We start from the raw sequence: 141,474 nt of genomic DNA on the forward strand, positions 1-141,474 counted from the left end.
AAGGCTTATTTATCAAAGGGTGAACATGTTTATCAGAAAATGTTGATTCAAAACCAGTATAACCTCTCGTTTAGGATAAAAAGAGCATATTATAAACATACATATGTCTATTGCTTTTATTAAGAAATTAGCTTTTTTTATTTTCCTTCCGACGTCTCCAAATGAGCGAATCTCTCCCCAACATACCCGTTGAGGTGAGCGATATTCAGCTGATCTGATCATGGGCCCTAGGGCCCAACGATCTGATCACAATGAGAAGGATATGGGCTGTCGGATAGAGGACCGCATTAACTAACCAATGCAGTCCTCAATACGTCAGGATTTTTAAACCCTGATAGACATGTCTGGATATCAATCGGGGAAACCCGTTTTATATCTGCTTGTGTATGTGGGCCTTAATTGTGGGAAGAGAAGCAGTGTAAAGCTTTCCCATTAAATCCCCTAGCCTAGAGAATGAACTCCTCCTTCTCTGTAAGGGCTCTTACACACGGCCATTCCGACCTGCGCTCCCCTGCATTCCTTTTTTTGGCGTTCAGCCGCAGGCGAGCGCAGGAATAGACGCAAGTCATTATTTGAAATGGGGCTGTACTCACTCAGGCGCGTGTAGGCGCCGAACGCAGGTTCAGACGCAACATGCTGCATTTTTCCTGCGTTCGGCGCCTACACGCGCCTGAGTGAGTACAGCCCCATTTCAAATAATGACTTGCGTCTATTCCTGCGCTCCCCTGCGGCTGAACGCCAAAAAACGGAACGCAGGGGAGCGCAGGTCGGAACGGCCGTGTGTAAGAGCCCTAAGCCTGAGACACAGACTGCAGTTGCAGGAAGGCAGCAATTTGTTTGTGAAGGCTCTTATAAATCCAGGTCATGTTATATCTACAGCAATGTCAAATCAACTGGACTTGCTGTATTTTTTCTCTTGAAGCCATTTCACTAGTCATCCGACTGACTTTCTCAACAAATCAACTGGACTTTCTGCATTTTCTCTCTTGAAGATGTTTCGCCGGTCATCCAACTGCTTTCTCGATTCTGAATTGAGAGATCCAATCGGAAGACCAGCGAAACAGCTTCAACAGGAAAAAATACAGCAAGTCCCGTTGATACGGCAGCATTTTGTTTATACAGAGCTCATTTTCAGCGTTTAAATGCTCTCCTGATACAGGGGGAGAAACAGGAAGATAATAAGGGTAAAAACAAAACAATGGTGCTTTAGATACTTATTATACAAAAAATATAGAACATTTGGATTTTTTAATGAAAGAATATGCAGAATACAATTTAAAGATGTATTATTTGTTTTGCTCGAGCTGAAGCAAAGTGTATTTACTGACCCTTTACTATAGTGGGAGCAGATCAGAGTAAAAATAAGCAAGTAAATGAAATACAGGGTGTTACAGAGATGGTATGTTCCAGACACATCCAGCAACTCCTTACGTGCTGAGAGTAACTGCAGCTCCCACCTCACCTCATCCTTCTAAAATGCTTCCAACTAACACTGGCAGTGACCCTCTGAACAGCGACCCCATTAGTAACAGCCGCATACTGACACAGAGAACAAGTCGCTGCAACAGAGATTCCCAGCACTCTCTGCCTTTGCTTTATTTATTTTTTCTTGTCAAAGTAGAAATGGGCACGTCTCACTTATGCCTGTCAGTGGGCTCCAGTCCTCCCGCAGCATAAAAGATAGGGAATAGAGCGTCTCACAGGCAGCCATAGAGAGCAGAATCGAATGTGGAAGTGAGTAGTGCTTCTATTTACGGAAACCATTCCTCCTGTATGCGCACTCCTAAGGAAGCAGAATGCAGCCACAGCTCCGTCCTGGCCATATATCATGTTCCAATCTCCCCCTTGTGTCTCATTTCTCGATCCTCAGCCCTCCCTCCTCGGTCTTAGCTCTTAGCCTGGCTTACGAGCTGACGTCTGAGGGCTGAGGAGGGAGGGCTAAGAGCTGAGGAGAGAGAGAGAGCTTGAGCACTTAAACATGACTAAAAAGAAAAAAATATAATGTATGAATACAGAATATGAACCAAAATAGTATGTAGAGTGGGTATCAGCTCCTAGTATGAGCACCGTGTAGGCCATTGATGTAAGGGTAGCCATGGCACACACTGGTATATAAACCAATTGAATTACTACAGCTCATGTCCTGGGAATGGGAATGGCTGTGTTCTTCAATACTGTTCCTGGGCCAATATATTTTGGTCCAGGAACAGAGCACACAAATTGTGAATAACAATACTATTTATATTTTCAATATGTTGATGTATATATTCAACAATTTTTCAACAAAGGACACTGAATGGCATATGAATTTTCATATTTGGACACAATATATGGAATAAGGACTATGGACAGAGTTTAAGAAGGACAGTCCAATATATAAATTGAGAAGATTACGGATTTCACATCATAATATTGACACTACTTATTTAATATTCATTTCACAGGGTTATTGGGATGAGTCACTGATTGGGAGCTTGGTTTGAGTTGTGTTCCCCTCCCCTTATAGACCTTTTTACATATGTACATATGACCTGTATGGACCTGCCATATTTAGGGGTAAATTTATCAAAGAGTGAAGTTCCGCCACTAGAGTGAAATTCCGCAGCTCTCAATTCATTTCTATGGGATTTTGAAAGGCGTATTTATCAATGGGTGAAGTGAAAGTTCACCCTTTGATAAATACACCTAAAAAAATCCCATAGAAATGAATATGGAGAATATGGAGAGTGGAATTTCACTCTAGTGGCGGAACTTCACTATTAACTTCACTCTTTGATAAATATACCCCTAAATTGATGTAAACACAATGTTAACAAAGTTTCGCTAGGAAGACCGTAATGCTAGAGAAAATTCGCTAAGAAACTTTCGCACTGCAGAATTTTCACTGGCAAGCGTTCACTTGTCGAGTTATGTTTCACATTTTGATAAATACACATATTCGACCACAAAATAATGTCCAACATGGTTGTACAAAATATGGCAAGGTTTCCTGAAGAGAAAATTTGCTAAGTAAATTTGCCCCTATCTCTATTTGTGATGGGTGTTGCAACATTTTCTTACCCCCTCTACTTTCCATTATGTAGTACATGACATATTGCATTGTTATCTTACCTGAACGTAACTAATTAACCATAAACAATTGAACAGAGCCAACTGAACCCTTTGCCTATCCTTTCTGCCCCAGACCCCAACAATTGACAAAATTTATCCCCAAAAAGCAAACATGTTTCAGGGGCACCATTTAGCGGCAGGCCACTCAGGCTGATATAGTTTAGTGGGTGCTTAAACCCAGTCCCATAAGGAACTAAAGGTTGAGCTAACTGCTCCTGGTCTGGTAACACATGGGAAGTGACAAAACATGGAGAGAAATAAGGGAAAAGAAAAAACTGGGTAGTTAACGTTAGGTACCTCTATATATACACCATTTGAGGATTAAGCGTCTTGTATCTGGAGTAAGCAATTGTTATAGCCACACTCATTTGGGTTAAGGTTTTTATCAGCAGGGCTATAGTCCAGAAGTTTGACCCAGCGGCCACTCGTGACCTAGGAGTGAATGTTAGTGGGGCAGTTACTGGGAGCTTACCCTTAGTGACTTTGTTTAGTCCTGATCCTCAAGGTGTCATTGGGAAGCTCTCTCTGGAAAGCCGATGAACCACAGATTGTTACAGAGGAGCCTATATTCTAGGTCATCAGCTTTTGAGGTGCAGGCACTTATTGCCTGATCGAGGTGCTGTACTTGGTTTGGAAGCGGTGGCAGACATCCTCCATCGAGCTGACCCTCCATTCAAGCTCAGTTATCCTCTCCCGCACCTTCTGTAGGTCTTGCTTAATTATTGACAGATCGATTTTAATTTCCTCGGTTTTGTAACAGGTTAGACTGGAACAGGAGTCTTTCGATGCACGAATCTCTATAAGAAGGTCAGTTAGTGTTGGCTCTTAGGTTTCTTCTCAGGGAGAGGCTGCCATGCCCGTGGATGGGCCTGCTATTTGCAGGTTGGCGCCATTTTGTTCACCATGTAGCTCTCTGGAAAAATATTCTAGCCTCAATGCTGTCTCTGAGGCTCTTTTTTATGCTCTGTTTTGCTCCATGAGTGATCTTGGGGGTAGAGGTTCCCAAGGGGGATCTCTTAGCTCTGTAGTTAAAGCCAGTTTTTCAGGATAATACAGGATTTTGTAGACCAGGGTGCAAAGCTCCCTTTACGTGTGACCTCTCACATTCAGCTCCAGGCCACGCCCCGAGAAGCTTACAAAATGAACTGGAGAGATTTTGTATGGATGAATGGTCAAAAATACCTCCATCCAGAATCCAGGCACTCATCAAAGGCTATAGGAGGCATCTAGAGGCTGTTACATTTGCAAACGGTATTGATTTAATATCTCTGTTGGGGTGCCGAAATTTATGCACCTGCCTAATTTTGTTGATGCATATTGCATTTTTTCTGTTAATCCAATAAAGTTTATGTCACTGCTTAAATACTACTCTTTCCATAAGGCATGTTATATATTAAAAGGAAGTTGCTACTTTGAAAGCTCAGCCAATCATAAACAAAACTCCAAAGAATTTAGATGGGTTCCCAAACTTTTTCATATGAATGTAAATTCTGATGCTAGTTGCACTGGTTTCTGTGCTGCCATTGTAGTAATTATCTGTATTGATTTCTAATCAGCCCTATATTGTGACATTTCTTTTCTATGTGTACTGCATATTTTGAGTGGGTCCCTTAGCTCAGTAAGTGACAGCAGCACAGAGCATGTGCAGTAAACCAACAGAAAAGATGGGTTACTGGGGCATCTTTGGAGGAACAGATCTTTACTGCTAAATGGCTGTGGTTGCCTTGGGCAAAAGCTGCTATGGAGCAATGGCGGAATATGAAAAAAGGCTATATGGCACAGGTTAAATAGTGTATAACAGATAAAGCTGCTATCTGCTGTGTAACCTCACCCCTTTCTCCTTTGAATGGCTGCCCCATTGCTACACATCAGCTTATTTATATAAACAGTAGTTTTACCAGTGCAGGGCAACACTGCATTATATGAGTTTTAATTTAAACCACTTTAATTGATGTTACTGTTCCTTTAAGCTACCTATGGAGGTGCAGTAGCTCCACGGTTCCCCTAAGTGCAACTCTACAGAACTGCAAGGAGTGCCTTTTGATGCAAAGTATATCTTTATAATACACAAAAGCCACAAATACTCGAATCAGGGATCAATGATGTCATTTGTATCACTCCCTGTAGTATAAAAAATGTATGTGGCCTGTATTCAGCCTAATGCCTTTACATGGTCATGGCACTTTTTGGTGACTTATAATATCTTTTTATTTTATGGTACATTATTCACTATATTAAATATCTGGAGATCTGTGACAAGTAATGCTGAGTACCTGAGTTATCCAGCACCCCTGGATAAGGCAAAGGTAAATGTCCTCTATAAAGCTTACTCCTTCAAGTTAACCTAGCTCAGTCTCACCATCCCAGGCTTTCATCTTGCCTGGGACTGGGGTGGAGGTATAAATTTGCGACTGGCGCAGTGAGACACCTTTGATGCGAGAGGAACAAATATTTAAATATTTAAATACAAATCAGCTAGCTTAACCTCGTCACTGTTGTTAGTTAGGTTCAGTCCATTTTAATGGGTACTGGAATTCATCACAGAGAACTATTGCTCCAGAAGACCCTGAGCTAAACTCCTCTTCAGTGGTTTTTCCTCCTAGATTCTAGTTGTGGAAATGTCCACCTTCTTCAGATAAAGGATCCATTTTTAAAGTCTACTAATGATAACATGCAATTAATATATTTGTTAAATCATTGATTACCCATGATTGCCATAAAGTGACCCTGATTTCAAGGTGAACCACCCATTAATACCTAGAGGGCACCATAAAGTGGTTTAAATATTAAGTTCCAATTACTTAATAGATCCCATTTAAACTTGACATCTCAGCCCTAGTGTAGCCGTAGTGTTATGTGTGTGAAAAACACCATAGGTATGTGCCCATGGGTGCCTATATATATTAAATGGTTCTGGACTTAAACGGGTCCCTGTACATTCACCAGGGGTGGCTAAAGTTTTGCCTGCATCAATGTTCTTACTGTGCCTCATGGCAAAAACCCATTGGGAGCAGAATATTATTATTATTTACTCTGTTTATACACATTGGCATGTAACACTGGCTTCCAGTTGCTAGAATCTTTCTACCCTCTGTTCTGTACCAGGCTTCAATATGGGCCTATGGTGTTATACTGTAAATGGCACAGAACTGTGGTACTTGTTGACTGCAGGCAGGTGCACATGCCACTTTGGCAGTTGGTTACTGAGGTCAGCTGATCACATCACTGTGGCAGTTATTCAGTTGGGATTTGTTCTCAGACCAGAGCAGAGCGACTTTTACCTCGGGTATTTTTTAGAGTGAAAATCGCGAATATTTCATCCGTGGAGTACAAAATTCTTTTAGATTGCGTTCCTCCAGCCAGGAGTATGAAGAAGACCCCATTCCAGCCCCTTAGCTGTGACATTATGTCTGAAGAAAGGGTGAAGAAAGTGGCAAATGGGAAGATCAACAGCAACATCAAGATGAAGAGAAAGAGAGACGTTGAGGAGCAAGGACATCAACGCAAAAAAGTCCACTTTCAGAACATCATGACAAGAGAAGAAGAAGAGAAGAAGAAAGAAGAGAAGAAGAAAAAGAAAAAAGAAGAGAGGAAGAAAAAGAAGAAAGAGAAGAAGAAAAAGATGAGAGAAGAGAAGAAGAAAAAGAAGAAAGAAGAGAAGAAAGAGAAGGAGAAAAAGAAGAAAGCAGAAAAGAAGAAAAAGAAGAAGGCAAGGAAGAGACCCCTAAGCATGGAGGGCTACACTAAATCAGAAGGTAAGATAACGTTTAGTACAGAAAAATACTTCAATAATTCATTGAATTATTTGCATTTATTGTGCAGTATATGAATATCTTCTGAATACAGCTATTTTGGCATAATAGTGGAGGGGGGTTGTAGAGACGTGATAGCTGTAAATGTTTACAGGCAGTGGGGAAACCATAAACTGTCTTGGAGAAAAAAAAAGTGGATTCCATAGGTAAATGTAAATAGACCTGTAACAAACATTGTTATTGTCCCATTTGTTTGAGTAATCATATTGCTGCTCTGAAATACCTCCCCAATGGTACAGTCTGCAGACATTTGATTGCTTACCACTAGATATTTTCCACAGAATTCCTTTGCTCATTTCCAACCCTTATAAAACCTGGGAGTAATGATAAGGTAAAGAGAGTCATGTAGCCAATTTGTGCAATATGTCTGCAGGTGCCAGTGTCTAACAGAAATAACGGACAAGTGTCTCAGTAGCAGTTTATTTAGATAGGAGAGGAGGGATGATGTCATTGGCAGCCATGTTTGTACTCCAATCAGGAGCTCCCAGGCACTTATTCTGAAGGGAAAAATAACAGTGAAGATTAGATTTTTTTTTGTGGTCACAGAATGTATATACTCTGCATGTAGTGTGCACATAACATGGGGTAATGATAAGGAAAAGAGACACAGCTAATATTTGTCATGTAGGCAATTTGTACAAAATGGCTGCAGGTGCCAGTGTGTAACGGAAATAACGGACAAGTGTATCTGTGTCTCAGTAGCAGCTTCTATAGAGAGGAGGGGAGGGATGTTGATGTCATTGGCAGCCATATTTGTACTTCAGTCAGGAGCTCTCAGTCACTTATTCTGAAGAATAAAATGACAGCAGAGATTTGATTTTTCTGTGGTCACAGAATGTATATACTCTGCACATACTCTGCACATAACATGGGGTCATTTGTAATGTAATTCAGTGAGAGCTGAAAACACCCATCTACATGGCACATGGAACAGACAAAACACCCCTGCAGGACAGTCCTGAATGTCATTAGAGAAGTCCAGGCTTTGCAGTTTAAATGTACCTCTCGGCTCCCACTTGCTGCCTGCCACTGCTTTGTAACTCGCTAATCACTGCGGGACAAGGTTTTCTTCATTTGAAGGAGAGAGGGAAAATCAGATGGCCATACATTCCACTGTGCCATCATTGATTTATTTTTTCAGGGAAATGGAGGCAGAGAGATAAGCTGTGTGGGATCACTTCTTTTTAAATGGTTTCTGGTTTTGTTTTTTATGGTCAATGTATTTGGGGCATGGCAATAATTTGCCATAATATGTGCAGCAGTTAACTGTTTCCCTCTCTGTGATATTTAAATGTTAGGCAGTCCTCTAACTGGATATTACTGGGCTCACAGAAAATTATTTTTCAGCGCCCCAAAATGTCTAGAGGTTGTTTTACTAATATTTATTGAAACTGTATATGAATTAGGGCCTCATGGGCCCACTATACCTCCTGGGCCCCCTGCAGCCACAGGGTCTGCTTCCTCTATAGTTACACCCCTGATGTTAAGAGATATGATATTGTTTGTCATTGTAGAGCAATTCTCCACAGATTTGTAGGCCATACAAACAAGGGCAAACACACACTGCATAGACATAGAAAATGCAGAGAGGAAATTATCTGAGTACTCAGTGGTCTCTTCCTTCATACATGTATTGGAGGGGGATGTTTAGAAATGGTGTATTGTTGTATATAATGAGTCCTATACACTATAGGAGTTATTTACTTTATAGAATGGACATGCTTCAAGTATATAACATACTTTATATTCTTTAGTCAAAATGTATTCATTAGACAACTCTTGCATCCTCAACATGTTTCACTCAAATGGTTCATCAGCAGGAAAAAGATGTTCATTTCTAACTACTCATTTAGAGGGTAGTTAACTCTTTATATGAGTTGTTCACCTTTATTTTAAAATATAGAATGTTATAGAATGGCTTTTCTAAGCAACTTTTCAACTGGTCTTCATTTATTTGTTTTATAGTTTTTTTTAAATCATATTCATTCTTTTTCTGACTCTTTCCAACTTTCATATTGGGGTCACTGACCCCATCTTAAAACAAATGCTCTGTAAAGCTACACATTTATTGTTACTACTACATTTATTACTCATCTTTCTATTCAAGCCCTCTCCTATTCATATTCTAGTCTCATATTCAAATCAATGTAATTTGTTAATTTGGACCCTAGCAACCAGATTGCTGAAATTACAAACTGCACAGCCACTGAATAACAAGCTAAACAACTCAAAAACCACAAATAAATCCAAAACTGTTCCCTGTGTAAAATCTGTGAAGCACTATCTCTTTCTTACTCTATGTTCCCCACTATCTCTTAAATGCTTTAACACATATAGGATCACATGAATGAATATGCAGAAAATGGCATTGTAAAGTACCAGGATGTTATGTATTCCATTTACATGCTCTAAATTCCTACAAATAACCACAAAAATAACATTTCTTGTATTGCATAAAATTAAACTTTTAACTTTAACCGATTCATTACTCTGTGTGCCCACTACCACATCTCCTCCATAGACATGTCCCTTGTATTACAAAACTACAACCAAACTCAGGGACCACCCCCAATCCATGAGCATGTCAACAGGTACTTTTGCTTTATAAAAAAACATGAGGCCCCTGCATGCATTGACCCTGTACATCTTGGGCCAATGTATTATTTCATGTTGCCACATATCACTGTTTTGGCAATAAATACAACAAAACTTTTTAGCAAAAGTTCTGACATCTGGGTGAGGGTTAGCAATCACCATTTCTATACAAAGCTTCAGTCCAGCCCACAAGAGCCCTACATTCTATCAAGCAAATCAGATTATTGAGGTACATAGGGGGTTATGTAAAAAAATGCACTAAGTTTGTCCAGGAGCAGAAACTCATAGCAACCAATCAGCAAGTAGCATTTACCGGTCACCTGTTTAAAAGCAAACATCTTATTGGTTGCTATTGGGGCAAACTTAGCGCCCTTAATTATATTTGGGGGTTAGTGACATACAGCAAAACATGTACATTGGGGGTTCCAATGTTATTGAGTTTAATACTGCCATCCAATTACCTTCAAAACCACACACCTGCCCAAATGTCCAATCAGATTGTGCCATATTTAGTATCATAGAGCTGCACTTACTTAGACTGAAAGCTCTACGGGACAGGGACCTCCTTCCTACTGTGTCTCTTAACACATAGCACTTAAGCTCAATGTCCTTATATAAGCTCTGTGTACTGTGCATATGTATTGTATCTACTTAACACCACTTTACAAATAAAGTACACACAGGGGCGCTCCACCAATGAGGCGAGCTGAGCCGCTCGCCTCAGGTGGCAGTGCCAGAGAGGATTCCAGGGGCGGCAAAAAGCTGCTCCTGCACGCTTAAGAGCAAATTTCCATTTTTTAAACCGGATTGCACAATTGCGCTCTCCACAATAGTGTTCCTGCCTCCCCTCCCGACAGGTAAGTCGGCGAGGGGGGCGGCATTGCAGGAGCCATCTCAGGCGGCTCCTTCATCAGAAACGGCGCTGAGTACATAGCAGTTCACCGTGACAAAGGACAAAACATCTACCTGGAGGGGGGGGCTCAAAAGTGCTAAACTTTAGTCTGGCATCTTTATCCAATATCACACATCTGCCCAACTGAACAATCAGTACTGTAGCACACATGGTGGCAATGGGAAAAAATAATTTACAGTTTTTTTAATGGTTCTAAGTTTCAATCTGTTATCTGTTTACACCAAAACCACATGCCTGATTATATGACCAATGAGATTGCACCATTCTAAAATACTGGAGACTTACCACAGGGTATTGTATCAAACCTGTATCAACAAATGTTTAGCAGTGCAGAGTGTTTTTTTTAATAAAAAAAAAAAAAAATTTTCTAAATGTACCATCAAATTTCCTAGGCAATGTTGGGTGTATCCTCTGTCGTTCCCTATATGAAGGTACCTACAATAGCACAAGCTGACAACTGATGTCTATTTCCAATTTCTTATTTTCCAGAAGGAGGAAACATCCAAAAAAGACCTTGCCTTGAAGAGAAAAGGCCCCTTCAACTGATGGTCACGAGCTACAGTACCCATGCCGTGCTGGGTCAGGGCAGTTTTGGCAAGGTAAGTGATTGCATTCCCAACAAAGTTATCTGTTTTTATCTGGATTTGAACTTAGCATGATCCTATATTGATTTGTACAGGCTAAATGTAAAGGATATAGACTCACATATAAACCTGTACTTGTGTGTCCTTTAACACTATTAGTAATAATACCTGTGCCTATACACACTCTTTAACATTGGCACATCAGTGCACTGGTTCAAGCCGCTACTCTCAGGCCTACACATTGCACGTTGTACTTGCACTTGAGTCTTTATAACAGGACACTGTCAAAAATGTTCTCTTACTTTTGCCTCACTAATTCTCAATTTATTAATGACCTTTCAAGCCCTTCAGTTCTGACAGAATTATTTGGCTGCTAGAAAAGACACCTTAATCCAATTATTTCCAAATTGTGTTGGCTAAAGTCAGGAAGGGGATAATGTAGAGAGTGATATTCTGATATTTTGCAATAGGTTTGATTTCTAGTACTTGTGGTTTTTGAGTTATTTAGATTTGTATTCAGCATTTCTCAAGTTTGCAATTTTAACAATCCGGTTGCTAGGTTCCAAATGACCCTAGCAACCATGCACTGAATTTAATAAATGATTGGAATATGAATAGGAGAGTGCCTGAATAGAAAGATGAGTAATTAAAAGTAGCTATACCAGTTTGTAGCCTTACAGAGCATTAATTTTTTAGATGGGGTCAACTGGAAAGAGTCAGAAGAAAAAGCCAAAAAATGTAAAAAAAAAACTATAAAAAAAATAAATAATGCAGTTGCTTAGAATTGGCCATTCTATAACATACTTAAAAGGCGAACCACCTCTTTAAGGTTGAATGCACTTATCCATGCCATGTACCAGGGCACTAGCAAATGTTAAAAGAAAAAGTCTGTAAATCTTCACTCTAAATATTTAATCCAATATTCTCTCATCCAGCAGTTTCTTTAAATCGGCCCTAATAATATGGCCAATCCTAACAGACTTTATTTGCCATAATAGTAGTCAGGGGCAGGCCAAGTCAACCAGATGCCCTAGGCAACCTTGGCCGGCTACCCTGGGGGTGTGGTGACAAGAGGAGAGAGTGCCATTGGAAACAGGAGAGTCTGGACTAGTGGTAGGCAGAAGAGTCTTTTGAAGCTACCTGCCCAGCGCCCCCCCCCCACATTGTTGCACCCTTCTTTTGCCTGCCACTAGTTCCAGGCCTGATAGTAGTAGTTATATTTGCCATTAAGTTACAAGGTGTTGGTTTTGCAGCCCACAATATAACAGATTGGAATTTATATTGCCATAGAAGCAAACATATTAATCCTCCCAGAAGCATTTAGTTGTTGTGTCCCTAGAAGGGACCCTCTAATCATTTATCTTTTCTTCTTCCTTTGCCAGGTAATGTTGGTAACTTGTTCCAACAAGAGCCAACCTGTAGCCATGAAGGTGATAAGCAAAGCCGAGGATCAAAGATCGATTGCCAAGGAGGTGCGAATACTGAGGATGGCTTCTGGATGCCCATTCCTCTGTCACGCGCATGCAGCTTTCCAAACAAAGGTAAAGAATAGCGCCAAGAAAATTGTGCAAAAAATAATTAACCCCATGGTTGTCCAACTGATCTGTGTTTCACTTTCTCCCTCTTTGTCTCCGTTACCAGCTGGCTGCATGCATTGTGATGGAGTACGCCAGTGGAAACAGCTTGAAGAAATTCATTAAGCGCACAGGGAAACTGAAGATGGACGCTATAACGTAAGTGACTCACTGTATGTACAGGAATGTGGGGACAATGGTACCTGAGAGAGATTCCATAATTATCTTTAGTTTCATTTAGAAAGATTAAAATGGGTCAAGATTATTTTTGCTTAAATATATGTGCCAACATAGCAAAATACTGTACCTTTCTCCTGTGGTTCCTTCTTATAAGTTGATCTAAGACCATGTTTCCAGATTATAGTCATGTATTGCACTTTGCACTGCATAGCGAATTGAAAATGACCCCTAATAAATTGCATTAGGACCCTAACTAGCAAAACACATTTTTGGGGTTTTATGCTTGGAAGGAGCATGTGAGGCCTTGGTGGGTAAACCACAAGCTAGCACACCTGAACCCAGCTGTGGCAGCAATTTCTTCCGGGACATGCGCGATCTTCTGCGCATGCACGCACGCACACGCTCGGCTTCTGTGTGTATCTGCGGAACATGCACAATCTTCTGTGCAGGCATGCACGCTCGGCTTCTGGGCGTGTCCGTGTGCTTGCACACATGCGCATCATGTGGGGGGCCATGTAGTTGACCGGGTTGCCTTGGGCGCCTGGCCGACTTGGCCCGGCTCTGCCTGAACCTTTCCCTCAAGTCACAGTTTTATGATTATATTTTATTATGAGTCTGACCAATAGAAGTTCACATGGGGCTATTCTTGGTCAGTGCTGCTTCTGAGACCCACTGGTCAGTAACTAGTGTACTGGATGTTATAGTACAGTGTAAGCACACTTATGGTGGTGACGAAAGAATGTTAAAAAAAGTATATAAGGAAATGTATTTATTCAGTATGAGAATGCCAACTGGCTGACTTTTTGTTTGATTTTTTTTTATTTGCAAAGATTCTACACAGCAGAGATCATATGCGGCCTGCAGTTCCTCCACGCCAATGGGATTGTCCATCGGTAAGTAAAATGTATCCAATACTCTTATTATTATTATTTTTTTGTAACATTTATTTCTTCTTCTATAGGTTCAACTTTGAGGACTTTATAGACTGTCAGTAAAGACACAATTAGGGAAAAAATAGTCAGTGTTGGATTAATTTTAGAATGAAAGGGCCAAAATATTTAAATCTAGATATAATTAATCATGTGTGATACTATTATTATTATTATTATTATTATTATAAATATATTTACAGCATAGTCACAACATTGTAGAATAGAAATACAAATATTGACCAATAAAAGAGGTAATGAGGATTCTGCTGTTAGAGTTTACAATCTGTATCTGGGCATATATTAACCTAATTGTGCAGAGATACACTGCCACACAAGGCAATTAAAGTGCAGGGTTACCCCTTGCGGTTTATTCTGTGCGAACGTTCTCTGTCTCTGTCTCGTTCGCACAGAATAAACCGCAAGGGGTAACCCTGCACTTTAATTGCCTTGTGTGCCAGTGTATCTCTGCACAATTGTCGTATTTGGGGGTTGTCGTACCCTCTTACACTGTGCACCAGGCTATCTGAACAAAAGAAGGAGTGTGCTCAGCTTTACTCTGTTCCATATATTAACCTATCCACTGGGCATCAGCAATATTTCTTGTTAAAATATTATATCCACTATGTCACTATATATATCCATATCCATCTCTTCTATCCACTCCTCTCTACCATTTAAGGGGAATTTGTATCCTGCTTCCTCTGCTCTATAATTTCTGGATTTTTAGCATTCATGGAAGAGTTGTTATAATGAGGGTCACTCATTTTTTATAGTCAGGAGTTAATAGGCTTCAAGGATCGGGATCAACTTCTACCACCTGTGTTTGTTCCCTCAAACCCCATTAGCATTTCCTAAAACTTAATCTCTTCCTTGCAGGGACATCAAACTGGGTAACATCCTGTTGACCGGTGAGGGACACATAAAGATCGCCGACTTTGGTTTGGCTGTAGAGGGAATGTTTGGCCAGAAGAAAGTTGGAGGCAAGGCTGGAACAGTGAAATACATGGCCCCAGAGGTGAGTTGCTTTGAATAAAATTATATAGCTCAGAGGAATTAGAGAATCTGATCTCTTTGCTATTGTACATTGATTCTATCATCGCTGCAGCTGCTTAGTATTTAGAGTTTGTAGCATGTTCTTTAGTTTTACAGTACAAATGGTCATGTGATAAGTGACAGAATCATTGTATAAAGGTTTAGTTAAATATCCATTAAGGTTTTAGCAGTAATAATAGTCTGCTCTGTCTTCCCAAGGTTTTACGACTGAGAGGCTATGATGCCGGAGCAGACTGGTGGTCGCTAGGAATTGTCATCTGTAAAATGGCCACCGGCATGACACCTTTCTTTGAAGACGGCAACAGTGAAAAGTTCATTTCATCCGTTATCTGTGATGAGCCCGTTTTCCCGAAATGTCTTAGTGCTGAAATAAAAGATCTTCTGCACAAGGTGGGTACAAGAACAAGAGTATGTTCCTAGTGCTGCTATAATAAATCTCCAGGAACATAATGGCGCTCCTATTGTTCTAGTAGCAGCTCTAATCCTCACATTCATGGCTGTGGTATACCCTGCAGTCTGACTGGCTCATTACGATGAGGGGATACTACTGGCAGGGCCGTATTTATATGTAAGCATCCGTGGGCCAGTGCCTAAAGCAGAAGCTTTGAGGGGGGACCCATATGGTAAAAAAACTAAATGTTTTAACAGTTTCCCCGCTGCCACGAGGCTTGCTTACTAAGTCTGGTAGCAAAGGAGGGGGGAACCTAGAGGGCTGCAGAGCCCATGCATGGTGGAAAGTGACATAACGTGCATGCATATGACATCACTTCCTTCCACGTACACTATGTCACACTTCCTGCGCATGTGCATTGGGGCCAGTGGGTGGGATGAGGTCCTGTGCACTGGACAAAAATATCTCACTGAGTAATAGCAAGTACAGAGCTTCACTTCAGTAGAAATGAGTGAATATATAAATATTTTTTTTCTTCAGCTCCTAGAGAAGGACCCAGAGAAGCGTCTTGGCTTTATTGGAAACATCCGAGCACATCCAGTTTTTAATTACATCAACTGGGAGCAGCTGGAACGCCAGGAAGTACCACCACCTCTCTGTCCTGCAGAAGTAAGTACCTGACTGCAATATGCAAAGACAATGCATGTACTGTGTAAAAGTAATCTTGGGTAAAGTATCAGTATATTTTGCTGTGAATCCTTTTTCAGAAAATAATGAGACATTTTTGGAGTTAAAAATAAGAATATAATTCCCCTAAGTAATTTGCCCCAAATATTTGTCAAACTATGCTCAATAAGTTGAAGATTGGTAGCAAGAGATAAACACGAACAACTCCCCAATTTGTATTAAATATAAATATATATATGTGTGTGTGTGTGTGTGTGGCAAGGCAGCAATCTCTTTGCCCAGGTACAGACTCCCGGCATATAAAGTGAAGAATAAACTGGACTACAAGGAGACGTGCCAAAATATTACTGGTTCCCCAAAACTTTTGAAAACCAAAAATATATAGTAATGGATTTATAATTAATAAAATCCATTTGGCAATAATATCTATATATGATATTTGAGTGTTTAATACTCAGCAATATGAAATCATGTGAATTGAATCTAATGTGATAAAATCTTTAAACTAATCTTTAATATAAAAATGTGCATTCAATAATAACTGATAAATGTATGTTTTCTTTACTACAGTTAACAACACAAGACAATAAATATTTCCAGCCGCCGAGGATGCTCATGGAAGAGGCGGGCAGCGATTCTTCATCTGAGAAAAGCATGGAGTTATCATATCTGAATGACAGTTGGAAGAGCTGAGCCACTTCAAGAAAGTCAGGTTTCTTTAGCTATATTTACCAACCATTAACATCATTTAACCCTGTCATTTTATTCTATCCAGTCTCCATTGAAGAACAGTGAAGATGAAAACATCTCTGAGCGTCTGAAAAATCCGGCACCGAGGACCACCTGTCACAGTTCCGTATGGGTACATTTCTACAGACAGCCATTTTTACCTCTTAGAGCCAGCCCCCATCATTGCCTCTACCTCTGGCCCTTGCCACTCGCCCATCATCTTTTGGTCTCCATTTCATGTTCATAACATCGGTCCCTATGATTGCCCCATCTCTGGTTTTCTCCATCGGCACCCATCTTTTGACCTGTCTATTAGACCTAGATGTGGTCCTTTTCACCACGCCTCCATCTTTGGCCCTTGTCCATCTCTGACTCTTACCAACAGTCTCCATTTCTGGCCCTATTTTTGAGCCCCGAGTTCAATTTAGATCGGTTGTTTCTTAAGTTCTTAAACCCCCCCCCTTCCCCTGCTCTTTGTGCACCGCCTCTGTTTACTCCTCCCTGCTGCCACTCTCCACTTGCTGGCAATCCTGAGTGCTCTCAGCAGACAATCAGCTCCTCCACTAGCCTCCATCTTTAGCACTCATGACTTGCCTTATCTTATATACTATATATATATTTTTGGCCTAAAACATTGGCCCTTATCTGTTGCCCTATTGGTTCCCATCTCTGGTTTCTCCATCAGCCACCATCTTTGTTCTTCACCAGTGACCCTCTAGATCAGCCCCCATCTTTAGCCCCAGAGTTGGACCAAGTATTGCCACTGAAGGCACACAGACAGACGGCAGTTGCTAAAATCTATAACCCTCCCCCTCTCAGTGTGCACCACTGCTGCTCACTTCCGCCTGCTCCAACTCTTACCACAGTTCTCTCTGCAAGTAATCTGCTCCCTTTTCAGTCTCACATCCAACTGTTGCACCTGAGGCACTTGCTTCTGCCTACCCCTAGATCCAGTGTGGCCCTCACCTTCAGCCACACATCTCATACATCCCACTGTCACAATTAAAGAAGAACCAAACCATGCTAATAAAAACCCTACCCTCTACCCTACATAGACCCCTCTCCCTGCTCCCCCAGCCTAGATGTTACCTTTGGTAAATGCCCCTCACTCTTTACTCACCCCTAGGTGCAGATTTAGGGCATCAGATTTCACAGGTGCCATCTTCTTCTCTTCAGTAATATTATTCTGGCGCTACGGCAAATTCCGTGACTTTCGACTCATGCGCAGTTTTTGCGAAATCGCTCCAACTGCACATGCGCCGTTATGACGCTCTATTCCCGAAGATTAGCAAAGAGAAGAAGATGATGCCTGTGAACTCTGATGCCCTGAATCTGCACCAAGGGATACGTAAAGATTAGGGGAGCAGGGAGGGGGTCTATGTGGGGTAGGGGTTTTTATTAGCATGGATTTGGTTCTCCTTTAATATCAATATTTTAGGACACAACATTGACCAATCCCTGCTTTCTTTTAGTCCATAACAGGTTCTACATCTCTCCTCTCCTTGGATCCAACTAAATTTCCTTCAGGTACATCTAATATGTTTGGCCAAGGGATATAACTAAAGGGCTCTCACTTAATAACATGAATACAATCAGATTATATTTGTAAAGGATAGTTGCAGGTAATATCAATATACACCAACACATAAAACAGATGACAAGGGGATATGGTGCCAGACTGAAAATAGGTTTTCTACATTTTTCATCTATGGCAATACCAGTTGCCATATTGGAGCCAGGAAGGATTTTCCACATCTGAGCCATATTGGAGGTAGATGGCTTTTGCCTTCCTCTGTTTATAATACTTGTACGAGGGAAGGGTTGAACTTTTTCAACCTTATCATCTGTGGTAATAAATCAAAATGGGAGGAAAGATTTATAAACAGAATAAGATGGCAGTATGTAGGAGTCATAAAAGCACAAGTCACATCAATATAATAACAGAGGTACTAAAGTGATAAAATGTAAGGGCAGTATAGGAGAAACAGCATAAAACAAGTATAGACAGACAGACGGAAGGATGGACAAAGAGACAGACTGACAGACTGATGGACAGACACATAGACAGATAAATAGGATAGATAGAGAATATTAAACCTGGGACTATCCTGTGAGGATTAGTCCCTGAGTGAGGAAGGATTTTTTTTCCCAATCTGATCCATGTTGGACACAGATGGGTTTTTTTTTTTGCCTTCCTCTAATATTTAATTGTTTGGGGATTTGTTTGAGTAGGTCAGTGTAGAACTGACAGAGTTAAATAGAATATTATCTAATAATTAGGATAGAGTAGGTTAGGGTCCTGCTCAGAGAGTCTACCTTGACGTGGTGGCAGGCTTGATATCTTTTGGCCAAACATACTGTGTATATATTGTCACTACATTAACAGAATAAATATGCAAAGCCATTCAGATTGTAAAAGATTTCTGATTTTTTTGTGATTAATACAATAGGCATAAAGTATGTTCAGCACAAGCCTAATTCACTGAAGAAGAAGGTATTCTGTTCCTTTAAATAAAGGTTTATTGCTCCTGCTTTGTTAAATGGGATACTGACTATTAGTCTGAGTGTGAAATCCATGCAATAAAGCAAGTTCAATTATGGGTCAGAAGAGATATGAAAATATATGAGAACCTTGAAATAGATTTCTTTGTGTGTAATGATTTAGTACAGATGCTGTCCAGTCGGCCTCATTTCTGGTGTTTGGCATAATAATCACGCATGCAACTAGTTATTTAGAATGTTCAATTCTAAGCAACTTTTCCTATTCATATTCCAGTCTCTTATTCAAAGCAATGCATGGTTGCTAGGGTACTTTGGAGCGTAGCAACTGGAAGTCTGCTAAATAACCCAAGAACCACAAATAATAAAAAATGAAATCCAGTTACAAATTGTCTCAGAATATCACTCAACCCCTTTAATAAACTGTGTATATACTGTATATATATATATATATATATATATATATATATATATATATATATATATATATATATATATATATATATATATATATATATAAATATATATATAGGCTGCTGAAGAGAATTGTGAAATATGTGGAAAGTAAACGTGACAAATGGCGTTTCAATGTTAAAGGGGTTGTTCACCTTTATATAACATTCAAAAATGTAACAGTTCATGTAAAAATAACAAGCTTTGCCATATAAATGTTTAACAAAAAATGTGCAGTTGATGAGATATTCACCTCAGATGGATCCCTTTGCAGATGGGGCCCTTTCATCAGTGTGGTTCATTTGCATACACACTGCTCTGTAGGGCGGGCTGGACCAGTGTGTGAGGAGGGGAGAAGTCTTCTGGTGGGACTTGGTGTGGCAGCATGTATGCACAGAGAAGTGTCTTATTGAAGGAGGTGAATGTTTAGCTCTGTGTGTGTTGGGAGGACAGCGTGTCATATTCACAGGGGGGAAGAGGAGGGTGCGGGGTGAAGACAGCACTAGGAGGGTGCAGGGGGTACAGGCTTGTGTGGGGTTGAAGGAGGGAGGAGGGAGCTGCTGTGTGAAGGGACAAGTGATCTGTGACTGATCCACATGGAGGGAGGAGGGGTAAATGGAGTGTCTGTGTGTGAGGGAAGGTAAAGTCTGGAGGGAGATAGAATCCAAGTTAAAGACTGAGATGGAACAACATTAGATGCATGGGATAGAGCATCTTGTATTTAAAGTCACCCTCTTCTTGTGCACTCTCTCCAGATATGGGACAGACTAGGAACCACAGACAAACTTATGACACTTACGCTCTTGTTGCCCTTATCAATAACTAAACTTATTTTGTGCATAAAGCCCATCTACTTCCAAAACTGATTAACTGAAAGAGAACCTCCATTTAATAAGTAGACTTCCTACATTATGTAACTAGTGTCTTACAAAATTTGCCTGGGCCCCCACACCAATCTCAGCTTTATTAAAGGGATACTGTCCTGTTCCTATAACTATAATGAATGTGTATGTATTACTGACCATGCAGCACAGCACTGTTGTCAGTACCCTAAGCTTCTCCTAGTTGAGCAGTACTTGCCCTTCTAACACTCTGACCAAGATTAAGTGCAGAGAGCTGGTTGTCAGTCACAGTTAGGGTTGTCACCTTTTCTGGAAAAAAATACCGGCCTTCCTATATATTTATCTTTTTTCCCTATTAATAACATTGGGATCGGCCATCATTTTTACCGGCCAGGCCGGTAAAATACTGGCCAGGTGGCAACCCTAGTCACAGTGGGTCGGTGCTGGTGCAGTCGGAAGTTCACAAAGGCACGGGTCTAGGGCAGCAAATTGCTGGGGGGGGCTGGGGATGTGCTGGACACATCTGAACTGGGGCACAGTCCCAGTGACCGTGGAAACTGCAGCAGAAGAACTTCAGAAGAAGGTAAGAGGTACAAGCATGGGGGGGGGCATGAGGATCGAGTGTGTGTGTTCTGGGGTGTGCGAGGGGGGTTAGTGAGTGAGCAAGGGGGGCTATTTTAAATCCCAGTCCTGGTAGTACTGTTTACCTTTGTACTCCATCATATTGAAAGGTCACACCTACTACAGACCAGCATGATCTAGAAATGCTGCTCCCATTTCACATCTTACACTAAATACTGGAAGTGGGTAAGTACCACTGGACTGGGTGCAGCTAAGGGGCAAGTGTGGTACAAAAAAGTGAAATGTTGCAAGATTAGTAAAACTGACAAGGTCCAATTAAGGAAACAAGTTACATATTTGTAATTGCATCACTCGCCTTCAGAGACCACCCAGGTCTAATGGAATCTGGGTGCATCTTACTGAGCTAGCTCTGCCCCCAACCATACTCCTGGTCAACCAAACCACACCCCAATCACATTCCCTGCTCCAGATGATTCTGATGATTTCAGGTGCAAATTCTACACTTTTATTGGTAAATGAGAAAGGATTTGGGTGCAAATTAGTGATCTCAGGTGACTTGGCTGTTACTGTTGGTGACCAGGTTAGATGGGATTAAGTCGGGGATAATTGATTCTAAAGATGCACATAGAACCATGTCACTAGTAAACATATTTTTGGGACTGTCTGCTTATGAAACCATTTTGGAGGTAGTTATGGAAGGTATTGAATGAGTTTCTTTGATGCCAACTTCCATTTATTCTGCCTGTATTCTTAGCTACAACATTTAAATCTTCTCAAATTAATAATGACACATTAATAGAGATCCTATTACTTACATACTGTAAAAGGACAAGGAAAGTTAAAGTCACTTGGTGGGAGGGCTTGTTATGCCACCTCAACCCCCTTAATAAAATCACTGACTTTTTACCTGGGTTTGGCACTCTTCTAAAATATACAATGTCTGGTATTTTCTTTCTATGAGAACACCTTGTGCCATTTTCTGTTATTCTCCCAATGATCCCTTGCTCTGTTTATCTGCAATCTAGTGAACTTGGAAACTATTATACTATACAGAACATACACCTGCCCAGTGTTACTTAAAATATTCTACCCAGCTCATTAGATTTTGGGCTATATCCATAGTAAATGTCTTTAACAATAAAACATGCATTTGAATGGTATACTGCAAGCAAATAAATCAGTCTCACGTCATAATCTCTACCATGATCATCATCATCATTACAGTCAAGATTAGTTAAAGGGATAATACTCCAAACAGAATGTAGAATATAACTGAATATGTTCACATAGTAAAGTCTGCCGAAGTCATGTTAATGTCTTTGTCGCACCAGCAAAAAGGAAATGTCCCACAACATGGCTGAAGCCATGGTCTCCAAAGATTATTCATAAAAGTCAACTGTTGTGGTACTGGGGTTATTGTTCTCTGATGTTCTGCTATTGCTTGTTTAATGCGATTAATTGCTTGCACATATTGTGGCTTTAACTCAAGTTGGAGTGGACTGGACTCAGAAGGGTCTTTTGAGATCTCAAATAACAATGGAGGCTCATGGTATGTTACACGATCCCCACCACATGGACAAATCCTTATGTCATAGCAGCCTCCAGTACCTTCTGGATAAAATACTGGGGTAATAAAGTGAGCCTTCCAAACAGCACCACCTAGGAAAAAATACATATTACAGATTTTTAAAAAAGTTGTTTTTTTCTACATTAAGAAACACAGAAGAGCTCTGCAAAGTAACAAGTCAGTTGGTACAAATTGATAATTTGGATGACAGTCAAAACTCATGGTTTCCTATTTCCTTACTTTTTTACTTAAATCTGTTGTGTTTGTAATAATTGTATAGATCTCCATATGATTTCATGGCCAGCATGAATGGTTAAACTGGCTCCAGATCGTACTTGATTGCACTAGTAGATGTCCACATAGTGACCCAAAATTAGATTCTTTCTCTTTGGTGTGCCATAATGTCATTTTTGTACATTAGAGTTATAACAGAGAAACCCATCTGGATCTCCACCAATTCTCAACTGAGAAATGGGTGTGAACATGTACAGTATATAATGTAATGTTTCCTTTATTCAGTAATTGTACAGGACAACCACAATGCTGAACACACTTTAAATGGCTTCTATAATTTTGCACAAAAGAATCAGTATATATTTCATTATGGGGTTCTGGGGATGATGATCATTTTTTATGAGAGGAGCATCCCTCCAATTACATGGGGAATTTATTACAGGTTTAAGTGACGTAAGATGGAATATTAGGTTAGAGCAGCCAGTGGGCAATAAATAGTTTACAGCTCAAGGGGGATTCTGATGCTAAGGCATGTAACAAGTCAACATTGGGTGGAGATTTTAAAGAACGAGGAAAGGGTAATGCATGGGGTTTCAATATGTTAGGCAGCAATAGAATGTTTTTCCCCAGACTGGTTCTCCTGTTCTAAAAAAATTGCGTTAGTTCATGGAGCTTTTTGGTACTTACCAAGTCTCCCTTTTGCATTGTGTAAATTCAAAAAATGTTACTACAATTGCATGTACGCACAAGACTACTAGTCTGAAAAAAGCTCTAAGGGAGCTTTGTGAAATACTAGTAGGATGGCAGTTAGTTAGGAAGGTCCCCAGATGCAATTTCTTCCTTCTTAAATGGTAAGGAGGAGTTCAATACACAGGGGACCAAACTAGGTGGCATAGATATTGGCTGCTGAATTATCCTTCCTTAACCAAATTGTTAACTGATTGGGCAGTGTATGGACCATGCATGTTTATGGCTTATATTGAACATAGGAACTGTATAACTACGATATGCATTAGCGAAATCCAAACTCTTGCTGGGGGCTCAAATTGGAGTTGTTTGTTGGGTTCAGATTCAGTTCAGCCAGGTTCTTGGCATTGCGCAGATTCTGCCAGATCCCAAACTGAATCTTGGATTCCATGAATAACTAATATGCATATGATGTGATTTGTAGAACTTATATGAGTGAATGCACATTGTGCACCTGGCTTTATCATGAATTTGTGTATTACAGAATACTGTATTACATTTGCATTGCAGAATATATTAACATTGTATGTGCACATGATACATCCCAAAAAGCTGAATATAAAAGTAAAAACAGAACCAGGGTCGGAACTACGGGTAAGCAGAAGAGGCATATGCCTTGGTTACAATGATGGGGAGGCAACAGGCACATACCTCATATGTAGTCTGCCCTAGTGCAAACTATTCTTCCCTTACCAGCACATCAGCAAAACAATGTGAGCACAATTGCTCATGCGTGTGTTCGCTTGCTTGTTCATTTGCGCCTGCATGTGGGGGGGGGGAGGTCAATTTGGGGGGGCGGGATGCCTAGGGTGCCTGGCCGGCTTGGCCTGCAGTGGCACAGAAAAACAACTGTATCAGCCTACAAAAGATCTGATCGCAGCTGTAGGTTTTAAGCTTGGATATTTTGTGAGTACTGTATCCAGGAACTTTCGGAAGTTCCACAGGTTTTATGTAGAAGGAATTCTCAGGAACACTTACTTTCTTTTTCATGCCACCGAGCTGCATGCAAGTGTGGCCCACAGTAGTGAAATAAGAACTCGTGCTCAGAATGCAATGTTTGGTTTTTCAGTAAAGGCATTAGGTTCCGACCATCGATTGTCCTTTGAGACATAAATATAGGAAAAAAGACTGTAATAGGTAGCACACATATTAATACAGAATACTCTCACTCAGAAGCTGTAAAGAGGCACGGCACTATTTACAAGTCCAATAATTAGTAGCAGTAGTATCTAATAAATTGTCAGCAATGCACCTACCACCAAAACCTTTGAGGAGCGGTGTGCAAAACAATCTTATATTAATCTTAAATATTGCCATCATGGAGATTTCTTTTTTTCCCCAGAATACTTTATACCTTGAGTGACATTTTTAATCTAAGCTACATTTATGAATTTGATTTTATTTTATCTATCATTAAAGGTTGTCTTACATTCTCTCTGATTCATTGCATCTGCAGAGCGCGAGGGTGCATTATACAGTCTTTCTAACTGGGAGTGTATTCCCTTTATGGCAAAAAATATCTATTTTAGTTTTATGAAATGCAGTGAAAAACCGAATTTCCTAAAAACAAAAATGAGAAGCATAAACAGTGGCGTTTCTGCCATGAGCCAAGGTGAGCACCTTGCCTCAGACGTCAGCTCCCCAGAAGTTACCAGGGGCAACAAAAAGCCGCTCCTGGTAACTTTAAGAGCCGAATTTCCGTTTCTTAAACCGGAAATTCGGCTTTTCTAGAGCAGAGAGCACAATTTCGCTCTGCACTAGCGATGCGCCCCCCCCCCGGACCACCGTTGGTAAGTTTAAGGTAAGCGCGATGGGCGGAGCAGCATTTCGAACACCTCAGGTGGCATTACAGGCTGAAACACGCCTGAGCATAAACCTTACTTTATTTTTGGCAAGAGAAGGGAGAAGCGGACAAAAAATTATATTTTTTGCCAACTATGCATCCAGAACCCCTACTTTAATAGCACGTATACAGCATTATAATTCAGAGCCATACATACATGGGTACGGCAAACATGAATTGTGGTGTGAATGGAAACGATGAGTGGGTTTTTGAGATATTAGCAGGATCTTGAAAGTCAGTAACCCCAAGTGTCTATGCACCGTATGTACACCTCAGTTAACCCTACGGTTGCTGCCACTTGCCTGGTATTAACAGTCTAAAAATACAAACACTGATTTTAACATTGATTAACCTGTCTGTTGGCAATTCTCCTCCTCCTAGATGAAGTACAGTGGGGAAAATATCCATAAGACTTGTTGGTTCATCACATACTGTGTCAGGAGATATGACTCCAGGCCATCTGAATATGCCTGGTACTCTTATGCCACCTTCCCAACCAGCCATAAACTTTCCACCTGCAGAAGAAAAAATAAATCACATATGAACTTGATTAGTTCACAGAAAAACACCAGAAAGTGCTCTCTCTCTCTTTCCATAATATCCATGTTTTCTGATTAGATACCCCAAATCCTCATTCTGCATCTCTAGGAAACAAATGCAACTGTAGGAACAGTAGAGCACTCGTTAGCACACTTAATATTTTATAAATATATAAAAATATTTCCTAAACGTGTCTGAACTTTACAAGGAATAAGTTGTTAGGAATGCGTTTTGTGATGGTTTGAGACGTATTTATCAAAGTCCGAATTTATCATGAAAAAAAAAAAAACTGACCAAATCCACATGGGTTTTGTCACCTTATTTATTTATACACTTTTCCAAACATTTTGTTTGTGGGAAAAAAACACCATGAAAAATACAAATCGTACAAATTTTACTGATTTTTCACCTGAAATCTTCAGGTTATTGCACGAAACCCAGCACAGATCAAAAAATATTTGGGACTTCTCCCACTGATTTATATGCAACTTCGACAGGTCTGAGATGCTGGATTTTCGGATTCTGACTTTTTCCATACTCAGGGTATAATAAATCCACTAAAAATTCAGATTTTATACTAAAAAACACATACATTTTGGGGTTTTTGGCATTGGACCTATTTACTGACAATCAAATTTGTTTTTTTCCATGAATCTCTAAAAATTTGTGGTTTTCCTTATTTATTTTTTTGTTTGTTTTTTTAAAAAGCTCTAAAAATTCGAGATTTATTAAGGGGGTTATTTACTAAATTTCTATTATCTCACTGATTTATATGCAACTTCGACAGGTCTGAGATGCTGGATTTTCGGATTCTGACTTTTTCCATACTCAGGGTATAATAAATCCACTAAAAATTCAGATTTTATACTAAAAAACACATACATTTTGGGGTTTTTGGCATTGGACCCATTTACTGACAATCAAATTTGTTTTTTTCCATGAATCTCTAAAAATTTGTGGTTTTCCTTATTTATTTTTTTGTTTGTTTTTTTAAAAAGCTCTAAAAATTCGAGATTTATTAAGGGGGTTATTTACTAAATTTCTATTATCTCATTATTTTATTAAAAAAACCATACGTTCTTTGGTTTCTGTTTTACCACTTCTGTCTATTCTTTCCTGTCTAACTAAGGTTGGTGTCCTATTTTCCTCATTGTTGACTGCAATAATTGTAATCTGTATCTTTGCATTATAGAAGCTGTTTTTTACATGCAATGCATTACTTTCTGTAAGACTTTTCATGGAAAATAGGTGTAATGGCTGTAATTTGATTTTCTTCTGTTTCTTTTTCTTTGTAAAACAAAATAAAAATATTGAGAAAAAAAAAAAAAAAAACCATGACCAAATTCCCTAGCTGATTCTATTAGACCTTTTTAAATTAGCACTGCACTTTAATCTAATAATTATCACTAGGCACCTACTACCTACTAGCTAAATGTATTTACTGTATATAAGCATGTCTTTTCTCACCTTTGTAAATTCCATTCCATCCACCCAATTGGAGTTTTCCATCAGTCATCTCTAAATGCCCTCCATGGTCTGAGGTGAAATATATTAATGTGTTGTTTTTCAGGCCTGCTGTATCAATAGCATCAACCACCGAACCTGTAATTAAAGATACGTTTATCAGTTTAATTGTCACATGTTAAACAGCCCCAGTGTCAGACTGGGATGCCAGGGGCCCGCCAGAAACCCTTAGGCTGAGGGCCCACCTTCCAAACTATTATTCCTCCTCTCCTCAACCTCTTTATTCTCCTAGTCTTTTATCTCTATATACTATACTCAATTCTTCCATTATTAAACCTCTTTGTTTAAATGGGAATGACCATGAAATATGACAAATGGTTAGAAGCAAGAGGGACCACTGACACCTGAGCCCACCGGGAGTTTTCCTGGTATCTACGTGGGCAGGGGCGATCCTGGCCCCTCCTCCGCCTGAGGCAGCAGCATTTGCTGCCGCCCCCCCTACCCCGTGCGCTTACCTTTTTTTTCGCCTGAGGAGGTCCACGAGGGTGGCAGAGAGGGTCAGTACGGTAGCGCAGAGAGCCTAACTGCGTTCTCTGTGATAGAAGAGCTAAATTTCTGGTTTGAAAACTGGAAATTCGGCTCTTAAAGTACCAGGAGCGAATTTTTAGCACCCCTGGTACCTAGTGGGTGCGCTACCGCCTGAGACGACAGCCTCAACTCGCTTCATTGGCGAAGAGCCCCTGTAGGTGGGCCAGTCCGACACTGAACAGCCCTATTACTGTAGTTTCAATCTGGAGGGCAAACCAATCAAAAAAGAACAGCAACAAATAACTACTTTTTGCTCGTAAAGGTTGTTGGGTCAAGTATTTCATGTGTTTATTATTATTTGTTGAAAGTAGTGCTGTTTTTTATACAGCACAGATTTTAAAGGAGTCGTTATATTTGTATGAATGCCACTTACCTACCAAAAAGTCCAATTCTTCTACATTGTCCCCATAAATTCCATGTTTGCTTCTCCCAGTAAATCTCTTTGTGGTAATGAGTGGTATGTGAACATGTAAAAATGAAACAAATAACAGAAAAGGAACATTCTTGTTTCTGGAAAAGATTAATGACAGGATAATTGTCATTTTTCAAGAATAAAAATAATGTGTATCAATATGCACATTGCTACGGTGTGCACAGACATGTATAGGTGCATGCTTACACAAATGCTCACAAGCCAGCCTAGCAGCATAAATGGCTATATGCATGTTGAATGAAGTATATATATATATATATATATATATATATATATATATATATATATATATATATATATATATATATATACACACAGACACACCTTAGTTTGGTTCAAGTACAAGGTACTGTTTTATTATTCCAGAGAGAAGGGAAATCATTTTTTAAAAAATGTTTTGGATTATTTGGATAAAATGTCTATTTGGAGTCTGTGAAATGGCCATTCTGTAATTCTGAGCTTTCCGGATTACTGGTTTCCGAATAACGAATTCTATACCAGTGGCATAACTAGAGTTTGTGGGGCCCACCTTCAGAGGACTTTCTGTTCTGTTTATAACAGTGTCCACCACCGTTTTCACCTAGAAAAATTGCTATGCAGTCACAGGACCAGTTTTGCGCAACACCTACTCCTAGGGGCAGATTTATCAAGGGTCGAATTTCGAAGTAGATACAGCTTTGAAATTCGAATTGGAATACAAATATCGAAGTCGAATGTGGCCATTTGCGGTCGAAGTAAAATCGTTGGATCGAACTGTGAAATCCTTTGAATCGAACAATGAAATCCTTCGAATCGAACGATTCGAAAGATTTCATCTATCGATCAAACGATTTTTCTTCGACTTCAAAAAACTTGCTCTAGAAGGTCCCCATAGGCTAACATAGCACTTCGCAGGTTTAATTTGGCAAAGTATTGAAATCAAAGGTTTTTTTAGAGAGACAGTACTTCGATTATTAAATGGTCGAATATTCGAACTATTTTACTTCGAGTCTAAGTCGTAGTATCCTATTCGATGGTCGAAGTATCCAAAAAATTACTTTGAATTTTACATTTTTTTACTTCGAAAATTCCCTCGAATTCGACCCTTGATAAATCTGCCCCCTAGAGTCAGCTCAAAAGCAGCCTGCAAACCCTCTCACTGCTGCTGCCTCTAAACTAACTGCCCAGACCAGAGGAGTACAAATCACTCTGTCTTCCCTATCCGTACCTCCCCTCCATTTCTTTTTTCCTCCTGCTTCCTTCCCTTGCAATAACCTCACTTTTCTTATCCTTCTCTTCCAATCCCCTTTGTGTGGCTCCACCCTGTGTTAACAGCCTGATGCCCCCCTGCATTCAGGGATGAATTTACATAGCGGGCACCCCTAGGCCCGCTGATGTTCGTCGCCCCCGTCCTCTCCCTTTTATTCGTGCAAATTTTCATCTGGACTGGAGCAATATGGATTGCCGCACGGGAAATTTAAAAAACTATTTTATCTCTTGCGCATCCCAGTGTTTCTGAACCAACGTGGGTGTGGTTGGGCAGCATCCTGCCCCCTAAAATCCTTCCACCCTAGGCCTGGCCTTGGTGGCCTTTGCACAAATCTGGCCCTGTCTGCATTGCAGGGTCTGTGGGGGCATAATTTACGCCACTGTCCTTTACCTGTATATGTATATCAAACAACAGGGAGGCTGCATTGAGTACAAAATATGCTAAACATATGAAACAAGATATACAATATATACAAACAAATGTTTTACCAGGTTTAAAGGAGAACTAAACCCTAAAAATAAATATGGATAAAAATTCCACATTTTATACACTGAACTTATTGCACCAGCCTAAAGTTTCAGCTTGTCAATAGCAGCAATGATCCAGGACTTCAAACTTGTCACAGGGAGTCACCATCTTGGAAAGTGTCTGTGACACTCACATGCTCAGTGGGCTCTGATCAGCTGTTGAGAAGCTAAACTATGGGGTTGTTACAAATTATCAAGCAGAAAATGAGGTTGGTCTGTAATATAAGCTGATGCTAGAGGGCTGATTATTAAATTCTGATGCTAGTTGCACTGGTTTCTGTGCTGCCATGTAGTAATTATCTGTATTAATTACTAATCAGCCTTATATTGTGACATTTATATTCTATGTGTACTGTATATTGTGAGTGGGTCCCTAAGCTCAGTAAGTGACAGCAGCACAGAGTATGTGTAGTCATCAGCAGGTCGAGTTTTCCTTGATGTGCTTCTCTGGCAACTCAATTTATAGACCCGCCCTATGGTGATGTTACAAAAGGAGCGGGGCAAGCTCTATAAATTGACAGGCCGGAGGCCAGCAGCTTAAGGTCATGACAGTTGTGGCCAACCAGCCTGCAACAATGCCTTGAGCCAGTGCAGTCCAAACAATGTTGTATACGATGGGATGTTTTATTTAATATACTACATGTTCTCTGCACTAGCAATGCGCCTCCACTCCTATACAAGAAAACTAGGTGGGGAGGTTGGCATCGGCCGGGCTGCCTTAGGGTGGCTCTCAGTGCCAAATCCACCACATTAAACTCCTAGGAAGTTGTTGCATTATTATTAAGTTCAGTTTTCCTTACATTATGACAAATCTTGATTAACGCCTGAGTTTTTATAAATACATACCTTTCAATAAATGAATGCGCTTCTTTCAGTATTTGATACGTAGTCCTTTCAGTATTCATTGGTTGTTCGGTAACTTGATGGTTTCTCATGAGTATGCAATTCCAGTAATGACTATATTGAAACCACACGTACCAATAGATGATAAGCAATAGGTTAAAGACTACACAAGAAGCTAGGAATATTCCATTAACGGGAAGGAGTTTGCTATATTTCAGAGCAATTAATGTAAGCACGCCAAGACTGATAACTTGAGTGAAAAAAGTAATCCGTGGTTTTGGTGATTTCGAAGTTTCAACAGTAAAGTTTGGCTTGCATCCACTGTAAAGAGTAAAGGGCATGCCATAAAAGTAATTAAAACCATGGTTGTTTGGATGGTGACAGAAGTCATTACGTGACGCACAGTTCACACCCAGGTGCCACTTTCCTGTAGAAAACAAAGATATTTTATATATCAGACAGAGCAAACAGTTATTTGATTAAATTGTCCATATTAAAGTAGCCCTTACCTATAAGGCCAGTGGAGTAGCCTTGCTGTTGTAGTATTGTAGCAAATGTTGTCTCATTAGGAGGGAGCCCAGCAGATGATCCTGTTGATATAATGACTCGAAATCCATTGGTGATATCCATACCTAATAAATAATGTGTTATATTAAGTCATTTTTCACTCAAATGTTAAATGAATTGTGACCAGAACAATGGGTGTCACTTTAGTCTTTATATAATCTGTAATTCTTTTAAGATTTGGGATCATGGGGTACAGCAAAGTCTTAGCATGATAGCGGAGGGCATAGTCTCAAACAATAGTTCTATGTTGGCAGAGAAGGTAGAGCCAGCCATACTGTCAACCTCTTTGGCGACAATTAGGGTACAATTTACAGATTCCCCACCTGATCTTATCGGGTATCGTCCAGTCATGAATGCAGCTCGGCTTGGTGTACAGAGTGGTGCAGCTGATATGTGCTGGGTTAGTTTCAGGCCTTCCTTTGCAAGTCTGTCAATATTAGGTGTCCTTAGAGACAAAGGGGCATATTTTTTTAATACAGGTATGTTATCCATTATCCGGAAACCCTTTATCCAGATAGCTCCACATTACAGAAAGGCTGTCTCCCATAGACTTGATTTTATCCAAATAATCCAATTTTTAAAAAATTGTTTCCTATTTCTCTGTAATAATAAAACAGTAGCTTGTATTTGATCCCAACTAAGATATAATTAATCCTTATTGGACACAAATAATAAATTACTTGAAACACATTTAAGAGAAGAAACATCTAAATCACTCACTTATCTGATACCCTGAGCCGGTGCTACTGTTAGCGGAAAACTGCATCAGCTTAGGTACTATTATCAAGGTATTGGGTAAGTAATTATAATCACTCGGTGGTGCCTTATATTTGTCACCCCAAGGATTTCAACTTTTCTACTCCTTTAAAAGAAAATTCAAGCTAAATTTAGGAACCCACATTATACTGATATATTAAAGGGATTTGTTTAGAGGGGGAAAAAGGAAATGTATTATGTCTGGAATTTATACATACACATATTTATAAAGCACCAACATATTCCACAGCACTGTATAAAGGCAATAAATCCTCTGCACTCATCCGTATAAATATATTTAAGACATTAAGATTTTTTTGTTTATACAGCTGCCAAATAATGCCTCCCCCTTAGCGATACAGGGATTGTTTGTCCATATATGGCAATAGATTTACGTTAGTACATCAGTCATCCCTGGACTGACCAGTAACTTTATCACGTATGGAACCAAAAGTGTAAAAGATGTTGTTTGGGTGGTACCAGCAGCCACATTATAGATGGCTCTACAGCTGGGTAATAAAAGTCCAACACAGAAAAATAGGAACAGCACTTACTTGACAGTCAGGCAAAGTCAGAGTATCGTAACTAGAAGTCCTGGTCCTCAATGCAAAATTATTTTAGGGTTTAGTGCCACACAGGGGCTGAAATAAGACTGCTGAATACGCAGGTTGATTTCAGCCCTACATGGACAAAAGCCTCCACGTGGCTGATTTTGGCAAAGAATGGTTCTGGATACGAAAAGAAGAGGAGGCTATGTATTTAAGCAGGCTGATTTCAGCCCCCATGTGGCATTAGCTTTATAGAATAATGCATTTTTATATATTGAGCCTGCTTATCAGGCAGTTCCCCTAAAAGGCCCTCTATACTTTCTGGGCCCCCCAGCAGCAGCATTGTCTGCTTTCTCTAGATGCCGAAACCAAACAGTCTCCTGAGCCATGTCCTGTATACATTTCTTTAATGGTACTAAATCATATTATATAAAAATTTGTCAGACTTGCTAGCAACTTTTCTAAGACAGTGGGGGTTCTTTCAGTTTCAGGCTGGGCAACTAGGGTTGCCGCCTGCCCTGTATTTTACCGGCCTTTCTGGTAAAAAATTATACAGTAGGAAGGCTAGTTTTTTTTTTCAAGAAAGGTGTCAACCCTAAGCACAACATACAGAGACATATTAAATTGCAATACAAACCTACAGAGTACATTTACTTCAGCTGATTATCTCAGATTTGTGGAAAGGCCACAGAGGCTTGGGCCTGGGGCTCATGCCTTTCAGCCACTTCACAATCGCTTCGGAAGCACTGGGGCCATGTGGTACATATAGGAGATTTATTAGCTCTTTACGCTCCAATACCTGCCAAGATAAAACTACATGCATGCATACATGCTCGCACCTAAGGGTACCTTATGTATAAATTCAGCCCTGCAGCTGATTATCCTGTTTCAATTCGGAGTTGGATATTTTACAAAATCAGCATGTTCTCCAGCGCTTGGCTACTCACATAACACAGAATAGAGGTTAAGGGAGAGGGGGAAAATGTGGGTGCATGCGGTCAGTGAGAAGGAGTATGCCACAAATTTAGCAGATATAACGTAACCACTAAAGTGGTTTGAGGCTGGGGGGATACCCAGGGCTGTATTTATATATAGGCCCCAGAGGGCCTGTGCCTAGGGCAGCACGGTTTTGGGGCGTATTTTTTTATTTATTTATTTTTAAAAAACCCTCCCCACCCTACGCCACGAATTTCCATAGGAAATCCAGTGACAGAGCTGAGGGGGTAATGGGTAGGGGGTCCAAGGAACACTGCGGAAGTGACTCCACATGCTAAACGCGTCACGTGAAGTCAGCACGCACGTCGTAGGGGCATGTTTAGGTCCGATGCCGCCCTAGGGATACCCAGGTTTGCATTGTAAGAACTGCTAAAAAAACACAGGTTGGTCATGTCGCGAGAAAAGCAAAAATCAGTTCTTACTTTAGTTACCTTATAGTGTCATTGCCATAACAGCCAATATCACCAATGCCAAGGTCATCAGCCATGAATAGCACAATGTTGGGCTTAGTATTGACAGTCTGTGTGACTGGAAGTACCATTAGGGAAAATATAATTATAAGGCTCCTGAAAAACATAACAGCATAAATTTTGTCTGCAGTCAGGTTTACAAAATATTTCTAAGCAAAGCAAGAATGCATATTGTAAGTTACAACAAGAAGAAAACAGAGTATGATAAATCTCCAAAATCTAATTCGAATCTTCAAACCAACTCTTATTAAATCTACCCCATAGAGTAGGTAATGTAGTTAGTTGGGCTGCATAATAGTAATAAAGGAGATTGGGAAGACTTAACCTTCCTTGGTTCCTGGTAGCATATAGAGGTTTTTTAGTTTACCCTCTGGGACTTGTTATTCCATATGAAGTTTAGTATTTTGGCCATAAAATAATTAAAATCAGAGATGTTTTGTTAGAACGTAGTATGAAAAGTCTAATTAATCCGAGAGATCTGTTATTTGTTTCATTCTTACAATAGCTTAAGAAGGGAGGAATAAAGTTTAGAATAGTAAACTTTCTAAAGATGGGGAAAATGTGCGGAAATGTTAACACCTAGGGGCAGATTTACTAAGGGTCGAAGTGAATTTTCAAAGTTAAAAACTTCGAATTTCGAACAATTTTTTGGGTACTTCGACCATCGAATAGGCCTAAATTCGACTTTGATCCGAAGTAAAAAAGTTCGACTTTGAAAATCGAAGTACTGTCTCTTTAAAAAAGTTCGACTTTGACACTCCGCCACCTTAAACCTGCCGAATTGGTATGTTAGCCTATGGGGACCTCCTAGAACCCCTAGCCAACATTTTGCGACATTTTTAGAAGTCGAAGTAAAATTGTTTGATCAATTTATTAAATCATTCGAATCGAAGGATTTCATCGTACGATTTGACTTCGACCGAATATGGCCAAATTCAATTTCAAAAACTTTTTTTTCAAAAACTTTGACTTCGAATATCGAAGTAATGCAATTCGATGGTCGAATTTCGAAGTTTTTTTACACTTCAAATTCGACCCTTGATAAATCTGCCTCCTAGGATTATTAAAAGAGAGAATGGGTCTGGTTAACTTACCAATGGATTGACAAGAATGCCATCCTCTCTTCTGAAATGAAACAAAACTAATATAAATATACAAATTAATATTGCCTGTATTCCAAAAAAAAAAAAAAAACATGGAAGAAGCAAATAATGTAGCTTTGCTTAAAAGGGATATGGAACTGCCCAGCAATAATTGCCCCTTACAAAGATGCCTCCTGCTTTCTCCCAGTTACTGGGGACTTGTATACTAAGATGGAGGCAGATCTAAACATCACCTCAACCCATCAGATCTTTGCCCTGTCTCACCTAGTCCCGACAACATTTCTAAAGGTGGCCATACACGGGCCGATAAAAGCTGCCGACAGACCGAGTTGGCAGCTTATTGGCCCGTGTATGGGGCTTCCCCAATCGAGATCTGGCCGAAAGTTGGCCAGATCACAATCGGGTGGGACTAAAAATCCCGTCGGATCGCGGCCGCATCTGTTCGTTGATGCGGTCCCGCGATCCGACCGCCCGTAAAGCCACCGTTGATCGAATCAGCCCGATATTGCCCACCTCAAGGTGGGCATATCGAGGAGAGATCCGTTCGTTTGGCGACATTGCCAAACGAGCGGATCTCTCCGTGTAGGCCACCTTAAGACTAATGTAGTAACTAGATGCTATGGCCACCTATGCAAGGCATGAGAGCCAATAAAAACTTCAAAAGAACATTTGTCCAGGGAGGTTGCACCATTTTTTTTAATTATTATCAGGATTTTGAAATGTATTCCATGTGTGACAGCCAAAGGTCAGGGCTAAATGGGCTACTGGTTGAAAACAGAGAGGAAAGCTACAGAGAAGCACAAGGGGTGTGTATAAGTGACTATGGTATTCAATACAGATTGGAGTGGCACTTGTTTAGAAAACCATGGACACTTTTGTCACATAAGAAAGGGTTGAACACATTCTGGAGGCATGTTACTATATTCCCCCCTAGCATCCTGCATTAGTGTGATTTAGCTAATACTCCCGAGTCTACTCAGAATTACGGTGCTGTAATAAAAATGCCTAGACTGTCACTAATTGGTCAGTTTGTTCTACCCAGTAATCTAATAAATCAAATTCTTTGTCATGATGGAAAAACCCTTTCTCCTTCAGGACAAAAGGACTGATCATTTGCTCACTTCTCCTAAGTGATAGTTCACCCTTAAATTAACTTTTAGCATGACATAGACATTGATGTTTGGAAACAATTTGAAAATGGAATTATACTTTTTTTGTGTTTTTTTTTCCAGTTATTTAGATTTTTGTGCAACAGGTCTCCAGTTTTGAATTCAGCAACTATCTGGTTGCTAGGGTCTTGCTTACCTTAGCAACCAGGCAGTGGGTGAATAGAAAGATAAGGAATAAAAAGCAACAATAATAATACAATTGTAGCCCCACAGAGCAATAGATTTTTGGATGCTGGTGTCAGTGACCTCCATTTGAAAGCTGGAAAGAGGCAGAAGAGGAAGGCAAAGAATTAAAAAACTCAAAAAAAAAAAAATCTGCTAGTTATTTAGCTGAGGTACCAAATAGAATCAGTTGAAGTGTGCTACGGCTTTTTGCAGCCCCAGGTGAACCCTGCATCAGGGTAAAATAGTACAAATCAGTACAAAACAACAGCACTCCAGTAATGTTTGTAAAAAGTGAAAAAACGTTTAAATAAGTGCCACTGGCAACGTTTCGGGCTTTACTCCAGCCATTTGCCAAGCACTATTCCAACCACCCATCCCTTTTTCCCTGAATTTTCTGCACTATCGCAACCTGATGTGCCTATTACACATTGTTACCTCAGCACATCTTAATGTGCCCATACTCTGAGAGATCCGCTCATTTGGCGATGTTGTCAAATGAGCAGATCTCTCCCCGATATGCCCACCTTGAGGTGATCCTAACGAATAGCAATGGGCAGTCGGATCGCGGGACCGCATCAATGAATAGATGTGTTGTATTGGCTGCAACATATACATCCATTCTACTTTAACTTCCCGCCTTATCCTAATTAGCCAACTATCAGCAAAAAACTATCAACGTGACCTATAGGTAACTTTTTTTTTTTTTATTAAACTTTTTATTGTTTAATAAAGATAACAGATTGTAGGTAAAAATATTCGACAAACGTAACTTTTAACGTAGGTTAATATTATGAAAAGAAATATTTTAGTGTCAGTTTCACTTTAAGGTGGCCTTACACGATAAGATCCGCAACGCTCCTTTGGCGAGGTCACCAATTGAGTGGATCTTTTCCCCGATATGCCCACTAACGGCAGGGTGATATCAGGGTTATCCAAACATACGGCCCTAGGGCCAAACGATTACAACAAAGAGAATGGGCGCCGATGGGTCATAGGTCCTTGATTGCAGGAACAATCAAATCTGCCCAATCGATATCAGGGCGATTTTTGGCCTGATATCGATCGGAGGGACCTGTCGGAAGCCCCCACATATGGGCAGATAAGCTGCCAAATCAGTCTAAGGGTGGTGACACACTAATGCTAAGGGCAGACGGGCAGATTCGGAGAGATTTAGTCGCCTGGTGACTAATCACCTCTTCTGCATGGCGCAATCTCCCCAAACTGCCTTCCGCCTGCTTGAATGAGAAAACACCGGCGCAATGCACTCGCTACGCTTCGATTTCCGAAATTGCCGTCAGGGTGGCAATTGGAATGCTTCTTTTTCTAAAGTTGCCTCACGAAGAGACTTCGGGCGACTTCGGAAAACGAAGCATGGGAAGGCTTTTTGGGAAGATTAGTCATCCAAAGAAGAGGAGATTGGTCGATGGGGAACTAATCTCCCTGGAATCTTAGTTACCACTTTTGTTTCAGTGCCTGTTTAGGTTTAAGTCTCAGATTTTAGGTGTTTTATTCCATAAACTTAGTTATATTCCATAAACATAGTTTGGCCAACTATAAAGGTAACAGAACCTGTGACTGCTGGAGTGGTACATGACTGATAAGTAGGGTTGTCACCTGTCCGGATTTCACCTGGACAGCCCGGATTTTGGAAAGGCTGTCCAGGATAAAACTTCCTGTCCGGATTTTTTTAAATAAGGAAATCTGGATAGGACATTGAAGTGAATGACATGGCCATCAGCCTATCGCCGGCCGACTAGAACGGGCGGTCGTTTCGCGGGACTGCATCAACGAACAGATGCGGCTGCGATCCAACGGGATTTTTTGTCCCATCCGATCGAGATCTGGCCGAATTTCTATCGGGGAAGCCCGTCGGGGGCCCCATACACGGGCCAATAAGCTGCCGACTCGGTAGCTTTTATCAGCCCGTGTATAGCCACCTTAAGTTAAGTGAATCACTGGTTTTTAGGTCCCTTAATTGTTTTTCAGGTATATATGTTCTGACACAGTGTGATTGTATCTTGTTTTTTCCCAAAAGCTCATTCTTGAGTTCTTTAGGGACACGTATGTTTGAACCATATATTATAGTTACTCTACTGGTTGTGGCATTTAATTTTGAGAATCCGTATACTAATAAACCCCTTGCACTTTGATGTTCTTGCACTGAGCACCAATGTGTCTATCCAGCCTACTCTGATCAATAGTGTCTGAATGTGTGAACTGATGCTAGGGAACCCTGGAATCACCTCCACCCTGGACAAGATTGTAATACCAGTGTTCCTATAGTGAGATCCAGACCTGCTCCCTGCACTAATCTTCCTGCTGTGACCTCCCTTCTTTGGGCAGGTTGTGCCAAAAACCAACATGTGCAACAGCACACACGCAGCACAGCAGGGTGGGGCGGCGAGGGAACTAGAGTAGTGGCAGAGGGCCCGGAGGGAGGCCATTAAAACGCCAATAGTGTGTTGCCTATAGGGTGTTGTCAATAACTGCTCCTGATTTGCTCAAAGCAGATAACATTCTAATGCTGTTATTAACACAGCTCCCATTGGCGCATCAAACGTGACTCCATCGCCTTTCTGATCATTCTAGCCACAGCGTGCAAGAGTGCACGCAATTTGACAAACAACTGCCGTAAAGCCGGGGGAAAGAGACATGTGCATTGTGGAGAAAAACATGACAATTTGCATCTGAACTGCACTTTGGTTATAAATGAGGTTTTAGGTTTCTGCTGTGTCAGAACAGAGAATGCCAGCATTTAATAAAGTTAATGAATTCTTGATTTAAAAAAGCTCACTGAGTAATGAAAAACACACCACTAATATTCTGCATATTTTAAGGATGTGTAATTTGTCGCTCTCCAGCTGAACAACAAAATCCTTTAACAACCAGATATACTAGGTCCTAACTTTATACTGTTCTCGTTTATCAGATAATTGTACAGAGAGCAAAATATTATTACATATCTCATATCCAGCAGATTGGGAAGTAGGAAATTCCCAGAAGATTTTCCTTTTTCAGGTAACCCATAGCAATTAGAATTGTGTGCTTATTAATGTTACTGCAGTGTGCAGATAAGCAGTCACAGATAACTGCTATAAGTGGGGTAACATCACTCCAGTTTTTGGACAGACAAACAATTATTTTTTCATGAAACCTTTAATGCAATTCAGTTATGTGCTGGGCCGATAATGTCTAATTATTTACCCCTTTTGTGCAGACTGCCCTGTAACATTTGTTAGACTAGAATTTATATGAATTGCAGCTGGGGGTACCCAAACTGCTCTACCCTCCATAAATAGCTATAAATTAGGTACTTACCACTATACCAGTATGGTGTTTACCCTGGAATTTCACTTACAATTTTCAGCCCAGCTGATGATGTTCCTTATGCATTTTTCTTCTCTGGGTAAAGTCTATCACGTATTTATATGTGTGCCTGTACCATGTGACAATTCTGCCCAATAAAAACAATGCAGGAAATGTTCCTCTCTTCCTAATTTAGGAAATAGATCGAAGGATTCGTGATTCAGCTGGGAAAAGATTTGCCAAATCCTATTTTTAAATATACCAGCAGGTGGGACAAGATACTGATTCTGCTTCATTCATGTTTTACAAAATGTAAAATTGTAATCACCAGATCTCTCCTTTATAACTTCTGGAGCACAAGGCAAGTTGTAATGTTAGAAAAGTCAATGAGTCCCAGCAAACAGTATATATAAGAGTGTAGCAGGGACTAATGGAAGCCCAACTTTACCAAGCAGAAGTTCTTTAGAAATGCATGAGCCAAGTAAACGGAAATTTGTTCTTACCGTAATTTCCCTTTCCTTTGGATCCTACGCAGCAGCACAGCATGAGATTCATTCTCTCCCTTAGAAGATAGGACAGTTAGACACACCCCCCAAAAAAACCAATTGAGCCTTCCATAAAGCCACTCCTTTACCCCACCTGCACTATTGTCATAAAAAAGTAACACCATATAATGCTTATCAACTATTTATTGAAAAAACAGGGTGGGATCCTTGCTGCTGCTTGGATCCAAAGGAAAGGGAAATTACGGTAAGAACAAATTTCTGTTCTTAATAAAACCCTATTTTCCAGAAAAAGGATAAAAGGCTCCTTTATAGAGAGGGCTCCTAGTTCACCAACTCTCCTACCTGAGGTAATAGCTAACAGAAAAACAACCTTCATAGACAACCATTTGATGTCTGATTCTTCTATTGGCTCAAACGGAGTGGCACAAAGCCTATTTAGAACTATATTCAAATCCCAACTATGTATAGGTTCCCTGAAAGAAAGACGAATCTTTCCCAGAGCCTTCATGAATCGTGCCACCAAAGGATTGGACGGTAAAGTGATTCCAGTAAAAGCTGAGATCCTATCTGTCCTGAAGGACAGAAAAAAACAATAGTGCAGGTGGGGTAAAGGAGGGGCTTTATGGAAGGCTCAATTGGTTTTTTTGGGGGGGTGTGTCTAACTGGGTGTGTCTATCTTTTAAGGGAGAGAATGAATCTCATGCTGTGCTGCTGCATAGGATACAAAGGAAACACTTTCATGTTTAACCACTAAAATCTGGCTTCTCACACATTGTACCCATAACCCCAATGGAAGGGAAATGTATGTAATAAAAATCCATATTATCAATATGGAGATGGCAAAATCTTGTATGAATATTGTGAATAAAAATGATATTTAAAAAAAAAATTCTGGCTCGTATGAGGCGCTGTGCCCACCCACTAGCCAAGTGCATGCATACTTCAAGAGTATAACTCCCACACCTCTTACCCTTTAACCCATGTCAAGCCCATTTTGTCAATCCGACACCATCCAACAAAGAGTTTAGCCCGTAGGATATAGACACTATAAGAAAACACAGCCAAGAAAAAGCTGATCTGATTGGATTTGCCCGTATTTGCTCCTTGTGTACTGCGTTAGCCTGTTCACACACACAAGTGATTTGGGTGGGGCTCTATGGGGCAAATTCACTAAAGAGCAAATTTTTGACATTGAAATCTTTGCCACACTTCGCACCACTTCGCCAGGTGTAAATTCATTACGCTAATTCACTTAAATTCAATGTTACATCTCAGCAGCCGAACACTGGCGAAGTTTCGCATGAGTTAATTCGTCAGCGTGAGCATTACTTAGCGATCTTTTGCTAGTGTTTAATTCTGCCTAGCAAAACATCTCTTACACTCCAGTAAATTTGACTAGGGCCAGTACATATAGATCCTATAGGCGTCTTTATTAGAGATTTTGGTTAAAATGCTTGAAGTGGCTACTTATTATTACACAGGTCCAAGGAAGCAAAATAAAGAATGAGATCCTCTAATGCCCTAGACATGAGCCCACCCTAACAAATGTGGCATGCCCCTCGAATCGGTTTAAAAAATGTTAACACAAAAATCTTTAATATTAAGGACTTTTGAAGGCAATCTCGCTTTAAAAAAATGAAAAGACGCCAGAGTTTTTTAGAACTTCTATGACTTTCTGGCATATAGGATATGATGTCACTGACATAAGATTGAGGAGGATGTAGCGTCATCTTATCAGTTCGCCTGTTTAAGGTAGCGAAGAAAACTCTGGCGAAAGAGGTAATGTTCTGTAAAATTCGCACTTAAGTGAATTTGTGGAGTAACAATCCCTCTCCTGAGCTATAGGGCTGAAACTACGCTGGCGCTTACCTCCCAACATTTTGGAATTAAAAAGAGGGACAGTAAGATGAATTTTTGTTGACCACGCCCATTTTTGTGGTCACACCCCCTAATCACCATGTTCATTTTACAAAATTTGGCAGGATATGAAAGTTTGAACATATTTCCAGTTATTACCGTTTTGTTAATGAAGGTGAATTGCCCTTTAGCTGTGAGTCTAACTTCTCCCAAGAGACCTGTTATCTTATATTGTTACAATTACTTATTTGCTTATCTCAAAATTGTTACAAAAGTATCTTATCTGCAGCTGTGGCTGTTCTGGGCTCTCTGCCAAAAGCCAATTAAGTTAGAAACTTTGTTTCTTTTTCTGCCTGTTCAGTGCAGAGAAAATCTGGACTTTCCAGTACAAATGAGGGACTGCGGGTTGAGCTGTCAAAAGAGGGACTGTATAGTTGGGAGGTATGCTCTAGAGACGGTATCTTTCTCTAGCGAATTGTCCTCTACGCCTGTTAGTAAATTGGTGATGTCCCTGCGGATGAGATTTCTGACAAATTTTTGCTAGCAACGGCCACTTCGCCACCAAACATCAACGTTTCGGGGGGGAACAGGAGGGAACACCCACCCTTCATCAGGATCCTGATGAAGGGTGGGTGTTCCCGCCCGAAACGTTGATGTTTGGTGGCTGAATAAAAGGGGATATTCCCCGACTGCATTAATCAGTGTGTGTGCGGATCCGTTTCTTATACACATTGGTTGCTAAGGGACCCGGCCGGGTCAACGGAAGGAACGCACCACCAACTGCAGGATTGGTGAACTACAGGTGTGCGGTAGAAGAATTACATTGTAACATAGAACATCATAACATGATGGGTAAAAGATGTAAAAGGGCTGATCTGTATATGTTTGGTAAAAATTTTTAGGCTATTTATTAGGATATAAAATATCAGTATAGTTCTCCGATTACTCTGATTTCAGTAAAAATTGATTCCTGTGGAGCATAACTGCTACTGCCTAAAGCAGTGATCCCAACCAGTTGCTCATGTTGTTCACCAACCCCTTGGATGTTGTTCCCAGTGGCTTCAAAGCAGGTGCTTATTTTTGAATTTCTGGCTTGGAGGCAAGTTGTTTGTAAACCTAGATGTACTGCCAAACACAGTTAAAAAAGGTTGGGGACCCCCGGTGTAAAGGAAACAATAAAATCAGTGTTTAGTAAGTGCACAAAGGATTATATGGAGAACTTTGACTGCTGTGGTTTTTATTAGCCCAAAGACAAGGGTCAAAATGCCAGATTCATTGTGGTTTTTAGGCAATTCAAGTGTTTTCAAAAATTTAAATTACTGTAAGTGTGTCTTGCACTACAACTTTATTTGATGCAGTTACAAACACAGTACTAACACCCCACCAATAAAGGCTATGATTGTCAAGTGAGACACAAGACCAACACTTAGGGCAGTGGCCGATGGGGAGATATCGCTAAATCAGAGGCAACTTTGGGCAATTTAGGGATATGTTGGTCATACTGCCAGCGATTTCAATTATTTGCCATGGAGAGGCATTTTCGGGAGGTTTGTCACCCACAGACGCTCATTAAAATTACGGCCAACAAATCTCCCCATCGGCCAGTGCCCTTACTGTCCACCAGTCTATGACAAAATCATAGACGTGCAATATTAAATAAACACATGTCCATTAATTGGAATATGTGCAAATTAATCCTCTGAGTATCAAACGAGGACACCGTTTCTCTTTGTATGTCCACGTTTTGCAGGTGAGTTTATTATTCTAGCCTCTGTCTTTCAATCATAGCTCATGATGTCCAAGTGTTAGTATCGGAGCAATTGCTTTGTAATCAGATGATTCCAGTTTAACCAGATGTAGAGGTCACCGATAAATTTATATATAAAAAAAAAATCAACCTTGTCTATATCAACAATATGTGTAAATCGAGTATTAATATGTTTAGTAAGAATTCAGTAATCCTATAATTCCAGGGGAGTAAAGTTTAGCATAATGTACTTTTTGTGTGTGAGCTGTAGTTTAGATCTTGCTTCTATGAGATCTCCTCCCTTATGTCATGTTTCTGGATTACCTACTAGATCTAATGTACATCTCCTTCCTCGTTGCATCATATAACATATGGTTAACAGCAGAAGGTGCTAAATTCTTCCATTTGTTGTTAATAATAAAACAAAGTTTTTAAAATTTAAACCTGCCTAGTGCACACAGTATAATATGTAACCCTCCCCTGGATCTGGAGCTAGGGACTGAAAAAACTAAGATTAGGGCTCGCACTCCCTGCTCTCCCGGTAGTTCCGCCACTGGATATATCAAAGAAAATTCATGTGAATGAGTGTTCAAAGAGAAAAAAATTTCACGTAAAAAATTAACATTAAATTTTAAACATTTAGATCTGTTTTCTTATTTCAAATTAAAGCATGTCAAAATAAGTTTGAAGAAATCAGAATTAATTTATGAATAAAAACACTCAGTAACGGAACTTGGTGGGGACGGGCCCTGGTGCGGGCCGTGCAGCCGGGCCCGCCCCCACCCTCGTCTGCGTGATTTTCTCTGACGCTGCAATCTACCGGGGGGGCCCTGCGGGGGTGCGGGCCCTGGCCCAGTTGCACCCCCTGCTCCCCCGGTAGTTACGCCCCTGAAAACACTTGTATGAATGGCTTAGGGGCAGATTTATCAAGGGTGATAAATACTTCAAAATTCGACCATTCAAATATCGAAGTCAAAGTCTTTTTCACCGAATTTAACCGTTTTCTGGTCGAAGTAAAATCGTTCGGTCGAACGAAGAAATCCTGCTCTAAGCCATGCAGTTGCGCATGCAAACACAATCTGAAGTCAGCACACAAAGAAATTTGTTCAAAAACAATGTAGCACTTACTCTGGGCCACCCATATCTTTCCAACCACAGAAAGATCATTTTTGTTTTAAAAGTGCGCACAAAAGATATTTTTGGTGCACACAATCAAAATGCTATGGCGCTTTCTGTGGTGATCTGTTATGCATTTTCAATTGATTGCGTCTGGCAACATTCCTTGTTGGAGTCCTCTGTTGTACGTACTCATATGATGCATTGTATTTACATATAAGTGTATAGTGAGACCTGGATATTTTGTACTTTGGCTCAGACCTCTCCCCTCCTCTTCCCTCCCCCTTTTTCCATTCTGTACCCCCCCTGTTTTGCTTTACTTCAGAAACCAATAAAAATACATTTAAAAAAAAAAAAAAAATGCTATGGCGCAGTGCTTATTTTGTGGTTCTTAGGACTTGTGCCACACCCATAGTAAATTAGCTCTTTTTTTATATCAATACATTTTTATTAAACATCAGCTCTTTAACAATCATGATTTACTAAAATGTCAAAATTTGGAAATGAATGATATTCATCGGATCATAGCATCATAATCTAAACCATCATCATCATTTTTACAATCAATGCTGGGTAAAGAATTTATGCTCCAAAAAAAAGAATATAATCACTGAATATAGTCGGCTGAAGTCATGTTAATGTCTTTGTCGCACCAGCAAAAAGGAAATGTCCCACAACATGGCTGAAGCCATGGTTTCCAAAGATTATTCATAAAAGACAATTGCTGTGGTACTGGGCTTATTGTTCTCTGATGTTCTGCTACTGCTTGTTTAATGCGATTAATTGCTTGCACATATTGTGGCTTTAACTCAAGTTGGAGTGGATTGGACTCAGAAGGGTCGGCTGAGATCTCAAATAACAATGGAGGGTCATGGTATGTTACACGATCCCCGTCACATGGACAAACCAAGGTATCATAGCAGCCTCCTGTACCTTCTGGAAAAAATACTGGTGTAATAAAGTGAGCCTTCCAAACAGCACCACCTAGGAAAACAAATATATATAATAGAAATTATGGTTGTTATTTCAGTTAGCCATTACAGGTATGGCCTGAATTTCCTCATTAAATACAGACATACTATACAAATAAAGGCTCAGATGCAATAGTTTTACTTAGAAGTAAATTGTATACAAGTGTATAATGAAACTTAAAGGAGAAAGAAAGTCACTAAACACTGGGGGGGGGTTGCCAAAAGTTAGGCATCCTTCAATGATTGCATTTACTTACCTGGGTTCTTCAAACGGAGCAATCCTATTCTTGTGCGGATGTGCATGCAAAGTAGAGTGAAAAGCCAAACTTTATCAAAAAGCCTACTTGTTCACTCTACTGTCATGTGTCTTCACTGGGATTTTAAAGAAACAAGAAGCTGAAGAAGAGGATCGCTCCATGAAGCTCACTGAGAAGAGCCCAGACTGAGGCATTTTTCTGCTAACAGGAGCATTGACCCCAGGTATCAGGTAAGTGATTACAATCACTTGGGGGTGCCTAATTTTGGCACCCTTCTACTTTACCTACAAACGGAAAGAATGAATTTCTTTTGAGAGGGTATGAAGCTTATGATACAAAGGAAGACCCTTTACTTAATTGCACTACAGCTTACCTGAGCTAAGCTTTTAACAGAGTTATAGATTGCTCTCAGAGTGTAAAAGCAGGAGGACATTTTGGGTGGATAAACTTCCCTTTGTTTGATGAAATGTTATCCTGCTTTGACAATCTGTGGCCACAATAAATTGCTTTCACACTTTGTAAATGCAATGTGTGTGTGTGGCTCCTAAATCTTTTGACTGTTGACTTGATATATCTGCACCACCGCTCATCCACTGCATTTTGTGTATGGGAACCAGTCGACTAACTAAAGCTGGCCATAGATGTTGAGATTTTTAAAAGATCAGATCCTGATCGTGAGACCACGATCTTCTCGGAATGATCGTATGAATTTACCATCAACTAAAAAGACCAATTTGCCAGGAAAACAAAGGGGAGCTGCCTGCTTGGCCCTGCAAACATAGATAGATTGCACTGGGACCGACAAAGATTTTTTGACCTGGCTGATCAATTTCCTGACAGACGTCGGCCGAAAAATCGTAAGATGTACGATCGTTCGAATCCCACTAACCGCACGATAATTTCAAAGGATTGGTTGGGCTTCCCTAAAATCGGCCATTCGCAAGAAGAATCGTAGCGTCTATGGGGAGCTTTACATTACAGACTGCTCTCAACATACAGAATCCAAGTTAAGGATTATGGAACAGCAGTCCATGTCCACACATTAGCTACACCTTCCGTAGATCATTCTACACGAGCCCATTCTTCAGCTTCTGCTTATTCTCAAAATATAGGACAGATTGAGAGCCAAACAAAGAATTATAAAACAATCTTTATCTGGCTATTTGTATTATGCATAGAATAATAATAAATTGACTTACCAATCAAAATTCATAGGGGGTTATATACTATGTGTAGGGCAAAGTGTAAAGTGAAGATAAAAGCACAATACTCCATGTTTTTCAAATTACCCTGTGCTGCACTTAGATAAACTACTGCAATGGAGCATAGCGTTCCCCATCCCCCCCCAATAAAAATAGCAGGAATGATCAGATTTTTCTCCACCAGGATAGAGAAAAGCAATGTGTCACACTAGTATAAGCATTCAGATTTGCAATATATTTCCACCTGTAGTACATACAAATGTACCGTAAGAAGGAATTCTCACACTACTCACTTTCTTTTTCATGCCACCGAGCTGCATGTAAGTGTGCTCCACAGTAGTGATATAAGAACTCATGCTCAGAATGCAATGTTTGATTTTGCAGTAAAGGCATTAGGTTCCGACCATCGATTGTCCTTTAAATGTAAACATAGGAAGGAGAAACAAGAATTCTGTAATCAATAGCACAATTAAAAATACACGTATTACTATGCAAAGAGCCCCTCCCCAACATGATGAACTACTATTGATACCGATAGTTTTACTTTTATTAACACCAACATAGGTGAAAACATAATCATGAATTAATGTTAGTAATTAATTTTGCTTTGTGGAAGGATTTCATTTGAACCTGATTATCCAGTTAACACTGATTCAATGCTACCTGTCTGTTGGCAATTCTCCTCCTCCTAGATGAACTACAGTGGGGAAAATATCCATAAGACTTGTTGGTTCATCACATACTGTGTCAGGAGATATGACTCCAGGCCATCTGAATATGCCTGGTACTCTTATGCCACCTTCCCAACCAGCCATACCCTTGCCACCTGTTCATTGAAAATCACATATTGACTTAATTAGTTGACATAAACATGGCATCCAATATAACATGGCAATTGTGCTCAAAATTGCATTTTTCTTGTGCTCGTGCAGCCGTAAATTACCCCTTTAATCTTTTTAGACTTTTTAGGGTAAGGACACACTGGACGATTTGTCGCCAACGTTTTTAAAAAGCAAATCGCCGCGACATTTCGCTCGTTTTGTCTCTGAACAAAACCAAATGAAAGACGCCAGCTCCTGTGCCCACAGCGCGTTTGTGAATCGCCTGTAGCTCCAAAACGCACTGAGACCCTTTTCCGAGCGATTTATCAGAAATAGCATGTACTTAGAAAAGCACTGAAATCTCCTAGACACGCACACACATACAGATAAGTAGCAGCAATTGTATTCAAATTACAATGCGAACGCAATGACGCAAGAACGTAAAGACGCCAGGTTACAGCGGGAAGCACAAACCGTTTCCGGTTTGGGTGGAGCACGTACCGCACAGAGTAATGGGATACAAATCGCTCTGTGCCAATAGTTGTTGTTAATCGTCTGTTCAAAAAAGACGATCGTCTTGTCGCCGCAATTTACTTTTTAAAAACGTTGGCGACAAATCGTCCAGTGTGTCCTTACCCTTAGTTCTCAAAGATTAGTATGGAAAGAACATACACCCTTTCCAGCTTGTTTTATTTATTTTGAAAACTGGTTTAGGGGATAGAATTAACAGTTTTCACAATGTACTTAATTAATCAATAGACTTTTCCCTTTCAAACCTTATTAATTAATACAATTCACTAATGCTGTCATTCTGTCAAAAACAATGGTGTGCTGAATTGGTCTTCATAATATTTTTATTTCAAAGCACTAGAATCTGAAATATGTTTTTGTAGTTGATATTGTTTAAAGGTAGAAAAAAGAGCAGGAAATGGGCGTCCCAGCACACACACTCCTATCTTACGTGTCACTTTGGCTGCACAATGAACACAATGCACAAGGGAGTCGTGTACTTAGGGGCCGATTCACTAACTTCGAGTGAAGGATTCGAAGTAAAAAAACTTTGAATTTCGAAGTGTTTTTTGGGCTACTTCGACCTTCGACTACGAATCGAAGGATTCGAACTAAAAATCGTTCGACTATTCGATAGTCGAAGTACTGTCTCTTTAAGTATAAACTTCGACCCCCTAGTTCGCCATCTAAAAGCTACCGAAGTCAATGTTAGCCTATGGGGAAGGTCCCCATAGGCTTGCCTACATTTTTTTGATCGAAGGATATTCCTTCGATCGTTGAATTAAAATCCTTTGATCGAACGATCTAACTATTTGCGGTAAAATCCTTCGACTTCAATATTCAAAGTCGAAGGATTTTAATTCCCAGTCGAATATCGAGGGTTAATTAACCCTCGATATTCGACCCTTGGTGAATCGGCCCCTTAATGTCTGCTTAATTACTTAAGGCAATTCCTCTATATGCTACATGATTAGCACTTGCACCCATAGTTACTTGAGCCCTTGCATTTATCATTATTTTGTTTATTAGCATTTTTTCTCACCTTTGTAAATTCCATTCCATCCTCCCTGCTGGGTATTTTCATCATTAAGCTCTACATATCCCCCATGGTCGGAGGCAAAATATATTAATGTATTGTTTGTCAGTCCTGCTCCATCAATGTAATCAACCACTGAACCTGAAAATAAAAGTGTTTTCATAGTTTCATAGTCTAAATTCATTTAAATATTGTTTTTTTCAATTAACTATAGTAGTTAAAGGCTTAGTGCATCTGCAAATATGATTTAGGTAGCAGTATTTGCATTTTATTTTGTGGTTTGTGTTTTTTTGTCTTCTGATTAGTAGACCATCCTTGGAAGTCAGATTAGAAGCAGTGATGTGCAGACCGGCCCAAATCCTGTTGATTGAATGGGTTTGGTCCTGCAAAAGCACATCTTTAGTTTGTCTTGGGATAGAATTCTGCCCATGGCCCACCTTGTGCACAATATTAGCTGCCCATTCTTCCTCCTCCAGCCTCCTGCCCTCGGCTTCATTACATACTTGTGCCTGTCTGCCCTGCCCCCTCTGGTGATGTTAGAAATGATCAAATAACAAAACCATTAAACTCTGACTTAGCATGTACGTAAAATTTAACTTTTATTGTTAATCATAATTAAAAACCTTGTGAGCACCATTTGACAAGGACAAACAAATCACTTCACAAACTCACTGCATTACGCTTCGTTGCACAGTGCCGGACCCAGTCCGTAAAACATACAATTAATTAAAAACTTGCATGAGTTGGACAAGTGGTTGAGCAATAACAGTTAGTCTGCTCAGTATATAGTTAAAGAGTCTCTATGCCGCCCAACACGTTTCACCACATTACCGGCTTTAATTAATTCTGTGTTTTACGGATTAACAATAAACGTACACAAGTCAGAGTTTAATGGTTTTGTAGATATTTGGCCGTCTGAACTGGGTTGCTGGGAGTGAAAGGATGAGCCTTCAGATGACAGGGATGCTACCTTGTAACTCCGGTTGTTTCTTGTTATTTGATACTTTGTTTCACAACCGTGCTGGACACTGTTGCCATATAGAGGATTACTGTTGCAATTTGTGATGTCAGAAATGAGTCAGGTGTGCAGGTAAATAAATATTGGTCAGGTTGGGTACATGTTGGGAGGGTTAGGATCTGCTTTTTGTCGACCCACACATTGCTAGTTAGAAAGTGAATATAGGAGAGAATATAAAGAAAGCTAAAAATACAAAATAAGAATAATAATGGCAATCAGTGCCAGGGCCAACCAGTCCTGGTGCCCTAGGCAACCCAGCTGACTACGTTGCCTCCCCCTGCATGTGTGCGCGCATGTGCCTCTTCTGCCTTGCCCTGGTTCTTCCCCGCTTAACAATTACGCTAAACCCTCACAATCTAAGGGACCCATTTAGTAATGCTCTACTGCAGATCTTTTCATGCACTTTTCTCCAATTTTTGGTCACCCTTGGACTGGGGTTTTTTTCTGATAAGACTGCTTGGTTGGTGACATATCCTATTTATATACCTATTTCATAGAAGCAGATATACATGCCATTTTTGTTTGTTTACCCATTTAGTAATGCCTGGGATGCAAGAGCACTAATGGCTGAAAAATTGTGCCTCATAGGGGCACATTTACTTAGTTAATAGAATAAAAAAAACTTTGAATTTCGAATGATTTTTTTAGCTACTTCAACCATCGAATTGGCTACTTCGACCTTCGACTACAACTTCGAATTGAACGATTCGAATTAAAAAATCGTTTGCCTATTCGATAGTTGAAGTACTGTCTCTTTAAAAAAAACTTCGACCCCCTATTTCGCCAAGTAAAACCTACCGAACCTCAATGTTAGCCTATGCCATAGGCTTCCTAACAATTTTCGGATCGAAGGAAAATCCTTCAATCGATGGATTAAAATCCTTCGAATTGTTCGATTCGAAGGATTTAATCGTTCGATCAAACGATTTTTCCTTCGATCGTACGATAAATCCTTTGACTTCAATATTCAAAGTCGAAGGATTTTACTTCGACGGTCGAATATCGAGGGTTAATTAACCCTCGATATTCGACCCTAAGTAAATGTGCCCCATAGTGTTCATTCGGAAAGCTCTTGTGTTGAGGGTTTACCTGTTTTCTACATCTTGCTGCTAAGTCTGTGGGCAGGAGAGGTGATACCTACATGGCTTCACCTCATGAATAAACCCCTGTAAACATAGGAAGCACTGTATTCAGCACCGGATTTAGTGGGCGGACGCCCCAAGGCCACATATTCCCCTCCCTGCGAGCAGGCATGCGCGCCAGCACTGGAACGCTGGGGAGCTGCTGGGCGCCCCTAATATTTTGCCTCCCTAGGCCTGGGCCATTGTGGCCTCGCCACAAATCTGGGCCTGACTGTATTCGTTGTGAAATGCAGGTCCCAGACACTAATGGTGGGGCAAGGTGCAAAGTGTGAAAAACAAGGTGGCATGATCCATTTTTTTTTCTTGCACCCTGCCCTACTGTCAGGAAATGAGACATTATGAGGCACATTTATCAAGGGTTGAATTGCGAAATCATGTGGTTTCTCAAAACTCCCTAAAATTTGAATATACTCGAAATTCGACTGGGGGGTTATTTAAGAAAAAAATCGAATATCTAAAACTCAAAACAAATTTTACAGACCCGAAAGATTTTTTCTCTGAAAAGGCTACAAACAACTAACTCTCCCATCGACTAATGCGAATTATTAAAGGGGTGGTTCACCTTTAAAGTAACTTTTAGTATGTCATAGAATGGACAATTCTAAGCAACTTCAATTGGTTTTCATTTTTTTCTTCTGACTTTTTGCAGCTGTCAAATGGGCGTTGCTGATCTGTTTTAAAAAAACAACTAGTTTGTATTACTCATCTTTCTATTCCGGCCCACTCCTACAATATTCATAAGCCAGTCTCTTATTCAAATCAATGCATAGTTGCTAGAGTAATTTAGACCCTAGCTACTAGATTGTTCAAAATGCAAATTGAAGAGCTGCTGAATAAAAAGTGAAATAACTCAAAAACCAAAACCTTAAATAATAAAAAATGAAAACCAATTGCAAACTGTCTCAAAATATTACTCATAAATCATACTAAAAGTTATCTCAAAGGTGAACAACCCCTTTAAAGGGCATGAGTATGATAAATCTCAAAAATCAAATTTGAATTTTTTTTAAAAAACTCGAATCGAGTTTGGATAAATCCCTAGTCAAATTTGACAGGTTTGACCATAAAAAAGAATTAGAAAATTCAAATTAGAATTTTCAATTCTACCTTTAATAAATCTGCCCCTATAATTTATGTTTGAAATAACATGGTCACTTACCAACCATATAGTCCATTTCCTCAACACTGTCCCCGTAGACTCCATGTTTGCTTTTTCCAGTAAATTTCTTTGTGGTAACGAGCGGAGTGTGAACATGGAATAATGAAACGAATAACAGAAAAGGCATGTTCTTGTTTCTGGAACAACATTGATGAGGACTGCCACTTTCAAATAATAATAATGTGTACAGATATGCATAGGTGTGCATGAACATGTACAGGTATGGGACAGATTATCCGTAAACCCATTATCCAGAAGCTCCGAATTACAAGAAGGTCCTTTCCCATAGTTAGCTTTATCTCTGTAATAATAAAACAGTACCTCGTACTTGATGCTAACTAAAATATAATGAATCCTTATTGGAGGCAAAACAATCGTATAGGGTTTATTTAATATCTTAATTAGTTTTCAGTAGACTTAAGGCATGGAGATCCAAATTAAGTAAAGACCCTTTATCCGGAAAACCACAGGTCTCAAGACTTCTGGATAACAGTTCCCATGCTGTTGGAGGGTTGGAGATCGAAATAAAAGCACTAAGGTTTTAGCACATTTGCTACATGTGTGTGCCATCCTATTTTTTCAGCATATGTAACAAGGGAACCAAGTAAAGCAGCAAGGTTTCAGGATAGAGCACCACCATAATATAGCCATAGCCTTTTGAACTATTGGAAATAACAGTTCCCATACCCATAGACAAATACAAGAGTCCTCTGCACTCAACCCATTTATAACTATATATAAAACAGAGACATTTTGTGCATGCAGCTACTGAAAAATGCCTTACACTTTAAACAAAACAGGGATTGTTTGTCCATATCTTGCAATATATTTAAGCTGGCCAACTACGTCAAAGTCATCCCATATCTGGCCAGTCCTATGCTCAATTTTATCTGATTCATTAAGAATTCAATTGCTTAATTATACATTTTACAAAGGGACTTGGTTTTACCTGCAACTTACTAGCTGCTTTCAAAGTAAAACTCCCAAACTTGGCTGCCCTTTTATTAGACACTAATGGGATCACCTGACTATAGTTGGGAAGCTACAACATGGAGCTGGTTACTGCTCCTGTATAAACTATAACAAACAAAGGAAAGTTGTGCTCACCACTAATTTTTAAAACCATTAGGCGGGGGTGCAATGAGGCTGTGACCACAAAATACATATAGACAAATACAAGAGTCCTCTGCACTCAACCCATTATCTATGTCTCTGTCTTAAATATATTGATAATGGGTTGAGTGCAGAGGACTCTTGTATTTGTCTATATGTTTTTTGTGGTCACATCCTCATTGCACCCCCGCCTAATGGTTTTAAAAATTAGTGGTGAGCACAACTTTCCTTTGTTTGTTATAGTTCCCATACCCATATATGTAAATGTGCTTGCACTTTCCAATTAAATATTCATCCTAGCAGCACAAAATGAAAGTCTGCTATATATATATATATATATATATATATATATATATATATATATATATATATATATATATATATATATATATATATATATATATATATATATAAAAATATTTTTTTTTAGGGATGCATAGCTTTCAGTTATGCTAATTATCTCATGAATGGTAAATGAATGAATAATGGTAAATGAATGATGAATGGTGCAATGATGCCAAAAAGTTATCAAAACTATTTGGTAAATGTGTAATCTGTTAAAATAATGGAAAAGATGCCATCTGATTAACAGACCCGTGAACTGACATGGAAGACTGAATTCTACTACACTTTTTCAAGAGTCAGACCAGCAGTGCAGATAGCAACAGAAAAATTACTACTTTCAATTGCAATTATATGTACAAACTATTTTAGATCCATTGGAAATGTTAATGAATGTATAATGTAAGTGCAGGTGGCCAACCTCAAAAGCAGCATAGGTGGGAAAAGGGGGTTAGGAAAGGTTAATTCAAAGAAAGAACAGCACAACATAACCAAAAAATATTTAAAACTTGTAACAAAGTTCTGCAGTAGGATGTTTTTACTTTGCACCACACTGCACATCTCTGGTTGAGATTTTTTTTATATAAATACATACCTTTCAATAAATCCATGGGCTTCTTTCAGTATTTGAAAGGCAGTTCTTTCAATATTCATCGGTTGTTCAGTAATTTCCTGGTTTCTCATGATTATGCAATTCAAGTAACGATTACATTGATACAATGTGTACCAAGAGATGAAAAACAAGAAGCCGCATATTGCACAAAAGACTATGAATTTTCCATTAATGGCAAGGAGTTTGCTATATTTCAGAACAATTAATGTAAGTATGCCAAGGCCTACCATCTCCGTCAAAAAAGTAAGCAGTGGTTTCAATGGCCCATCAAATTCAGCCACACTGCCTGGCTTGCATGCACTGTAAATACTAAATGTGGTGCCATAAAAGTAATTAAAACCATGGTTGTTTGGATGGTGACACAAGTCATTACGTGATGCACAGTTCACACCCAGGTGCCACTTTCCTGAAGAACACAAATAAATATATTTTACATATCAGACAAAGAAAATCGTTATTTGATCAAAGCGTCCATATTAAAGTAGCCCTTACCTATAAGCCCAGTGGAGTAGCCTTGCTGTTGTAGTATTGTGGCAAATGTAGTCTCATTAGGAGGGAGCCCAGCAGATGATCCTGCCCAGAAAATTATTCGGCCTCCACTGCCTAGTTCCATACCTATTTTACAAATGGATATATTAAACCATTTCAAGAGCAAATGTAATGAACTATAGCTAATAGTTGATTTCACTTTTATAATATATATATTATATAAATAGATATGGCTTCTGTTAGTATAAGTGCAAATATGAAAAGACAGACGATAGATAGATAGATAGATAGATAGATAGATAGATAGATAGATAGATAGATAGATAGATAGATAGATAGATAGATAGATAGAATCAAGATCAGGAGTTAAAAAATTAAAGAAAACTCATAATGTATAGTGGCAGTTAGTTTAGAGGTTCTTATCCCAGCATGTCTGAGTGGTGGAAGATAAAAGCAGTATATCCTTTTAATATAAATGCAATGAACATAGTTTGTACTGAATGTATTTTTGTCTATTGTTTTAATCACAAAAATGTATGGTTCTTGTATATCTTCAGCTAAAGGGCAAACAAGGAAATTTAAGTTACTCCATGTTTGGTGCTTGCAAGGTAGATACTTTCATTACCAGTGCATAGATAATCTCCCTGCATAATGGACTTCTTTTTATCTGTACATTGTAATCTATTTATCTTCCTTACAAGGACCAAACAATGGAGTAGCTTCAATTTCCCTGTTTGTCCTGTTCAGTTCAGGAAATAACACAAACATGGATTTTTAGTGATTAATACAATTGGCACAAGCCTTGTTCACTGAACTCATGTTGAAAGGGGGTATACTGTCTCTTTATATTCTTACTAGATAGAACCAATTTGCCTGAAAAGGTGTGGAAGATATGTAAAAATAAAGCCATTAATGCTTCCCTCTAGAACAATTTATAGAAATCCAGATATTTGTTTCACCATAGTTAAATGCAGTGCAATAAGTACATGACACTGGGCCCCCCTGCAAAAAAAGTCTTTGAAGGAACCCCTAACCTGCCATCCCACCCCCTTATCTGCCCCTTTGCATCTTCCACTCACCACCAGCATTCAGGTATGAGACTGGCTGGAAGGAGGACTACTTGTTCTAATACTGTTAGCTCTACAAATGTATCCCTATCACAACTATGCCTATTTGGCTCTATTTAAACATGTAATAGTGAGTGTCTTCATAAAAAGATTTTCAGAAGCAATGAAGAATTTAGCATTGTAGATCTTCACCCACACACCTATTGCTCTGCCCGAAACAGACTAAATCAAGAGGCAGAAGAAGAAAATACTTCAGTTGACTAAATGGGTTACCTTCGGTTCTGCCACTCAAATCTCAGTATTTTGCACAAGATTGTAATACAGAAATTTTTTCATACTAAGCTGAATCTCATCAAACTCTTAGGGACAAAAACAATGCTTCCAGCGGGCAATATATTGGGGGATAAACAGATTCCCCACCTGATCTTATTGGGTATCGTCCAGTCACGAATGCAGCTCGGCTCGGTGTACAGAGTGGTGCAGCTGATATGTGCTGCTTCAGTTTTAACCCTTCCTTTGCAAGTCTGTCAATATTAGGTGTCCTTAGAGACAAATATATAACATTGTTGTAATGAAACATTCATGAACCTATATAAAAAAAAAAGATTTTTTTTTTTTTTTTACATTTTCCAAGTAATTAAAAATACTGCAATTGCATTTTAGGAATGATAAGTACCTACATTTTATGGAAATGGCAAAGGCAAGAAGAAGGCAAGAAGAAATGATGAAAATACGTTAATAATGTTAGGGCAATGAGACATATTCTGATTTTTATTCCAATCTTTTCTATAAATTTTACAAATCCCTGAAATGTACCAGTTCTTGCACCACATATTATTGTATCTAATTATCATTTGAGTAAAAGATCTGTTCCAAATATGGCTGTATGGGATCTGTTATCCAGAAACCCGTTATCCAGAAAGCTCAGAATTACAGAATGGCCATTTCCCATAGACTACATTTTATTCAAATAAGCCAACTTTTTAAAAATGATTGCCTTTTTCTCTGTAATAATAAATTAGTACCTTGAACTTGATCCCAACTAAGGTATGAAGATTACAGTAAGATCTGTTATCCAGAAAACCTCAGGCCCTGAGCATTCTGGATGACAGGTCCCATACCTGTATTAATGCAAAGTATATCCTGTGCATAAACATGGATGAAATAAAAAAGTTTATTGGGTGGAGGCATTTAAGTTGTGAACTAAAGAACACTTTTTCAGTTTTGAAGCAGAGTCTACTAAATGTAACAGTTGCTGGACATGGAACCTCTCCAAAATCAGAGAGACAGAAGAGTAATACAACTGAAATGGCCTCACTGTTTCTTGGATGTCCACAAGGATCAGTTATAAGCAACCGCTCTGAAATCCTCTTGGTTGATTGGGACAGAGCAATCTAACAGACCATTGCAAACAACAAGGATAAGGGGGTGTCTGTATTGGTAGGGGCAACTATACAATGCTATTACAGGCAGCTGAATGGCCCATTATCACCATGGGTACACACCACTTAATGCCAAGCGAATTTGCCCTGTGTACCCACTATTAGTCCTTATTCACAAGGAAACTTTTATTGCAAAACAGAGTTTATCAATTAAAATAATAAAATCATTCTTATGTGCCGGTTTTTCCTAATATTGGGTGTATGTGTGTATTAGTGTATTAGTCCGCCCACACCTGCCTCCTCCCCTCTATTTATAGGTCCACCCTGCTGACGATGTCACAAAAGGGGTGTGGCGAGCGCCTATAAAAATAAAAACCGAAAGCCAGCAGTTTATGGTCGTGACCCTCAAAGAAAGTGCTGAGTCCGGTAAACCCCCAGGTCCGCATATACTGTATATAAAATAGCATATATATCACATAAAATAGATTATAGTTAATACTTTGGTATATTTTAGGTTGAGCACACTAAGGAAAACGAGTCACCTGACTCAAAATAGGTACAATGTTACTGGGTAAACATTCACACAATGTACAATGCAGTTCCAATAAACAATAGGCTTGCCTGTACAAAGTATAGTACACTACTTATTACTGAACTCAGTTAATTACACAGATGTCATCAGTATATCCTATATACCCAATACAAACCCAATTAGCACTTTTACCACATTAAGGGGGTTATTTACTAAACTCAATGCAAAAATCACGAAAAACCTGAGTTTTAAAAAATCACGAATTTTTCGGAATTTATTAAACCCAAAAGGATGGAAAAGTCTGAATCTGAAATTCAGGAATCTCGGACCTGTCGAGGTTGCATATAAGTCAATGGGAGAAGTCCGAATGATTTTTTTTATGTGCGCTGGGTTTCGCGCAATACCCCGGGTGAAAATTCTGAAAAAATTGTGAAAATTGTTGAAATCTGATTTTTTTTTTCCCGCAAAGCAAATTTTCAGGAAAATGTAATAATAAATAAGCGTAAAAAAATAGAGCGGATTTGATCAGAGTTTGTAGCAGAAAATATTGAGATAAATTTCAGACTTTAATAAATAACCCCGTAAATATCTATCTCACCTGGTATGTGCAAAAACTCTCATAAAATGTGAGTAAAAACACACAGAAATAAATACGGCAAGCTGCTATCAATGTCATATAACCAGTCAATTATATATTTAGTTACCTTATCGTGTCATTGCCATAACAGCCAATATCACCAATGCCAAGATCATCAGCCATGAGTAGCACAATGTTGGGCTTAGTATTGACAGTCTGTGTGACTGGAAGTACCATTAAACATAAGATAGCTGCAAGGCTCCTGAAACAATATTAACATAACAGAATAAATTCTGTTTGAAGTCTACTTAACACAGCAGCATTCTAAGATATTATATATAGATATTCTCAGTGATATACAGGAAAAGTAATACTGGGAAACAAACTGCAATCACAATTGCACAATACCAGGAATAATCTGGGCAAATGATAGCCAATTATTCTATTGGTGGTCAACATTACCGCTACATTCTTGGAGGCTACTGTCTATACAGTATATAGTGAAAATTTTGTAGGCAGAGTCAGTTGAGTCTGAGCCAATACTGAATTATGTATGTACATGAAAAAGATTCCGTGCTTATGACTATTTGTTGCACTCAATGGTTTGTTTGTGGTGTACATAAATTTTATTCTGATCAAGCAAACACAATGAATGGTGCCAGCCTGAGATTTAACAGTGAGACTAAAGCTAGCTACGATGCCCGCTTTGCCCAGTTTGGACAACCAGATAGTGGGTCAAATTGGGTTGAGCAGATTATTTTGCTCCAGGGCCAGAAATTGGCTTTTGCCCATGGTCAGGAGAAGACTGTACCAGGTCCTCGTCTGGTGGGATTTTCAAAACTGCCCCCTAAATGGCTGATTAGATAATGGTTGGACAAGCCACGGTTTTGATATTGTATTTGGGTCAAATGAAAACATGGCTGATTAACTTACCAATGCATTGAAAATGATACCATTCTTTATTCTGAAATGAAACAAAAACAAATGATACAATTAGAAATCAGCAAAATAATAATCTATTTTAGTCTATATAATACATGGCGCACCTGTTGCCCTCCTGAATAAGGACAGTTAAACAGAGCTGTGCCCCTGCTTTTGTGTTGCTACACTGCCTCAGTAAATAACAGGGAAGAAGTGCACCAACTAGATGTTTTCACATGTTGTAAAGTATAACACAGGGGCTTTATCCTTTGGGTTAATCACCAGCATTTTCTCATTTGCAACTCATATTACTTGGTTCCTGGTTGTGTAGTTGATGTGGGTCCTTTAATACTGCAGTTTTTTTTGTTTTTTTTTATATAAACCTCTGCTATTGTTCAAAGAGTTGTGGACTGCAGATTAGACATTATATATATACTGTTTAGTAGAATCTCATGGAGCAAAGACCATGTCAGAGAAGATTACAGCTGTGAATAGAAAAATCTATTTGACATTATGGAATCCCTTATCTGGAAACCTATTATACAGAAAGCTCCGAGATAGGGGAAGGCCCTTTCCTATAGAATCCATCTTAAGCAAATAAGGTTTTAAAAGTGATTTCCTTTTCTTTTTTGCTAGAATAATTAAACAGTACATTGTACTTGAAGATAATTAAGCTGCACGAATCCATATTGGTGGCAAAACAATCTTATTGGATTCAGCTAACATTTAAATTATTTTAGCAGACTTAAGCTATGGTGATGACTAGTCACACGATTAACTACTGTTTTCAATTTCTCCTTTCCCCTTTTCTCTCTTTCTGCTTACCTGCCATTTTGGATTATTCTTTCCCCATATCTATTATTTTTTTTCTTTAAAAAAAAATTGTATTTATGCTCCTTAAAATACAGAAGTCACTTACTGAGCTTAGGGACCCACTCACAATATACAGTACACTTAGGGGCACATTTACTAATGGTCGAATATCGAGAGTTAATTAACCCTCGGAGTTAAATCCTTCGACTTCGAATATTGAAGTCGAATGATTTAGTGCAATTCGTTCGATCGAACGGTCGAAGGAACGATCGTTCGATCGAACGAATCGAAGGATTTTAATCCATTGATCGAACGATTTTCCTTCAATCCCAAATTGGCTAGAAAGCCTATGGGGACCTTCCCCATAGGCTAACATTGATGCTCGGTAGGTTTTAGGTGGCGAAGTAGGTGGTCGAAGTTTTTTTTAAAGAGACAGTACTTCGAATGGTCGAACGATTTTTAGTTCGAATCGTTCGATTCGAAGTCGTAGTTGAAGGTCGAAGTAGCCAAAAAAATACTTTGAAATTCAAAGTATTTTTTATTCTAATCCTTCACTCGAGCTAAGTAAATGTGCCCCATAGTATAGAAATGTCAGAATATAAGGCTGATTAATAATAAATACATATAATTACTACATGGCAGCACAGAAACCAGTGCAGTTAGCATCAGAATTTAATAATCAGCCCTGTAGCATCAGCTTATATTACAGACCAACATCATTTTCTGCTTGATAATTTGTGACGACCCCTAAGCTTAGCTTCTCAACAGCTGCTCAGAGCCCACTGAGCATGTGAGTGTCACAGACACTTTCCAAGATGGTGACCCCCTGTGACAAGTTTGAAGTCCTGGATCATTGCTGCTATTGAGAAACTGAAACTGTAGGCTGGTGCAATAAGTTCAGTATATAAAACATGGCATTTTTAGCCATATTCATTTTTAGGCTTTAGTTCTCCATAAGGATGCTTGAGTAACAGTTACTATTTTTCACATGGGACAATGGACTGGCCTATTTTCTCTTTGCTCTATTCTCACCCCGATCTTCTCTCCTCCCACAACACTTAGGGGCATATTTCTCATCCTGTATTAAAAAAAAGCAGGATAATACACCACACATTGCCAGGCTTCACTGTGTAAATAATGGCATAAAAACAGTGTAAAATTTTCAAGCGTTTTTTCTTAGAGTGACTCCCACTCTAAGCAATGTAAACTTACGGCGGCAAATCTGACATTCACATGTCGTACACACACCTTGATAAATTCGCCGTTTATTTCCCTGGAGAACTCTGAGTTGTGCTCACACAGCCCTTTTACATTGTCAGGTAGATCCTCTCTCAGCTGCCACTTAATTACCTGGCTGAGAGGGAATATTAACCCTACCTGAGCCGAGTATCTCTCTGCAACACCTATCTTGCAGTTTAAATGTACTCTTTGCCATGTACTTTCCTGCAAGACAGTGGTGTTTTCCAAACACCCTGTCACAGTACTTATAAACAAGTTATGCCCATCAGCTCCGAGGGTATGGAAATCTCTATTATTATAATGCCCCGGGCTTTCGTTGTTCATAATGCTAGCTTTCAGTAGCAAAAAACACCCTCAAGGGTCAAGGTCATGCCAGTTTATACTGTATTCTGTTAATGAATGCTTAACTTAAAACAAGTCACTGGGTAATGGAAAACAAACTGCTCATGTTGTGGTGGTTTTGCTTTTCAGCTAAACTACATATTCCAGAATCCTCTGACAGCCACATATAAAGAAACAGATGATGTATTGGATGAATTCACAAAAGCTGTCCATTTAAATCAGCTCAAGTAACCCAAAGCAACACAAACTTTTCCTCGCTAGTAGTAGCACTACTAGTAGCACTAGTTAGTAGCACTTCAGATTAGCAGTCACAGATAATGGCTGCCTGGGGTAAAGTCACTCCAGTTATGAGAATTCCCCTACAAATCACTGATTGACAAGTAAAATAACAAATTATTTACACAAAGCTTTTGATTCTGTTGAAATATGGCAAGATCCCAAAGAATGTTGTGAATTAAGGTTCCTTTTAATGGAACTTTGCAACATTAATTTAATTTCAATTAACAAAAAAATTAATTTACCCATTAAGTGCAGGTTATAGCCTTGCAACTTTTAAATGGAGGGATGTAAACTGATCTTCTTTGAATTAGTGTCCATAGATTAGCTACTTACCTCTAATATAGACTCCACTCGAGTTATGAGCAGATGGTTATTTTTTTGACAAAAGCTGCAATGTTTTCTGGATGATGCTACTTATGCAATTCAGTTCCACTCTGTGTTGGGATTGTCTACATTATCTCCCATTTATCTGTGCCATTGTACCATGTGACAGTCCTGTCCAATAACAGTAATGCAAGAAGTATCTTGGCTTGTTCACTGATGTAGGAGGGCAATAGGTGGAAAGGCAGTGATTTTGCTGCAGAGGCATTTAAAGACAAATCTTTTCTATAAAAAAAAAAAAAAAATACCCCAGCAAGACAAATAAGATACTGATTTTTCTGCATTTGTGTAGTATAAATGTAAAGTTTACCTTTATAAAAAAAGAAATAACTGCTGGGATGTAAGCCACCTGGTCATAACAAAAGTAAAATGGGATGCACCTCTTAGTCATATGTAGAGTTGCCACCTGTTTGGTTTTGACCCAGACAGTCTGGTTTTTGTAAGGGTCCAGGTCAAGTTTGGAAATTCAGACAGGACTGCCCCCTGATGTCACCTGCCCCATGACATCACCACTCTGCTCCCCCTGTCCGGAATTCCAGAAGATCAAAGATGGCAACCCTAGTCTTAATCACAGTATTATTGCAGGGCCACACCTTCAATGCAACTGTGCTACTTTCCCTTTTGCTATGAGTTTACATACAAAAGAAGAGACGAGTTTCTTGTTAGTGCCCTTTGTTCCCAGTTTCTGTCAGCTGATTCCTGTAGTGTCCAATAAAAAGGGCAAGTATTTGGGAAATGTATTAGAAATTTTGAATCAGAAATGCAAGCCAGTGGAGTAACTATAGCAAAAGCAGAACCCACGGTCACTGGGGGGCCCGGAGACCAGGGGGACTGTGACCACAGGGTTGGCTTCCTTAGTATTAAAATTCCCCCTGCCGTGGGAGAGGAACATGACCAGCAGAACAAGAGAGCTAATGTGCGCTGGGCCCTTCCAAAAAATTTTCCGGTGGGGGGGCTCAGTGCAGTCTTGTTTTACCGCTGATGCAAGCTGCAGGTAAAACTAAGTTCCATTGAAAAATGTATCATGAAACAATCATACAGAAGAATGCATTGCCCTTGGGAGGAAGGTTTTATTAAAAAGAACACAATCAAACTCCCATGCTCAATTTTACCTTATTTATTAATAAAATAACCTGAAATAATTAGATTATGGAAAAACTCTATAAAATCGAGATAAACCCCAAATTGCTCAAATTTTTGAAATGTTAATTTTTTTTAGTTTTTTTTCTGAAAACTCCCGAAAAAATCAGATTTTCGGGCGACACCCAAGGCAGACCACAATAACTTCAAAATTTAAATAGGTGCCTCTTTCATTGACTTATACAGGACCTCAACAGGTCTGAGATGGCAGATTCTTTTTCCTTATCAGATGCTCTGATTATTCATGTTTTTATTGAAAACTTTACAAGAGTTAGTTAAAAATTTTATTGGTATGCAATGTACAAATGGAATGTCATCTTTTCTTGTAACTGATTGAACTGCTGGTGATTCCCTCTGTGTAGGTGAACATCTGTTATCTGCAAAAAATCAGAAAAATGGTTACTTTATAATGTGAATGGATGCAATGTGGTAAACCAATAAAAAAGTTTTGAAAAGAAAACTTTACAAGAAAACTGACAATATCAAACAGTGACAGAAATAGGGGTATGCAGTAGAGGCAGCTGTCTATGGCATTGGCATTAGAGGGGAGGGGGTGCAATTCCAATTCCACTATGAGGTTAAGCTCTTTAGGGCCATGGCACACATTATATTTTGTCACCCGTGCTCAAAGATAAGTAAACCTTTAAAAGTGAAAGTAAAATTGACGAGAGTGCTATTCTAAGCACTTTTGCATTTTATATTCATTATTTATTTTTTTAATTCCAAGATATTATTGGATATATGTACAGTAAATATGAATTAATTTTATAACATCAGTGCCACCGGCTGGTCAGTTTCCAACCATGAAGTAGTTGAGGAAGTCCCGAGAAAGAAAGAAAGAGAGCTGTCTGATGTTCTTTTGTTTAGGAAAGTTGCGAGGAAATTTATCTGAGGTTTCTAATGTTTTTCCAACCAGAAGAACGTAAGACCAGACGTTTCTCCTGACAACTTACTTGATTACTTCATGGTCAGAAACTGACCAGCTGGTAACGCTGTTGTAACAAAATTAATTCATATTAGATGTATCCCATAATATCTTGAAATTAAAAAATGTAAATTGCAAAATTGCTTGGAATAGCATTTACGTCAATTTTACATTCACTTATTTTAAAGGTTTATTATCCTTTAATTTCTTACCACAATTCACCCTGACATCATGACATTATGATTGATATAAATAAATTTCAGCATTCCATGAAATTAAAAGAACGCAATCCCTACTGGCACTGGAGACATCTTCTGTGTTCCCAGTTCTCCCAAATCAATTGAGGCTTTTACTAGATTACTCATTGATGATGTGTATAAGTTATCACAACAAAAAATATATTACAATTTAACTCGCAAAAAAAAAACAAATCTGTTACAAATCTAGCTGGAAACTGTAATATGATGATTAAATCTACTGAAAAAAGCAGAGCTGGGGTAATACAAAATAACTGTGATTATGAGAATAACATTTTACACCATTTATCTCATCCCAAGTTAATTGCCACCTTGACACATACCCTACTACTAATCTTAAACACAGTATAGATCAAACACTCCAAGATACTTTGTCATTTCTTGAATTATCTTTGGGAACAAGTTTATCCAGTTTGTCCAATACTGTATAGCCTACCCAAGATTCCTAAAATTCTCATCTCACCCCTGGGTCATTCTACAGGTATAGGATCCATTATCCAGAAACCCATCTTCCATAGACTCCATTTTACTAAAATAATTCAAAAATTGTAAACATATTATCTTTTTCTAGGTAAGAATAAAACAGAACAGATATAGAATCCATTATCTGGAAACTCATTATCCAGAAAACTCAGAATTATGCAAAGGCCGTCTCCCACAGACTCCATTTTATCAAACTAATCCAAACTTTTAAAAATGATTTCTATTTTCTCTGTAATGATAAAACAATACCTTGTACTTGATCCAAACTACGATGTAATCAATCCTTATTGAAATGAAAACCAGCCAATTGGGTTTATTTAATGTTTAAATGATTTTCTAGTAGATTTAAGGCATGAAGACCCAAATTACGGAAAGATCTGTTATTTGGAAAAACCCAGAGCATTCTGGATAACAGGTCCCATACCTGCACCTTGTCCTTGATCCCAACTAAGATATAATTAATCCTTACTGGAATGAAAACCAGCCTATTGGTTTATTTTATAAAAAATGGAAGCGTTTTAAAGTAATGAAAATATCATGTAGTGTTGCCCTGCACTGGTAAAACTGATGTGTTTGCTTCAGAAACACTACTATAGTTCATATAAACAAGCTGCTGTGTAGCAATGGCGGAAAATGAAAAAAGGCTATATAACAAAGGTTAAATAGTGGATAACAGATAACACCATTATGTTCTACAGAGCTTATCTGCTGTGTAACCTGAACCTTTTCTCATTGCGCAGCAGCTTATTTATATAAACAATAGTAGTGTTTCTGAAGCAAACACAGCACTTTTACCAGTGCAGGGCAACACTGCATTATATTTTTATTACTTTAGAACAATTTAATTTTTTTGATGTTACTTTGTTTCTAAATTATACTGTTTACACTTCAAATACAATTCACTCTACAATATGAAAATTTCATTCCTGAACCAGTGTGTATTTTTTAGCTGTAATATTGGTGTGTAGGCAGCCATCTCAGGGCATTTTGCCTGGTCATGTGCTCTCAGAAAAAGCCAGCACTATCGGATGGAACTGCTTTCTGGCAGGCTGTTGTTTCTCCTACTCAATGTAACTGAATGTGTCACAATGGGACCTGGATTTTACTATTGAGTACTGTTCTTTTATCTACCAGGCAGCTGTTTTCTTGTGTTAGGAAGCTGCTATCTGGTTACCTTCCAATTGTTCAGTAGTTAGGCTGTTGGGGGGGGGGTGATATCACTCCAACTTGCAGTACAGCAGTAAAGAGTGACTGAAGTTTAGCAGAGCACAAGTCACATGACTGGGGGCAGCTGGAAACTGACAATATGTCTAGCCCCATGTCAGATTTCAAAATTAAATTTAAAAAAATGTTTGCAAATGGATTGCAGTGCAGAATTCTGAACCAAATCCTTAAAATAATGTGACTTTTCTTATTAACCTTTCCTTATCCCTTTGGGATTTGGCCAGATACTTCATGAAAAATTTGGGGTATTATCCCCACTGCTGCTATAGACACCATCTCCCCCTACTATACCTGCTTCCCCGACAGCCACAGTCCTTTCCCAGAGACTATTATCCCCCTGTTACTTTAGGCACATTCTCTCCCTACTATATGTTATACCACAGCCACTGTCCCTTCCCAGAGACTATTATCCCACTGCCACTATAGGCACCATCTCTCCCTACTATACCGCCTATCCCACAGCCACACTCCCTTCCAAGAGCCTAGTATTACTATAGCTACAGGCACAATAAGTTATTATTATGGGGACTTCCTTGGCCATTAGGGTTTTCCAGAGCTCTTAGTGGAATTCCCATACCAGTACTTTTAGAAAGATAAATATTTGATGCCACCCAGTGGTTGCTTACAACATGCCACATAGTTATTCAAGGATTAGCACTGTAATTTATATATAAAAAAAAAAAAAGCATCTGCATTTTTTGTATTACTAATCTATAAGGATCTTGGTTTTTAGAGACCTATATAATATTTATATTAATACCCAGTGTCAAGCTTGACTGCCATATGTCAGAAAGCCTAAAAACAGGAGCTGATGTTCAAATGTATTTCCCAATTCTACACATATGACCTCAAGGAAAATTCTATGCATTTTCCCCTATATTTCTTCTTTCAATACCTTCTTTTCCAACTTATTATTTACACCACTTCTGTATTCTCTTGTCCTTTCATCACTTTATCTTCCTCGGTCATAACAACTGTTCTCTCCTCCTGATTCACTAATCTGAGCAGCAAGTAACCTACGAAAAGGAGAAGAAACATAAGGATATCAGAGAAACTGGAGTGACAATGGGCAAATGAGATCTGATACAGAATATTTTATTAAACCACATGGAAATGATGTGTGTTCTAGCTGCCAAACTATGGTCTATCCATCAGTCACACTATACTGACCTACTATTACATTTGGGATTTTGGATACAGTTGGAGAGAAACAGGAGGTGGGCTTACATTGCCTAATTACATCATTACATCAGAAGGACTACAAATTGCAGAGTGCAGCGTCTGCATCCGACAGTCGTGTCGCGAAGGATCAACGCTGCGATACCATGCAACAATTCTATCTCTTACCTTATTTTTGTCGTTTTTGTCGCAGTGCATCAGATCATGCAGAAAACGTCCATGTAGTCCTACCATAAAGACCAAGTGCAATGTCAAACAGAGTCTCAATGTAGGTTGACAATCCACATAGGGGCTACCAAAAGGTCAATCTCAGCACTTATTTGGCACCCCAAGATCATTTTTCATGCTAGTGTTGCTCCCCAACTCCTTTTACTTCTGAATGAGTTCAAAAGGTTGGTGATCAGTGCTTTAAGGTATGGAGATCCAAATTACAGAAAGACCCCTTATCCAGAAAACCCTAGGTCCCAAGCATTCTGGATAACATTTCTATAGTGAGCGCAAGAGGCTGCTAGTACCAAAGACACTAACATATTGTACTGTATATTAAGGACACTGGATACAGTTTACAGAGGATTACAGTTTTATCACCTTTACCATCTAATACAAAGATGACAAATTATGGATGATGGATTAAGTGTAACATAAATTTGTCACACGTAGTAATCCTAAATCCACTAGAATTTCTACTTCAAATCCTCCAGCATTACCTTAGAATGAACTATCACCAATATAGTCTGCAATGTTGCCCCGTCTTTTGCGAAACTTTATATGGCACATGATGAACAGAGTTTATTCTATTGATATGTATGCATGTAGAGCTGAAGTACCCACCATTGACCATTGGGAGATTTGATGTTTCATCTTTAAAAATAATAAAATTACTTTACCTGGGACTTCTGGGGGGCGGACCCTAAGATGGCCGCGTTTTAGCAGAGCTCCTGCACAGAGATTGCCATCCACGGCCATCACGGTCTTTTACTACACGGCTAACACTCTGTTTCCATCAGCAGGATAGTGAGGGGAAAACAAAGCATTCGCTTTTTGGCTCGTCCCTCTTTTGCTTTCCCTGGAAGCTGCCGCAATTACTACCCTGCGCATCCCTCGTGGACCCGGACCAGGCCATCACTCCATTTTGACTGAACTGAGCCGTAGATCGGTAAGCATAAGTCCCCGATCCTCACATCAACGGCATACCCTGGTCACGGGACGGCGGGGAAAATACTACCCATAGCGCACACAACCTTACCAGACGCCATAGCTCACAGCCGCATCGCTGTTTCCTACAGGCCGCATCTACATTGCACGGCTGCTGTTCACCACGTGGAGGCTGTTTGAACTCCGGTCTCCCTTCACTTTCTGGGGCGCTTTGTCTAGAGGGCACGGCACGGCCATTGCGACTAGATCGCAGGTTGGGCCTTCACAGTCACTACCTTCTTGTTATATGTACTCAGACGCACCAGTGCGGGGATCGCACGACTGTACCTATTCAGCTGTCTCCCTGCTTGCGCACCTGGGGACCCGTGCTGACTGTTAAACTATACACCTTAACAACTTACCCATACTCCTCTGATCCCAGTGGAGTGCGGACTAAACAGTTTTTATACCCAGTTTCATCATATCTCACAGCGCCCTAAGGGCACTCGCCATAGCTGGATCAGCCCCTAATAAGTTGGCTTACATCAAAGGAGGCACGCTGAACTACACTTTGCCCATTGTCAAGCTCACATACTTGACTGTTGTGCAAGACTATACCTTTTAAACACCAAAATTACTCTGCCAACTGGGTTCTTTCACGTTTGATATACATACCATTTTTGTCGACATAATTTGTCATTGCAAAATACTCTCAGGAATACGCTTCTCTCTGCTAGCCACCTACCACATTGCGGCTATTACACCAGACCACCCTATATAATACTTGACGTATCGTACGTCTCCTGGACTTTACTCTATCTATATAATCCGCTTGTTCCTGGCTGTATACAATTTTGGATGTATTTACACCATCCAGTGGCGTAACTTCGGATGCCAGGGCCCCCCTGCAAGAAAAATTTCTGGGCCCCCTCTGCACATAATTGTGGGAGACCCAGGATCCCCCCTACCACATGTACCTTCAGCTCATCCATGATCAGAGTCAGATTAAGACTAGACTGCTTTGCAGCATGGGGGAACAGCATTCATCTCAGTTCCTGTCATACTAAGATTACAAGATTTGAAAGTGAAACCTGGGGCTAGAGGCAAGAAGGAGTCAATTTCATGTATAATATCCCCAGAACCCATAGAAGGATGGCACAGTGGCAATTTCACATATAAATACCCCAGAACTATAGAAGGATGGCACAGTGAAATTTCATGTATAAATAGCAGATGGCACAATTGAAACTTTGCACATTAAGGCAAGGAAAGACAAGGGTTAAACCAGCACAAGGCAGTGCAATAAATGTCATTTGTATCCTTACCAGCCCTACATTCTTTCTATGCTGATAGTCTATTAGGGAAGGGAGGAGGGGGGAATCTGCAGCACAGAGCAGTCAGCAGAGTCCTGGACAGTTCAACTTATACAGGTGCCCTTTTCCCTGCCTTCCATTAGATAGCTGAGTTTAGGGCATGAAAGTGGAGTGCAATCGCTCGAACTCCCACCCCTCAGTCTGCCACTGTTTTTATTAGTAAAAGTAGCGAGGCACTCTGGATAAAATATCAGAAGCCCTGCGGAGGTCCAGATTGCCAGTACCATTCCCCGAAATGGTCCCTGCCGGTTGCACATGCTGCTGAGGAATCAGGCCCCCTATATCCCCCCCCCACGCACATGCGCGCACAGCTGCGGGGTCTGCGGTCTGCTTCCTCGGTAGTTACGCCACTGGGACTATATGGTAAATTGGTAACGTGGAAGGGGATCGTATCGTTTTCCAAAGTTTTCCAGGGGGGGGGAAGTAATGCTTCTACGAATATTTTGGTTGCAAAGACACAGATCTAGAAGGTAATAAATTGCACATGGCACACTTATAGATCACCAATTTTTTTGATGGGATATAGTGAGGAAAAGGATAAATAAAAGGATTAAATGGTAGGAGAAAGTTAATAAACTGAGTAAAGAAGTAACAAAGTACAGGGAAATGCTGGTATTCTTTTATGGAATCTCTTTGTACAGGCTATTAACATGCTTAGAGGGCTGTTCCTGCTGAATTGTGAGTAGTGCAGGGGAATACCTATGCTGCCATAGTTTTATGATAAATCTCTGTACAGGTTATGAGTAAATTTAGGGGCTGAATTCTGCTTAGTACAGAGGAATGCCATAAAGCAGGGCAGGACTGTTGCTTACAATGGGGATCAGATAGGATCTGTGCAGCCCCTGGGACAGAATGTTCTGTTATACAGATAGCTAGAATCTCAGCTGCCATAAAGCAGGGCAGGACTGCTGCTTCCAATGGGGATCAGATAGGATCTGTGCAGCCACTGGGACAGAATGCTACTAAAAATTAACTTTTCAGCCTTAAAGTCTGCTGCTTGAACTGGGCTGCAGAATATACACCGCTGAGGCAGAATGATTTCAATAAGGCAGTTACAATAATATGTATAGGTGATTAAAACACAATCTCCAAAAGTCTGTGAATATATTCCCTATCAAATGTACAACCACTTTTAACCCCCCTAGTGACCTCTTTTTTATCTATCCTCTCTAAGATTTAACTGTTTCTGCCTTTGAAATTCCTCAGCCCTTGTCTCTCTGCTATGCTGCATTTTGTCTCCTTTCTCTGTCTACAAAACGAATCATTCTGTCAGAAGGTGCATTTTAGTAGAAACGCTTAGAAACAACTATGCTATGTAGCAGCACAACATACCTCAGCTGTAACAGAAAGGACAGACCTTTGGGTTGGGAAAGCATGACCCCTCTGGCCCTGTGTAATTAACAAACTGCCCGGGCAGGGCAGAGTAGAACGCATCACAGGGGTTAAACTACAGCCCACCCCTCCACTCGCATCAACTAGCCTGGGCTGCAGCAGGGGAAGCATCGGATCGGCAGTGACAGGACCACATCTCGCGAGAACAGGAAATAGCAGAGCAGCTGGTGGTGAGAGAACCCGTACACTCGTACAGCTTGGTTAAGTTTGGCTGTGACTGCCCTTTGCTTATCCTGCTCCAACGACCAGCGCCCTCCGCATTGTGTGCTCTTGTGGTTGACTCACAAGCATCCGCCTCACTGAAGGGAAAGTGATGAATTAGGCAGACACGCCCATTCGCCTCAACGTTGCACTGCCCAGAAAGAAATGGTCCCTGCCGGCTGCAAATTCTACTGAGGAACAGACCCCAGCCGGGCCCCCTGTACCCCCGGGCCCCCCCGCGACTGCGGGGTCTGCTTCCTCGGTAGTTACGCCACTGACACCATCGTTGTTATCTATTTCCAAGTGTACAGGCGAACAGAAGGTCACGCAACCCTACCCAATTCAAAGTTATGGGACCCTAAAGTTCTAGACTTTCTCATCTTGCCCACAAAGAGGAGCTATCCGCACCATTCGGAACGACAGAGAATTCATTCCAACTCCGAACCACTTGACACTTTATAACTTTCTGACCTCAACTATCTGCTTTGCGTCCTTCCACTCTCCAACCATGGACAAATTCCTTGGTCATTCTGCCACTAAGCCACATAAACAATCGATATCAACAGTCACAAAAACTATTCAAGAGGCTGACTCGACTGACTCCGAACCTGAATCAGCCATGGATAAATCTTTGGGCCACCCCATCTCTAAACCACAGAGGCAGGTGAAAGCAAAAATCAAGAAAGCAGCCCTGGAAAATGACCCTACCGACTCAAAGCCGGAATCAAATCAAGCGGAAGAATTGATGAAAATATTGGGCCCATGGCTGGATCAAAGGTTGGACACTATAAAAGAATCGGTGGCAGCAGTACTCCAACAACTCACTAACCAAAATCAAAGGATGACAGACGCTGAACAGAGGATTTCCACACTAGAAGATGAGCTAGAGAAAACACAACAATTGACTGACACACAGCAGAGGGAAATCACAATCTTGGCCGATAAAGTCGATGATCTCGAAAATAGAAGCAGGAGAAACAATCTCCGTATAGTCGGCATACCGGAATCAATCAAAGGCAACGAGCTAGATCTGTTTTTACGCTCTACTCTTCCAACCCTCATACAAATGGAGGAAGCTCATTCTCATTTCCTAATCGAAAGATTCCATAGAATCGGTCCATCACCGCCTGCTGATGCCAAGAGACCGAGACAGGTCATATTTAAGCTCCTCAACTATGCTGACAAAATTAACATCCTCTCTGCTTATAGAAAAGCGAAAACCATTTCATACGACTCTAACCGCATATTGATTTTTCAGGACTTCTCTGCTTCTGTCACTGCAAAAAGGAAGGAATTCTCTCCAATCTGCACTACCCTTTTCAACTCTGGATACAGATTTTCCCTATTATTCCCAGCGAAACTCAAAATCATTGACAAAGACAATGGGAAACCTCTGTTTTTTGAAAATCCGCTACTGGCCAAAGAATATTACGAAAACAAATGTAGAGCCACCAGGGACACTTGATCTGACCGCTTGAGTACTGTTCTTTATGCCCTATGCGGATGGAAACCACGTATCACTCGCTGCAGTACTTCTGTCTACCGTGGACTATGTTCCGCGTGACTACACATATTCAACCTTTGGGACCATTCTCCTCTCCATGAACGAATTATCACGACCAGACTGTACTGCTATGGGCAAGATGTGAATTGTTTCTTTTTCAATGTTTTTCTATATTTTCTTGATTATTATGTTTTTTCATAGGTTAAATAGTTACTGTTTATGTCAGCTCACCATACCCTTTACTACGAATCTAATGTATACATTTTGGTTCCCTCTCCGATCCTATGAGATTTTTATTACAGGATTTCGGTCTGCTCGCTGGGACAGACCTCTCCTGACATACACTCATATCCCACAAATAATTCACTTCAAAATGGGAATAGGTTAGACCATGCAATCTACACATATGATAGTTCCCGACACCATTCCGTACAAACCAATTGACCGTTTTAAGATAGTCTCTTGGAATGTGGGGGGCTTGAACTCCCCAATTAAAAGGCGGAAGGTGCTAGATAGATTACACAGGGAAAAAGCTCATATAGTGCTTTTACAAGAGACACACTGGAAACGTACTGATACCCGAACACTCCATGATAAATGGATACAGACAACACTAGATGCCTCTTATAAAACCAAATCTAGAGGGGTAGCGATATTACTCAGCAAAAGCCTACACTGTCATGTTGTACGAACCTATAAGGACAAAAATGGTAGATTCCTGCTCGTAGACTTAGACATTGCGGGTACCAAATATACAATAATGAATATCTATGCACCTAATGATACTAACAAATCTTTTTTTACAGATGTGCTTCAAAAATTGACTTCCTGGGAGGCCTCAAACCTTATATTGGGTGGCGACTTCAATGCAGTTTGGGATGATTTCATGGATAAATCAGGCAAGCCTACCACACACTCTCATAACAGAGCAAAACCTATACATACAACATGTGATACTCTATTACTCTGTGACATTTACAGACATGTTCACCCTACAACTAAAGACTACACTTTCTATTCAGGTGTCCATGGCACACACTCTAGAATTGATTATCTTTTCTTATCACAGACCTTACTACCCATGTTGTACACAGCCAACATCAGTAACATAGATATTTCGGATCATGCACTGATCTCCATCACTTTAAAATTGCCTACGCCCCAACCTTTTACCTATAACTGGAGATACCCAACGTATCTGTGCACTAGTGAGGACTTCCAGGCCTTTCTTAAAACAAGTTGGGCTAACTATTTAGATGACAACATAGATCATTGGGACAACCCACAGCTTTTATGGGCGGCAGCAAAGCCGGTATTGAGAGGACAGATTATCTCTTATCTGATTAAACAACGGCACAATTATAATGTAAAATACAGCTTTCTGCAGAAACAACTCAACACTCATTACAAGGCTTTTAAGAGAACTAATACCCAAGAAGATAAAAATAAATACAAAGAAACAAAAGAGCTTTTCGATATTTTATTAACGGAAAAAGCACATAAGTCGATTTGCCATACTGCTAACAAATTTTATCGTTATGGTAATAAATCAGGGAAATTATTGGCACAAATTGCTAAAAGACGGAACCATAACGCATATATACAAAAACTTAAGACTAATACTGGATGGACACATGACACAAAACAAATTAAAGACATAATGGCAGAACACTTTCAAAAGTTTTATGAGTCCTCTTCAGATGATCCGCTGGATGGTGTAGAGTTTCTGCGGGAAGCTGGTCTCCATAAACTGACAGTTCAGGATCGTGAAATATTAGATGCCCCTATAACAGAAGGTGAAATCTCACATGCCATCTCACAATTAAAAAATGGGAAAACACCGGGTCCTGACGGCTTCTCAGCAGAATTCTATAAACACCTGTCACCAGATATAACACCCATTCTATCTAAGTTATTTAATGACACTTTGCAAGGCACTCCCCTCTGGCATGAAGCCAATGTAGCTAGAATAATACTGATTCCCAAGGAAGGCCGGGATCTGACGAATCCTACCTCATATAGACCGATCTCCTTGCTTAATCAGGATCTCAAAATATTAACCAAAATTATGGCGGATAGATTACAGCAGATATTACCCTCCATACTTACCGAACATCAAGTGGGCTTCATTAAGCATCGTCATCCAGTCCAAGCAATCAGGAAATTAATAGCAGCAATTTACCATAGTAACCTAGAAAAAAGAAAACACGGAATGTTAATAAATCTAGACGCAGATAAAGCTTTCGATAGGATATCACATGCGCACATACGTCGCCTACTTAAATTTCAACATTTCGGCATTCAAATCTTTAACTTATATAAAACATTATACTTCTCACCTGTTACATTCCTAACTGTCAACAACACTAACTCTGATAGATTTGTAATTGGCAGGGGCACCCGCCAGGGATGCCCGCTCTCGCCTCTTTTCTTTAACATCGCCATAGACCCACTGTTGCGTCATATATTGAATGATCAACAATTACAGGGGATACAAATCGGTCACGTGAATCTTAAAGTGACAGCTTTTGCCGATGATATTTTACTTTTTGTCAACCGTCCACAAACAGAAATACCTGTCCTTTTGAAAATTATACAGAGGTTTGGTACCATTGCAGGTTTTCAAATCAATTTAGACAAATCAGCTGCTCTCCAACTGCACCATACAAAAAACACAGATTGGCCGTCACACTTCCCTTTTAAAAAAACAAAACAAAACATTAAATATTTGGGAATTAGATTCCCCTCACATTATAAAGATCTCTACTCCTTAAACATACGGAAGATAATTGATGTTATACAACGGGAAACATTATAATGGAAACATATTACCCTATCTTTCCTGGGCAGAATACATTTTATTAAAATGATCCTATTCCCTAAACTTTTATACCCACTACAGATGCTACCTTACTATATCAAACCGACAGATCAAAAAAGACTAAACCAAATATTTCGATCTTTCATTTGGAATAAAAGACGCTCACGTATCGGTCTCTTTAAACTACAGCAACCCAAAAATCTAGGGGGTCTTAACTTCCCCGATATTAAAGCCTATAACGAAGCGGCCCTTCTTCGTTACGCAGGGGACTGGATTCTCAATAGAGACCTCTACACGACAGTCACTCTAGATCAATATCAATCAGATAATTGCTCCCTCAACCATCTACTACACACACCTTTTCAGAACATTCCATTTCGAATCAGAGACAACCCATTATTCTTGGACACGTACAAAGCCTGGCACTCGGTCAGGAAACGACATAGTATTTCACCTTATGTTTCCCCTTATCTATCGTGGATAGACAACAAAAATTTCCTTCCGGGACTACGAAATCCCGTTCTCTACCAATGGAGTACAAATGGCTTACATAACATCCATGATTTACTCGATAATACCTATTCCATACTCTCTTTACATAAACTTACAGACAAGTTTCCATTTATAAGTACTCATATATACCTCAGTTTGCAGATCATTCACTTTGCAACTGCAACGCTACGACTTCTGACGCACAACGACAAAAATAACGTTCTCAACCAAATCTGGAAAAGCAGAAATAAGAAACTCACAACCTCACACATTTACCAAACTATCAAACCATTAATAGACGTAGGTAACGTAGATAAACCCAACTTTAACTGGATTGCAGACATACCTAATGCCACAGAATCGGACATACTGAAACAACACTGCAAAATTATGACTCTACTTCCGGCAAGCAGATATCAAGAAATGTCGCTGCAACTTTTACATAATTCATATCTCACCCCAGTTAGACGATTTAAAATGGGTAATCTCTCCTCCGATAACTGTTTGAGATGCCACGCTCCTAAAGCGGACTTAATACACACCATGTGGTCATGTTCTTTGATACAACCCTTTTGGGAGGAGGTCATTTCATATGGTGCACAGATGATAGGGAAACCTCTCCAAATACACATAAACTGGGCTTTGTTCAGTAACACTACATCATTTACTCAATTTGCGAAACCCGATAACCACCTATTGGGTAGACTGGCTGCGGGAGCCAGGAAAGCCATTCTACAACAGTGGCTAAACACTGACCCCCCGCCACTAGCGTTGGTGAAACAAAAATTGCACCATATTTTTCACATGGACTGGTTGGAAACCACGACCAGGAAAGAACATAATACACACAAATTTTTCACAATTTGGTCAACTTACATAACGCACCTCCCGCAACATATCAAATGTCTTACAGTTTATACCTTTAGACACACATCTTGGTATGACATGGAATCTCTGGCAAATCATCCTTTGATCGTGGAATCATCCCGATACTTAACAACCATGCTACAGGATCAGTCGCACCCTGATACAGCGCCTACCAGGAATCAACTGATTAACAGACTATTGACCTCTTACCTAAACCCTCCCCCATAGGATCCATTTCACGTATCATTTCTGTAATTGAGCTGACTGTTTTGAAAATTGTTTGAATGTTCTATATTTGTTAACGTAATCACTGTATTGTCTGCTTTACGAAAACATTTAAGATTATTTCTTGTGATTTTACTTTCTCACTCACAATAAAAAAACAAGTTTTAAAAAAAATTACTTTACCTTGAAAAAATATTCATCCTGCAAAGTTAAACTCAATGCTCCAGAATGCTATGCTATGGAATGTTGCAATGACATTGGTCAAATAGGCTCTATACTCAGCATTGGCTGGTAAATAAACTGATCGGGTTCAGTGCACATGGTTTTTCTTTTACAATAATGCCCAGTGGTGGATTAATGAGATGTGAGGCCCCTTAGGCTACACTTTCCACAGGCCCAACTTCTAGGCTACTCCCAAAAGTTTAGAAATATAGAATTAATCAGGGTCACTAATGCGCCTGGAGACATAAAGGGTCCATGATCTAGCTTTTTTCAATTATTATTTGTATATTATTTTTTATATTTCTTTTGATCTGTGTTGCCAAGCCTGGGTCCAGTCTTGACTGGGTCTGTTCCAGGCCCAACAGCACAGATAAAGATACCACTTTTGAAAGAAAAAATAAATAAATAAAGTTTATAATTAAAAAAAGCTAGATGGCCCCCTAATCACTGTGGGCCCTTAGGCTATAGTTTAGGGTAGCCTGTTCATTAATCCACCCATAACAATGCCCTGCTTAGTAGTCTTTTGATGCTATGGAATGGAATAAACAGATGGCACTGAATTTCGGCACGTTTGAATTCATTAGACACACATAATATCCTGCTGAGTAGTTCTATGGTACATTGAAATAGTGTACACTGATGGGCCAGATGTGACGGTGTGTACTTTTTGGGGGATAAACAGATGGCTCAATAGGTCTATATGTTGTCCTTTACCACAATGTCTAGCTGAGGAGTTTTGCAATACCTCTAAATAGTGTCACCTAATTGGCCATTTGCCAGACTTGTGATTTTGGGATAAACTGATAGCAGAATTAACTCAGTGTCTTTGAAAACCCATAGATAAATGTTTTTGTTGGATTTGGTCATACTCTATGGGCAGCTGGAATCAGATTAGACAAACTGAATGGCAGATCATTTTGTGCATGAATAACGCACAAACGTTCTCTTTTATGTAACTTTCAGCATAGTGAGTTATCTTTAGTATGTTATATCCTGCAACCTCTCAATTGGTCTTCTTTATGTGGTCACAGTCACTATTTCTTTGTGCACTATTTCTTCATCCAAACCACTGCCTGGTTACTAGGGTAAAGTGGACCTTAGCAACCAGCTTACAATTAATACAAAATACAAAATGAACATCAAGCACAGAATGTTTTATAAAAAACATGGCAAGATGGCCTTTGTATTGTACAGTTATTTATATATTTTTTGGTAAAAATTATTTGACTTCGGTAAATAAAAAGCAGGTTAATTTCAAGGCAATATCTTTATTTTGTTATGTTAAGATTCTCCCTATTCCTCTACCAGTTTGTCATTTGAATTAGCCCCTGCTTGGGCTAGCTATCCTAGCAAGCAGATAGCAGCCAAAATGGCAGACCGGAGAGGTGCAAAACAAAAGTGAAGGCCAAAGGAATAACCTACAGTGCAGTCCACCTTTCAGGAAAATAAACTGTGAATTTCTTTTTGGCAGTTGCATAATAGAGCAGAAGTAGTTTGGAGAAAAATTTGTGGGCAATTTCACTTGTAGGTGAACTAGTCTCTTGCGCTAGCAGATGTTCACAGTAGTGCCTTACTCTAGGGGGCAGATTTATCAAGGGTCAAATTTCGAAGTGCAAAAAACTTCGAAATTCGACCATCGAAATGCATTACTTCGATATTCCAAGTAGAAGTTTTTTTAATTGAATTTGGCCATATTCGGTCGAAGTCAAATCGTTCGATCGTACGATGAAATCCTTCCAATCAAATGATTCGAACGATTCAATCGAACTAACGAACGATTTTACTTTGACTTCTAAAAACTTAGACAAATGTTGCTTATAGGTTCTAGGAGGTCCCCATAGGCTAACATAGCAATTCGGCAGGTTTAAGGTGGCGAAGTCGAACTTTTTTAACGAGACAGTACTTCAATTTTCAAAGTCGAACTCTTTACTTCGAATCAAAGTCGAAGTTGAATTTAGGCCTATTCGATGGTCAAAGTACCCAAAAATTAGTTTGGAATTCAAAGTTTTTAAATTCGAAAATTCACTTCGACCCTTAGTAAATGTGCCCCTAGAAGTCTAATCACTTGATTGTACTTATACTGTCAGGGTTCTAACCCTCCTTGTTTCCTTTTCAGAGCCTTTGGCTACTTCTACTAACTACTCTGATCCTGCCTCTCAATCCCAGATCTTTCCTCACACTAACTTCTCCTACGGAAGCCTACCTCCACCTCAGTCTCCCTGGCCAACTACTGAACTGTCAGAGATTAAATATTAATTATATTTTAGTTTGAATCAAGTACAAGCTACTGTTTTATTTTATAGAGAAAAATGAAATCATTTTTAAAAATTTGGATTCTTTGATTATAATGGAGTCTATGGGAGGTGGCCTTTCTGTGATTAGGAACTTTCTGGATAACAGATCCCATACCTGTATATTGCCCTTCAGCTATTATAAAATGGATACTCCACCCAATGCTAGATGCTTTAGTATAATAAAGGAAGACGTACTTTAAAAGCAACTTTCAGTTATATGGTAATGAAATACACTCAATGGTTTCAAAGCCATTTGTAAATGTCATTGTTATTGGAAACTTACTTAGGGGGTACTATTATTTTCATTACACACAGACACACACACAAAAGGGATTTTGGGTGGAGATCCACTTTAAAGGAAAACTATAGCTCCAAACAATGTAGGTCTCTATAAAAATATATTGCAGAACACATACAGTATGTAAAACCCTGCTTCATGTAAATAAACCATTTTAGTAGTATGTGCCATTGGGTAATCCTAAATAGAAAACTGCCATTTTAAAAAATAAGATTGTAGGATTCACGATGCACACAAACAATGTTAGGTCACATGAGCCAATTAATGGACAACGTTCAGTCTTTTGCTTCCACATTCTTCCTGTTACAGTTAGTTATTTCTGGTCAGGTGATCTGAGGCAGCACAAATAGCATCACAAAATGGTGGTTCAAGGTAAGCGATGTAAAAGGAGATTATTTAATTAAATATATATTCTAGTTTGGTAAGATTATTTAATATGAAATTTAATATAAGATGCTTCATTCATTATGAGGGTAAAGTTTTCCTTTAAGCTAAACACAAACTACTGTAAAGTGTGGGGTTCATGGTGGTTGCCCCTGCTTGAACCTGTCTAAATGCAGCTGTCTCTGTATGAGATGAAATGCATCAACCCCAAGCATACTGCAGGTCATATGTTGATAAATAAGGCAAAAATATAGAAAAGTTAGACTGCATGATCTGAATTAATGGGCCACACAGAAAAGTCATTTTTAATATGTCTTGTGTATGAGGATGGAATAGTCACTTTTCATAGAATGCAACATTCTAACAGGAAAGAAGAATTTTATGCTCATGAGCCCCCTAAGGCTCTGGTGCAGATCCAGGGTTGTTCACCTTTGAGCTCACTTTTAGTATGATGTAGAGAGTGATTTGCAATTGGTTTTCATTTATTATTATTTGTGGTTTTTTTGAGTTATTTAGCTTTTTATTGCTAGTGGGGATCGGTGCGAATTCCAATTTGGAATTCGTGACTTCACTGTCTCCCTTAGCAACGGACTCAGGGCAGCAGCACCCGGGTCACACTAAGAAGCAGGTAAGCCAATTATTTGTTACCGGTTAATATCGGGAAAGCGGTTTGACTAATTTTGAAGTTTCAGCACAGGGCCCAGAGCACCTGGTTACAATGTAATTTTCCTACCGCACACCTGTAGTTCACCACTCCTGCAAGCTGGTGGTGCGTTCCTTCCGTTGACCCGTCGGGGATTATCCCCTTTTATTCAACCACCAAACGTCATGTTTGGTGGCTGAATAAAAGGGGATAATCCCCGACTGCACTAATCGGTGTATGTGCGGATCCGTTTTCTTTTACACCCAGAGCACCTGGGCCATGTGAATTGAACGGTGAGATCCAGAGTCCGTTATCAATTTAATTGACTTTGGGAGGAACCCGCAGATTAAGAAAGATAGATGCCCATTAAGGATACTGGATGTATATATGCACAAATTCTAGTGGGGATCGGTGATGTCCATTTGAAAGCTGGAAAGAGTCAGAAGAAGGTACTCAAAAACTATATAAAAAAAAAATAATAATGAGGACCAATTGAAAAGCTGCTTAGAATGAGCTATTATGTAACATACTAAAAGTGAGAAGCACCATTTTAAAGACTACACAAAGGTAGGGGCAGCCTGCTGATGACATGGATGCTCTAAGTCTAAGGCATGTGGGGAAGGAGCTGAGACTGGGAGTAGGAGAAGCTGATATTAAAAATAAACCATGTCTGTGAGGTGCAAAGCAGGGCGGAAGATGCACATTCCTAAGACGCAAAGCTTGGTGTGCGCCAACAAACGTGCGTCCTCGGTTGCGCGCGGTTACGCACATGCGTCCTCGGTTGCGCACGGTTACGCACATGCGTCCTCGGTTGCGCACGGTTACGCACTGCGGCGGGGGCCGAAGTGGTCGGCCGGGCTGCCCTGGGCCTGCACTGGTGCAAAATAACAAGTTGGTGAGCTACTCATAAAGCAGCTGTAGTTCAGCATGATCGCCACTAGGTGGTGACAGCACCCTACTAACGCTGAACCTCAGCGTCATTTCTGGGAAGGAACCATCCCCTCAGACGTAGCGAGTCGTCGCCATTCAGTGCGCGTTATGCAAGTGTATTTGTTTGGGGAAGGGCGGAAGGGGAGGAGCTCCGTCCCAAGATAAATAGCTGTGTACTCGGTTCCCTACTCGTCTTTCGTCGTTGAGCTTTTGTTATCACGGTGGCTGCAGCGATTGAACTCTGTCGAGTCAGGGTCCCAGACTGACTAAGGAGAGCAAGCTCCTGGGAAGCGAATGAAGAAACACGTCCTACTACTCTTCACATACAGAGGACTTGTCAGGAAAGGAAAAAAGAGCAAGAGAAGAAAATGGCCAAGTTTATCATACGATCCGCTAATGCCGGGGACTGTAAGGATATATTGCGACTCATAAAGGTGAATCGCCATCTTATTATACAGTCGGACCCCTCCTTGTAATGAAAGATATCGTTTCTCCTGTCCTGGTAACCCATAGCAACCAATTGAATTGCTTTTTTAATAAGTGGCCAATGAATGCTACGTTCTGATTGGTCGCTATAGCAAGCTTTGCCTTTGGGCTCTGGACTACAACTCCCAGAATTCCCTGAAGCCCCCTAGCAATAATTGTAGCTAATGCTGTCCCAAACTCAACTGGTAACTTGGGAGGGGGTCGTGAGAGATGTGTCAGTAACTGCAGGTGTTTCTTTTTTGGGGGGGGGGGGGGCTGGAAACCAAAAGGGAAGGAAACCGGCCTTTAAGCAGGGAGGCAAAAGACCAAGAGAAATGAGAATGTAGTGTGTTGGTATATTGTTATGCTTTCTGGAACCTTTGTGTGTGCTGACTTTCATGATAGACATTTATGTTTTTGTTTATTTTTTGTATCCAATATTTGTTCTTGTGTCTGGCACATGCTGTTCTGCAGCCATTGCACAATATCCCTTTTATTTGTGTTTCTCAATGATATAATCTTCCTGTTTTATAGGAACTGGCAAAATATGAGGAAATGGAGAACCAAGTTGTCCTAACTGAGAAAGGTAAGCCGGAATCCTAGAGGGCACAAGTCTCTGCCAAATCTGTGTGCCTGCGAGTCACTGTTTCTATTGTCCCAGTGATTGATATTTGGAGTTGCTCTGAGTCCTGGGCTGTTTGCCAAGCTGCTCCCATGAGCCTTTGCTGCGAGGCACATCTGTACACTGGGGAGCTGTTTGCTTGTCTGCTTCACACTCACGCACCATTTGTTTTGCTTTTATACAGATCTGCTTGAAGACGGATTTGGAGAACATCCATTTTACCACTGTCTTGTTGCTGAAGTGCCTAAGGAGACCGAGAGTGTCGATGGTAACGTTCTATTTTTTTTTTTTCCCTCTTGCCCCTCTTTCCCAGAATCTGAGGCATTTGTTTTGACCCTAATGTGCGCAGATGCAAACTTTGTTAAATCCTATTTTCTCTTTAATTTGTCCCAATCTTCAGGTTACAGTCTCTAGCTTCGCCATGTACATGGATGGCCCTTCCGTGTACATGGGTGGGCGGGGAGGTAACTAAAAGATCGTTACACAATAAAGTAGATGATCATGAAACGAGGTAAGGCAAACAGCCATCACTGACACATTAAAGAGGCAAACACGGTAGATCAGAAATCCATGCTCCGCTACAGAGTCTTCATGGAAGATTCTCTATTGTTGAATGGACTTAATTTTTTTTTCCCCACTATTTTAAATTTGTTTTGGACTTTTTTTTCTCATCTTCCTGGAAACCTAAATCAAGCGATACTAGCTTAAAGTCTCCATCAATGTCTTGGCTAATTTATGACGACTTCTAATGCTAACCTGATGTTTTGGTAATTTCTCCCCCTGTGCAATTGAGCTGTTCCACTTGGTAATTTTTAGTACAGATTTATCTCTGTATTTTTACTATTGAGAAATCGGTGATCCGCATGAGGGGCTGCCTGTATTGATTCTTTGTTTTTCATGTACTACAAATGGAGGAAACCATAGTGCTTGACCTGTCATACCTCTGGTTCCCATTTGTAAATGTGGAAGGTGACCTGCATCATAATCTTCTGAACTGCCGTGTAAAAGGAATGTTTTGTGTAAATGATGGGTTCTCAAGAGTGCTGGTTAAAAGTAGAACATGCTATTTACTCCAGTTCAACAACAATGCTCAAACATTTGCTTTCAAGGCTGTGATGCCAGACAAGTACAGCCTGTGAACATCTGTTTAACTAGAACTTCCAGTATGTTGCTGAGAGTTGTAGTACAACTGGGAGATCACACATTGTATATCTCAAATTTATGGTCATTAATGTTCTTGGTTGAGATTTTTTTTCTCTTGTGCATGTTCAGGACTCATTGGATGTGTTCTTTGTTTATAGGGTATACAGTTGTTGGGTTTGCAATGTACTACTTCACATATGACCCGTGGATTGGAAAATTGCTTTATCTGGAAGACTTCTTTGTGATGGATGAATTCAGAGGTAGGTCATTTGAGGCCTAGTATGAGCAGGTGGATACTTGCCTTTTAAAAGGGAAATGCATACGAGTAGCAAATACTTTGCTTTTTAAAGGGGAAATGCATATGAATAGTGGATCCTTTGCCTTTTAAAGGGGAAATACATATGAATAGTGGACCATTTGCCTTTTTAAAGGGAAGTATGTGTGTACTGTTTATCTTCCAAATGTGTGTCCATAATTTTTAAAACTGTGGTAACTTTTTCATGCAACAGCAGCACATTGGCATTAAAAGAAAATATTGCTAAGCATTGTTTTTTTTTTGTTAGGTTTTGGCATGGGATCAGAGATATTCAAGCACTTGGGTCAAGTAAGTTTTATAGTTATATGCAACATTTCTGCTGGCTGTAAGCCAGAGTATTTAAGTGCAGTTAACACGGTTGTTCTTTACTACTTACACAGTACAGTATACTTGTACCTGTTTGCCATGTGGAACAGTTTGAGTTCTTCAACTGCACACTTAGTTTTTCAGGTGTTTGTGTTATTTGCATAGTGCAATTAAAGGGATTCTATCGTGATTTTTATTTTAGCTTTTAATTTCTAAATTACATTGCAAATTCACTCTACAATATAAAATTTCATTCCTGAACCAGAAAGAGTATTTATTATTATATTGTTGGGGGAGGGTTGATATCACTCCCAACATGCAGTAGTAAAGAGAAGTTTATCAGAGCACAAGTCACATGGAAAACTGACAATATGTCTAGCTCCATGTCAGATTTCCAAATTAAATATTTAAAAAATCTGTTTGCTCTTGAGAAACGGATTTCAGTGCAGAATTCTGCTGGAGCAGCACTATTAACTTTATTTTTTTTCATGACCATACCTCTTTAAGAGTGACCTCCTTGATACTGCAGAAAGGGCTAGCTGAATATTCCTATTTATTTTTCCTGCCAGCTGCAACCATAGGCTTTACTGAAAAACTAATGCCTTTAATGAGAGCTGCTATAACTTTCCTCTACAATTTCAGATAAGATGTTAGTCTGTTTCTGGGTGCCTTTTAAATATATTCCATGCATTCTAACATCTTTGCTATTTTCAGATTGCGATGAAGTGTCGCTGCAGCAGCATGCACTTCCTGGTTGCAGAATGGAATGAGCCATCCATAAAGTTCTACAAGAGACGTGGCGCATCTGACCTTTCTACAGAAGAAGGATGGCGCCTCTTCAAAATCGATAAAGAGTACTTGTGTAAACTTGCAGCTGAAGAGTGAGAACTCTTCCAGAGGCAGCAAATATCTCAATAAAAGAATAACCTTCTTGATTGTTTGCATGTCATTATTGTAGTTTAATTGTAGAGTAGCTACTCCAAAGCTTTATTACCAGTGACATTGAAACGTGTCTCCCGATCTCCTAGCAAAACTATTGTGGCAACATTTTCCAAGAGTTCTTCAAACCTTAGTCTCCCAGTTGTCGGTATTATATGTAACTTCATTGTTGTAAGTCATTTGTGTACAATGTACACACTGGTATGTAGGTTTCTATTTGTACCATTAACCTGTTTTTATGAATTAAAAGAGCAGTATTTGTTCTACATGTTTGTATTGATCTGTCTTTCTCATTTTGCAAAGTCAGAATATAAATGAGAGCAACAGCTAGCCTGATTAGAGCGCACTTTTGTAAACTTGGGCCTCTGAACTAAAACTTAGAGCATTCTGTGGATCCTATGTTGTGGATTTTGGGAGTTTTAGCCCAGCCACATATGTGGGGATGTATCACTTGCATAAAACAAAAGTTCTGTATACTTGATTTTCTTTCTTTGAGGGGGCACTCTGGGGTGTAGTATGCATTCTGTGTAATTAAATTTCAATGGGCGAAATAGTTTGCCCGAAGATATCACACTATGGGGTAAATTTATCAAAGAGTGAAGTTCCACCACTAGAGTGAAATTCCGCAGCTCTCCATTCATTTCTATGGGATTTTGAAAGGCGTATTTATCAATGGGTGAAAGTTCACCCTTTGATAAATGCACCTATAAAAATCCCGTAGAAATGAATGGAGAGTGGCGGAATTTCACTCTAGTGGCTTAACTTCACTCTTTGATAAATATACCCCTATAAGTTAACTATGTAGAAATATCTAAACCATAGGCATGCACCTACCTCTGTTAAACAATTTTTGAATTTCCTACTGTATTCTAAGAAGTTAATTTAAATATTAAAAGTTTAATGTAGGTACTGACCATTCTGTGGGGGGCCAATGAAATACAGCTTTTTGACCCTATCACGAGGGGAGGGCTGTACAAAACATCAATTGGGGGGGATTCCTACAGGAGAAGGATAACTTGGACAGCCCTAACAAATAAAGCAAAATGGCATCTAGTGGAGGGAGCAGTACTGATGCTGCAAAATTGACTTAAGAACTGTATTGGTTTATGCTGTCTCCCAGACTTATGATTTTAGGTAGTGTGTGTGTGTGTAACAAAAGTTAGATTATGGAATATGTGATAACCAACACTGCAGTGTCCACCCTTCTGGGTAATTCAGGTAAAGAGATTTGGGCTAAAATGATGTGGGAAACAAATTTTTTTTTTTTTTTTAAACAATATTTGTTTTTCCGTGTAATGAAGTTTTTCTAATTGTGTGGGGGGGGGGGGTGTAGACCCTGGGAAAGTAACCGCCTAAAGAAAAAAAACTGACCCTACATTGCTCAGGGTATCAATGTCCACTGACCTAAATTTGGCACCAATGGTAGAATCTGAGTTATGCCCTTGAGGTAACTCGCTTTAGTGGAAATGCCATTGTCAAGTTCACAACATGTCGGTGGTGTGAAAGAAATCACACTTTGCTGAGTACTGAGAGATTTATATTAAATAAAGATCTATCAAGCCTTGTTTATTTTGCAAAAGTTTTTGAATTATTTGACTGTTTTGACCTATCAAGTTTGGTCATTGGTGCTATTTAGAAACAAATGCTCTGTAAAGCTGGGCATAGATGCAAAGATATAGTCGCACAAAAATTAGTTTTGTGTGATTTTCGGACAGTGTGGGGATTGTCCTGACATTTTTTACAGACAATGGATAACGGTCGTTTAGTCAATCGGACAGGTTAGGCGTTTTCTGACGGTTTAAGATAATATTTATGCATGTATTGCCTATGTGACCATATCAATGGGAGACTGTCGCTAGTATTTTGTGTGATTGCTGTTATGGCCAGCGCATTGTCTGATTTGTTCTTTTACTACTTTATTTTATCTGAATGGTTAGTTGCAGGTTGGAAGATTGCGCTATAGATACAAGGCTAAAATTTGCACAATTGTGGACAGCTTAAGGCTACACATGTATTGTTGTTTTTACTTTTTATTACTCCTCTTTCTAGTCAGGCACTCTCCTATTCATAATCCAGTCTCTTTTTCGTGTCAATACATGGTTGCTGGGGTAATTTGGATTCTAGCAAATGGATTGCTGAAATTGCAAACTGGAGAGCTGAATAAAAAAACTAAAAACCTCAAACACCACAAATAAAAAAAGAAAACCAATTGTAAATTGTCTCTGAATATCTCTCTCTACATTCTATTAATAGTTAATTTAAATGTGAGCAACCCCTTTAAGAGGAATCCAACTGAATGTTACCCTGTGGGACAAGTGAATAGAACTTAAGGAAAGTGACAAGGAAAGTGGGATTAGGACAGGGGAAGTTAGAGGCAGCTATTGGACTTTAGAAGTACAGGGCTGCTAATCACAAATATGTAATTTATGCTTTCATAACTTGTTGCTCCTTAGGATGTTTCAGATAAAATAAGTCATTACAAGTGATACAAGGTGCAAAGTTCAAAAGGAAAGCAAAAAATTCCCTTTTCTTGCCCACAGTGCAGCATTGTCTCCCCGCATGCTATAGTATTTGTGCCCGTCGCTATTAGGTGCAGAACTTTGTAACTGAGTAGGTTGCAAAGATGCAAAGATTTACACCTGGTAATTTATGGTATAGAACACGGGCAAATTGTTCCTATTATGTAAACAGAGGCACAAGATCTGCATCTCCACTAGTTCTCCCCTTTCTAAAGTGCCACTTGTGGGTTTATAGCACATTTATACAAGTTTGTATATACAGTACTTGTGATGCTGGTTTCAATACAACTAATGCTTAAGGGTAAGGACACACGGGCAGGAGATTAGTCGCCTGTTCTTCGGGGCAACAATCTGCCTGAACTGCCTTCCCCTACCTTCCTGCCGACTACAATGAAAAATCGGCAGCGGGGTGACATTTGCGGCGCTTCGTTTTCCGAAGTCACCCAAAGTTTCCTCGTGAAGCAACTTCAGGTGACTTCGGAGAACGAAGCATTACATGGGCCATCCTGCTGGCGATATACATTCTAGCCGGCGGGAATGTAGGGGAAGGCAGTTCAGGGAGATTATTGCCCTGAAGAAGAGTCGATTAATCTCCCCAAATCTGCCCGTGCGCCCATACCCTAAAAGTGCCATAGTTCACTTTTAATCATCATGCCTGCTGTGGGAGATTCTCACCCTTAGGCGGAGCATCAATGGGTCAGTATGATTACTTTTTTAAATTTTGTATTCAATAAATATTGATTTTTAATACTAAACGAAACATTTTTGGAGTATAATTTTTGTAACTGATATTTGGGTCCTTTTTGGGTCCGAAAAACCTTGGCCCTTAGGACTGGCCTTATACGCAGCAGTTGGGCGTTATTAGTGCTGTGGGAGATTGACATAGAATATGTGTAGCGTAAGCAGCATTAGCGATGAGTTAGACGTAGAGAAGAACTTTCCAGATGTTAAAACAGGAAGGCAGGGTTTCAAGATCTGTCAGCAAAATCACATGTTTATTTATGTTGCAGAGGAAGTCTTCATTTCCTTGTAGGTGAGGCTAGTTTAAAGGCGATGGTACATGGGGTTTCGCTACCTGCACAATTGGTGAGTGGGCAGCAAAATGTTTGCAAATGCCCCTCCAGTGTAATAAATGGTAATCCCCGGGACTCTGTTGGTACCCTCGCATGGAATCAAGTCAGTGAGCGTTTCTTGTTATTCTGAGCATTTCTTACCATTTTAGACAGTTAAAGTGGACCTGTCACCTACACATAAAAAGCTGCATAATGAAAGTCCTTTGCAAATTAAATATGAAACCCCAAAAAAAATTTTCATTAAAACATCCTGTTATAAAGGTGTTTAAATATCTAAACTGTCAATCAAATATTACCTGCCCCGCCTCTATGCCCGTGGCATAGAGGAGGGGCAGTCAATTACTTTCACTTTCCATTCAGCACTTCCTACATGTCACTGCTCTCCTCACATTCCCCCTTCCCTCCTCAGGCTCTATAATTGTGTAGGGCACTGCACATGGACATTAGGTCCCCCATTCTGGTGCAGACACAAGTTTTTGGGGTGATACACAATTTCCCTTAATAACCGTGTCCACAAAATGGCTGCTGCCTGCTTGATGTGATTGTATAATTCTAAGACAGAAGGAAACAAAATTTAAATAATAAATACAGTGTAAGTAAAGTTTATTTTGCTCAATTAACATGATAGAAAAGAATTTGAAATTATTTCTTAGGGTGACAGGTCCCCTTTAAAGGGGTTGATACTTGTAGTATGGTGTAGACTGTAGAGAGTGATATTTTGAGACAATTTGCAATTGGTTTAATTTTTTTTATTATTTGTGGTTTTTGAGTTATTTGCCTTTTTATTCAGCAGCTCTGCAGTTTGCAATTTGGTTGGTAGGGTCAAAATGACCCTAGCAACAATACATTGATTTGAATAAGATTGGAATATGAATAGGAGAGGGCCTGAATAGCAAGTAATGAATAATAAAAGGTGGCAGTAACTATACATTTTTAGCCTTACAGAGCATTTGTTTTTAGATGGGGCCAATGACCCCTATTTGAAAGTCAGAAGCAAAAGTCAAATATTTAAAAAAAACTATACAAAAGAAAAAATTAAGACCAATTGAAAAGTTGCTTACATTTGGCCATTCTATAATAAACTAAAAGTGAACCACCCCTTTAAAGAGGATATTGTGCTGTTAATTATCCTAGTAATGTATTAATAAAATGTCTGTACCATTTTGAAGATATTTAGGGGCTGATTCATTAATTATTGAACCGCACAAACTCGTAATAATTGTACAGTTTTTCCTGTTACAAGTTTTACCCTGTTTCATCCTGCAAGTGACACTTGATGCACGGCTTTGCCATACAGCCCGTTACCGGAGCAAATTAACTAACCTGCGGAGTTGCGCTAACGCAGGCTTCGCCACACTTCGCCAGGCGAAGTTTCGCCAGGGCGCCGCTAATTCACTAAAATCCGAAGTTACGCTCGTGGGAGGCGAACGGTAGCGAAGTTGCAATAACATTAATAAGTCAAGCAAAGCGAAGTTACGCTAGCGATGCGTAATTTGCATATGGTGCCAAGTTAAAGTACAATGGACGTATATGTAGCAGCAAATACATTACACTACACAAGCCTGGGAAAGCTTCATAAAATAAAATAGATTTGTTATTTTGCCCCATACATGTGCCCACTGTATAGTTTAGGTGCCATATGTTAGGAAATGTAGGGGGGAAGGAGGGTACCCCCAAAAAAATTTACGATCTTTTTCAGCCTATCACCCTTAAAAAATGAAAAGAAGCCAGTGTTTTTTGGGACTTAGAAATATATTTTTTTGAAGCAATCCCTATCTACTCTATTGCACTTCGCCTGGTCTGAGGTGGTGAAGGCAAGTCTGGCGCAAGAGGTAACGTTCAGTAAAATGCGCAAGTTAGTGAATTAGCGTAGTTACGTCCCTTCGCCATAGCGCAACTACGCCTGGCGTAAGGGTGCGAAGTATCGCTAGAGTAGGTCCACTTTGCTAGCGAATTTACGCCAGCACCCGTTAGTAAATCGGCGAAGTAACTAAATGATGTCACGCTGGTGAAATTGCGCTAGCGTTAGGCGCTTCGCACTTTAGTGAGTGCCCTGAAAGAACGGAAAGATAATAATGGGTGTGGGACTTAACACTAAAAACACTTGGGTTCAATAACACCCTGCTATTATTTTATTAGCTCATTCTGGGCCATTTTTACATGGCTGCCTAAAGAACGACACAACACTATTGTTTACAATGAACAAGACTTAATCAGGTATGTGGGCATGTGACTGACTAGTCCTGCATGTTACTGTCCTAGAGTTCACTGTCAGTCCTTATAACAACAGCTTCCAGTATGGGAGTGTACTTACTTATGCATTTCTGTGCTGGGGGGAGGTGTATTGTAATCTGTTGAATTGCACTAGAACAACCCAGTAAAAACCAGATCAGTTGTATGAGTGAATTTCCGGGGCAGTACTTCATTTCCAGTAACACGTAAAACTTGAGAGTGAGAAGGTAGAAACTGACAAAACCAGATACTTAACCCCGGAGGCCCCTGTCGCTCTCTCACAGCTGTTGCTGTTTTACTGAGTTTAAATGGTTTTTTGCTTACAGCATCCTTTGTTTTGCCAATAACTAACATTCCAGTGGATATGCTGGCACCTTATAAATATGTTTTATTAATAATAATGCACATTAGGCAACTGGTGGTGGAGAAAAGCAGGGACAAACCAGACCCAAATATTTATTAAAGCAGGACTGTCTACTTATAAAACCTTTAGCTGTGTTGAACTACTACCACTACCCCCACTCTGACAGCCATCTCTCCTTATTATCCCACTGCTACCGCTATACCCTTCTATACTCGCTATCCCACAGTCCCTTCCCAGAGACTATAATCCCATTGTTAATATAGGCACCATCTCCCCCTACTATACCTGCTTCCCCGACAGCCACAGTCCCTTCCCAGAGACTATTATCCCCCTGTTACTATAGACACCATCTCTCCCTAATATACCTACTATCCCACAACCACAGTCCCTTCACAGAGACTATTATCCACTGTTACTGTAGACACCATCTCTCCCTACTATACCTGCTATGCCACAGTCCTTTCCCAGAGACTATTATCCCCACTGCTACTATACGCACCATCTCCCCCTACTATACTTGCTTCCCCCACAGCTACAGTCCCTTCCCAGAGACTATTATCCCCACTGCTACTATAGGCACCATCTTATCCTACTATACCTGCTATCTCACAACCACAGTCCCTTCCCAGAGACTATTATCCCACTGCTACTATAGGCACCATCTCTCCCTACTATACCTATTATCTCACAGCCAGAGTCCCTTCCCAGAGACTATTACCCATGGTTACTATAGGCACCATCTCTCCCTACTAGACCTACTATCCCACAGCCACAGTCTCTTCCCAGAGGCTATTATCCCACTGCTACTATAGGCACCCACTCTCCTTACTAAAAAAAATATGAGGCATTCTTTCTATGTAGCCATGTTCCCTGTTAATAATATTGCCATCTAATATCTTGTTTACCAGCCAGACCAGTATAATACCAGCTAGGTAGCCACCCTACAAGAAGGTGATCTTGGACAAATCAGGAAACTTTGCTGTTTGTATTACTTTGACATTATAAGTAGGGCTGTAGGAATTATAAAGAGAGCAAAGTGCAACATCTACACCAAACACGTTCTGAGATTGATATATTAAATGATACTTAAACACAAATGTTGAGAGTTGCAGGATTTACACCCCTTGAGTAACAATAGTTTAGAAAAAGTAAAAAATAAGTAGGAACATGTAGAAACTATCATTTGGTAATGTATTAATCTAATAATCCACGTACCTGCAGAGAACCATAAATCTGCCCAATACACATTTTATTACAGAGCAGTGTTTAGCGAAGCACTATTCAGTTCACAAATCTTTGCTGCTACCAAGAATTAAAAAAAATAAAATAAATCGTTCGACCATTCGACCGTCGAAGTACTGTCGAATACTTCGACTTCATACTTCGCCACTTTAAACCTACTGAGCTGTAATGTTAGCCTTTGGGGATCTTCCCCAGCACTTTTCTAAGCTTTTTTTGATCAAATAAAAATCCTTCAAACGATCGCTTAAAATCGTTCGAATCGTTCGATTCTAAGGATTTTATCGTTCGAATCGATATTCGAACTCGAAGGATTTAACTTCGAGGGTCGAATTCGAGGGTTTATTAACCCTCGAAATTCGACCCTTGATTAATCTGCCCCTTAGTATTAAAATAGTAGGACCATTGTTTCTTATAGAGATACAGGAAATATTGGCCAGAGCTTGGGGTGTGCTGGGGGCATGGCTAAGATGTACCTGAAAAAGAAAATGACTGACAACTCAAAAACCACAAATAATAAAAAAATGGAAACCAATTGTAAATTGTCTCAGAATATCAATCTCTGCATCATACTAAAAGTTAATTTAAAGGTGAACAACCCCTTTAAAGCGTCTTTCATGGGAGCTCCTGATTTTAGATATGGATGTTTGATTTTAAGGACACTATGATTTTCATCATCCACGGAAGTTGTATTCAATAGTAGAGAAACCCTATACTAATACATTACACTGTATACCAATGCATTCATTATATTAAAATATTGCAGTAAAGGCTTGCTTTCATAGTTTCATAAGTTCAAGTGCAAGTTTCTGAGGCTGATTCACAATAAATGTGTTTATGACAATTCATTAACATTGCCTGTTACTCACCTAAACTAGTTCCAACTTACCAGGGAGCTCTTGCCACAAATGACAGGCTGGGGCTCATTCACTGACTGACAAAGTACTGATACCACAGATAAATACATGCCGCTACATATTTTACAGCCCATTATTGATATATACAGTAGTTGTTACGTTTTTTTATACCTGACTTGAACCAAGCTAAATTCAGGCATGTTGCAGCAGCCAAATACTGCCGAATACACCCTGATTAGATCAAACTTTGGCCCTGAGGAGACCCATTCCGTAGGTTTCACAAGTGCTCACAGATATGTAGCAAGGTGTACGGACATATACAGAGAATTCCTGAGAAATGATTTCCTTTTTCTCTGCAATAAAAAAACAGTACCTTGTTCTTGATCCCAACTAAGATATACTGTAATTAATCCTTACTGGAAGCAAAACCAGAATATTGGGTTTATTTAAATGTTTACATGATTTTCTAGTAGACTTAAGGCAGAACTCCACGGAGCGATGTGTTGCGATGAGTCGCGCACAGAGGAAACGCATGTACAAGCTACATGTATCCGACACGACTGTCGGATGTGAACGCTGCACGCTGCATCTTCATCTGAAAGTCATGTTGTGTGTAGTTTTTACATGCCTTGTTCCTATCACTTCCATTAAATTTGGCGCCACCAACTTGTCGCATCCGTTTCCTCTCAGTGTGACGCATCGCAACACATCGCTCTGTCGAGTTCTGCCCTTAAGGTATGAAGATCCACAGAAAGATCAGTTATCCAGAAAACCTCAGGTTCCGAGCATTCTGGATAACAGGTGCCATACCGTATATGAATGCAAGGAAGGCATTTTCTTCTGAGCACAATCACATAGATCTTCATGCTTTACTACTTATATATGGCGGGAGTTAATGTATCATGGCTAGTATTTCTATTTAATGTAAAGTCTTTGAGCAGCAACAGCTATGATAATTATTCTTTAAGAACACATCATTTGGGATTTTGATCTTCTGGGTCTGTTTATTCAACAGTTCCGTGTTCAGGATTTTGGTCCCTCCATTTCCCTACCAAAATACCCCTGCCCATCCTGTCCAGCTCTGCAGTGGAATCCCTGGAATAACAACACTGCCCATCCTGTGAAGTCACAAACTCCTCTAAGCTTAATTTTGTTTATAAGACTTTAGTTTCTTATCTGTGCCTAGAAACAGATCAGAATGTGTAAGCCACACAATGACATCTGTACTGTATTTTCTTGGCACTGATTTAATCCTGAACCGCCTCTCCCAGGCAACTAATTCTCTCAGTAATGCAAACACCATGTCTGAATAGTTTCCCCGACACGGGGCAGTCAACACTCCTTCATTTGTTTTCATTTTCTCTGCACAGGACACAATACCATTCAGTAACCCATATAAAATGTGACTAAGCCATACAGTATTATACATAAACGTGTGAGGAGAAGTTGTAGATAGATTCTAGAGCAGATTCATTCAATGGTTGTGGAACTGCATTTGGCTTTGGTAAATACAAGGCAGACACAGTTACCCTATTTTTCACCCCCTCTCCCCAGTCAACCACACTAAAAGTCAATTCTCCACACAAATAAAATTACCTCAGATGCAGGAAGTATTGGCCATAGCTTGGAGAGTGCATGGGGACGTGGACCTGAAGAACAAAATGGCCGTGTTGTTGACATTACTGCATAATGTCATGTATTTGCAGAACAAAAAAATGCAGCGCAGCACATGCTCAGATTTAATCATGGGCAAAATAACTTACCCTTTTCTATTACCCTAAGCATTTTTGTGTGTGATTTTGGCATAAGATCAACAGTCTGAAAATGTGTTTTATCTAAATAACAGTGCAATGATTGTTTTGCCTGGGATTTGCTAAAAGGTGCAATACATAACAACTTGTAGGTTGTGTTGCTAATAGGGATCCACCGAATCCACTATTTTCGATTCTGCCGAACCCCTGAATCCTTTGTGTAAGATTTGGCTGAATACCGAACCAAATCCTAATTTGGATATGCAAATTAGGGATGGGAAAACATTTTTTACTTCCTTGTTTTGTTACAAAAAGTCACGCAATTTCCCTCCCCACTCCATTCGGTTTGGACGTGCAGAAGGATCCCGGACCGAATCCTGGATTCGCTGCATCCCTAGTTTCTAGTTGCTAAGAGGCAAAGCCGGGCCAAGTCGGCCAGGCGCCCAAGACAACCCGGCCAACTACATGGCCCCCCTCATGATGCGCATGTGTGCAAGCACACGGACACGCCCAGAAGCCAAGCGTGCATGCCTGCACAGAAGATTGTGCATGTCCCGCAGATACACACAGAAGCCGAGCGTGTGCGAGCGTGCATGCGCAGAAGATCACGAACATCCCGGAAGAAGAAATTGCTGCCACAGTTGGGAAAACAAGGGTCTGAACTAGGGGCAACGTGGCAGAAGAGGTACCGTTTTAGGCGCCCCTCCACCCTTGCGCCCTAGGCACGTGCCTCTTCTGCCTACCCCTAGTTCCGGCCCTGCTAAGAGGTGCAAAACATAATTTGTATGGTGTGTTGCACAATTTGGTGTATGTAGTGTTATGTTGGGGTAATCGTTTAATAAACCCATGGTCCTCCCCTCTGGCTTTCTCCTCATCCACATATAGCCAGTAACACCAATAAACATAAGGTTTTAACAATTCTCTACAGAACTGCACAATGCAACATCTCTCATGTAAAATTAAAAGTTTGTTGCTAAAAATGAATTAATTAGGTGCAGGTTTAACAGACAAATTTTAATTGTTAAAAAATACTAAAGATTCACATTATGAGGTTACTGGTGAGGCCAAGGCTGCATCAGGATGGAGAGAATGATTACAGGCCTCCCTTCTGACAATGGATGCATTTTGCAGGCAAAGCCATATAGGAGCTTCACAAGCTGTATCCTGCATAGATTTAATGTTGCCTTATGAGTGTGACAGGATTGCTCAGAAACTCACTTCCCGTCACTCTGTTGGTTTGAGGTGATGGAAAAATGACTGATTTCTTATTAAAGAAAGATACTCTGGATTGTCAGGAAAGAGAAGCTGAGGTGACAAGTCAGAGAGAAATTAACAGGACAGTGACCAAAAAAGCAAAAAATGCACCGCATCAAAATGACTGCAAAACTATAGCTAAAGCTCTGTGCTCAGTGTCAAGAACAGCTGCATAATAAGTTACACAAACTGATAGTTATGGCCGTGCATCATCATGGGGACTTTAGTAAGCAACATAAGAAGGCAGACGTGGCTAATCTGGAGTAACAAGCACAGGCTATGGAAGAGGGAAACATGGTCTAATCACTCTAGTGAAAATAGGGCCTAGATGAAATAAATTGATGCTCCACATATACAGTTAAATAGATTTGCTAGGTATCTCACTTCAAACACATCAATGATATTCCCATTCATTGCAGCCAAATAATATTAGACCTAAATCATTGGCACTGGAATATGTAAGGCATTTTTTTCCTGTCTTCCACATCAGTTAGATGTAGGTTAGATGTGTATCATACAAATGCTGCCCCTGCTTCCCACAGAAACAAATAAGCCATTCAGCAACAAGTCTTTAAGTAGTTACTTTGTCCTTGAAAATACTGAAATACTTTAATACCTCTTGGAGTAAGGAAACGATATCTTAGTGGCAATTATAGTGGTTCACCATCAAACCTGCTACTAAACAACTCCAGAAGAAAGTCTGTATTTCCATTGAGGGGTTACATAATTATAGAGCCTAGTTGTTTTTTTAACGTGGAATTTCATGTTGTTTCTAAATTTGTACGGGTACGAGATCCATTATCTGGAAACCCATTATCCAGAAAGTTCCAAATTATGGAAAAGCCCACCTCCATATACACCGTTATAATGAAATAATCCACATTTCTAAAAATTATTTCCTTTTTCTCTGTAATAATAAAACATTATCCAAATTATGGAAAGACCTGTTATCTGAAAACCCCCGGTCCCCAGCATTCTGGATAACAGGTCCCATACCTTTATTTCTTGTTATATTGGTAGTGATTTAACATTAGAGAGAAGTATAAAGGGAAATGGAGGCTTTACTCCCCTTGATGAGTGGGTTGATAAATGTAGCAACGCTTTGTTACATTTTCAGTCAGATCGGAGCATATTTATCAAGGGTCGAATTTTGAATTAAAAAAACTTCGAAATTCAAATTCAAAAAGACCAACCGAAATTAAGTTGAAGGGTTTTTTTTTGGTCGAATAGGTCTAAATTCGGCCGAATTTATATCGTACGAATCGAAGGAATAGCACATTCGATCAAAAAACTTTTCTAAGTCCACCAATTGACTCCGAATAGGTTCTAGGAGGTCCCTCATAGGCTAAAACAATTCGGCAGGTTTTAGATGGCGAATGCGCAAAGCAGGATTTTTAAAGAGACAGTACATAATAAATTTGGACTATTCCCTAGTTGAAGTACACAAAAAAATAGCTGGAAATTCAATTTTTTTTTTCATTTTCGGATTCAGTTCATTATTTGCCCAAATCTTTCACAAAGGATTCAGGGGTTTGGCTGAATCCAAAATAGTGGATTTGGTGCATCCCTAGTCTATAGCAAAGGGACCTCCTTCCTCTAGTCTCTTACCTATCACAAACTCAAATGTAACTATATTTTATTAATGTATTGACCCTTTTACTATTATTGTGTATTGTTCTACTGCACAGTGCTGTAAGCATACGTAGTGCTTTATAAATAAAAATATACATACATAAAATGGAATTGAAAACTTTGTGCTCAGGTGCCATTTTTCTCTAGTTTTTACAGCTTCATCTTAGTAAACAGGAAAAAAATATTGCCCCTTCCTTAGGGAAGGAATGTTATGAAATCCTTAATTCTGCTTCAAAATTTACAGGACATTGTGTGTAGAAATAATATGTAATTTCTCTACTTAGACTGCAAGCTCTAAGTTGTACCACCCACCCAGGACACTCCTACCTTCCAAACTCCAGTTGTACCCCCCCCTCAGTATTTAAGCTAAAGTTATTAACACATAGCTGTAAAGTGCTGACATATTTTGCAATGTTGTACTACAAGAATTAAAAATACTGGCTGAAATAGTAGAGTGAGCCACTGCTCATAAATTTGACTGACCCCATATATAGTTAGGCCCATAAATCTTTGGACAGAGACAACGATTTTCTAATTTTGGTTCTGTACATTACCACAATGAATTTTAAATGAAACAACTCAGATGCAGTTGAACTGCAGACTTTCAGCTTTAATTCAGTGGGTTGAACAAAAAGATTGCATAAAAATGTGAGGAACTAAAGCATTTTTTTAAGGGCTCTTACACACGGCCGTTCCGACCTGCGCTCCCCTGCGTTCCGTTTTTTGGCGTTCAGCCGCAGGGGAGCGCAGGAATAGACGCAAGTAATGATTTGAAATGGGGCTGTACTCACGAAGGCGCGTGTAGGCGCCGAACACAGGAAAAATGCAGCATGTTGCGTCTGAACCTGCGTTCGGTGCCTACACGCGCCTTCGTGAGTACAGCCCCATTTCAAATCATTACTTGCGTCTATTCCTGCGCTCCCCTGCGGCTGAACACCAACAAACGGAACGCAGGGGAGCGCAGGTCGGAACGGCCGTGTGTAAGAGCCCTAACACAATCACTTCATTTCAGGGGCTCAAACGTAATTGGACAATTGACTCAAAGACTATTTCATGGGCAGGTGTGGACAATTCCTTTGTAATGTCATTATCAATGAAGCAGATAAAAGCCCTGGAGTTGATTTGAGGGGGGGGGGTGCTTGTATGTTGAAGATTTTGCTGTGAACAGACAACATGCGGTCAAAGAAGCTCTCCCTGCAGGCGAAACAAGCTGCAAAAAAACAGAAAAAACCCATCCGAGAAATTGCTACAATATTAGGAGTGGCAAAATCGACAGTTTGGTACATCCTGAGAAAGAAAGAAAGCACTGGTTAAGGCAAAGAGACCTGGACATCCACGGAAGACAACAATGGTGGATGATCACAGAATCATTTCCATGGTGAACAACACTCTCCAGGAGGTAGGCGTATCGATATCCAAGTCTACTATAAAGAGAATATTCTTGAATGGCCAAGTCAGTCACCTGATCTGAACCCAATTGAGCTGCATTTCACTTGTTGAAGACTTTGGATAGAAAGGCCCACAAACAAACAGCAACGGAAAGCTGCTGCAGTAAAGGCCTGGCAGAGCATTAAAAAGGAGGAAACCCAGAATCTGGTGATGTCCATGAGTTCAAGACTTCAGGCTGTCATTGCCAGCAAAGGGTTTTCAATCAAGTATTAGAAATTAACATTTTATTTTAAGTTTTTTAATTTGTCCAATTACTTTTGAGCCCCTGAAATGAAGTGATTGTATTAAAAAGGCTTTAGTTCCTCACATTTTTATGCAATCTTTTTGTTCAACCCACTGAATTAAAGCTAAAAGTCTGCAGTTAAACTGCATCATTAAAAATTCATTGTGGTAATGTACAGAACCAAAATTAGAAAAAAAAGTTCTGTCCAAATATTTATGGGCCTAATTGTATATATTTACAGATATAAGTCCAAATCAGGGGAGCATCATACCTCACCACAAACACTTCACTCTGTGATACTCGAGTTATCTGTCCCCCACAGAACGTTGTCCTTACAAAGAAGTTGCTTCTAAGGAAGTGGCAAGATGCCACAAAACGCGTAAAGCACAGGATCCAATATTCCATATATTGATATGTTGGAAGCATTTTAAAAAGGTGAAATTTCAAATCAATGCTTCTCCTGTAGCTCTTCTTCATACATTTACAGACAGTGAACTGTATATGTTGTGGCAGTTGTGCATTCACACATAATAGTGCTAATATTTTACATTTCAACCTATACAGTGCTGACCTGTTAAGTATTCTGCCATCTCAGTGCATAGTCACTGGTGGATATGTAATGTTATACAAGTCTCTGATTTCATGCCATTGCCTAATAAAGAAATCTTTGCTTTAAATTTACTTCCTAGATCACTGTGACACTATTCATTTTCCTTTACGGGCTATAGCAAACATTCCATTGTAATAATTAACTTGTAGAATTGCAGCGAACCAGCTTTGTCTTTCACTGTACTGCAGATACCAACGAGAAGGTTCACAAGTCATAACATATCAGGACAGGTTCAGAGGGCAAGTGAGGATTCTGCCAAGCAGTGAAGTTTACTTGAACCTTCCTGATTCTATTGAATTACACTAGGCTACTTTTACAGCCTTCTGTTAAAGGAACAGTTCAGTGTAAAAATAAAAACTGATAGGCTGTTCAAAATAAAACATTTTCTAATATAGTTAGTTAGCCAAAAATGTAATATATAAAGAATAGAGCGACCAGATGTCTAACATAATAGCCAGAACACTACTTCCTGCTTTTCTACGTTTCTGAAGGTTTCAACCAATATACTCAAACACATATTACATCCCCAAGCTGCAACGTTGATTAATCGTCTTCCACGCGATCTTCTCCCTGCTGTGAACGGCGTTTTGGCGCATGCGCAGTAGGATCACTTCGCCGGTACAGATCTACTGCGCATGCGCCAAAAGTCATGCGCATGCGCAGTAGATAGTATCGGCGAAATGATCCTACTGCGCATGCGCCGTTCAAAGCAGGAAGAAGATCGCGTGGAAGAAGATGTCGTCGGTGAACTCCCTGGACTGGACCTGCGCAGAAGGGTAAGTAACAAGTTAGGGGCATTTGCCCAGCGGGACGGGTAGGCCAGGGGGGAGGAGGGAGGGTGGGCAACAAACGGGAGGGGGGGGTGGGTTGGTTTGTGCCGACTAGGTTTCCTTCCCCTTTAAAGGAAAGGTTGAAATTAAGTGTTGTACATTCTAACTGCATCTATATACAGTTTTCAGAACATTGTTTCTCCTATTGGTACTTCCCTTCGCTCCGTATGCTGCTCTGATGAAAACCTGCCGGCTTCACTAGGGTGACGCCACCAAAATCTTTACATTCCATCCTCCGACTCCCCGAGGCAGCAGTTTCTGTTCTAACATTACAGCGCAGCCGCATTCCACTTATAAGCGATGCTTTGCTTCCTTGATTGATGACGCGCTATGGAGTCGCATGCCCAACAGGTTACCAGTACTCCAGCCCCATGATGAATGGAACTAAGAGACTAGGAAGGTAGATATTAACTATACAAATGCCTATAACACAAATTACCTTACCGATTCAGCACACTATAAAGTGAACTTTTATTCCTGCAAAGAATATGGAGTAAGCTTTTTTACAGATCGATCCTATTCACCCGAATATATAAAATTTGACCCTTGATAAATATTCCCCTTAATGCGTATGTTTTGTCGGATCAAAAACAAAGCATGAGAAGTGGCAGCTGTGTATACACACACACACACACACACACACACTAAGAGACTAGGAAGGTAGATATTAACCATACAAATGCCTATAACACAAATTACCTTACCGATTCAGTACACTATAAAGTGAACTTTTATTCCTGCAAAGAATATGGAGTAAGCTTTCCTTCTCCTTTAAACTAGGGTTATTACTAAATAGCTTTGCTCGTAGCAAGCAACACCTTAATAGGACATTTAAATATACTTTGGGGCAGATTTATCCAGGGTCGAATTGAAAATTCGAATTTGGAGTTTATTTTAGTGTAATTCGACTAGGGAATAGTCCAAATTCAATTCAAGTTTAAAAAAAATTCTAAATTTATCATGTACTGTCTCTTTTAGAATTCAAATGTGACTATTCACCATCTAAAACCTGCCAAATTGGCATAATTTGGTGGACTTTTGAAAATCACTTTTTTAAAAAAAAAAAAAAAAATGTAATCGAATTCAATTCAAGTTTACAGGTCGATCCTATTCACCCGAATATATAAAATTCGACCCTTGATAAATATGCCCCTTAATGCGTATGTTTTGTCGGATCAAAAACAAAGCATGAGAAGTGGCAGCTTTGTATACACACACACAATCCATTTGGTATATATATATATATATATATATATATATATATATATATATATATATATATATATATATATATATATATATAAACCAAATGGACCGCACATCCATAAAAACAAAAGTCTAAAAAATAAATAAATAATTACTGCAATGGTTGACAGCACTCCAAGGACGATTCCAACACGGCACATAAATCAAAAAAGTATTCGGATTTGGCCGAACGGAATGCGAATTCTAATTTGCATATGTAGATTAGGGGCGGGGAGGGATATCGCGTGACTTTTTGTCCCAAAACAAGGAAGTAAAAAGTGTGTGTGTGTATATTATATATACATACAGTACATAGATACACACATAGACATATTATTTAATTATGTCTTTAGTTCCCTCACTCTGTCTTTTAAGGGTGGTTGAGGAACTGAAAAGCATCAGACAGCTGTTAAAATGAACCGTCCAACTATTTCTAATTTCACATCTGCACATATTTAAAGCAAGAGACATTTAGGACCCTAAGAACCTTAACTTGATATGATGTGCTTTCCAGGACTGCACAAAAGTCAGATTTTCCAGCCATGAAGTTGTCTTATTACATAAATATGGAAACATATTTGTGCGTTGTACATGAAGAGCAGTCCAGTAAGAGACGCTATAGAGTGAGTAACAGAACCCTCTGTGGGCTTTATTAGAGTTCATATGAGGTAAAATGCTGGGGAATGTCTGACTTCATTTATAATTATTACAGTACAGGCTACATTTAAGCATGAATCAATTGAAATACGTTTACTTTGGTATCTCCAAACGGTTGCTGTTAATAAAGGCAGGCATCTGGGAATGACAGCAGCATTTTTTAACTGTTCCGATACACACACACACATATATATATATATATATATATATATACATATATATATATATATTTAGTGCACAAGCTATACAGAGCGAGAGCCTAGCATGGATGCAAAAGTGTGTCCTTTGATATTTAATGTAGGTCGGGTTCCAGTCTGACCATAAAAAAAAAAGTATGCTGGCCAGTGCAGCATATCCAGTAGTTCTGCCAGATATTGTCACGAGAGTAGCCTAATTGCTGTAATCTCTCTTTATGATCTGATAAAAAAATCAGGCTGCAAATTATGCAAAAACTATCATTTTGTGACCATCACTACACAAAATGGAATAACTAAATATTCACGTCATGTGCTTAAAGAGACATCACTAACAGTGACCTGGAGCAACTAAAATATCATTTTCATGTTTATGGCTGCATTAAACAGGGCGATGCTAAATCTCTCTAATTCACGCAAATACATTTGGGTATTTTTTTTCCAGTAATCAGGATTTCTGGTTAATGGTTTTCTGTGGCATATTAGGGGGCCCATTTACTTAGCTCGAGTGAAGGAATAGAGGAAAAAAAACTTTGAATTCCGAATGTTTTTTTTAGCTACTTCAACCTTTGACTACAACTTTGAATCGAACGATTCAAACTAAAAATCATTCGACTATTCGATAGTCTAAGTACTGTCTCTTTAAAAAAAAAAAAAACTTCGACCCCCTAGTCTTTTTTTGGTCGAAGAAAAATCGTTCGATCGATGGATTAACATCCTTCGAATCGAACAATTCGAACGATTTTTAGTTTGATCGAACGAATTACAGTAAATCCTTCAGTAAAACCTTAAGTAAATTTGCCCCTAGGTGTTTTTATTGCCACTACAAAGTATCAGAGATCAAAATGTATCATGTCAGTTCCCATCCTGGTGACAGGAATAGTAAGTGCTACCTCAGTGTATCTGTGACAGGATCTTGTACCAGTAACACAGGCTGGCGATTGTTAATTGGTAGCATAGAATTTCTTTATGATCTGCTTAGCAGTGCCAATAGGTTCTGTCACCCTGGCATTGGGGTTCTGCAAACGATATCCACTGGGTGTCCCAGTTCAATATTACACTGTAAAACATTAGCAGGCATAGTGTGAGCCCTTTGAACACAGTAATCTCCAATCAAAATAGTGATTGCATTTCCAAGTATAAGGGTAGAACTACATGGGCTATTTAGGTCCGATCCGACAGTTGTGTTGTGTCGGATGCACGCTGCGACTACATCCGACATTCCTACAACTAACCTTATTTCTGGCGCATCTGACTTGACAGCAGCGTTTCGTCGTGTGGCGTCGGATCGGACCTAAATCGCCCATGTAGTTCTACCCTTAGAAATGAACAGAAACAAGTTTTAAGCAATATGCTGGTTATACCAGTGTGTGTGTTTATTGCCATCTCCAATATACAGTTTGTACACAAATCAGAGGCTTATGATAAGAGTATAAATTAACAATCTGCCATCACATTAATGCACCAGTGTGAGTTCTGCTTTCCTGAGATGCACTGTATTCATCTTCATATTCACTCCTGTAGGAAAAATAAAGTTGAAATTGTCAAATGCTGGTCTGTTTCCAATATATGATTTTTTACCTATAAGCAAACACACTGCTTTACTTGCCCAAAATAGAAAAGGGCATTTTTATTCCTGCGGCCCTGTCCACTGAATAAATATCATGTACAGAGGGTGTACACACAAGCTTCTTTGGTCTGCTATTATAAATACACTGTTAAAGGTACATGAGTACAGACATAACAGAATGCAGTTAATGCAGATAAATTCAAGTATTAAGAAATGCCTGTGCTTTGGCATTGAAATACAGGCAAATGGCAGGTTGTCAGGAGGTTTTAGTCATGCTCGCTTAGCTCCAATTTATTTATTCATAAAAACTTTGCATACAAATACATAATATCAACTCTATAAATCCATCTATAGGATTATTATTGCATCAGTGCTGCTGGAGGTGGGCAGACAGACATGGCTAAAATCCCTGCAACAGGCAAGAGTTAAGATGTTGTATCCATTTCTTTTCATAAGTGAGTTGCTTTCCTTCATGGGACCTTTTGCCATATTTTGGCTGACCTCCTAGGGAACCCATTATTGCAGAGAAATAGCAGCTTGTTACTATAGCAAAATAATATTGACAATACTCTTACTGTGCAATATAAGGCATGTATTTAGTTACAAATTATCCATTCCTTTCGACGTCTTTCTCTTTGAGGTGACGGTACATTTAAACTATACTTTATACATGAAATTTCATACTTATTGGTGTAGTAAAATGTGAATTTCTACAGTGACATAAAACAAATATATTTTGTCCTGGACTACAAACTGAGCAACTGACTGAAAGGAGAAGGAAAGGTTAAAATTAAGTAAGCCTTATCAGAAAGGTCCATCTAAATATACCAGTAAATCCTCAAAGTAATGTTGCTCTGAGTCCCCTGTCAAAAGAAACACAGCATTTCTTTCCTTCTATTGTGTACACATGGGCTTCTGTATCAGACTTCCTGCCTTCATCTTAAACCTCATTGCCCTGGGCAAGAGCATGCTCAGTTTGCTCCTCTTCCCCACCCCCCTCCCTTCTCTACTGTAATCTGAGCCCAGAGCAGGGAGAGACTCAGGCAGGAAGTGATGTCACACCACATTAAAACTGCAGCTCCTATTCTAAACAAACAAGAGAGTTTCTAGAGCTGATTACTCAGGTATGGTAAAACATTCTTACAGAATAAATAAAGTGTTATAGCTTGCACTATTGCAACTAATCTATTGGCAATAAAATGCCTCTGTATCTTTCCTTCTCCTTGAACTGAGAAAAAACAGGTTTTATTTTTGCAGAAAGGAAAGCAAAGCTACAGCAACATGTAAACATCTCACTCTGCCATCAGTATGGAATTTGAAGAAACAGCAATACAACTCCACTTGTGCTCCCCCACCTTGTTAACTGGAGCCTTCAGATGTGCTTCCCTTTTGAGATGTTTCTTCTGTTGAGACTGTGTCACTGGTTAATGATGGTCCTGATGTCACTTCACGCTTAAAATATTACACAGAAAATGTTAGATGTATTAGTCACTTTGATCCATCTGCTTTTCTACACCTGAATGAGAGATGCCATATTGCTTCTTTTATCGGAGGGCCTTCTTAAAGGGATACTGCCATGGGATAACATGTTTTTTTAAAAATGCATCCATTAATAGTACTTTTATATTTAATTTTGAAATCTGACATGGGGCTAGACATATTGTCAGTTTCCCAGCTGCCCCCACTCATGTGACTTGTGCTCTGATAAACTTCAGTCACTCTTTACTGCTGTACTGCAAGTTGGTGTGATATCACCCCCCCCCCAGCAGCCTAACAACAGAACAATGGGAAGGTAACCAGATAGCAGCTCCCTAACACAGGATAACAGCTGCCTGGTAGATCTAAGAACAGCACTCAATAGTAAAAGCCAAGTCCCACTGAGACTGATTCAGTTACATTAAGTAATAACAGCCTGCCAGAAAGTAGTTCCATCTTAAAGTGTTTGCACAAGTCACATGACTGGGGCAGCTGGGAAACTGACAATATGTCTAGCCTCATGTCAGATTTCAAACTTGAATATAAAAAAATCTGTTTGCTCTTTTGAGAAATGGATTTCAGTGCAGAAGTCTGCTGGATCAGAAAAACATGTTTTCCCATGACAGTATCCCTTTAAGGGGCAAGTCAAATCAAATTCATTGGTGGTTTCACTACAGTTGTTAGGCACCTCCCAGTGAATATAATCACTTACTTTAGACCACACACCAGCACTCCTGTTTGCTATAAAGTGCACTGGCCCAGGTTACTATTCCTTGAGCACTTTTTCGTCGAATAGGAGTGGAGGCCTGGGATCTTTAAAGAACAGTAACGTCAAAAAATTAAAGTGTTCTAAAGTAATAAAAATATAATGCAGTGTTGCCCTGCACTAGTAAAACTGCTGTGTTTCCATCAGAAACACTACTATTGTTTATATAAATAAGCTGCTGTGTAGCAATGGGGGCAGCCATTCAAAGGAGAAAAGGCTCAGGTTACACAGCTATAGCGGATAAGCTCTGTAGAACATAATGGTGTTAGCGGTTATCCATTAGTTAACCTGTGCCATATAGCCTTTTTTCTAAATTTCTGCCATTGCTACACAGCAGCTTATTTATATGAACTATAGTAGTGTTTCTGAAGCAAACAGATTATTTTTACCAGTGAAAGGCAACAGTTCATGATATTTTCATTACTTTCATTAAATTTTTTGATGTCACTGCTCCTTTAAATAAGTGATTTTATTTATTGGAGGCTATCAAATTCATTGCCTTCACAGTGAATGAGTTAACTTGTCCTTTAAGCAGCTTAAATAAAAGCTGGATAGCAGAAAAAAAGCTAGTACCGAGACAACAAATTTTGAAATCGAACTCAAGAATGCTGTAATACTGCACTCAGCTGTAAAAGGTGCCCCTATTATACATCACTTGTGTCATCCCCTGCCCCAATGGAGCTTACAAACTAAGGTCCTGTTTAACACATGCATGCTATGTTCACTTTTAACAGGAGCCACATGCCCAGCACAGATGTACACAGTGATCTCCCCTTAAAGAGATGATAATAATCCTTCTGCAAAGACAGGAAGCCTTTCAAATAATTATTTATGAACGTTACAGAATATTAAAACAAAAGGCAGGGAAGCATGAACTTTAACTAGACCAGGTACTGGAGTGCAGAACCCACCATCCTTTGGAATTATGAAGAGATTCAGGTTGAATACATTTCTCTACTCTTTAGCTTTGCACTGATAGAAGGTTCTTGTCTAAGGCACAGGCATTATAATGTCACTGAACTCAGGAGCAAATTATGAGCAGATTGAATGTGCATTTCTTCCTAGCACTTAGATTGTAAGCTCCACGGGGCAGGAATTCTTCTGATAGTGTCTTATTATGTATTTCACAGTATTAAATAGTTATTACCTTCTCTTCTTTTCTTCCCTTCTTTTTCTTTCCACTGTCTTTAAAAAGAGATTCCAACGTTACAACTCCTTGTAGGCCCCAGTCATACAGAACTGTGCTGGTATCCTTGAGAGAAGATAGAGCAGTATGAACTAAAACCCATATTAAATGTTTATAACAACAAACATAAAAAGTGCTATATGGATCCAGATATGATGCAAAGGTAAAGCCTGTAGGAATGAAAAGGAAACTGAAAACTGCATTCTCCTTAGCTTTGTAAGACATTTGGTCCCAAGCCATGTATATACAGTATATGTGTATGATCTAAAGATCCATGCAAAGCAAAAATACTTGTGAAAACGCTAAACACATTTCAGTGAATTTCGGCAACATTTCTAGAAAGAGCAATTTGTATTGGAAAAAAGCTGTAATTTGTTCTTGTAGGGCTTGTTGGGTAAATATGTATTATATGCAAAGTTCCATGGAACACAATAGAGCTTTGTTTAAAGAAACGTTGACTGAACACAGCAATAAACAGCAGGATTTGTGCCTGAAGATCTCCACCCAAAATCTGTTTTTAGCATAATGACAGAAAATGTGAATCTAAGCAACTTTCTAATATACATTAACAATTTTCAATGATTTTGAAGGGGTTGTTCAACTATGAGTTACTTTTTAGTATGACACAGAGAGTGATAACTTGAGACAATTTGCAATTGAGTTATTTAGCTTTTTATTCAGCAACTCACCAATTTTGTCAATCTGGTTGCTAGGGTCCAAATTACCATAGCAACCAGGCATTGATTGAATAAGAGAATGGGATATGAATAGTTCAGATGGGATATGAATAGTTCAGAAATTATACAAATGATTTGGTGTAGGATATAACAAATTTGATTGGATGTTTTTGTGAGCTGCTGCCAGTAGATATGGCTGCCAACAAGAGCTCTGTATAATTCACTGACAATTAAGTGATACATGAAGCAAATACCAGAGGGAACAGATACTGCATTCTTCAAGCGAAGCAAACAATTTGTCTTTTTGCATGTTATGGGATATTGCCCACAAAGTGCCCTTTATTCTATTTCAATGGCATTTAAGAGGACTTCGTAGCTGGAAAAATGTGCATTCATTATCCCGAGGCTGTCTCTTTTATGAAAACAGTGAATATGGGCCCTTATGCCTTCATTTGCATTATTTGGTTTAAGCAAAATATAAGTGTAGCTGGCAAGTCAGCTGGTCCTTTACAATGGATGTGCAAATAGGAATGCCAACCATCAGATTTAGAATCTGAATGGCTTGAAGTTTATGCAACTCTCCTAAACTAGGGATCCTGTTTTTCTGATCAACATTGTCAGATTATATCAGGCAGGGCTTTAGCTAGAAGAAGCAGAATACAATTTAGAGTGTCTGCACTATTAATACACCATTTTTTGTTTCCCAGGGCAGACCACAGCAATGCTGTTTTTGCAAAGGAATCTGAAAGCAGCTCCCTTGCGAGAGCATGAGAACTACGCTCTTGTATCGAATATCCTAACGTATGGTCTCAGGTCTGACCTTTAGTTTTGTCAAATTTTATTTGCACAAGACTCTACTGCTCCCAAAATGGTAGGCAAGGGAGCTGCACATTCACTAGTAACTGAAGCTTGAAGGGGTTGTTCACCTTTGAGTCAAATTCTGGTATGATTTAGAGAGTAATATTCTGAGTCAAAATGAGTTATTTAGCTTTTTATTCTCTAAGCTTAGCTTCTCAAAAGCTGCTCAGAGCCCACTGAACATGTGAGTGTCACAGACACTTTCCAAGATGTTGACCCCCTGTGACAAGTTTGAAGCCCTGGATCATTGCTGCTATTGACAAGCTGAAACTTTAGTCTGGTGCAATAAATTCAGTATATAGAATATGGCAGTTTTAGCCACAGTCATTTGTAGGGTTTAGTTCTCCTTTAAAGGGGTTGTTCACCTTTTATAATTAATTTTTTTGTAAAGAGTGATATTCTGGGTTCCAGGCTTTATTATTTGTGGGTTTTCAGTTATTTAGCTTGTTATTCAGCAGCTCTTCTGGATTTTGAATAGAAGAGAAGCGTTGATGGGGTCAGTGACCCCCATTTAAAAGCTGGAAAGAGTCAGAAGAAGAAGGCAAATAATTTAAAGACTATAAAAAAAATAATGAAGGCCAACCCAAAAAGTTGCACAGAATTAGCCATTCTAGAACATACTAAAAGTTAACTGAAATGTAAACTACCCCTGTACTGAAACAAGAGGGTACATTGGGGGATGAGTGTTACTGTAAGCACATTCTGTTTGGTGTACTTGAAAAAGAGACTGTGAATCCAAAACACCCTTAATGACAGTCCAGTGTACATGACATGCTATTTGCTGAGAGTTGTGCATGAACTGACGTACATTCTTAATATGTCTGGTTATAATCCAGGAACCAATTACTGTAAATGTCAGCAGCAATTCCGTTTGGCTGCTACGAACACTTCTTGTGACATAATAAAATGTCCCCGTTGCTATGGCTGAGGGTTCACACATAATGTAACAACTTCTCAGCCAACACCAGGAAGAGAAAATGCTAATTATTTTGCTATGGAAACATTTCTTTGTAAAAACACAGCTGAGCATTTTGTTTAATAATACTGCATTGCTTTGCACGTAACTCAAGTGTCTCGTGTGCCTTTCCAGTAACTAAACAGTAGTTCAGAAGATATACAGGTATGGGATCAAATACTTTATACAGAAACCTCCAAAATACGAAAAAAGAGTTCTTATTTTTTAACAATTCCCTTTTTTCTTTGTTTTAAAGGGGTCTAAAACCACATAATAAACTGATTTTCTGTTTCACATTTAAACAGTAAAATACCCAATCAACATGGATTTATGCTAGTGTAGTTAACACCAAGTACAGCTTTATTAAAGGGGATCTAAGTCCAAAAAACCAAATACATTAAAAAAAGGGGAGGGGGGTTGTGGAAGTGTAACTGATCTGGCCAAATTAACTAGAGCATACAAAAGAGGGGGTTGATCAATGATCTTGTTTCATTAGTAATCTGCTATCTGTGAAAGTCTATATATCTTCAAAAACAGGTGTATTGAGTTACAATGTTATGATAATAAAACTGGCAAGACACCATAACGCATCAATGTAAACCCTGCATGGTGGGCCTACTTATTTACCTTCAGTCATACTTTTCCCCAGCTTGTGGCTTTTATAGGAGATAGATCACATATAAAACACCCATTCAAAAGGCACCATTAAACAGACTGCCAAAGTGACTTTGCTTATAAGTATTATGGTTTCACTTTTAGCTACACCATTCATTTGTTTTTACTATATGACACTGTATTACCTTTGCAATAGTAACAGCTTGCTGTGGATAATACAGCGAGGCTCCAAGACCCATAAAACCAAGTGGATAGATCACTTTTTTTACTCTTGAACCTGTAAACAATTAAAAAAACACAAGATCATTCTCTTTTGTAGAACAATAGCTCACAGCTGTAGTGAAACTAGAAGTCACTGGCCCCACACCAAAATCATTCTGTGCTCGTTTCCTCTATAATTACTCCCATAGTTCACAACTGACTGCATCTTCCTAGAGACGTCAGCAGGGCTTTGAAATTGAAGCTAGTTATCCGGAAACCCATTATCCAGAAAGCTCCGAATTACGGAACAGCCGTCTCTGATAGACTCCATTATAATTAAATAATCCAGATTTTTAAAATTGATTACCTTTTTCTCTGTAATAATAAAACAGCAGCTTGTACTTGATCCAAAATAAGATATAATTAATCCTTATTGGAAGCAGAACCAGCCTATTGGGTTTAATATTTACATGATTTTTTAGTAGACTTAAAGGGGACCCGTCACACCAAAAAATAATTCCAAATCTTTTTTTTATCATGTTAGTCAAGCAAAATGAACTTTAATTACACTGTAAAGAATTTTTGAATTTTGTTTCCTTCTGTCTAATTATAGCAAGCAGGCAGGAGCCATTTTGTGGACACTGTTATTAAGACAAGCCTTGCATCAGCTCAGAATCTTGTTTGTGCACCAGAACGGGGGACCTGATGTCCATCCCCATGCCCTGGCTACACAATGGAAAGTGAAAGTAATTGCTTGCCCCGCCTCTATGCCTAAGGTATAGAGGAGGGGCAGGCAATATTTGATTGACAGCTGAGATTATTTTTTTTAACAATTCAAGTTTATTAAGTATATCAGAATAACATCAGTATGACACAGGTAGGTAATGCAAAGTCATATTGCAAGTGAATACAGTACACTCGATGATAGCAGGTATAGCATACAGGTTATAAGCCTCATCTAAACTAACACCTTGCTGTATCTACCTTGTGTATTGGGTAAGTGGGTTGTTAGGTGGTATAGGAGTTTGTATATGCGACCGAGTTACACACCCACTTGCCACAAGGACTCATACTTATACCTTAACTAACAGTGAGGGATTTTAACACCTGCTTAAGCTAACTAAAGAATATGTGAGAATCTTTGGTACTTTGTGTGATTCCTTGCTTCACTGTACCATTTGAGATGGACCTTCTAGTAGATTACAAAAGGGTTATCTAAGATTAGGAATATCTAGATCCCTGTATATTCTTCATGTAATCGCATATTTTGCCTTATACTGTGAGAGTTGGTTGAGCCTCTAGCCACATGTCCCATGTCTTTTTAAACTTTTCGGGGCATCCCCTTCTAATATATATCAGCTTGTAAAGAGGGATTACTGAGTTAACTTGCTTCTGCCACATGGCAAGTTATGGGGGGTCTTGGGCCTTCCTATTCATAGCTATACATTTTTTGGCCGTAGTATATAAGATTGCTAAGAGAGTTCTTGTTGCCCTTGTTGGGACCAATTCCTCCACTTGGTTAAGTAACATAATCAATGGGTCAAGTTTAATTGGGATGCTTATGACCTCGGATGTGTAATCAGAAACAGAGTTCCAGGATTATTGAATTTTGTCACATGACCAAAACATGTGCATAAAATTTGCCGGGGTCTGGTGGCATTTTGGGCATTCCTCTGAGTATTGCATTGAGATTTTATGACAGCTGAGATTTTTAAATTAATTTACAACAGCTATGAATGCTTAAATAAAAAAAAAAAATGTGGGTTTCATGTTTAATATGAAAAGGACATTCATTATACAGCTTTTTATGTCTGGGTGACAGGTCCACTTTAAGGCATGAAGATCCAAATAACAGAAAGATCCTTTATCCAGACAACCCCAGGTCCAGAGCATTCTGGATAACAGGTTCCATACCTGTACACTCATTTGTTGAACAGTGCAGAACATGTCGGTGCTTTATGAATGTGTGCTAATACGAGTAATAATAATGATAATAATAATAACAACAAGTTATAGAATGTGTGTCTTAGAGGTTTACTGATGGCAAGTTTTGGCCATGTTGTCCCAATAACTAACTGCTAAGTACAAGCTACAGGGTTGTTTGTGATTAGTTGTCCCCTTCATTTGGCATGATCTCATTGATTACTGCCAGGATATATTTCAGGATACTAATATTTAACATCACAGAAGTTTGCTCAATAGTGTAAATTCTGCATATTGTGATTTTAGCTTGCAAATAAAAAACAAATTGTTAAAACACCAAGGACTTTGTGCCATACCAACCTCTAGCAAGGAACAGACCAACAATTCCAGCAAATCCAATCAAGCCCAGCCTCGGGTAGAAACCCGGAGGTGCATCCTTCAGAAAATCATACGTCCCTAAAAAGAGTGCAACGCATCAGTTCAGTATTCACAATGTATCATATATTGTAGAAAAAACAGTTCTGAGATAAAGAGACAGAACATAATTAAAAAATGATTTTCCAGTCCCACCTTGAATGCTCTTTAGATCTCTTCATTATCAGTTGTCAGTATACTTACATTTATACTATACACATACAAGGAAGTTCTAATAAAGTCAATCAAAAATGGTGTGAATATTTCCTGGAACTAAATCATGAAATATGGGAAAAGGTCAATTATGCCCTAAGTGTCTTTCGTTTCTGCCTCTGACACCTTTTTCATGTGTTCTGGGAGTGGCCTTTAATACGTGGGTTCTAGTGAGAGATACATAGAAAGTTCCTATGCTCTTCTGATAATACTCTCTTTAAGCTTGAACTATAAACAAGAGCTCTTATACAGGTAAAGGATCCGCTATCCAGAAACCCATTATCCAGAAAGCTCAGAATTACGGAAAAGCCGTCTCCCATAGACTCCATTATATAGTGAATAAAGTACCCCCTCTTGTAAAATATAAGGATATTATAAGTTGCCGAGGAGTTTCATGACCATATAAAAACAAGAGGCCGAAGGCCGAGTGTTTTTATACAGGTCATGGAACTCCGAGGTAACTTCTAATATCCTCATATTTTGCAACTGGGGGTACTTTATTTATTATAATACACAAATTTCAATGAGTCATGTGACAGAAATGACATCAGAACTCACCGTTTATAACTGATGACATCAGAACTCACCGTTTATAAGGATATAATTTACAGGATATTCATGGCTTTTGTGTATTATAATCAAATAATCCAAATTTTGAAATATGATTTCCTTTTTCTCTGTAGTAATAAAACAGTACCTTGTACTTGATGCAAGCTAATATATAATTAATCCTTATTGGAAGTAGAACCAGTTTATTTGGTTTATGTAATGTTTAAATAATTTTTTTGTAGATTTAAGGTATGAAGATCCAAATTACGGAAAGATCTGTTATCCGGAAAACCCTAGGTCCCAATCGTTCTGGATAACAGGTCCCATACCTGTACTAAGATGTGTTAGTTATAATTGTGTTTCTATGCCAAATGGATTTTCCTAATCTTAATAATACACTGGCATTTTTCAATTAGCTGTTTCAATACATATAACGAATTGATTTATGTGAATTGAAGCAGTTCATATAACAGTTCAGTTGATTTGCTCTTGCTAATGACAACTACAGGGCAAGAAAACTTTTTAGTTCTACTTTCTTTCCAAGCCCATGAGATTTAGGGGGTATTTACTAAAACTCGAGTTTCTCTTATTTTTTTAATAAAACAAAGTCGACCTAACTCCCATCCACAAACTGAACTAATTTATCAATAATTCTTCTCCAAAAAGTCGGTGCCAAAAAACTGCACAACAAATTTGTGCATCAATTCTAATCATACAACTATTTCCATTTAAAAACTCAACTTTATAGAATTTTTTACTGCGACAACTCTAATTCTGATGAAAATCAGCGTGGATCACGATGTCAAGAAACATCTTCAGGGACATCTGCAATTGACTTCTACATGACCTCAACAGGTTTGAGGTTTTCGGATTTTTAGCAGTTTTGCGGTATAATAAATCTTAAAATTCAAGGGCTTTTTTCCTCTAAAAATACGAGTTTTCCCTTTTGAAAGTTTGACCAGAAAAATTTGAGGTTTAATAGATAGGCCCCTAGGTGTGCTGCACATTAGGGATGGGACGAATTTAACTCGTTTGCCAGCTAAAATTCACCGAAATTCTATGGACAACAATTTTTTTTTGACATTTCTATTCTCCTATTGAAGTCTATGGACGTCATTTCTGCAGCGAAACTGGGCAAAACATTTGCTCATCCCTACTGCACACATATCAGTGCACTCAGGTCTCACCTTATGCACCACTTACAACCCTACTGCAAGGAATAAAACCCAGGTTAAACTGATATGTACAGGATACAATATGGGAAAAGGTCATTTATACTTGCTTATGCACACAGAATAATAATCTTCCAAATGATGACTTCCAAAAACACAATCTTATGTGATTACCTTTGGAGTGTTCTACTGCAGTCTCAAATTTTGGTTTGACTTTGGTGTAGGCATCCTTAAGGTAAATAAAACGAGAGAAAAAGTACTTAGTAGTTTTATATTGAGTGCAGCATGAACCATGCAAGAAACTGATTTGTATTTGTATCTAGCACTACGGCAGTTATTTATTTGCAATATCACCTATATACTAGGGATGCACCTGATCCACTATTTTGAATTGGCCAAAACCCCAGGGCCGGGCATAAGGATTCGGGCGAATCTGAATCCTGCTGAAAAATGCCGAAATCCCAAACCGAATCCTGGATTCGGTGCGTCCCTACTATATACACATTTGCTTCTGAGAACTTCTCATGAGTAAGATTTAAATGAACTCTTGGCTTACTATTTCCCACTATTTTTTTAGGTTATACAATGCCTGTTGTAGAAAAAGGCCTTTATCCAATAGAGAACACCAAGACGGTAAGTCCCATTATGACGCTGCCAATCACAAGTGACTTGAGTTATGCAAGATCAGCTTGGGGACAGACTCCAGATCAGAGGCAAGAAAATGATGACTCCTTCCTCATCACAGGAACTTCTGCACGTCTTCATTTCTTTGTGAACTGTCTAATTTACAGTTACAGCTGAATTTAACTACACGTTTTTCTTCCCTTTTTAGATTTTTACATTAAGGAACTAAAACCTAAATATAAATATGGATGAGAAATTCTACTTTTTAGTATTCTAAAAGTATTGTACAAGGCCAGAGCTTCAGCAGTCTTATAACAGTAATAATTCAGGCATTTAAAGATGTCAACTACAGTTTCCAGTCTTGGATCTCGTCAGCTATCTTTTTTTTTTATTATTATTATTTTTTTATATAATTGAAACAGAAAAAAAAGACCACCCCACAAAGTAACACTGTCCGGGTAGCCGAAAATGATATAATCACTCTTAAACCTGTCATTATTAGCAGTTGGGCTATACAGAAAAATTTACCGTTCCTAATTTCACCAGTGAATCAAGTTAATCTATAGATCTTTCTTGTATGACTATGAAGATTTTTAGATTTACCTATAGTAGATATCTTTCTTGTATGCTAATCTGTTGATCTTTCTTGTATGCTTCCCAGAGAGACCAAATATTTGTTAGCCATCTTTTGTGAAAATCACATGTTCATTATGTTGTGGGTGGCTCCCTAAGCATATATTTTTTGATGTTACTGTTCCTTTAATCAACCAATAGCAGCCCAGTGCATGAAGCAGAAAAGAAGATTTGGAGATACTGGGGGCATCTTAGGAGGCACAGACCTTTACTGCTACATGCCCGTGGTCTCCTTGGGCTGGTACAAAATCCCTTAACAAAATGTGTAACATTTCTAACCTACTTTTTTGTTAAAGGGGTTGTTCACCTTTGAATTAACTTTTAGTATGATGTAGAGAGTAATATTCTGAGACAATTTCCAATTTATTTTCATTTTTTAGTATTTGTGGGTTTTGAGTTATTTTGCCTTTTATTCAGCAGCTCTCCAGTTTGCAATTTCAGCAATTTGGCTGCTAAGGACCAAATTACCCTAACAACCATGCATTGATTTGAATAAGAGACTGAAATATGAATAAGAGAGGCCGTAACAGAAAAATGAGTAATAGCAATAACAATACATTTATAGCCTTACAAAGTGTTTATTTCTTAGATGGGGTTAGTGACCCAGATTTTAAAGCTGGAAAGAGTCAGAAGAAGAAGAAGGCAAATAATTCAAAAACTATAAAAAAATAAATAGTGAAGACCGAATGAAAAGTTGCTTAGAATTCACCATTCTATTACATACTAAAAGTTAACTGAAAGTTGAACCACCCCTTTAAGCAAGTTCTCCTTTAAGTTGGTCTTCTATAGTTTTGTTGCTCCAGCTGTTTTATCAGATGTATTAAAACAATATCCTTACTGATAACTGGTACCGTTTGTGTCAAAACTAAATACATGCGCATCCATTTTAACACATCAGACGCAATTGCTGCAGAAGCAACAGGGAACATGACTGCAATTACACTAGAATTATGAGGAAACCCCTGAATTGTGGGTAAAACACGTGTGGTGTTTTGCATCTCAAATTACACTTTGCATAAAGCAGTTGTGTTCAGTGACCCCTATTATTTGCAAACTTTTAGGACCAATGTTTCAGGTCCCTTTAGTCATCTGTTGATTTAGCTAATAAATGGTATCCCTTTCATTCACCAATTTCTTCTTGCAAATGTTATAGAGGATGCCATACAGGACACCTTACAATCAATATAAATGCCCATGCAGATATTTAAAGGGATTCTGTCATGATTTTTATGGTTTACACTGCAAACAATTCACTCTACAAAGTAAAATGCCATTCCTGAACTAGCAAGTGTATTTTTTTTAGTTGAAATATTGGTGTGTAGGCAGCCATCTCAGGTCATTTTGCCTGGTCATGTGATTTCAGAAAGAGCCAGCACTTTAGGATGGAACTGCTTTCTGGGAGGCTGTTGTTTCTCCTACTCTGTGTCACTGAATGTGTCGCAGTGGGACCTGGATTTTACTATTGAGTGCTGTTCTTAGATCTACCAGGCAGCTGTTATCTTGTGTTAGGGAGCTGCTATCTGGTTACCTTCCCATTGTTCTGTTGTTAGGCTGCTGGGGAGAAAGGGAGGGGGTGATATCACTCAAACTAGCAGTACAGCAGTCACATGACTGAGGCAGCTGGGAAACTGACAATATTGTCAAGCCCCATGTCAGATTTCAAAATTAAATATAAAATAATCTGTTTGCTCTTTTGAAAAATGGATTTTATTTATCTCAATTATTTGCCTTTTTCTTCGCGATTACCGTAGAAAAGAAGATAGCTGCTGTGAACTCCGCTGGACAGAATCTGCATCGAGGGGTAAGTAAAGCGTTAGGGGCACTTAGCAAAGGCTGGGGGGGGGTCTATGTAGGGTAGTACAGGATTTTAGTAGAAAGGGTTTACTTCTCCTTTAAGGGCAAAGGAGGTACACAGAAAAGTACCATTGGTTAGGAAAGGAGAAGCTGAAAATTGTAAGGTGTGATTCATCAGACCCTTTTTGATGTAGCAGCCAGTGTGTACAGCATTACCTGGCACCAGCTTGTATATGGTGCTACAGCTTGTCTCAGCCATGAAACTCCCTCTTCTAGCTGTGTCTGTTTGTCTTCAACATATTTGGCTTCTTGCACTGGAGTCGAATACAGGGAAAGCTGCAAATATTTTCAGAGATTAAGCAAATAAATGTTGGGACATTATGTTTTACTAGACTGTAGAATCATTTGCTGAAGGACTGTTTGTAGCTTATCTTTACGCTCTTCTAATATTAACAGTTAAAAATAACACCTATAGGAAACCCTGGAACAAAAACATAGGGCATGAAAGATAAAACACTTCCTTCTCTGTCATCGCCTTTATTCTATTAAACTATGTAGTGTTTTTCTTGCTTAGCCTGCACTGCCAATATTCATGTCAGATGTAGTTAATTGGTTTTGCACTACTGTTGAACACGTTTATTTTTCAGCAATATTATTGCATATTGGTACTGCACTGTTGATACCTTATTTATTGTATGGCTTTATTTTATAACCAAACAAAAGTTCAGGCAGTTGAAATGGATACCTCTTAAATTATCACTATAGTAAAATTATAGCTTGCAGCACACTGGTTTGCATAATTTAGGCTTGATTTCTATTCAGATAAAGATATCTGATCTTCATATATTCTCTCCTTTATAAGTTGGAAAAAACTGTGAAAACAGAATTGACACAAAAGCAAAGCTCACTTGATTTTAGTAAATTGTGTTTTGTATACCTTAGATTAGTGGTCCACAAACAGCGAGGCTGGCAGGGAGATTAGTTGCCCAGTGACAAATAGTCTCGTCTGCAGGAGACTAATCTCCTCAAAATGCCTTCCTGCCGGCAAGAAACCGATCGCCAGTGGGATGGCTAAGAACGCTTCGGATTTCCGAAGTTTCCTCGTGAAAGAAATTACATCTCTTAATTTAATAGCCTAAAGGAGCGTAACAACAACATATCACATGGTAGGTGAAGCTACCCCTTTAAAGATGAAAATGTTTAGATAAAAACCACTAGAGCATTTCAGAATCCTTCCCCTCTTACTGGCACATCAATGTCTTAATTGTAATATTTAGTAAATTTTCAGTGATTACCTCTTCAACTTTTATTAACTTCTGGGGGTTTGTAGAATCCTCGGTGGCAGCCCGTACATGGAGGGATACAAAGCCCAGGCTTGCAGGAACAGACACCAGCCTCACCACCTGGTTAGACAATAGATTTTCAGCTCATTGTAAATACCATTAAACCAGATAAAAGTTGCCGCAAATTGACATAATTCCAACATATAACAGAAACAAGTCTGGCACTTGCCCACAGCATAACGTCCCAACATATTTGACCAAATTAGAAAGTACTAGTGTATCTATTATGAGAGACTTTGTTCTTGTAAGCTTGATGGCATGTTATTTATGATGGAGTCTGATATTTCCCCCTGGCGACAACAAGTTTCCCCACCTGACAACATTTTAAGGGCAGTTTACCTTTTTATTAACTAGGCATTAGTGTGTATGTAGTGAGACAATTTGCAATTGGTCTTTATTTTTTACATTTTGTGGTTTTTCAGTTATTAAGCTTTTTGTTTAGTAGCTTTCCAGTTTGCAATTTCAGCATATATCAGTGTTATCTAACCTAGCAATCTGAACCTCAGTCATCTTAGAATAAACAAGGTGGTATTCTGACTTATACTGTTCCTTACCAACCCAGAAACTGTGCACATATCTCAGCAACAAGGTACAGTATGTAAAACACATAACAGTAATACAGTATTACACCTAGCAATGCTGCTCTAAAACACAAGGCAGCACAACTTCAAAGCTAGAAAATAATGTATCAATACAAGAAATTATTTGTTGCTAGCCTGTTAACACTAGGTAATATTTGCTAGCTAAGCACAGATCTTGCACTGACCTTTGATTTCTACAGCTAGTGTGCTTTGTAATTTACCACTCACTTGCCATAAATTGTAACCTGCCATATTTTTAGTTGGTGATTATTCATTTTCAATATAAAGTATGGTAATATACTGTATTAATAAATAAATATATATATATTTATTTATTTATACAGTATATTACCATATATATATATATATATATATATATATATATATATATATATATATATATATATATATATATATATATATATATATATACACACATACATACATATACATATACATATATATATAGACAATTACAAAAGTCCTCAGCACTCAACCCATTATCAATATATTTAAGACAGAGAAATTTTGTGCATACTGCTACTGAAAAAGCCTTTAAACAAAACAGGGATTGTTTGTCCATATATTGCAATATATTTAAGCTGGCCAACTACGTCAAAGTCATCCCGTATCTGGCCAGTCCTACGCTCAATTTTCATCTGATTCATTAAGAATTCTATTGCTTCATTATATATTTTACAAAGGGACCAAGTTTTACCTGCAACTTACTAGCTGCTTTCAAAGTAAAACTCCCAAACTTTGCTGCCCTTTTATTAGACACCAGTGGGATCACCTGACTATAGCTGGAGAGGGTGGGAGCTACAACTTTGACGTAGTTGGCCAGCTTATATATATTGCAATATATGGACAAACAATCCCTGTTTTGTTTAAAGGGTAAGGCATTTTTCAGTAGCAGTATGCACAAAATGTCTCTTAAATATATTGATAATGGGTTGAGTGCAGAGGACTCTTGTATTTGTCTATATGTATTTTGTGGTCACAGCCTCATTGCACCCCCGCCTAATGGTTTTAAAAATTAGTGGTGAGCACAACTTTCCCTTGTTTGTTATAGTTATACACACACACATACATATATATACACACACATAGAATGATTCGGCCGAATACCAAACCGAATCCTAATTTGCATATGTAAACTAGGAGTGGGAAGGGGAAAAATTTTTTACTTCCTTGTTTTGTGACAAAAAGTCACACGATTTCCCTCCCCACCCCTAATTTGCATATGCAAATTAGGATTCGGATCGGCTAGGCAGAAGGATTCGACCGAATCCTGCTGAAAAAGGCCGAATACCTAACTGAATCCTGGATTCGTGCATCCCTAAAAATAAGTTGTGACAAGGTCTTTCCTTTCCATATATTTTGTCTTACATTGTAAAATAAATAACTGCCAGCACTAGATCACAGGGAACATCCATGAAATGAATTAATTGTCTAACCTCTACAGAAACATTGCAAAGTGATCCTATTACTCCTCTTACAATTTTCCCAGAGCTCAGCTAGATATACAAGTGCAAATGCAGCTGCCTGCGTGGGTGCTGCTGGCAACTACAAAGCTGAGACAAGTCTCCTTTATGTGCAGTTTGCTGCACAAAAAAAAAAAAGCTTCATTCGTTTGTAATATATAGAGAAATCAGTATTCTAAGACAATTTGGAATGAGTCATTTATTTCAGTATTAAGGTTCTTCAGTCTGAAACCTTCATGCCTGAAATATGAAGCGATACCTGGTAGCTAGGGATTGATTACCCTCGAACCAAGGCAGCAGTTTTTAATGAAAAATCAATATTAAAAAAACACTGCTACGCAATATGTTGGCGCTATATAAATACATGTTAATAATATGAGTAAGCCTGAAATAAATGGTCAGTAATTAAAGTAGAAGGAAAGGGGGGGGGCACCCCCCAAGGATTGTAATGACTTACCTGATACCCCTGGCAGGTGCTACTGTTAGCAGAAAACAACACCGGCCCAGAGCACTTGCGAGCAAGCTATCCACTTATTTCCTCTTACATGCACAGTAGAGTTAAAAGCCGGGACTTTAACAAAACACTCAGCTTTTTTGCTTTACTGCACATACTTCGGCTGTTGGATTTTGAAGAAAGAAGAAGGCTGGTGCAGCCGAGAGTATCAGGTAAGGCATTACAATCTTTGGAGGGGGGGGCTAACATTTAGCAACCCCCTCCCCTTGGATTTCAGCTTTCCTTCACATAAATAATAACATTAAAGCCTCAAAGTTGATCGAAGTTTTCTTGCAGTGCGAAATAAGCAGAATAGGAACAATTAATTTAAAAAGCATTCAATTTAATGAAAACCAACTGAAAAGTTGCTAGCTAATATCAAGGTGACTAATCCCTTAATTGGGAGATATTTGTCCTTATATTAAAGGGGAAGTTCACTTTCCAAGTACCTTTGTCAGTTCAGTTGTTTCCAGACAGAACACTGGCAATAGCTTTCTAGGAGGGCCTTTGCCTTTCCCTTGTGTGCTCAGAATTCTAGTTTTGAATGTTCCTCTCTCTGGTGTTTTGAACTAGCACCTAGTTAACCCGGTGCAGACATTCTAATCAGTTTGCCACATTAGCCAATGCATTTCTCAGCAGCATAAGAGAAAATGTGTAAGTTTGAACAGTAGCGAGTCAACCCTTCCTTACTGAGCTGCTCCTGTGAAACACAAGAAGGTGAAATATAAAACTTTACTCTTAGAAAAACAGTAAATACACCTTTAAAAAAAGTTTTTGTTTCTGGTGTACTATATAAAAGCAAAATAACAGAAAAACGTGTGTCTGGAAATGTAATAACCACCTTTGGTGCTGGCACTGTAATAAATAACTTGGCTTACACAGGTATGGGATGTGTCATCTGAAAACCCCTTATCCAGAAAGCTCTGAACTACGGAAAGGCCATCTTTCATAGACTCAATTATAATCAAAGAACTCAGATTTTAAAAACATATTTATTTTTGCTCTGTAAAAATAAACAGTACCATGTACTTGATCTAAACTAAGATCCACATCATCCATTTTGGAGGCAACACAATCCCATTGGGTTTATATAATGTTTTGATTCATTTTACATAGGCTACAGTTATGGAGATCCGGCAATCCCCAGGCATTCTGGATAATAGGTCCCACACCTATGGATAATAGGTCCCACCATACCTTGTGTAGTTAACAAACCCATGCACAAAAACAAATACTTAGCGCTTACACTTAGATCCACTTTTATTATATGCATAATGAACTCCATTATTTGAGAGTTGCTAAATAAGCAAAGAACAATTTTGGGTGCATTATACAGCAAAGCTGTTATGGTTTCAGTTCAGTGAGTCAAGAAAGAAAACAGAAATATGAGCCACACGCACGTGATCTGGGTTAGTCTGAAACCAGACACTGAGTCTATTCATCAGCAGCAAGTGCAACAGGCGCTTCAGCCAGTGCATCAGAAGTTCACTTGGAATGGAAAAAGGTTATTCCGGAGCCCTTCCTTCCAAGGCTCCCTATACAAACAAAACCGGTACATCTGTTCCTATCAATCTTCCATTTTCAGCGTGTTTCTTCATGTGATGTCTCAGTAACAACAAACCTTTTCCTTCCTACCCAGCCGCACAATCTGATCAGCACAGCAAAGCTCTTGCTCCTTCTGCTTTTGGGAGGGTCTCAATTACTTATCTCTCTTTAGATAAGAATTCAATTCCTTCTTAATCCACTCGTTTGTAAATTCTTTCAGTCTTAAGCTCCCCATTGACACGACGATTCTTCTTGCTGAACGACCGATTTTAGGGAAGCCCGACCAATCCTTCAAAATTATCGTGCGGTTAGTGGGATTCGAACGATCGTACATCTTACGATTTTTCGGCAGACATCTGTCAGGAAATTGATCGGCCAGGTCCCAGGGCAATCTATCTATGTATACAGGGCCAAGCAGGCAGCTCCCCTTTGTTTTCCTGGCAAATTGGTCTTTTTATTTGATGGTCAATTCGTACAATCATTCAGAGAAATCGTGGTCTCACGATGAGGATCTGATCTTTTAAAAATCTCAACATCTAGGGCCAGCAGGGTCAGGGCACACAGGCAGATTCGGGGAGATGAGTCGCCCAGCGACAAAATCTCCTTTTCTTTAGGGCGACTAATCTCCCTGAACTGCCTCCCCACTGGGTAAAATACAAATCCCCGGTGGGATGCCACTCGGCGTGATTCATTTTCCGAAGTCGCCTCGTCTTCGGAAAACGAATCTCGCAGAGTGCCATCCCGCCATTGATTTTCATCTTAGCCGGTGGGGAGGCAGTTCGGGGAGATTAGTTGCCCCAAAGAAGAGGAGATTTGTCGCCGGGCGACTAATCTCCCTGAATCTGCCTGTGTGCCCTGACCCTTAGGGTCTGGCCACACGAGCAGATTTCGGGGAGATTAGTCGCCCCAGCGACAAATCTCCTCTTCTTTGGGGCAACAATCTCCCAGAACTGCCTTCCCCCTGCCCTCCGCCGGCTAAAATGAAAATCACCTGGGGGATGGCACACACGGTGCTCCATTTTCCGAAGTTGCTTTACGAGGAAACTTTGGGCAACTTCGGAAAATGAAGCGCCACGTGTGCCTTCCCCCAGGCGATTGTCATTTTAGCCGGCAGGGGGAAGGCAGTTCAGGGAGATTGTCGCCCCAAAGAAGAGGAGATTTGTCGCTTTGGCAACTAATCTCCCCAAATCTGCTTGTGTGGCCAGACCCTTAAGGCTCATCAACAGTTGCTGGAGAAGCCACATCCACTTAGTATCATAGACTAAATAGGGACTGGAGAGCGTTTCAATGTAGTCTGAATTTTTTTATTGAAGCACTACATGTTTCGGGCCGTAAAGGTCCTTCCTTGGGGGCATGCGCCAGAAGAAGGACCTTTGCGGTCGGACCAGAAACATGTAGTGCTTCAATAAAGAAATTCAAACTACACTGAGAGACGCACCGGTCCCTATTTCTCTTTAAATAGACTATATTCAAACAATAGTCAAGCCCATCTAAACTAAAAACTTCATAAAAGTCGAATATTTAATCGAATCCAACCCCTAATTTGCATATGCAAATCATTGAAAAGAGACCTATACATGCAGCGTGATTTTAAAGATTCTAATTCAGTTTGGCCAAAATCTGCTGAAGAAGGCTGAATCCTGACCGAATACCGAACCGAATCCTGGATACAGTGCATTCCTAGTAACTAAGAACATCCAAAGTAAATTAATTTTTATTACACAACTATTTCATATGGGTACAGTATTACAGGAAATAATGTAATCCCAATGCTAAGGATATTGTCATTGGGAGTTGCTGCTCTAAATAAAAGTACTTGTCATGTAGCCTCCAGCTTTATATGCTCACTGAAACTCTTGTTACTCCTATTCTCCTAATACAAGTAAGGGATACAGTAACAGACCAAGTGTGTAAAAAAAAAAAATGTTACCCTTTATTTTATCGTTATATAAAAATGGTAGCATACAGATTACTTTCTGATCAGAGACACAACTATTTGAAATGTTTTTAATATGAAATAATGTAATCCCAATGCTAAGGATATTAAGTCATTGGGAGTTCCTGGTCTAAATAAAAGTACTTGTCTTGTAGCCTCCAGTTTTATATGGTCATGGAAACTTGTTATTCCCTTTCTCCTTATACAATGTGGTATTTTCCCCTGGGAAGTATAGGGAATACAGTAACAGACCCAGTGTGTAAAAAAAAAAAACCCTTTATCGTTATATACAAATGGAAGTTTACAGATTACTTTCTGATCAGAGACGCAACTATTTTCAACTGTTTTTATGTGTGGTATTTTACTGCCCTCTGGTGGCACATCTTCAGGCAGTAAAGTGAGACTGTATGGACAAGTGACACACGATTATTAAAGGCAAGCTACTCAAAACATGGCAAGTCTTCAATGTGCGCGCATTATTGTTTTTAACAATTACAAAGACAGATGATCTGTTTCCCTTTGCTTCCTCAAACAGCATTAGTTGGCTAATGGCAGTTAGATATACAATTACTCCATGGACCAGAAGTGATACCTAAGAAATGTAAGTGACCACCAGCCATACTGGCTTCTTTGCATAGCCGGAGCTAATCGGAACAGAGTATATATTTCGAATGAGGGTGCTATGGTCAAAATAAATATGTAGCCTTCAAAATGGACCAGAACACCAAGCTTTCAAGTGTCCAAACTTATTTTATTTTCATGTCACGAGGGACATGAAAATAAAATAAGTTTGGACACTTGAAATGTGACATGAAAATAAAATGAGTTTGAACACTTGAAAGCTTGGTGTGCTGGTCCATTTTGAAGGATATATATATATATATATATATATATATATATATATATATATATATATATATATATATATATATATATATATATATAAAATCAAAATTTGGACTAAAACATTCCTGGGCCAGGACTTCCCTTAGTAAAACAAGTGTCTTTTTAACATATCTTAAATTCAGCTACCAGAAGGTATTTACTTGACTCATGCCATACACACAGCACTGCCTAGATACCAAAAATCCATGGGAGAATCAAAACTCTAATTTTTGGTATCTAGGCAGTGCTGTGTGTATGGCATGAGTCAAGTAAATTCCTTCTGATTCCAGAAGGCATTACTTTGTGTCAGTATACTTAAAGGAGAAGGAAACCCCCAGGGCGCTAAACCCCTCCCCCCCTCCCCTGTGCTGCCCCCCCTCCCTCCTCCCCCCTGGCCTACCTGTCCCCCTGGGCAAATGCCCCTAACTTTTTACTCACCCCTCTGCGCAGGTCCTGTCCACGGAGTTCGCAGTCGCCATCTTCTCCCACGCGCGTCTTCTTTCTGCTCTGACCGGCGTCTTCTGGCGCATGCGCAGTAGGAACAGGTACCGGTACGGCTCTACTGCGCATGCGCCGAATGTCACGAAGTTTTCCGATTTCACTTCGTGACATTCGGCGCATGCGCAGTAGAGCCGTACCGGTACCTGTTACTACTGCGCATGCGCCAGAAGACGCCGGTCAGAGCAGGAAGAAGACGCGCGTGGGAGAAGATGGCGACTGCGAACTCAGTGGACAGGACCTGCGCAGAGGGGTGAGTAAAAAGTTAGGGGCATTTGCCCAGGGGGACAGGTAGGCCAGGGGGGAGGAGGGAGGGGGGGCAGCACAGGGGAGGGGTTTAGAGCCCTGGGAGTTTCCTTCTCCTTTAAGGTATCGGATCTGATTCATTAGCTGGATGGACATACATACATACTGAACATGGGGAGCACCTATACAGCCCGAGAAACAGGGGGGGGGGGGGGCAGACCATGGGGCCTGTTCATCGTAGACCCCTGCCTGACTCATCTTTTACCTTTAAAAGAATTGTTCTGAATGCGGAGGATTAATTGCAAACTCACTAAATAGTTATGTCCCATGTGGCCCCCTAAAGTCGCTGACTAAGTCAAGAGTTAAAGAGCTGAAAAGCAGGAAGTAGTGTTCTGGTTACACATCCAATCACTCCAACCTTCATACATTACATTTTTGGCTGACTTAACTGAATTAGAAACATTTTTTTCATTTTGCACATAGTTTACCCAGTTTTTATTTGTACACTGAACTGTTCCTTTAAAGTTGCAGTGCCGTCACCTGAGGTTGCAGCGCTAGCGGGTTGGGAGGGGGGCTAGGGCAAGAGGACTGTTTGCACTGGGCCCCCTCAGTAGATTTTTTTGGGGGAGCTGGCAAGTAACCAAGCCACTTATAGGGGGCCTATTTAGAGAACACCTGCTCAGAACTCAAGTTGCTCACAGTTCTTGCTGCCCTTTATAATGTATTTTCGTACATAACAATATGTCATTAAGGTAAAAATGATCCCCTCGGGACACTTATTTCATTCTACAGTAATTGACAACTCTGCCTGAAGCAACAGTCTGTGTAGCTGCCGGTACACACATGGCTGCCTATGGGGAGAAGCAGTAGGGTCACTAGCTGATAGTCCTTCTGCATACTCTCCCGCCTCATGCACGCAGCAGCTCTCGTGACTCCCCCATACAAGAAAAAGTTCTAGCTGCCCCTACCGCCCTTCAGCTACATACACGCCAACTACCATCTCTCACCTTGAACATGACAGCGGACGGGACGTCAGGCTACAGGAACTCGCAGGCCCCGTTCCCCTTAGCAACAAAGGACGTTGAAGCGCTGCGTTCCTCACAGAACGAGAACTACAGTGGCTCGCTTGGAACAAATTGCTCCAACAGCGTTTCCCCCCCACCAACCAATTATTGAGAAAGTAGAAGCCACAAGACGACCCACACAGCTCACTTCTTAATTGAACCAAAGCTAAAATATACCTCATAGATAAAACTAAAACAAGTACCAACTCTTCAGCATTTGCCAATATAAAGGCACTAAATGGTATGTATGCTTCACACTGAACTAGATCTCATTTTTCCCGTTTTTAAACCTCCCAAATACCATCCACGGGATAAGAACTCCGTACACTGCTCTGGAGTCCAGAAGCAATATTCCCTCTGGCCTCTGAGGTAGAAACTCTATCATTCTCAATTCTCCGGGCGGGTAGGCGGAGTCTTCAGATGTGCCTCGCTGGTTGCTTAGGCGACCGAAACCGAGAGAGAATCTGGCCTATAGGCGAGTCCCTGTAAATAACCTAGAAATCAGGTACAAACAATAACTTGCCCGGTTGGAGCGGTTTCAGCCAAATTGGGCTACAACTTTAAAGCCAAGGTGGGTTTGAAAAATACAAACTAGGTACAGATTTGGGCTACTTTTTGGGCCTTTGGCTGGTTTGTACTTTGGAAACCAGCTAAAGTTTTTTCTTGCCCTAATGTGCCGAGCCTGTGTCTCCCAATGCATGTTGGTTAATGTAGTTTTTCTTTAACAATTTGCAGACTGCCACGTTTAATATAAGACTACAATACCCAGCATGCAATGGGACTAACTTGTGTAGAAGTCAGGAGTTACCAGATTTTGGGCTCTGTACCCCAGGGCGCGCTGCGCAAAATCGCAGACATCACATTCGATGTGACGGAAAAAAGGTAAGTTATGCCAGTGTCGGATCATGTTGCATTGTTGATGCGACAGGCAGGGCCGACATTAGAAATCACAGGGCCCGTACAACAAAATATTCCCCAGGCCCCACCCCGGATCCGGCCCATTCCACACTACAGTCAAAACACCACATAGATATCAGTGCTAAAAAAGGTAGCCCCCCCCCCACACACATACAAGTTGTAAAAAACTTGATGGTCAGGTCCCCTTTTAAGTTAAAAAAAAACTGTGGTGCGACGGCCCCCCCATAAAAATTTTTTTTTAAAAAATTGGTGATCAGGGCCCTCCTACACATTTAAAAAAAAATAATAGGTGATCAGGGCCCCCCTGCACGTTAAAAAAAATAATAGGTGATCAGGGCCCATGTTTTGCCTAGTTGCATCCACTTAGTTTAAATATCAGGCTAAAATCAATGTTTTTGTAGTTGACTGGGTATGAGGATGGCAAAGAGAACCTTAGCCAGTGCAATGTTAATTTACTGCCCGTTTGAACCCCGTCCTACACACTATCACATGTTCATCAATGCAATCCCTAAACTGTGGGAAGGACATAGTTTCACGTTTTATATATAGATGCTATATAGATATATGGACCTATTATCCAGAATGCTTGGGACCTGGGGCTTTCCTTATAATGGATATTTTTTGTAATTTGGATCTTCATACATTAAATCTATATTGCCAGCAAAGGGTTTTCAACCAAGTATTAGAAATGAACGTATTTTCAGTTTTTTAATTGTCTAATTACTTTTGAGCCCCTGAAATGAAGTGATTGGGTTAAAAAGGCTTTAGTTCCTTCCACTGAATTAAAGTTGAAAGTGAAAGATTTATGGGCCTAACTGCATATCTTAGTTTAAATCAAGTACAAGGTACTGTTCTGTTACAGAGAAAAAGGGAATTAAATTTTAAAATTTTGGATTGTTTGGATAAAATGGAGTCTATGGTAGACGGCCTTTCCGTAATTCAGGACTTTCTGGATAACAGGTTTCCAGATAATGGATCCCATACATACACACACATATATATATATATATATATATATATATATATATATATATATATATATATATATATATATATATATATGTATGTCTTTAAGATACACACTCCTAAGGGTATATAGTCATGTAAATACCTGGGTGCTGCTCCTGGGGTATTCTCTATATAAACAGATGTGGCAGCACACTCCTGGGATTTCTTTAAAATATGAGTATTTTTATTTCATCGTGGTATCATCATCTTGATAAAGGCTCTGGATGTGAACCGAAACGATTCCTGTACCATGATGAAATACAAATATTATAAAAAATATTTTGTGTCGCAAAGACACTTAATCATAGGCTTATTGAGCCTATGATTAAGTGTCCTTGCGACACGAAACGCGTAAGGCTTTAATTTTTATACATTTTTGTATTATTTGCATTTTGGGCTCCTAGATTCTACTAATCTACTAATTTCTTGACTTTGGTGTTCCGGAGTGGTGCCTGCCTACAATCGAATTTCTGTGTATTACTCCCCTTTGCTGAAGGTCTAGGGCAGGAGCGCCCATACTTTACGAATGCGAGGTCTACTTTTAGTGATGTTTTCCCATTATGATCTACATCCATTAAAGCATTGTTAGCATTCTGTTCCTTGGAAAATATTACTTCAATATTGATTTGTGAAAAAATGTATATTGCTATATTTAAAAAAAAAACTAATATTTCTTACGTAACCTTAACATAATAAATATTTGAATGAAAAGCATGAAACAGGAGGATGATATAGACAAGCTGTCTTGAGATCTACTGATCACCAGCTGAAGGTCTACTAGTAGATCCCGATCTACCTTTTTGGGCACCCCTGGTCTGGGTCAAGAGCACCCGGACCCACCATGGAAATCGGTAAGCTTATCCTACTAATCCAATAGCTTCATGCTTCCTAAGGTTTGGAACTAATTCACAGAAAGAAAAGATTGCTAGAAACCCTGTTTTTTATTTGGTATTAGTTGTTTATTTATATAAATGGTTTACAAAAACACAGCAAATACAGAATAAATTAAATACTCTTATAAAAGATTAAAAAAAAAACCAGAAATGGCTACTCCCTTCCATAGATGTAAATGGGGGAGATCAGGCAAGGAGCAAAAAACTACCGCACAGTTCTGAAGTGTTATATTGACTGAATTCTCGGCTCATTTGCTGCTGCCAGTCTGGTTAGAAGGGGAATGTCTTCTCTGTAGAACAGTGGTCCCCAACCAGTGGCTCGTGAGCAACATGTTGCTTGGATGTTGCTCCCAGTGGTCTCAAAGCAGGTGCTTATTTTTGAATTCCTGGCTTGGAGGCAATTTCAATTCAATCACAAGCTTTGGATGTATTTCAGGAATTCTCTTACTATTCTCTATTTTCAGTGATATCTTGTGGTATTTTGGGGAACTCTGTAATTTCTCCATTTTCCAAACACTTGAAGAGGTGTTCCCTCATTTTTCCATGATCATATTTACAGCAGACATTGCCATTGCTTAGTATCTCATAAGCATTTGCAATTGAATATATTACACAGTTTCTAGAGCCATCGACTTGTCTATCGGCATGAGCAAATTTGAGCGTTTTCAAAGGCCGAGAAACCACTTTTTTATAGATTCGCCTAATGTGCTTCAAGGGTTCTTCTGAAGGGAAATATTTCCAACTGTCTACAATCTCTACATGATCCTTTCTGTAACAGGATAGGAAGACATGAGCTCTCTTGTAATCAACATGAAATTGTACAGATGGTCCAGACACAGGAATAAATTGTTCCTTCACTACGGACTGCAAGCCTTTAGCATTAAACTGCTTTTTAAGAAGTGTTTGCGCAGCATCAACAAATACTCTGGTCAGACCTCTTCCGGGAGTTAGCAACATTTCTTTGTGGCTTACTGTTAGATGCAATTCAGGGATCCAAAACTCTTCATGCACCTCGTTTTTGTCCTCTGCATGGGAATTCAAAGGACCACATGGGTCAGTGTTGAGGTTATTTTCTTGTTGACTGCTTTTTGTATTTTGCTTCACTTCATCAGGTTCAAGTTTTGGGGTTTTATTTGCAATTTCACTTTGAAATGAGATTTTCCTCTTCCTTTTGGGGGGTTGTTGGTTTTTGGAGTCATCTTTTGGAATATTACCAGTGATTTTATCCATGTAATTCTTATATAACTTAATATGAAACTTTATCCAAATAGATCAAAAAAATTCTTTAGAGTCTGAAATCACGCAGGACTAAAAGAAAAGAAGTGAAAAATAGAAAACACAAGTTAAAACAGAAAAAGTGAAAAATATAAACCAAGTTTATTTAGTAAAAGTGTTGTTTATATTGTACTCCATAAATAATAAAAAATGGTAAAATACATTGGCAAGAATACAGCCAGTATAACACATAATAACAACTGGTCTGAAGAGATACACTACTCATAACAGTTTACCCCCAAAAATGCCATTTTATAATGCAATTAAAAGCATAAGTTTGAAGCACTTCTATACTCACCTTCAGTCAGTCTAAGAATGAAGAGATGTTGGCTGCAAAATGTTTCATGCCCAACAGAGTCATTGTGATGTCATGATGTGATGTCACAAAGTGATGTACACAGCTACTTGAAGGCCAGTAAAGGCAGTTATAGAAACGTTTACTTTGGTCTTCTTGAAGAGAATATATTCATGGTTTGGAAGTTGTAATAAGTATTACACCATAACTGTCATTTGTGCATATTTAAAAGATAAAAATAACATTTGGGCATTTAAATGTTTCAGTGTATCTCAGAGAAACATCAATTGAAGAATTGATTAATGCAGGGAAAGTGCTAGGTCAGGCATGTTCAAAGTCAGGCCTGGGGGCCAATTGCGGCCCGTTTTAAAATTGACACCGGCCCCAGCCTCTGTCAAGAAATGAATAATAATGCGGCCCGCCAGCACAGTGTGATCAGGAATTGCGTAGCTGTAATATTTGGGCACATTAGTGAAATGATCTGCCACTTGGTCTATACTACTGTCTGTGTGCTGAAGGTGTTAGCAACAGACGTACTGGCACGTAGAGACGCGCCGATGTCACATACTTCTTTAGGGCTGAAGGTGTCAATAGCCGTACTGACGTGCCAGTACAGTAAACTAAAGACGTATGCGAGGGTGGCGCATCACTACGTGCCAGTGTCTATTTCCAACACCTTCAGCACCCAGGCAGCAGTATAGACCAAGTGGCAGATCGTTTCACTAATGTGCCCAAATATTACTGCTACGGCTACGCGATTCTTTGTTTAAATGAGGTGCGGAGAATAAGTCCAAACAGACTCCACTTATCCACTTCCTTAATGCTGTGTACGCCATCTCCAGGAGCGAATGATCCTGATCGCAAGCTAGCTACCTCGGAATAGATGTCAGGCTGAATGGTTGGCCCCCAAACATGTTCACCTCACCAAATCTGGCTCTTGTTGCAAAAAGTTTGGACACCCCTGTGATAGGTGCTGCTAATCTTCCAAACTCATGAGTGGAATTGATCTATAAACTGTAAAGCACATTCCATCATAAATAATATTACCACTTAAATATTCAGGTATTTAACAGAGTTAGATTTTAAACAGCTAGTAACTTTTATCTGGCTAGTTATCCTGGATTCAGGCTGCCACCAAGTTATACCTCCAAGAGACCCAACATATTTTGTTAGCCCCTGCTGACTTTTTCAACTACAGCAGATTAAAACCATTTTAAACAAAGGAGTTAAATTCCATGACATTTTGATGTTTGGCTCCCCTTGGAAGCAATGCCCAATGCAACACTGATTAAGTCACACTCACAGGTCCCATAAACGCTAAAGCAATACTTTATTGTAAAGAAAATGAAAAATGGCATTTTGGTTGGGTCCTCAGTCTTTTCCAAAGGTGTCCCTACACGTAAACATACAAAAACTATGCTAAATAGCCGATCAGCTGATCATTGACGTTGGATGTATCGCAATATGTGTTAGTATGCTAATATAGGTTTGTATATTCACATAGGGGCATTTCATATACCTTTTTAATCTTTTATTCACTATGTTTGTTTTTTAACCTTTCATGCACCTTTTTTTCTTTAACGCCGCCCTATGGATTGGAGGCCTGTTTCAAGATAAACTCTTTTGAAGAAGTTTTATTGTCCATTGAAAAATTTTTTTCCTTTAATATTTATATGATATGACATTTTTACATTGCCAAAGCCTTAGACTTTACTAGGACCAGAGGTATAGACAGCCGGAACACACACGGATATAGGTCAATTGCACGAAGTATCTTAATTGGAGACATCCGGATATACGCGAGATAATGAAGAGTGAGTTAAAATGATTTACTGCATACATTGACACAGGTTGATATTTAGTACGCGGGAAGATTGGAATGTCATTTTTGCTATTGTGTTGCATTTTGGGGGTCACAACAGAATACACGGTGTGCACAGCAGAGGGTGAGTGAATTTAAATTAACTAATAAATGTTGACACGATGTGATTTAAAGTACTGGATTAAATTTATTGCAAGACACAGGACACATAAATAACTGTATGGAAGCTAGATAAGCTTCACAATGGGTGCACTATGAGCTTTGATCAGAGGTGAGGGGTCAACACTTTCTACACGTCACACGGATGTTCTAATCAGGGGTGAGGGGTTAAAACTTTCTACACATCATTTCACGTTGGTGAGGTCACTGGAGGTTCACGCCAATACTGTGTATTTATTTTGGTGGTTGTATTTTTGTGCTTTGAGAAAGGCAGCAGCAGCAGCAGCCGCCGAAACATCAGTTTAAATGAGGTGTGGAGAATAAGTCCAAACAGACTCCATTTATCCACTTCCTTAATGCTGTGTACGCCATCTCCAGGAGCGAATGATCCTGATCGCAAGCTAGCTACCTCGGAATGGATGTCAGGCTGAATGGTCGTCCTATCGCTGACGCGTTTCACCGAATGGCTTCATCCAAATGAGCGAACGTATATTTTTCTTGCTTAACACAATAGGAAAAAGTATGTTCAGCACAAGCACTGTTGAACAAGGGGTTAAACTGCCTTTTTGTGTGTAATCACACAATCAGTAGCATATGGGTTTATATTCAAAGTACCATGGTATTAACCACTGATGTAAAAATATTCAGAGGAAAGGGTACACATGATTAAAGATTAAAAATATTTTATTTACAATTTGTCTTTATACACAAATGTACATGGTGTCATTAAAGTCAGCAGTTAAAGTCGTCTAAATATCTGCATTCAGACATTGGACAAGACTGAGACCAGTGTAAAAAGTTTCCAATACTCATAAAAAGGCAACCTTTGATATGTAAAGCCTGCGGAATAGCACTGGGATTGAGGAGTAATGGCTTGGCAGAATTACTACACAGCAAATTGTATTCATGAGATTACTGTATATGTGCATTCAATAGTAAATAGTAATAGTGCCATTAAAAACGCTTTATTTTAAATTGGTATAAGACCTGAGTAGTGTGGTTTTTTTGGAGATATATATTCATATATATATATATTTATATATATATATATAAAATTAGATATCCGTTACAGATAATCCCCCTGCATAATGGACTCCTGCTATCAGAACACTCAAAGCAAAGGGGGGAACGGGAGGGTGTATCCTGCAAGAACGAAACATGGTGTAGCTTCACTTATCCTGTTTAGCTCAACAAATCACAAAATACATATATTTTTCTTAGTCAAGTAGTTAATCCTCTAGAACGAAAGGTGTTTCTCCTATCAGGCAATCAGCAGGGCTCTCCTCCACCTTCAAAAAAAGACAATTTCCACAAGAGATTGCTGTATTCCTCAAAAACCAAAAGGTTTTGAGGGGGAATAAAACAGATAAAATATATATAGTGCAGTATTTCTAAATAAATTACGATATTTTTAGTGAACTTGCTATGTTCCAATATACCTGCATGTGAATAATTTGTACTTAAAATTCATGCACTTAAAATTTAACCAGTGTAAAAGTCCGTAACTTAAGTGGTGCTAGAGGTGTTTCAGCTATAGTATCCAAATTTTGACACCTGTGATGTCTATAGTTGCACAGAAGCCCACACTCCAATCCTAGTGTGTCTGGCAGGTGTTTATACTTACAAGAAGTAAGTTGATACAGACATATGTAATTTGAGTGTCTCAGTCCGATTTCATTCTACTTAAAACTTTAGTGGGTAAAAAGGAAGTAACGTGTGGAAGCGTTATAAAAAATTTAATAAACAATTCAAAATTGCACTCACAAGCATTCCCCCAATAAAATTGCTTTAAAACCAATGTGGCATTCCGGTCTATTGTTCCGAATCCTTTGCGCAACTGAACCGTCCGATTCATTCGCCTTAGTCCAGTGTAGTTTCGTGGGGTCAACGGCTGCCGCTTCCACACTCTCGTCCTATCGCTGACGCGTTTCGCCGAATGGCTTCATCCAAATGAGCGAACGTATATTTTTCTTGCTTAACACAATAGGAAAAAGTATGTTCAGCACAAGCACTGTTGAACAAGGGGTTAAACTGCCTTTTTGTGTGTAATCACACAATCAGTAGCATATGGGTTTATATTCAAAGTACCATGGTATTAACCACTGATGTAAAAATATTCAGAGGAAAGGGTACACATGATTAAAGATTAAAAATATTTTATTTACAATTTGTCTTTATACACAAATGTACATGGTGTCATTAAAGTCAGCAGTTAAAGTCGTCTAAATATCTGCATTCAGACATTGGACAAGACTGAGACCAGTGTAAAACGTTTCCAATACTCATAAAAAGGCAACCTTTGATATGTAAAGCCTGCGGAATAGCACTGGGATTGAGGAGTAATGGCTTGCCAGAATTACTACACAGCAAATTGTATTCATGAGATTACTGTATATGTGCATTCAATAGTACAAAGTATACAAGTTCTTGCATTTCATCAGACATGTACCTATTAAATACCCAGCACTCTCCTGAGAACCAATGAAGCAAAAGAGGCAGAGGTAAGTATAGATCTGCAGTAGTGACAGTTACAAGAATCATTAGTGCATAATGCTTCTGAATTCATTTTGCATTGATAAGTCAATAGTTTTGATATGAACACCATATCCAATCAGATTTACAAAAAGGTCACATCATTTATCCTGCTGCAACACTTCAATTTCTGTTCATACATGAGTCTTAAGTATTTTTAAATGCACAGTAGCAATATGAGGTTTGCAGGAAAAAAGGCAGAGAAATCACTATACATCCCCCCCCATATTCCGTTGATGGAGTTGTAAGGGTCGTACCAATATCACCAGTGATATTATATATTACTGTAGATAGTAATCAAGTTTACTTTTGTCCCTTGCTAGTGTTACCGCTGTATCTGTAAATGTGAAGAACTGCCTCTTACAACTTATTTCTGCACCAATAAGATCTAGTGTAAAGCTTTTCCAGCTGATGACAATGTCCGTGAATGGTGTATTTACAATGAATGGAGGGTGCAAAATTAAATGGTTAGCTTTGTACCAATTGCTACCGTTTCCACCACCACAACAGATTTGATCCAGCGAGGGAAATGCAGTAACCTTTGAAAGATGGATCTTTAAAGGGGACCTGTCAACCTAAGATATAATTACAAATTCTTTACTGTCCTTTTAGTTGAACACTTTATTTTTTAGAATTTGTTTCCTTCAGTCTTGGAATTACACAATCACATCAAGCAGGCAGGAGACATATTGTGGCAATTTGTTGTTAAAACATTATCACCCCAAAATCTTATGTATGCACCAAAACGGGGGACCTATTGCCCATACACAATTATAGAGCGTGAGGAGGAAGGGGGGAATATGACAAGAGCAGTGACATGTAGGAAGTGCTATATGGAAACTGAAAGTAATTGACTGCCCCACCTCTATTCCTCGGTCATAGGGGTGGGGCAGGTAATATTTGATTGACAGCTCAGATATTTAAATATCATTATAACACGTATGGATGTTTTAATGAAGATTTGGGCTCCATTTTTTGTAAAGGACTTTCATTATACAACTTTTTATGTGAAGGTGACAGGTCCGCTTTAAGAAATGATAAACCCCTCAATATAATTAGCTGTGAATGTCTACAAAATATCTTAATACATATAACATAGTAAATTCAGATTCATTATCTGCATCTACAATATGAGTAGATGGTGTAGTACTAATCCCAGTAGTGATGTATGGGTTCAGGTTGAAATTTGGCCACCCATTGCACGTTAGGGTTGGGTGAGGGACAGACTGGGGAAGTACACTCCTCCACTGCTTCTGAAGATTCCATGTTTTGGAACCAGAGGCGGGCACAGAAGTAGTGTACAGAACAAGATGACATGGGTATGGATTGGGTGCAAGTCCTGCAATGGCAACATTTTGTGGCTTAGGGTTGAGTGCAGGTTAAGGATTTGTGGGTTATGGTCGAGTGCAGATTGAGTTTTTCCTGACCCACACATCACTAAATCCCAGCATCCTCCAACGGCTTTTTATCATGTCACTT

The 141,474-nt window shown here is 39.4% G+C and overlaps 7 protein-coding genes and 1 long non-coding RNA gene across 15 annotated transcripts in view; 3 read left to right on the forward strand and 5 right to left on the reverse strand.

Annotated features, from left to right (window-relative positions):
* Positions 1-6,758: 6,758 nt before the first annotated feature.
* Positions 6,759-14,734, forward strand: LOC121399701 (protein kinase C delta type-like). The gene is made up of 6 exons (XM_041581237.1): positions 6,759-6,866; positions 10,921-11,030; positions 12,398-12,556; positions 12,657-12,748; positions 13,600-13,662; positions 14,578-14,734. Exons 1-6 carry the CDS (start codon positions 6,842-6,844, stop codon positions 14,732-14,734), a joined length of 606 nt encoding a protein of 201 aa, XP_041437171.1. The 5' UTR covers positions 6,759-6,841.
* Positions 14,584-16,767, forward strand: LOC108707675 (protein kinase C delta type-like). Its single transcript, XM_018245675.2, has 3 exons — positions 14,584-15,144; positions 15,686-15,814; positions 16,403-16,767. Exons 1-3 carry the CDS (start codon positions 15,019-15,021, stop codon positions 16,523-16,525), a joined length of 378 nt encoding a protein of 125 aa, XP_018101164.2. The 5' UTR covers positions 14,584-15,018; the 3' UTR covers positions 16,526-16,767.
* A 4,690-nt stretch (positions 16,768-21,457) lies between these two features.
* arsl.L (arylsulfatase L L homeolog) lies at positions 21,458-41,172 on the reverse strand. 6 transcript variants are annotated; one of them, XM_041581789.1, is made up of 12 exons: positions 40,901-41,172; positions 40,556-40,614; positions 35,404-35,431; positions 34,271-34,405; positions 31,863-31,984; positions 31,482-31,604; positions 30,976-31,399; positions 28,294-28,430; positions 27,336-27,470; positions 25,681-25,843; positions 24,464-24,585; positions 21,458-22,596 (listed from the first exon to the last, which is right to left on the reverse strand). In XM_041581789.1, the coding sequence occupies exons 1-12, from the start codon at positions 40,942-40,944 to the stop codon at positions 22,220-22,222; spliced, it is 1,869 nt and encodes a 622-aa protein (XP_041437723.1). In that variant the 5' UTR covers positions 40,945-41,172; the 3' UTR covers positions 21,458-22,219. The 6 variants fall into 6 exon arrangements, with proteins under 6 accessions (XP_041437723.1, XP_041437722.1, XP_041437725.1 ...); XM_041581788.1 differs by having other exon boundaries at positions 35,404-35,434; XM_041581791.1 differs by lacking the exon at positions 40,901-41,172 and adding an exon at positions 40,105-40,239 and having other exon boundaries at positions 35,404-35,434; positions 40,556-40,619.
* A 4,541-nt stretch (positions 41,173-45,713) lies between these two features.
* On the reverse strand, positions 45,714-63,818 carry arsd.L (arylsulfatase D L homeolog). Of its 2 annotated transcripts, none has more exon segments than NM_001092615.1 (11): positions 45,714-46,262; positions 48,002-48,123; positions 48,372-48,534; positions 50,082-50,216; positions 53,395-53,531; positions 55,445-55,868; positions 55,955-56,077; positions 57,439-57,560; positions 59,637-59,771; positions 60,443-60,473; positions 63,437-63,532. In NM_001092615.1, coding segments are annotated over 10 exon segments (1,761 nt in total). In that variant the 5' UTR covers positions 60,466-60,473; positions 63,437-63,532; the 3' UTR covers positions 45,714-45,885.
* Positions 63,819-64,859: 1,041 nt separating this feature from the next.
* Positions 64,860-71,920, reverse strand: LOC108708006. Its single transcript, XR_001934359.2, has 4 exons — positions 69,580-71,920; positions 68,861-68,919; positions 68,409-68,529; positions 64,860-65,001 (listed from the first exon to the last, which is right to left on the reverse strand). It is a non-coding gene; the product is annotated as an uncharacterized LOC108708006 (long non-coding RNA).
* An 11,508-nt stretch (positions 71,921-83,428) lies between these two features.
* sat1.L (spermidine/spermine N1-acetyltransferase 1 L homeolog) lies at positions 83,429-87,529 on the forward strand. Of its 2 annotated transcripts, none has more exons than XM_041581034.1 (6): positions 83,429-83,906; positions 84,472-84,523; positions 84,744-84,827; positions 85,861-85,962; positions 86,266-86,319; positions 87,039-87,255. In XM_041581034.1, the coding sequence occupies exons 1-6, from the start codon at positions 83,841-83,843 to the stop codon at positions 87,092-87,094; spliced, it is 414 nt and encodes a 137-aa protein (XP_041436968.1). In that variant the 5' UTR covers positions 83,429-83,840; the 3' UTR covers positions 87,095-87,255.
* Positions 87,530-106,732: 19,203 nt separating this feature from the next.
* apoo.L (apolipoprotein O L homeolog) lies at positions 106,733-131,127 on the reverse strand. Its single transcript, NM_001091240.1, is given in 9 exon segments — positions 106,733-106,910; positions 108,318-108,414; positions 110,352-110,456; positions 113,681-113,772; positions 115,980-116,075; positions 118,142-118,196; positions 121,235-121,354; positions 122,314-122,421; positions 131,037-131,127. Coding segments are annotated over 8 exon segments (678 nt in total). The 5' UTR covers positions 131,046-131,127; the 3' UTR covers positions 106,733-106,910; positions 108,318-108,321.
* Positions 131,128-138,129: 7,002 nt separating this feature from the next.
* The window catches only part of klhl15.L (kelch like family member 15 L homeolog), a 22,203-nt gene continuing 18,858 nt past the window's right edge, over positions 138,130-141,474 (reverse strand). Inside the window, exon 3 of the mRNA XM_018246244.2 lies at positions 138,130-141,474. This exon is cut by the window's right edge and continues 7,285 nt beyond it. The gene's annotated coding sequence lies outside the window, so the exon portion shown is untranslated.

Source organism: Xenopus laevis, chromosome 2L (assembly GCF_017654675.1).
Source record: "Xenopus laevis strain J_2021 chromosome 2L, Xenopus_laevis_v10.1, whole genome shotgun sequence".
Lineage (NCBI taxonomy): Eukaryota > Metazoa > Chordata > Amphibia > Anura > Pipidae > Xenopus > Xenopus laevis.

Bases quoted from the DNA above. Each gene is read 5' to 3' on its own strand.
- arsl.L (XM_041581788.1), bottom strand. From the start codon at position 40,944: ATGGTTGTCTATGAAGGTTGTTTTTCTGTTAGCTATTACCTCAG. The intron at 31,605-31,862 runs GTGGGGAATCTG...ATTATTTATTAG, and splicing joins ACGATACCCGATAAGATCAG to GTATGGATATCACCAATGGA. The intron at 31,400-31,481 runs GTAAGGGCTACT...TGTTTTCTACAG, and splicing joins CTACTCCACTGGCCTTATAG to GAAAGTGGCACCTGGGTGTG.
- sat1.L (XM_041581034.1), top strand. From the start codon at position 83,841: ATGGCCAAGTTTATCATACGATCCGCTAATGCCGGGGACTGTAAGGAT. The intron at 84,828-85,860 runs GTAACGTTCTAT...CTTTGTTTATAG, and splicing joins GGAGACCGAGAGTGTCGATG to GGTATACAGTTGTTGGGTTT. The intron at 86,320-87,038 runs TTATATGCAACA...TGCTATTTTCAG, and splicing joins GGGTCAAGTAAGTTTTATAG to ATTGCGATGAAGTGTCGCTG.
- arsd.L (XM_018245079.2), bottom strand. From the start codon at position 60,465: ATGGTATCATTTTCAATGCATTG. The intron at 55,869-55,954 runs GTAAGGGCTACT...TGTGTTCTTCAG, and splicing joins CTACTCCACTGGGCTTATAG to GAAAGTGGCACCTGGGTGTG. The intron at 48,124-48,371 runs GTAGCATTGAAT...TTACATTTAAAG, and splicing joins GGAGAATTGCCAACAGACAG to GACAATCGATGGTCGGAACC.
- LOC108707675 (XM_018245675.2), top strand. From the start codon at position 15,019: ATGGCCACCGGCATGACACCTTTCTTTGAAGACGGCAACAGTGAAAAG. The intron at 15,145-15,685 runs GTGGGTACAAGA...TTTTTTCTTCAG, and splicing joins TAAAAGATCTTCTGCACAAG to CTCCTAGAGAAGGACCCAGA. The intron at 15,815-16,402 runs GTAAGTACCTGA...TCTTTACTACAG, and splicing joins CACCTCTCTGTCCTGCAGAA to TTAACAACACAAGACAATAA.
- LOC121399701 (XM_041581237.1), top strand. From the start codon at position 6,842: ATGGAGGGCTACACTAAATCAGAAG. The intron at 6,867-10,920 runs GTAAGATAACGT...CTTATTTTCCAG, and splicing joins GGGCTACACTAAATCAGAAG to AAGGAGGAAACATCCAAAAA. The intron at 12,749-13,599 runs GTAAGTGACTCA...TTATTTGCAAAG, and splicing joins CTGAAGATGGACGCTATAAC to ATTCTACACAGCAGAGATCA.